The sequence below is a fragment of the Mesoplodon bidens genome, assembly GCF_964165515.1.
Source record: "Mesoplodon bidens genome assembly, chromosome: 13".
Classification (NCBI taxonomy): domain Eukaryota; kingdom Metazoa; phylum Chordata; class Mammalia; order Artiodactyla; family Ziphiidae; genus Mesoplodon; species Mesoplodon bidens.
This window is the reverse complement of record NC_138169.1, coordinates 16,141,611-16,263,506: the sequence shown is the minus strand read 5'-3', so window position 1 is coordinate 16,263,506 and position 121,896 is coordinate 16,141,611. Positions and strand designations below refer to the sequence as shown.

Here is a 121,896-nt window from a genome sequence, read left to right as displayed (position 1 = left end):
CTTCCCTGCAACTACACTCTGGCATCTCAGCATCCAGAGCCATCACTTTGAATTGTGAGCATCTGTGTTTTATCCCATTTTATGCCTGTTAGCAAGATGTGTCATAAGGTAATTTCTTCACTTTATGCCATTTTGGCTTACAAAAGGTTTCAGAAGCATACTCTACTTTTGGATAGCAGGGGAAACCTGTATAATTACAAAGGATGGAAACCCTAATATCCATAGAATGCAATACTACACTATGCAGCAGTAAAGATGGACACTTCCTATGGAATAATCGAATTCATTTGTTATCTATATAACAGCATGTACTGCACATGGGGTTTTTGGTTAAAAACGCGGAAAAGTAAATAATTATACTAATTTGTTGTGTATGCTTTAAGAAACTAGATACACAAGAAACTAATAGTAATGTCTATGGAGAGGGGCTGAATTGGGCAGAAATGGTTGTTAAGTCATGGGAAGGGAGGAAAGTTTGTGGCCTGAGAGCCCATAGTTGTTTCTTATCTATGTACAGTTAGTACTGTTCATAGTGATGGCTGGGGAAATGCCACTACTTTGTATTGGTAGGTGCCGGGTGAAAAAGCTGAGAAGACACTTAGGAAGCTAAGGATGTTGATCCAAAGAGGGGATTCCACTGCAGCTGACAGCACTCCCCTCCAATCCCACTCCTCTTAGTAGAGGCTAACATCCCATCAAGTTGGCTGAGTCATACCACACCTTCAGGCAGATTAAAAAAAGAAAAAAGACACAAAGGAAATGGACCCAATTATTTAATTAGGTTCTTTGTAAGAAGTTTAGAACACTACTTTGTGAGGATAAATTCCGTTTGTAAGAGCGAACACAGAGCGGAGGTAGCCCTGGAGCTGAGGAACAGCTTTGATTCTTCGCAGAATTTGTGAGTCCACAGCTTTCTGATCAACCTTCCGCTGCTCTGTAATCTCATATTTCTAAAGAAAAAGAAAAATCATTAAAAAAAAAATGGGTACAAGTACCAAACTCCACATTAACTAAGAAATCCTACGTCACAAGTACTCAATCCCAGGAATATTTAGAAGGCAATTTTTAAAAATTATTAATTTATTTTTATTTTTGGTTGTGTTAGGTCTTCGTTGCTGGGCACAGGCCTTCTCTAGTTGTGGCGAGCGGGGGCTACTCTTCGTTGTGGTGCGCGGGCTTCTCATTGTGGTGGCTTCTCTTGTTGCAGAACACGGGCTTAGCTGCTCCGTGGCATGTGGGATCTTCCTGGACCACGGCTCGAATCCGTGTCCCTTGCATTGGCAGGTGGATTCTTAACCACTGCGCCACAAGGGAAGTCCCTAGAAGTCAATTTTGATAATTCCTTCCTTGGAGGGCTGTGAAATACAACCTATTTTTTATTTTTTTATTTTTTTTTACAAACTATTTTTAATATAATAATAGCAACTCTTGGGCTTCTTCGAGCCCTGGTCAGGGAAGATCCCACATGCCGTGGAGCAACTAAGGCCATGCACCACAACTACTGAGCCTGCGCTCCAGAGCCCATGCTCCGCAACAAGAGAAGCCACCACAATGAGAATCCCACGCACCACAACAAAGAGTAGCCCCCGCTCGGCACAACCAGAGAAAAGCCCATGCACAGCAACGACGACCCAATGCAGCCAAAAATAAAATAATTTTAAAAATACTAATAATAGCAACTCTTATCCTTTTGTCTACTTTAATACCCAAAGGATAAATGATCATAAATTCCCAACAGAACAGTAGTTCATGGAGTTTCACTAAAACCTCAAGATTCTGAGTTGAGCTCCTAGCTGCCATTAAGAACTACTGAATTTAGCAGAATCTGGAAAAATATTATTTCCCAGATAGTCCTCATTATTTACAGCTTTTCTTCTTCCAACAATTGTTAACCTTGTTTATTTTCACTCCCAAGTAGGAGAGCCAGAGCTATGAGAGGCAAAGACAGAAACAGCTTACCTCTCTCTCTGTGTCGAAGATCTCACCTTCCTGGTGCCTGGGCTTACGCAGTTTCTTCTTCTTGAAGTAAGCATCGGTGAGATGTTCTGGGATTTTCACACCACCGATATCAATTTTGGTGGAAGTGGCAATGACAAATTTCTGGTGTGTTCTCCGCAGAGGAACTCGATTGAGGGACAAAGGCCCTAAGAGGGGAAAATACAGTGAGGGGAAAGGGGATGCAAAGATTCAAGAACTGACGGGATCTGAAGAAACCTGTTGAAGTTCTAACTTTTCTCTGGATCCAAAGAAATTCCAAACTGCTTTCTACTGTCGGCATCAAGGCTTTTTTTCCAAGATCTCAGTTTGTCCAAGGTTCCCCCCACCCTCAAATTTTAAAGTTACCCAGATTAGGAGACAGCATAGTCACTTATACAGGTTGGTCAAAAATCACTGGTCCTTGAGGCCAAATTTAAACTGAGCACTGTTTTTTGGAGTAAACAGTTCACTTTCCCCCTATCCAGGAACTCCCTCCTGGTGCCAAGTGGCAGGCCAATTACAAGTCTTATGAAGGATGCATTCCTAGGAGTTAGTAGCCAACCATTCTGCATTTTAGGTGGCAGTTATACCTGGTGATATGTTGCCACGCAAACTTTAAATACCTGCTTCCTCAGAACTCCCATGTACATAAAGCAATGAAATAGGGCACAGAATCTCATAACACTGAAACTTCTATTTAGGTGGGAGCAAAATGTATACTTCAAGCATTTAAAAACACACGCTTCAGGACTTCCCTGGTGGTCCAGTGGGTAAGACTCTGTGCTCCCAATGCAGGAGGCCCGGGTTCGTACCCTGGTCGGGGAACTAGATCCCACAAGCATGCCACAACTAATGATCCCACATGCCACAATGAAGATCCCACATGCCACAACTAAGACCAGGCACACCCAAAATAAATATTAAAAAAATTTTTTTTTTAATAAAAACACAACCGTCAAAAGAGTAAATCCTAAGAGTTTTCATCACAAGGAAAAAAGTTTTTTCTTTTATCTAAATGCGAAGATGGATATTGAACCTATTGCGGTAATTATTTCACAATATATGTAAATCAAACCATCACATTGTACACCTTAAACTCGCAAGAGTGATGCATATAAATTATTTCTCAGTAAAACTGAAGGTGGGGATACCTGCAAATTTCAGAGTATATTAAATCCAAGGATTTTCTTACCAGTCACAAGTAGCAAGCCACTGCTCAGCTGCTTCAGGAAAATGACCCTCTGCAGATTAAAAAGAAATGCTAGATGGTTCCACAAATTAGAAACTGACTTCTGAATTAATCAAATCACAGGTTCCTAAATTTGGTAAAAAAGGAAATTTCTACATATGCATATGTGCAGCAGTTCTGGAAGTAACTTACCAAACTAATAACAGGGGTGACTCTAGGATACGAGTCCTTTTGTGTGCTTGATTTTTAATGAGCAGCCACTATTTTTAACATTAAAAAAAAACTAATACCCTTTAAGTCAGTAATTCTATCCCTGCAAATCCATCCTAAGAAGTTAACTCAAATACATCAACATTTTCGGGTACAGGGACATCTGAATCACTTGTAACAAGTAGTATTACCAACGACAGGAACTGGTAATAAGTTATCGTCTATTATTGAGTAAACACGTTATGATAGTGACTCGGTTGTTGCTTTTGTTATGGATCACTCTCACCTCTCCCATAGAACCTCTTGCTACTAACTGCAGTTAACACAGGTAAACAAATCCTATCCAGAGCGCAAACTTATTAGGATCAAGTACTTCAGGTACCTCAAGTGTCATGCTCTGCTCACCTTGCCTCTGTGGCGCCCAGTGAGGATGATCAGAACGGTCCCAGGAGTGATGCTCGCGCGCAGTTTTCTCACATGCTTACTGAAGGGTTTTTTGCCGTGACTCAACAGCTTTCGAGGCACATCTTCAGTAGGATAATACCTAGGCTGGAGAGAGCCCATAGGTCCAACTTATTTAAATAAACTAATCAAGTCAGTAGAGCTGGTTGTGAGGTCAGTGAAACCTTCACTACAATCCTGTAGTTTACTTGAAACACTTTATTCACACTACTGAATTTTCACGTCTAACGTTTTATAGGTAGAAAAGATCAACGCTGCTTCAATAGCTTTACATGCAAAACATAGGGTGGAATCCATTTAACTGAAGGAGCTGCATCCAAGCAAAGAGGGAAAGCATCAAGCAAGTTACCTTTGTAAATTCGGAATAAACCAAACTTTAGAGATTACATGGCAAGCTATCATTATACACTGTTGTGTAGCAGTGATTCTCAAGCTTTTCTGGGGTCCCTGACCCTCTGGGGTCCCTACTTCTCCAGAAACACACGCCTGGCACAATTTTGTATGTTATGAAAAAAGGCATGGCTTGTTTTCCAGCTCAAATTAAGTGTGTTCATATGTTTCACATTAACATGCATCACTTCCATCTTATCCACAAAGAATAAATTGTATAAAACCATAGACATTAGTTTAGATCAAGACTGCCAGTTCCTTTATTGTAAAAATAAGACCCCACACAGGGCTTCCCTGGTGGCACAGTGGTTAAGAATCCGCCTGCCAATGCAGAGGACACGGGTTCGAGCCCTGGTCTGGGAAGATCCCACATGCCGCGGAGCAACTAAGCCCGAGCACCCCAACTATTGAGTGTGCGCTCTAGAGCCCGCGAGCCACAACTACTGAAGCCCCTGCGCTTCGAGCCTGTGCTCCACAGAGTAGCCCCCTCTCTCTGCCACTAGAGAAAGCCCGCGCGCAGCAACGAAGACCCAATGCAGCCAAAAATAAATAAATAAAATTTAAGAAAAGACCCCACACAAAGACTCTTTCGCTTATGACAAGTAACTCAAGATAACCTAACTGTATCATTTTAGTGGATGGTCTTCCTTTTACCACAAACATTAATACCTAATAGAAAAATCAGCTCACAAAACCCGTGACAAGAAGAAATCAAAGCGCCATTTCCCCTCTGGCGCAGTAATATTCAACTGTGAAGAGTGTAATAAATCTGGAATAGTCCCATAATGGAAATCACAGAGCAAACCTTTATTTTTCAGAGAGAAAACGCGGGGTCTTGTGCATGGTAAAGAGAGGCCAAGAAACACCCACTCTAGTGGACAAATGTTCTACAGGCCTGGCCGCATCCTAGGCTCCACGCATGGTAAGTCTCACAACAACCCCGTGAGTCAAAACTTTATTCACATTTTACAAGAAACAAAAGCACAGAAAAGTAACTCTACTTAAGAACAGTAAATAATAAGGCGAAGTTGCAAACCCAGAACTATCCTCCATTAATAATCCTCTGGTAAACATACACTTCTAAAACCTAAGCACACACACACAAAAATCCTCACAGGAGGGCTTCCCTGGTGGCACAGGCGTTAAGAATCGCCTGCTAATGCAGGGGACACGGGTTCGAGCCCTGGCCGGGGAAGATCCCACATGCCACGGAGCAACTAAGCCCGGGCGGCACAACTACTGAGCCTGCGCTCTACAGCTCACGAGCCACAACTACTGAAGCCCGTGTGCCTAGAGCCCGTGCTCCACACCTAGAGAAGCCACCGCAATGAGAAGCCCGCTCACCGCAACTATAGAAAGCCTGAGCGCAGCAACCAACACCGAACGCAGCCAAAAAAAAAAAATCCTCACAGGATTCAAGCTTCAACTAAACACCCAAATTACAACCTCCGCCATCTTACCATTTTGCGAAGTTTAACCACCCGGGTACCACCATTCTTGTCACCACCAACTGGTTTTGTGACCGTAGCAAGAACCTTCACCTTCTTTTTCTTTTCAACCTAGTAGGACACAAATGCGTCAAAAAGTCAGAGGCAGACAAACATTTTAATATTAAGACATAATGCTCAGGGCTTCCCCTCATCCCTTACCTTGGATTTAGCTGCTGAATACTTCCTCTTGTACAAGGCCTTTCTGGAATACATAGCCGATCGGGAATATCTGCCAATGCCTCTGACCAGGACAGGGTTTCGGCTGCAGTGGGGCTTCCCCTTCTTAACCTGCTTCACCTTTTTAACCTTGCCACCAGCATCAGCCTTCTTGGCTTCAGGTTTTTTCTCCTTAGTATCTGGCTTCTCAGCCTTTTCACCCGCCATCTACCAATACATATATTTTTAAAAAGGCATTTCACCAATTATCTCATAGCTATACATCGACAGGCCTCCCAGACTGCAAGTCCTCATCCTCCTCCTCCATCCTTTTTACAACCCTCCCACTATAAGATACAGGCCTTCCTCCAAATCGCCACACATCTGCAACAACATCCATAAATGGTTAACTTTTGGGCTGTCTCCCCAATACAGTATAACCTTCTTGACGATGTGAATATACCTCACAACTATTATTTGTTTGCTACATATATTTAGAGGTCAAAAGTCCCTATTCCATTATTTCTATTTTACGAATTAGAAATCCTAGACTTAGCTTTAACAATCTCCACAGCCAGGAAGCAGCGAGGCTGTAACTTGAAACCGTTTGCTTTCAGGACTTTTGCTCTTATCAGACTGTCTCACTCAAGAAATTCCGTTTAGGAGGCGAAGACACACACACACAAATGGCCCAAACTCAGGCCAAACTGAAAAAAGCGAAGCCCAGCAGGCGACTTCCGGCCGCGGACGTGGGGAGCCGGGAAAAGTTGCATTTGTCCTCAGTCTCAATCCACAACGTGGCGGAGACAAGTTCGGCGTCGTCTTTTGGAACCCAGGTCCGGAATTCAGAGCGCGCGCCGCCGCCCTTGTCCCTGCTGCCCCACTGGCCCACTACGGATCCCTGGAGGGGCCCTGTTTCCCCAGCCCGGGAGGGTGGCGAGCAACCGGAGCCCCGGAGCCTCTGCAGCATTCCACCTTACACTGTTCGTGCCCCACAGCACCCTCTTCGTGCCCCACCGTAAACCCAAGCGAGAGAAATGAAGCGTCTGGGAGGCCTCTCAAATGGCCCTGAGCGTGTCCGACCCCTGCAGTTGTCGACTTGATACCCTCCTGGTTAGGATGGCGAAAGATTGGGATCCTGAAATCGAGTCTTGCAGAGAGGCCACACCATTCTTACCTTGCAAGATGGGGAAAAGAACTAAGGCCTCCGCTTCCGGTCTATAAGCAATCACGGGAGGTGTCGAGTCTCACTTCCTTCCGGGTCAGGGGCATCATGGGAAATGTGGTTTTTCCTCGTTCGTACTGTATACAGAGCGAATTTTCTCAATAGGAGGCGAAAGCGGAGAACTTTTTTCTGAAAATGCTTCATTTTATAGACCAATAGAATTCTCAAAGTACTTTTGGGAACCGGCATAAAGTTGAAACTTTTTATATTTGCTTATCTGTGCTATAAAACAGGAAAAAAGCTAGAATTTAAAATGAATAAAATATATTCCTGGGCTTCCCTGGTGGCGCAGTGGTTGAGAGTCCGCCTGCCGATGCAGGAGACACGGGTTCGTGCCCCGGTCCGGGAAGATCCCACGCCGCGGAGCGGATAGGCCCGTGAGCCATGGCCGCTGAGCCTGCGCGTCCGGAGCCTGTGCTCCGCAACGGGAGAGGCCACAACAGTGAGAGGCCCGCGTACCGCAAAAAAAAAAAAAATTCCTGTTCTGAAGAACACACATTCAAGGGAGAAGCAAACAGGTAAATTAATAATTGTAAGTTATTTCTTCTAGGAGATTTAGGAAAGTTTTGCACCAGAGTTTGTTTTTGTGTTGGATTTGGAAGAATAGGTACAAATTTGGCAGATGAAAGTGGCAATTGGAACAATAAATGCATGAGGCATGGAGGCATCAAAGAACATGGTTGTTCATTCCCTCTACAAGCATTTCTGGCCACTTTGTACTCTGTTTCTTCATTTCTAAAATGGAGATAACCATATATACCTCACAGGGTTTTGGGGAAGATTAAATAAGTTAATGTACATAAAATCACTAAGAATGGTATTTGATGCATGGTAACGGCTAAATAAATGTTAGTTCTTGTTGTCACCACCACCAGCATCACCATCTACATCACGGTTGTGGATGATGTAATGGAGCAGGACCCTATGGGATCCTACTATGTGCCAAGTATTCTGCTAAAAGTTATACACCTGGGATAAATAAGACCAATGCTATATGCTATGTGCCTAGAACTGTTCTATGAGCCTTGCTTTATTTTATTTAATCCTCCCAAAAATTCTATAGAGGATACTATTATGAGGAAACTGGGACTCAAAGAGGTGCAGTAACTTGCCCATAGCATGGATCTGATCCATAGAGTGCACTCTTTTTTTTTTTTTTTTTTTTTTTTTTTACGGTACGTGGGCCTCTCACTGTTGTGGCCTCTCCCGTTGCGGAGCACAGGCTCCGGACGCGCAGGCTCAGCGGCCACGGCTCACGGGCCCAGCCGCTCCGCGGCATGTGGGATCTTCCCGGACCGGGGCACGAACCCGTGTCCCCTGTATCGGCAGGCGGACTCTCAACCACTGCGCCACCAGGGAAGCCCCCCATAGAGTGCACTCTTAATTAATAGTCTGTAAAGATTAAAGAGCTGACTAATGAATGTAAATAAGAGAGTTCTTTGCTCATATTAGAATTAAAAATAAGAATAGTTATTGTCTTTTGCAAAACAAACGGCACAGTATATCTTATAGTGTTTGTTTGTTTGTTTTTTAACTGCATCAAAGCCCTTAAGGTAACATGTACACAATGTGACATCTTTTGGCTTGAATTTTCCATTCTCTTCCATTTGCTTGTTGCTGGTGGCTAGAGCTTTTCACCTTGATGTATCCAAACCATCGCATCCTGGGTGTGTCCCCTGGAATCATGTAGCCTTTTTCTGGTTCTGGTTGACTGAGGATACAAACACAGTGATCAGATGCTTCTGAAAGCCTCAGAGATTTCAGTGGGATCCTTCAGACTACAGTAAAGGCAGAGTTGCCACGTTTGCTGAAACATGTGACTTCTAAACATGTCTGCCTCCCATACAGATTAAGGATGAGTGTGATCTTAATAGGCTGCATGTTATACCTGTAACCAGAAGTGGGTCCAGCTGCTCCCCACTCAGAAGCCATTAAAGAGGAAAGGTTAGTGAAAAGGAAAGCTTGCTTTATTTTGGATGCCGACAACGGGGCGGGGGGAGGGGGAGGGGGAGGGGGGAACTCCTATCCAAAGGGCCGACCTCGCCCCTACCCACCCCTGACAATCAAGGACAAGAGTTTTTATAGGCTGAGGGAGGGGGCTACATATAGAAACAGCACAATCAGCTCTGACAGTCATCTTCAAATGGGTTTTCGGTGCTCTGAACAGTGTCATCTTGATTGTTTAAGTACACTTAATCCTCAGTTCCAGGGTTGGTTTGTTCCCATTTTCTTGAGGCCAGTTCTTGGAATTATGGCAGCTTATGTCATGGCTACAGTCTGGTCATCATGTAGTTAACTTCTTCCACCTGCTGGGGGTTTTAGTCTCTATAAGACACAGGATATGGCTCAGAATATCATCTGTAGTCTTTGAGAAGAAACTAAAGGTCCTTGACTTTGCTTACGGACTACCTACTATTGTTTTGTCCTGTTTGACTGATTTTCTTTGCTTCTGCATTTTCTCACTTCTCTGACTAAACTTATTCTTTGTCTAAAGTTTTTCCACAGACAAAAGGCAGGCTGAGGACAAGGGGGGCAAGGACCACAGGGTCCTGCTCCGTTTCATACCCATTTAGGATTATTCACTGTCCAGGCATGTAATATTCTCAAGGAAAAGCTTAGGCACAGCTCTTTTTTGAGACTGGGAATGTCAGCACCTTTATTTGTCCAGCTTCCTGAACAAAGCACCTCTTAGAAACTGCGACTTTAGAAAACGTATCACAGTGAATAAAGTGCAGAATTATTTACTTGAGCCCCTCAAAAATTCTGACAATCTCAGAGACTTTCACATAGTCAGTGGCCCAAAATGTTTGTTAAATGACTTGCCATTGAAATCAAAACATAATGAACACCCTCTTGTGTTTTTTTGCGGTATTGCAAAATTTAGCATACGTTAGTTGGGAAAAATATCATCACTCTGTTATAAACGGTATGATTAAGCACCAGGTTTTGCCACTATAAAGTGCTCATAAATTTGTTCAGTGCTTTATTAATTACAAAGTAAACATTTTTGCAGGCACTAAATCATTTTAAGCCTCAACACAACTTCCCTATGAGGTAGGACTTTAAGATGAAAAAACTGAGGCTTGTTTACAATAAATGTCTTAGCCGAGGTCACACATACATTTACATTGAATAGTATCTCTGTGCTACAGAAAGACAGAAAACCAGTAGGCAGTTGTGCTGCAGAAAGGGTATTATCCTTCTAGCCAGGGATCACCTGCTATCTGATCTTGTGATAAATCTCTGCACGTGAGTTTTCTTATTTATAAAATGGGGATGATATTGACAATATTAATAATAACTCCCTAAATTTTTTGAAGAAACTACAATTATTTTTATTGAAAAATGTGAAAGTGAAATATTATATTTATTGCATTATTTTTCAAACATCTTTTATTTATTTTTTTTTTTTGCGGTACGCGGGCCTCTCACTGTTGTGGCCTCTCCCATTGTGGAGCACAGGCTCCGGACGCGCAGGCTCAGCAGCCATGGCTCACGGGCCCAGCCGCTCCACTGCATGTGGGATCTTCCCAGACCGGGGCACGAACCCGTGTCCCCTGCATCGGCAGGCGGACTCTCAACCACTGTGCCACCAGGGAAGCCCTCAAACATCTTTATTGGAGTATAATTGCTTTACAATGTTGTGTTAGTTTCTGATGTATAACAAAGTGAATCAGTTATATGTATACATATATCCCCATATCCCTATTCTCTTGCGTCTCCCTCCTACCCTCCCTATCCCACCGCCCTAGGTGGTCACAAAGCACCCAGCTAATCTCCCTGTGCTATTCGGCTGCTTCCCACTAGCTATCTGTTTTACATTTGGTAGTGTATATATGTCCATGCCACTCTCTCACTTCGTCCCAGCTTACCCTTCTCCCTCCCCGTGTCTTCAAGTCCATTCTCTATGTCTGTATCTTTATTCCTGTCCTGCCCCTAGGTTCATTAGAACCATTATTTTTTTTTTAGATTCCATATATATGTATGAGCATACAGTATTTGTTTTTCTCTTTCTGACTTACTTCACTCTGTATGACAGACTCTAGGTCCATCCACCTCACTACAAATAACTCAGTTTCATTTCTTTTTATGGCTGAGTAACATTCCATTGTATATATGTACCACATCTTCTTTATCCATTCATCTGTCGCTGGACACTTAGGTTGCTTCCATGTCCTGGGTACTGTAAATAGTGCTGCAATGAATATTGTGGTACATGACTCATTTTGAATTATGGTTTTCTCAGGGTATATGCTCAGTAGTGGGATTACTGGGTCATATGGTAGTTCTATTTTTAGCTTTTTAAGGAACTTCCGTAGTGTTCTCCATAGTGGCTGTATCAGTTTACATTCCCACCAACAGTTCAAGAGGGTTCCCTTTTCTCCACACCCTCTCCAGCATTTATTGTTTGTAGGTTTTTTGATGATGGCCATTCTGACCGTGTGAGGTGATACCTCACTGTAGTTTTGATTTGCATTTCTCTAATGATCAGTGATGTTGAGCATTATTTCATGTGTTTGTTGGCAGTCTGTATATCTTCTTTGACGAAATGTCTATTTAGGTCTTCTGCCCATTTTTGGATTGGGTTGTTTGTTTTTTTGATATGGAGCTGCATGAGCTGCTTGTATATTTTGGAGATTAATCCTTTGTCAGTTGCTTCATTTGCAAATATTTTCTCCCATCCTGAGGGTTGTCTTTTAGTCTTGTTTATGGTTTGCTTTGCTGTGCAAAAGCTTTTAAGTTTCATTAGGTCCCATTTGTTTATTTTTGTTTTTATTTCCATTTCTCTAGGAGGTGAGTCAAAAAGGATCTTGCTGTGATTTATGTCATAGGGTGTTCCATCTATATTTTCCTCTAAGAGTTTGATAGTGTCTGGCCTTACATTTAGGTCTTTAACCCATTTTGAGTTTATTTTTGTGTATGGTGTTAGGGAGTGTTCTAATTTCATTCTTTTACATGTAGCTGTCCAGCTTTCCCAGCATCACTTATTGAAGAGGCTGTCTTTTCTCCATTTTATCAAAAATAAGGTTACCATATGTGCGTGGGTTTATCTCTGGGCTTTCTATCCTGTTCCATTGATCTATATTTCTGTTTTTGTGCCTGTACCATACTGCCTTGATTACTGTAGCTTTGTAGTATAGCCTGAAGTCAGGGAGACTGATTCCTCCAGCTCTGTTTTTCTTTCTCAAGATTGCTTTGGCTATTTGGGGTCTTTTGTGTTTCCATACAAATTGTACTAGTTCTCTGAAAAATACCATTGATAGTTTGATAAGGATTGCATTGAATCTGTAGATTACTTTGGGTAGTATAGTATTTTCACAATATTGATTCTTCCATTCCGAGAACATGGTATATCTCTCCATCTCTTTGTGTCGTCTTTAATTTCTTTCATCAGTGTCTTTTTTTTTTTTTTTTTGTGGTATGCGGGCCTCTCACCGCTGTGGCCTCTCCCGCTGCGAAGCACAGGCTCCAGACGCGCAGGCCCAGTGGCCATGGCTCACGGGCCCAGCTGCTCTGCGGCACGTGGGATCCTCCCAGACCGGGGCACGAATCCCTGTCCCTGCATCGGCAGGCGGACTCTGAACCACTGTGCCACCAGGGAAGCCCTCATCAGTGTCTTATAGTTTTCTGCATACAGGTCTTTTGTCTCCTTAGGTAGGTTTATTCATACATATTTTATTCTTTTTGTTGCAGTGGTAAAGGAGAGTGTTTCCTTAATTTCTCTTTCAGATTTTTCATCTTTAGTGTATATGAATGCAAGAGATTTCTGTGCATTAATTTTGTATCCTGCTACTTTATCAAATTCATTATTTCTAGTAGTTTTCTGGTAGCATCTTTAGAATTCTCTACATAAAGTATCATGTCATCTGCAAACAGTGACAGTTTTACTTCTTCTTTTCCAATGTGCATTCCTTTTATTCTTTTTCTTCTCTGATTGCTGTGGCTAAAACTCCCAAAACTATGTTGGATAATAGTGGTGATAGTGGGCAACCTTGTCTTGTTCCTGATCTTAGAGGAAATGGTTTCAGTTTTTCACCATTGAGAACAATGTTGGCTGTGGGTTTGTCATATATGGCCTTTATTATGTTGAGGTAGGTTCCCTCTGTGCCTACTTTCTGGAGAGTTTTTATCATAAATGCGTGTTGAATTTTGTAGAAAACTTTTTCTGCATCTATTGAGATTATTATCTGGTTTTTATCCTTCAATTTGTTAATATGGTATATCATATTGACTGAATCGTTGTGTTCCTGGGATAAACTCACCTTCATCATGGTGTATGGTCCTTTTAATGTGCCGTTGGATTCTGTTTGCTAGTATTTTGTTGAGGATTTTTGCATCTATGTTCATCAGTGATATTGGCCTGTAGTTTTCTATTTTTGTGACATCTTTGTCTGGTTTTGGTATCAGGGTGATGAGAATGAGTAGAATGATTTTGGGAGTGTCCCTCCCTCTGCTATATTTTAGAAGAGTTTGAGAAGGATAGGTGTTAGCACTTCTCTAAATGTTTGATAGAAGTCGCCTGTGAAGCCATCTGGTTCTGGGCTTTTGTTTGTTGGAAGATTTTTTTAAATTATTTATTTATTTATTTATTTTTGGCTGCATTGGGTCTTCGTTGCTGTGTGCGGGCTTTCTCTAGTTGCAGTGGGCAGGGGCTACTCTTCGCTTTGGTGTGCGGGCTTCTCATTTCATTGGCTTCTCTTGTTGTGGAGCATGGGCTCTAGGTGCACGGGCTTCAGTACTTGTGGCACGTGGGCTCAGTAGTTGTGGCTCACGGGCTCTAGAGTGCAGCCTCAGTAGTTGTGGCAAATGGGCTTAGTTGCTCCACAGCATGTGGGATCTTCCCAGACCAGGGCTCGAACCCGTGTCGCCTGCATTGACAGCCAGATTCTTAACCACTGTGCCACCAGGGAAGCCCTGTTGGAGGATTTTTAATCACAGTTCTAATTTTAGTGCTTGTGATTGGTCTGTTTATATTTTCTATTTCTTCCTGGTTCAGTCTCTGAAGGTTGTGCTTTTCTAAGAATTTGTCCATTTCTAACAGGTTGTCTATTTTATTGTCATATAGTTGCTTGTAGTAATCTTTCATGAACCTTGGTATTTCTCCAGTGTCAGTTGTTACTACTCCTTTTTCATTTCTAATTCTGTTGATTTGAGTCTTCTCCCTTTTTTTCCTGGTGAGTCTGGCTAATGGTTTATCAATTTTTTTTTTTTGCGGTATGCAGGCCTCTCACTGTTGTGGCCTCTCCCCTTGCAGAGCACAGGCTCTGGATGCGCAGGCTCAGTGGCCATGGCTCATGGGCCCAGCTGCTCTGTGGCATGTGGGATCTTCCCGGATCGGAGCATGAACCCGTGTCTCCTGCATCAGCAGGCGGACTCTCAACCACTGTGCCACCAGGGAAGCCCCGTCAATTTTGTTTATCTTCTCAAATAAACAGCTTTTAGTTTTATTGATCTTTGCTACTGTTTCCTTCATTTCTTTTTCATTTATTTCTGATCTGATCTTTATGATTTCTTTCCTTCTGCTAACTTTGGGGTTTTTTTGTTCTCCTTTCTCTAATCGCTTTAGGTGTAAGGTTAGATTGTTTATTTGAGATTTTTCTTGTTTCTTGAGGTAGGATTGTATTGCTATAAACTTCCCTCTTAGAACTGCTTTTGCTGCATCCCATAGGTTTTGGGTCGTCATGTTTTCATTTTCATTTGTTTCTAGGTATTTTTTGATTTCTTCTTTGATTTCTTCAGTGATCTCTTGGTTATTTAGTAGCGTATTGTTTAGTCTCCATGTGTTTGTATTTTTTACAGTTTTTTTCCATCACTTGATATGTAGTTTCATATTGTTGTGGTTGGAAAAGATACTTGATACGATTTCACTTTTCTTAAATTTACCAAGGCTTGATTTGTGACCCAAGATATGATCTACCCTGAAGAATGTTCCATGAGCACTTGAGAAGAGGGTGTATTCTGTTGTTTTTGGATGGCATGTCCTATAAATATCAATTAAGTCCATCTTGTTTACTGTGTCATTTAAAGCCTGTGTTTCCTTATTTATTTTCATTGTGGATGATCTGTCCATTGGTGAAAGTAGGGTGTTAAAGTCCCCTAATATTATTGTGTTACTGTCAATTTCCCCTTTTATGGCTGTTAGCATTTGCCTTATATATTGAAGTGCTCCTCAATTGTTATATCTTCTTGGATTGATCCCTTGATCATTATATAGTGTCCTTCTTTGTCTCTTGTAAAAGTCTTTATTTTAAAGTCTATTTTGTCTGATATGAGATTTGCTACTCCAGCTCTTTTGATTTCCATTTGCATGGAATATCTTTTTCTATCCCCTCACTTTCAGTCTGGATGTGTCCCTAGGTCTGAAGTGGGTCTCTTGTAGATGGCATATATACAGGTCTTGTTTTTGTATCCATTCGGCCAGTCTATGTCTTCTGACTGGAGCATTTAATCCATTTTCATTTAAGGTAATTATTGATATGTATGTTCTATTACCATTTTCTTAATTGTTTTGGGTTTGTTTTTGTAGGTCTTTTCTTTCTCTTGTGCTTCCTGAGGAGAGAAGTTCCTTTAGCATTTGCTGTAAAGCTGGTTTGGTGGTGCTGAATTCTCTTAACTTTTGTTCGTCTGTAAAGGCTTTAATTTCTCCCTCGAATCTGAATGAGATCCTTGCTGGGTAGAGTAATCTTGGTTGTAGGTTTTTCCCTTTCATCACTTTAAATATGTCCTTCCACTCCCTTCTGGCTTGCAGAGTTTCTGCTGAAAGATCAGCTGTTAACCTTATGGGGATTCTCTTGTATGTTATTTGTTGCTTTTCCCTTGCTGCTTTTAATATTTTTTCTTGTATTTAATTTTTGATGGTTTGAATAATATGTATCATGGCGTGTTTCTCCTTGGATTCATCCTGTATGGGACTCTCTGTGCTTCCTGGACTTGACTATTTCCTTTCCCATATTAGGGAAGTTTTCAACTCTAATCTCTTCAAATATTTTCTCAGACCCTTTCTTTTTCTCTTCCTCTTCTCGGACCCCTATAACTCGAATGTTGGTGCATTTAATATTGTCCCAGAGGTCTCTGAGACTGTCCTCAGTTCTTTTCATTCTTTTTTCTTTATTCTGCTCTGTGGTAGTTATTTCCACTATTTTATCTTCCAGGTCACTTATCTGTTCTTCTGCCTCAGTTATTCTGCTATTGATTCCATCTAGAGAATTTTTAATTTCTTTTAGCATGTTCATCATTGTTTGTTTGCTCTTTAGTTCTAGGTCCTTGTTAAACATTTTTTGTATTTTCTCCATTCTATTTCCAAAATTTTGGATCATCTTTACTATCTTTACTTTGAATTCTTTTTCAGGTAGACTGCCTATTTCCTTTTCAGTTGTTTGGTCTGGTGGGTTTTTACCTTGCTCCTTCATCTAGTGCATATTTCTCTGTCTTCTCATTTTGTTTAACTCACTGTGTTTGGGGTCTCCTTTTCTCAGGCTGTAGGTTCATAGTTCCCATTGTTTTTGGTGTCTGTGCCCAATGGGTGAAGTTGGTTCAGTGGGTTGTGTAGGTTTCCTGGTGGAGGGGACTGGTGCCTGTGTTTTGGTGAGTGGGGCTGGATCTTGTCTTTCTGGTGGGCAGGGCCATGTCCGGTGGTGTGTTTTGCGGTGTCTGTGAACTTATTATGATTTTAGGCAGCCTCTCTGCTAATGGGTGGGGTCGTGTTCCTGTCTTGCTAGTTGTTTGGTATGAGGTGTCCAGCACTGGAGCTTGCTGGCCATTGGGTGGAGCTGGGTCTTAGCGTTGAGACAGAGATCTCTGGGAGAGCTTTCGCCATTTGTTATTACATGGGGCCAGGAGGTCTCTGGTGGTACAGTGTCCTGAACTCAGCTCTCCCACGTCAGAGGCTCAGGCCTGACACCCGGCAGGAGCACCAAGGCCCTGTCAGCCACACGGCTGTGAACGTGGCAGTCTCCATTCTGAAGTCAGATTATGAGGGTCTACAGTAGCTGTTCAGCTATAAGAGGATGACTTGGGAGCCCTTTGTCTACGAGGCTGTCTCCAGCAGCCGGTGGCTAAAAGAGTAGGTCTCCTCATGTGATATCAGAATCTTAAATGTTTATACAGAGGTCTTCACTGGGTTCAGTCACGGATTTGGTACAAATGGCCTCAGGAACACCTTACTCTCTCAAGGCTGTGTGCTTGAAACAGCTCCTAAGCCTGAGGGTCTACAAGCTGCAGGAAGATGAGACCGCCCAGGGCGGCCTGCAAGCTGTGATTCTTGCCATGAACCCTCCTCCCTAAATGTTAATATTAAGGTCAACATAGTGGTTCACTCCCTCACTCAATTTTCTCATAAGGAAGTTCGTGCAAACACCATCAAGAAAAACCAAAACCAAAACAACAACAACAACAAAAACACCCTGAAAATAACTTGGATATCTAATAGCCCAGGAATTGACTAAATAGTGAACATCCATACTATGGAATATTATGCAGATATGGAAAAGACTGGGTTACATCTCAGTGTTCTGTCCAGAATGTGTGCATTGGCCGAATGTGGTTATTAAGAACTGGAAATGTAGCCAGTTCACACTGAGATTTTACACATTGGCTGTAAGTGTAAAATACACACTGGACTTCAAAGGTTTAACAAGAAAAAAAGAAGGTAAAATAACTCAATTTTTTATATTTATTAGTTATATGTAGAACGATATTATTTTGATATATTGGGTTAAATAAACATATTTTTCAAATTAATTTCACTTGTTTCTTTTTACTTTTTAAAAGTGTGAATACTGGATGTCTCTTGTGGCGCAGTGGTTAAGAATCCGCCTGCCAATGCAGGGGACACGGGTTCGAGCTCTGGTCCAGGAAGATCCCACATGCTGAGGAGCAACTAAGCCCGTGCGCCACAACTACTGAGCCTGCGCTCTAGCGCCCACAGGCCACAACTACTGAGCCCGTGTGCCACAACTACTCAAGCCCGTGCACCTAAAGCCCGTGCTCCACAACAAGAGAACCCACCGCAATGAGAAGCCTGCACACCACAAGGGTAGTCCCCACTCGCCGCAACTAGAGAAAACCCCGTGCACAGCAACGAGGACCCCGTGCAGCCAAAAATAAATAAATAAATTTATTTTAAAAAAAGAGTGAATACTAGAAGCTTTAAAATTACATGTATGACTCACATTATATTTGTATTGGAAAATCAGTGCTGGTCTAGAGGGATGTTCATTATATTTTAAGAGAAAAAACTAAATCACAGAGTTTTATTTTTATACATATATACACACATATGTACATATATACACATATGTATGTGTATGTATAATATATACATATTATGAGCCCATAAATATATACACATATTATAACTGTGTTAAAAATGTCCCTATATAAGTTATGTGTTTGAGTGAGCGTGGGTGTGGGATATGTGTGTGTGTTCATGTAAGTATAGAGAAAAGTGTGGAAGGATACACACCAAACCATTAACCCTGGTGGGGGTTGGAGAAGGGAGGTTATATACATTGTAAAGCAGGGAAAATTACTATTTTTATTTGACCCGTTTCAAGGAGCTCGTGTTGTTTTTGTAGCTGAGAGAGAAATTAAAATAAAGTTTATCTAAATAAATATTTCTTAAGCTTGTTATATGCCAAGCCCTGTGCTAGACTCTGGGCATATAAAGATGAAGACCTCCAGGGAATTCCCAGGGACAGAGTTTCTATTTTATTCTCAGGAAGTAGTCAAATGGTGTGCACAGTGAATGTTTCCTAGATGAGCCAGTTGAGTTGGAGCTGAATCTTGCATGACACTTAGTTTTCCAGATGGAGACGAGTTTAAAGGGTATTCCAGACAGAAGGAATTAAACTTTGGAAGACAGGTATACAAGAAACAGCCAGAGGCCTTTGGAAACTGCCAGATTATGTGAGGAAGTAGAGGTAAAGGAAACTGAACAGGTAGGCATAGTTCACGTTTAGACGGGCCTGATGTGTTAACAGAAGGATCTTCATTCAGTGCTAAAGGCTTTGAACTTCCTTCCTAGAACAGGACATGACTAGATTAGTATTGTAGAAAGATCATTCTAGCTGCGGAGTGTACAGAACACTGGAGAAACTGGGGAAGCAATGGTTTCTGCCCTCAAAAATCTTATAGTTTGGGAATTCCCTGGCAGTCCAGTGGTTAGGACTCAGTGCTTTCACTGCCGTGGCCTGAGTTCAATCCCTGGTCAGGGAACTAAGATCCTGCAAGCCTCACAGCAAGGGGTGGAGGCTGGGGGAAGCTTACAGTTTACTTTGGAAAAGAGACAAATGATAACCAGCATTTATCACATGCTTACTTTGCCAGGTACTGTTCTAAGTACTTCACAAACATTAACTCTTTTATTCTTCACAACCTACCCTATGGTGGGTAGCATTTTGATCCCTCCATTTTATAGAGAAGTAAACTGAGACACAGAGGACTCGAGTGACTTACCCAAGGACATCCAGGCAGGCAGGCAGGCTGACCTTTGGAGATTAAGAACTTAATCCTCATATGATATTGTGTCTTAGATTTATAATGGAGTGTGTTCAGTTCTAAGCTAGGATAGCTGTCTTGGGGACCATCTAAGATGGACTGGGAGAACCAGATGATTCTATTCCAGAGGGGATGACTTCTAGCCTGAGATCAGAGGCATGGACTAGAGTTCATGGGGAGGGGGGTCAGAATTCTCCAGGGAAACAGAGTAGATTGTTTAAAGGCCCTGAGCTGGGAGAGAACATGGCTATTGAGAGGAACTGAAAGTTATTCAGCATGGCTGGGTCATAGAGTGGTGGGGAGAGAAAGGACTAGTAAAGTGAGCTGGGACAAGACCAGGTGGTTGTTAAAAATTTTTTTTGACTGCATCCTAAAAGCAATGAAAAGCCATTGAAGGGCTTCCCTGGTGGTGCAGTGGTTAAGAATCCGCCTGCCAGTGCAGGGGACACGGGTTCGAGCCCTGGTCTGGGAAGATCCCACATGCTGCAGAGCAATTAAGCCTGTGTGCCACAACTACTGAAGCCTGCACGCCTAGAGTCCGTGCTCTGCAACAAGAGAAGCCACTGCAATGAGAAGCCTGTTCACCACAGCAAGAGTAGCCCCCACTTGCTGCAGCTAGAGAAAGCCCGCACGCAGCAACGAAGACCCAATGCAGCCAAAAATAAATAAATAAATTTGTATATAAAAAAAGAAAAGCCATTGAAGTGTTCAATTTAAGGAGCAACTTGCTTTGCATTTTAGATTACTGTGGCTGTTATGTGGTGAATGGATTGGAGAGGGCAAGCCTGCAGGCCTAAGATCAGTCAGGATGTTGTTTGGGTCATCTGGGGGGCCAGGCTTCAGGGGAATGGAGAGAAACAGGCCGGACAACTGCTTGTTGAATACCTATTACCTAAATTAAGCTGGCATGTATTAAATACAATTTTTGTAAGGATTTTTGGGTAACATCAATGCTGAAGCAGTTAGCATACTGTATGAGAATTCTTTGTATAGGAATGAGATGGGGAGCATTGGGAGGAAAAAATGAGGATTTTGGAGCTCTATAGATGTGGGTTTGAATTCTGGCTCTGCCATTTACTAGATCTGTGGCCCTTAATGAGTCACAGGAGCATTCATTAGGTAAAAAAGCTCTACCTTCTCACTCTGGTCTGAGCTACCTCATCTCCATCATCTCCAATATTACAGTATTCTACTATTCTGTACTGGTCTCTGTTTCCAGCCTTGCCCTCTTGATCCAATAACTCAAAGTACCCAAAGTAATACTTTTAAAGCATAGATTATATTCCTTTCCTGCTGAAAATCTTTCAGTGGCTCTCCATTTTACTGTTCATTTAAATAGCCTCTACAACCCCATACCATCTCTACCCCTTTCTCACCTCCTTTCTACTATTCTCTTTACATCTCCTATACCCCTCCCACCTCCTACTGTGCTCCAGCCCGAGACTTCTTCATTTTTCTTCAAATACAGGAGGCAGCCTCCTGCCTCAGGGCCTTTGCACTGGACTCTCTCTGAGCTTTAAATGTTCTTCCCCTAAATTATTCCCACTGACTGCTCCTTTACTCAAATGTCATCCTTAGCGAAGCCTTCCATAACTAACCTATTTAAAATAGTATAAAGGGCTATGGAAAAAAGAAGGGAAATGAGGACCAGAGTATTATCTTGTGTGTTTTATTTATCTTGATTACTGTAGCTCCTCCCATGAGAACACCAGGATTTTTGTCTTTTCAGTTCACTGTTGTATCCCCATAGTCAAAAATCAGTGCCTAGCAGATAGAAAACACTCAGATGTGTCCTTCTAATGATATTTAATACAGCTAATAATCACAAAGCACTTATTAAAATAGGCCAGGCCTAGTTCTAAACATTTTATGTATTTAATCCTCCCCATAATCCTACGAAGAAAATGCAATTACTATTTTCATTTTACAGAAATGAAGGAATGGAGGAAACTGAGGCTCAGAGAAACCAAACAACTTTCCAAAGGTTACACAGCTAGTAAGTGGAGCGACTATTTGTGGAATGAAATGAATGAAATTCGACTTGGCGCCGGGATGGAAATTGACACGGTGGGAGCGGATGCGATCAATTCACGCGAGTGCGTGCAACTTGAGCGCACAATGCACCGCCTGACGCCAAAATCTAAAAGAGGATGAGAGGGTGCTTTGGAAACAGCGCGGAGAAGGCTCCAGTGAGCCACCGAACTGCCATCACCAGCCACTGCTCAGTCCACGGCGGCATGGAAGCAGGAAGTAGCGGCGGGCGTCGCGTGGGGTGACGTCACAGTGGCGCCGGTAGCGAAGGGCGGGGGAGGAGGAGGAGCGAACCGGGCTTGGGGGGCGGCTGCACAGTCTCTGGGATCCCCAGGCCTGGAGGGGGGTCTGCGCGCGGCCGGCTGGCTCTGCCCCCCGTCCGGTCCGGAGCGGGCCTCCCTTGGGCCAGCCCGATGTGACCGGGCCCAGCGGAGCCTGAGCTAGGAGCGGGTCCGTCGCGGAGCCGGAGGGCGGGAGGAACATGACATCGCGGAGGTGAGGAGCCCCGAGGGCCCGGCGCGGGCCTCGGCCCGGCCCCCGCCGCTTTCGTTCAGCCCCGCCCGGGAGGGGGCGGCCCGGCTGGGCTTCGGACTCCCGCCCGGGGTCGCGGGGGCAGGCTCTGTCCCAACCCCCTAGCCCTCCCGGGCCCGGGGGTCCGACCCCACCGCGCCCCCACCCCTCGGGTCCCCATTCATTTCCTGCCTCCCCGAGTTCCGGCTCCCGCAGCCCTGGGGATGCCCGTCTGGACGGGGCAGGTAGAACCGCCCGGGGAACCGCGGACGCCAGCGGCCCGGCTCGGCGCCGCATTCCTGACCCATTGCCTCATGAGAATTGCCTCATGGTGATTCCGAAATAACCCCGCTCACTTGGGGAGGCTCCTCGGCCTGGGACGCGGGAGGGGAGAGTAGGGGCCAGTTGCGCGGGGCCAGGCCCCCGACGGTCGAGCCACTCTGGGACCCCCTGCTTCTTGCGCGCATTGGGGGGCTTTACTCAGGATCCCTGACCCCTTTATATGCCTCTTTGCATCTCCTTTCCCCCCCCACCCCTCACGTGCCAGAAATGGAAAAACTGACTGTATCTGCAGCTATTAGAAGTATTTCCTTCCTCTGCGATCTTCGCTTTGGGAGATGGGAGGGAAGGGAGCTGTATGTCTAGTTATTTAATCCTTCACAACCTTAAAAGTCAGGTAACATTAATCACCCCCGTTTTACGGATGTGGAAACTGAGGCTCAGAAGAAACATTCTAGTAAATGATAGGATTTGAACCTAAGAGTCAGAAGGAAGGTTAGTGAATTAATGAGATCCTTTAAAAGCTCAGGGTAGTCATACTACTAATAGCTAACATTTATTTAGCTTTTACTGTATGCCAAACAAGTTTAATTCTTGCTATAACTCTATGAGGTAGGTATTGTTATCCCCGTTCTAAAGATGAGTAAAGTGAGTTTCAAAAGTTAGGCAACCTGGGCTTCCCTGGTGACACAGTGGTTAAGAATCCACCTGCCAATGCAGGGGACACGGGTTTGGGGCTCGAGCTCTGGTCGGGGAAGATCCCACATGACCCGGAGCAACTAAGCCCTTGCGCCACAACTACTGAGCTTGTGCTCTAGAGCCCGCGAGCCACAACTGCTGAGCCCGTGAGCCACAACTACTGAAGCCCGCACGCCTAGAGCCCGTGCTTTGCAACAAGAGAAGCCCACGTACCACAGCAAAGAGTAGTCCCCGGTCCCTGCAACTAGAGAAAGACCGTGCGCAGCAACGAAGACCCAATGCAGCCAAAAATAAATTAAATAAATAAATTAAAAAAAAGAAGTTAGGCAACTTGCCTAAGGTCACTCAATCAATAAATGATGGAGCCAGAACCCTCTTGTTAATTACCAGGTTACTATTATTTTATAAGTATTGCCAATAATTTGTAAGCCTTAATTTTGTTGTTAAACAGTAGTGTGATCTACTGTTTTCAGATAATGATCCTGCTATTTTGTATTTCCACTCTTTATATACAATTCATATATAAGACCCATTGTTTAGACTTCATTGTCCTGTTATGGTCACTGTCTTAGACATTTGAGAAACTGTTTCAAGCTGTTGGAGTTATTTGAATGAGAGACTTTTCAAAATATTAGGAATGTCTTCTCAGAAATACCTGCACATTATTCATTCATGGAATGAAAAGAGAGAGAAAGAAGAAAACTGAAAACTTAGGAAGTGAGTGATTTGGACAGGTCTGTTGGCAAGTGCTTACAGATCTGGGTAATATATAATTGCATTTCAGCAGAACAGTGTATAGCCTCAAATGTTCTAATTCCTTAGGGAGCTTTTAAATAAAACAGTTGTCTATTTAATCTGTCAAATAGTCATTGAGCCTTTTGTTCCTTGTGTCTGCTCTTCCAGACAAGTAAGGATCTGCTTCTTTTAGGAGACAAAGACTGGGGGCTGGGAGTGGGGTAGGGGCTGGGTAGTAATAGACCCTACATTGTCCAGCTTGTTAGTTTAGAAGCCAGGAAGTGTGGGTATAGCCAAAGCAGCAAGTGGTAAAGATGACAGCTTGAAACGGTAATTCCTCCTCTCCTTCAGCCCTCCCTTACCTATTATGGAAAAGAAATGTGTGCTACCTAAAAAGCAGATTATGAATGTAACACACATAATTGGGGATTATTTATTATTATTTTTCAGATCATAGGTCTATTTTATTATTTTAACCCAGCTTTATTGAGGTATAAGTGACATGCAACAAATTGCTTATATTTAAGTGTACAATTTGATAAGTTTTGACACGTGTATACACTCGTGAAACCATCACCACAATCAAGATAATGAACATATCCATCACTCCTTTTTTTTTTTTTTTTTGCGGTATGTGGGCCTCTCATTGTTGTGGTCTCTCCCGTTGCGAAGCACAGGCTCCGGACGCGCAGGCTCAGCAGCCATGGCTCACGGGCCCAGCCGCTCCGCGGCATGTGGGATCTTCCCGGACTGGGGCACGAACCCGTGTCCCCTGCATCGGCAGGCGGACTCTCAACCACTGCGCCACCAGGGAAGCCCCGTCACTCCTTTTGATGGCTCCTCGTGCCCTTTATAATCCCTTCCTTGTTGCCAGGCAAACACTCTTCTGCTTTCTGTTACTATACATTAGTTTGCATTTCCTAGAATTTTATGTAATTGGACTTTTATGTGTGGCTTCTTATGCTCAGCAAAATTATGTTGAAATTCATCCATGTTGTAGTGTGTGTCATATAGTTCCTTACTTTTTATTGATTAGTAATATTCCATTTTATGGATGTACCACCGTTTATTTATCCATCCACCTGTTGATGGATGTTTGGGTTGTTTCAGAGTTTGGCTTCACAAATAAAGCTGCTCTGAATGTTCATGTACAAGTGTTTGTATGGATGTATACTTTCATTCCTCTTTGGTAAATACCTATCAGTGGTATGGTTGGATCACATAGCAGATGTATATTTAACTTTTTCAGCAATTGCCAAACTTTTTCAAAGTGGTTATACCATTTACATTCCCACTGACAGTGTATTAGAGTTCGGTTCCTCCACATCCTGGCCACCACTTGGAATGGTCTGTTTTTAAATTTTAGCCATTTAAAGGGTGTGTCATTGTATCTCATTGTAGTTTTTTTCCCCATATCAGCACTTTTTAATTTTTTAATTTTACTTATTTAGTATTTTAATGGAGGTATAATTGACATAGAACATTAGTTTCAGGTGTACAGCATAATGATTTGATATTTATTCATTGTAGTTTTAATTTGTATCTTCCCTGGTGACTAATAATGTTGATCATCTTTTCATGTGCTTATTTGCCATCAGTATATCTTCTTTGGTGACACGTCTATTTGATTAAATACTTTCCCTTTTAAAATTTACTTGTTAAAAAAATAAAATTTACTTGTTTGTTTTCTTATTGAAATTTGAGTTTCTTATTGATACAAGTCTTTGATCAGAATTGCAAATATTTTCTTTTAGTCTGCGGCTTGTCTTTTCATTTTTTAAAGTGTCTTAAACAGAGGTTTTTGGGCTTCCCTGGTGGCGCAGTGGTTAAGCGTCTGCCTACCGATGCAGGGAACACGAGTTCGTGCCCCGGTCTGGGAAGATCCCACATGCTGCGGAGCGACCGGGCCCGTGAGCCATGGCCCCTGAGCCTGCGCATCCGGAGCCTGTGCTCCGCAATGGGAGAGGCCACAACAGTGAGAGGCCCGCATACCGAAAAAAAACAGAAAAAAAACAGAGGTTTTTAATTTTGCTGAAGTCCACTTTATCAGTTAAAAAAAAAAGGATCATGCTTGTGGTGTCATTCCTAAGAAATTTTTGCTTGACCCAAAATGTCTCAAATGTTTTCTCTGTTTTCTACAAGTTTTATAGTTTTAGGTTTATGATCCACTTTGAGTTAACTTTTGTATGTGGTATGAGGTGTGGCTGTATCTTCTCTATTTTGCATATGGGTGTCCAGTTGTTCTAGCACCATTTGTTGAAAAGACTGTCCGTCTTTATTGAACTTGTACCTTTGTTGAAAATCAGTTGTCCATTTATATGTGGGCCTATTTCTAGACTCTCTTCTGTTCCATTGATCTATTTGTCTTTCCTTATGCCAATACCACATGATCTTGATCATTGTAGCTTTATAACAAGTCTTGAAATTAGATAGTGTTAGTCTTTGAACTGTGTTCTTTTTCAAATGATTTTTAACCTCAGAATTAATTAATTCAACAAGTAGTTATTGAACCAGGCAGGATGAAGCAGTAGAATAGGCAAAGATCGTTGTTCTTATGGCTGAGAGAGAAAGTGGACAAACACATGAATAAATGAGACTATTTCAGGTAGTAATAATTGCTGGGAGGGAAAAAAATAAACCGACTGTGGAGAACGTGGTTAGTTTTGATAATGGGTTTAGGAAAAGTCTCTGAGGAGGTGATCATATGAGCTGACTCTTGAATGACTAATATTCTGAATTTTGTTTTGTTTAATTATCAAAGTAATTCTTTTTGGTTCATGGGTTTAGGGTTTAGAGTTTGTATGCATTTAATAATTACAATGTCATATATTCAGTATGCTGATACATCTCAACATCACAGGTAAGGAAAGGAAGGTATGAGCAATTATATGATTCTCCTTCCCACCCAGGTAATATAGCAATGCTAGTGCTGAGTTTAGATTTTGAGATTGCTTGGCTGCCCTACTCTGCCTTGTTTAACTGACAAAACTGGCTGTATTCTTCAACATCTGGTGCATCTTTTGCATTTGCTTTTGTTCCTCTGGAAGGTAGTGTCTGAGGGCTTGAACTGAGAGGGCCAGGAAATTTAGCTTGTTCTTAGACTCTAGGCTTTTGATTTATCTGATGCAGGTCAGGTACATTTGTCCCAGGCTCTCCTTAGTGGCCCTGTTTGTTTCTATCCTGTGGGAGTAAATAAACTTGCCTTACTGAAAAATAACAGTTCTATGTCTTTCCAGTTGAAACTGGGTTGTCTTTATTAATGTCTTGCCCCGATGTAAGCTTGGGTTTTTGTCCAGAGCTGCTCAAATGCAGGGGCCACTGCTAAGATCACTTACCCTTCTTGCAAGTGGTCAGTGTGGCGAATGTTAGAGAGTCGCACCAGAGCTGGAAAAGCAGAGCCACCCCTTGTTTGTAATTGTTACTAGCGGGTCTTGGTGTACTTGGTTAGGCGGCTATGGAACAATAGAAGATACTGTGCTTATTCCTCTTTCCCTTTGGGAAACACAGACAGCACTTCCCCTCCAATGCTTTACCTTTTTAAGGAAGGGAAGGCAAATACTGATGTTTGGCAGGTTCTGTGGCAGTTGTGGCCTGCAACCAATGGTTTGAGACCCTCCCCGAAATGGATTCAAACACCCTAAAATGCAGCCCAGTTCATTACTGAGTTTTGGAGGGTTGTGTGCATTTAGCAAGCTTGTATAGGCTGTGATCCTTGGCAGCACTGAAATATGAAAGATACGATTCATGTTCACAAGGAGCATTGAATTTAGAGAGGGATCCGACTTGTAGGCCAGCATCAAATGAGTTTGATGAGCATAGTACCAAACTGAAACTGAAATTTGTCAGTATAGAGCATACTGTTTAGAATACGTACATACTTGTATACTGATGTACACATTCATGCACACTGTATATATGTCTGTCTATATGCACATACATATACACACACGCAATCTGTTTATTTTAAAAATAGTAGACTAGGGCTTCCCTGGTGGCGCAGTGGTTGAGAGTCCGCCTGCCGATGCAGGGGACACGGGTTCATGGTCCGGTCCGGGAGGATCCCACATGCCGCGGAGCCGCTGGGCCCGTGAGCCATGGCTGCTGAGCCTGCGTGTCCGGAGCCTGTGCTCCGCAACAGGAGAGGCCACAGCAGTGAGAGGCCCGCGTACCGCAAAAAAAAAAAAAAAAAAAAAAAGTAGACTATAGATCCAAGTCTGTGTCATTCCATTGACCCACTGTAATGAAACACTGACCCATTCATTCAAGAACTTGGGATTTAACTTATTTATCGTGGGATTACTAAGTGCGGGGGCCACTGTGCTAGGCATTGGGTGTTCCAGGTTTTAAGGAAACAGCAAGTGCGAGAGTGCTGAGGTAGGGAGTTCTTGGAGTGCTTGAAGGACAGAAGGGAGCACGTGGAGGAGCTGAGACTGCGGCTGTAGGTGGGAACTAGACCACACAGGGATTTTTAAGGTCCTCACTGTCACGTGGACCATGGAGAGGAGTTTGGGTTGTATTTTAAGAACAATGCAAAACTATAGAAGGATGTGATCAGGGGAGTGGCGTGAGCTGATCTATTTAAAAATATCCCTCTAGCTGCTGTGAAGGGAGGATTGTAGGAGGCTGGAGTGGACCCAGGGAGAGCAGACAAGAGAGAGAGAGGCTTTGAACAGGGTAGAAGCCATTTGTGGAAAGACTTTTGGAGGCAGTTTCCATTTATTGTCTTGTCATCAGAGCAGAGATGCTGACCAGTGAAACTCTATGAAAAGATAATGATTTATAAAGACATAGCTACCCACTACCATTAGAAAGCTAGCTGCCTTAACTTTTGTCTAGCCTCTGTTACCTAGAATGCTTGTCCCTATCGACTGCCCCTCCCTTGTGACTCATCCTTTTCCCATAGAAAATTAAAATTTAATTGGAAAAGAGGAATATTCTTGTAATCTGCAGAAAGTACCAAACTCTAAACTTTCTCCCCAAGGACAAAGATAATGATTTTTCTGGAGCAGCAGGTAAGAAAGCTATACCCAGTATCACTTTATATTTAGGCAAGAAACTGAAATAATACTTCGGATCCCTAGTTTAAATTCCCTTCTTAGCATAGCAGCCTTGAGAATAAGTTCCTGAAATTATTGGCCTGCTTGACTGTTTCCCCACATCACTGGGGGAAGGGGACATAGATGAAATATTCAGCATCATTGTATTTTCTTTTTGGTTCATCAGCATTTTTTTTTTTTTTTAAACTCACTTGACATAAATAAGGTCCTGGCGTCAGTGAGCTAAGCCTTTGCAGAATCTGTATTCACTAATGAAGGATTTAGATTTCTGGTAGGATTTCTGGGCAAATAGTTTGGGTTTGTAAACTCTCTTGGAGGCAGGGATTCTGTCTTTCCTTTCTTCAGGCCCACTCAGCACAGGGCTGATTTGTTTTAGACGTTGATTTGAGGCTCTTTTTCACAAGTGTTGGTGTTGTGTGTGTGTGTGTTTTCAAGCTCTTTCTGTGAGATGGGTGGTACCGACCTGGACCATGTTATGACCTGAGAGTCTTAATAAATAATAGACAGTGCCAGAGGATGACCGATTAGAAGGGATTGTCAAGCTCTGGCAGGTTTGCAGGAGTTAGAATGTGCAAGAGGAGAATGCTCTTCCCCCGCTTCCCTGTGTGACTTTTTCGCTATGCCCTTCCTCTCTCTTTTCTCCTCCCTGGTTTTTCTTCATTCCCCGAAGTTAATTCAGGCAGCAGTCGTTCACCAAGTGCCCACTGTATACATGAGGAAGACTGAAAATTTATCTGTTTTTTCTCATCCTGTATGGACCCACCTTGTTGACAGACCCAAATGTAGATATACTAATTTGCCCCTTTCCCCTCCTTTTAGGTAATACAGATACATTTACATTACTTTTTGGGGAGACTAACCTCTGCTATTTGAATTCACACTAGGTGGGAGATGGGGACAGGGTTTAGAGATGTACAGCCTCAGTACCTAATATTACCAGTGTAATAATCCTTGAGGCCAGCTCTATAATATCATATTAGTCCTATTAACTCCACTATTCTTCCTTACCGTCTCTCACTAAGATCTCAGGGGTTGAATGAACTCTAACTGTTCTGTGTTAGTGATAAGCATGTTGCAAATTACAAAACTGCCAGTAATTGCACTACAAATATTAAACATGTAATTGGGAAAGACTTTTTTGGTAAATACAAAGGCTTTTTGAAAAAAATAGCCAAGGAAGGAGAGTTTACAGTATATCAAAACTCAAGTGGGTGGGTTATGGAATAGAACTTTCCATTTCTAATTATATACTGTTTGAGATAATGTAGGGACAGCTCCTGAGCTGTGAAGTTCAGTTTTTGAAAAGGCAGTGTAACATAAATGATTCATATCTCAAAATGGTCTGTGTGAAACTAACATAATTATGCAGGAGAAGAATCTATCTGCATATCTTCCACCAATAATAATAATGATAACAATAGTGATAACAAATGTTTATTAAGCCCACACTCTGTCTAGCCTTTGTGCTAAATGCTGGTTACTAAGTTTCCCCTGTAAACATCACTCTCCTGTGTTCACTCTTTTGTGTGTGTGTGTGTCTGTATGTTCACTCTTAATAACATGATAGGTATAATTAGAAGTTGGAAATGAAATAATAATGGTTTATTTAATAAAGGGCTAAAGAGACCACCTGCCTTATCTCCTCTGCCAATCTACTTGATGGGTGCTGGTTGTAGTTACCTAGCATCACCTTCAGCAGTGGAAGTCACTTTTATAATGTCCCTCAGCATCAGCAGGATACTCTACATAAGTTTTTTTTTTGTAAAATATACAAAGGTGAGAACACATGGTTGTGAATGAAGACCATCTACAGTCAGAGTTCTGCTTTAGAAAGTTTTAGAAATAAATAGCAGAGTGTGATGGTTAAAAGTTTGACTTCTGGAGTCTACTTTGCACACTGGCGTATGGCAAACAGTAAATGTAGCTACAATTTTAACCAGCCATAATATATAATGGCCAGTAAATTATTTTTTTCCTTGCTATCAGAGCTAGTTGATAATTGAGGGGGAAAAAAGTGTATGTAATAATATAAGCATGGAGAAGTCTTTTCTATTTTATAATTTATAAATTTTTATTAAATATAAAATATTATTAGTAGTAAATAATAATTCTGTCTTCTCTTTGTCTCCATACTCTTTCTTCCCTCTTTTTTTTTTTTTTTTTTTTTGCGGTACGCGGGCCTCTCACTGTTGTGGCCTCTCCCGTTGCGGAGCACAGTCTCCGGACGTGCAAGCTCAGTGGCCATGGCTCACAGGCCGAGCCACTCCGCGGCATGTGGGATCTTACCAGACCAGGGCACGAACCCACGTCCCCTGCATTGGCAGGTGGACTTTCAACGACTGCGCCACCAGGGAAGCCCTCTGTACTCTTTCTTGATGGAAATTCTCATCTCTGTCTTATTTACTTTCTTCTCCCAGTCATCCCCCCTTTTCAGTACCTATTGCAGGGTCCTGTTAAAATCTGTGCCTTTATTGTGTTTTATTCTGACCTAAAACTAAATTCCTAGTTCCACAGGTGAAACTCCTTGTAGTTTTTTTCTGTGCTAAGCATTTTATATGTATTAATTTATTTCCATTTCACAACAGTGCTGTGGGTTAAGTTTTTCTAAACATAGCAAGAAACCCAGAAGCCATAAAGGAAAAAGCTGATAAATTTAACCATGCCAAGATGAATTTCTTTGGGGAAAAAAAATAACCACAAGCAAGTAGAAAGGGAAAAAAGCTAAGACAAGTATTGTCACATGTATAATAAAGGATCATTTTCTGGTTCTATCAAGAAGAGCCCCTTTAAATCAGTAAGAAAAAAAAATCCAATAGAAAATGAACAATGACAAGCTGACAACTCACAGAAAATGAAAAAAAAAAGTGGTCGGAAAACATGAAAAAGTGCTAGTCTCACATAGAAATGCAAACTAGAATGGTACCATTTTCCATGACTTAGATTAAAAAGTTTGGTAATATACGTAGTATTGGCAAAACTGGGAGAAAACGGGCTTTCACACTTAATTCATGGGAGTCAAAACTGGTACCTTCTTTTGAGTGTGGTTTGGCAAATTTGTGAGAGTGAAAAAAAAAACAACTCTTGTCAAAGCAGTTTTATTTCTAAAATTTTAATTTACAGATATACTTGTAAAAGTGTATAAAGATGATTATAAAGGGTGTGATATGCTGCATTATTTGTAATGACAAAAATCTATGAATAATATAAATGTCCTCTAATAGGGATTAAATTATGGATGGTACATTCTTATAATGGATTAGTGTATAGCCATTAAAAAGAGTGCTCGGGGACTTCCCTGGTGGTGAAGTGGTTAAGAATCCGCCTGCCAATGCAAGGGACACGGGTTCGAGCCCTGGTCCGGGAAGATCCCACATGCCACAGAGCAACTAAGCCCGTGTGCCACAACGACTGAGCCTGCTCTCTAGAGCCTGCGAGCCACAACTACTGAGCCTGCGTGCTGCAACTACTGAAGCCCGCGTGTCTGGAGCCCATGTTCCGCAACAAGAGAAGCCCCCACAATGAGAAGCCCGCGCACCGCAACAAAGAGTAGCCCCCGCCGGACGCAACCAGTGAAAACCTGCGCGCAGCAACAAAGACCCAACACAGCCAAAAATAAATAAATTAATTAAAAAAAAAAAAAGAAGAATGCTCCCACGGAAAGATCTTTGCGTCGTAGTAAGTGAAAAAATTGGGGTGTAGATCAGGATTGCATTTGTGTATGTGTGTGTTCCACACAGGCTGGCATAGAGAGAGTAGTGTGTTTGCACACATGCACACGTAGGTAAGTATATGTATGTGTATGCACGAGACATTTCTCAAAGATGAGGAAACTGCTAACTGTAGTGACTTCTGACAGTGCAAGGGAAGCTTGGGCTTTTTCTCGGAATTTCATACCTATCTGTACTGTTTTAGTAAATGAATTTTAAAAGGTTTTAGAAAGTTTATGTTTGTGTTCTCAACAAGATTCTAAAGGACATTGAGTCTATAAAAAATTAGAGCTGCCTGAAATAGTTGGCTGAGATAAGGAAAGATGAAACGGGAATGAAAAGCAGGAAGATAAACAAAAAGATCTTGCTAGAAGCAGTAAAGAGTGCCTTTGAGGCAGCCCTCCCAGTGGTCAGGTTGAGGACAAACCTGAGAAATTCTTCTAGAATCTATTTTAAAAAAGAAAGAGGAGATAACAGTGGTGACAGTAAGGAAACAGATCCCCCATAGGTGGTGGCAGCCCAGGCTGGATGACCGGTATTTAAAAATGAAGCGACCTCTGAGCCCGCAGTATTTCATTTAATGAAGACCAATAATGGAGGAAGATGCTGGGAGAGAGCTGTAGAGGGGAGACAGAATGGTTTTTCCCTTCGTTCACTTCATTAACCTGATCATAGTAGGTTTAAGGACTTTTTTTTTTAAATACTGCAGTATAACCATCATTATAATTTTAAAATAATTAGAATCTTATTAGAATTAGGAGCAAGGTGTCTGCCTTCCGTATCACTGAAGTAGCTGTCTTTATGTGGTATAGGTATCCGTGTTATATTTGCTTCATGAAAGGAAGTGGTACGTTTTCCTTTCCTTTTGACTCTCTGGAATAATTTATCGAGCAGTGGGATGGTCTGGTCTTTGAAAGTTTGATAGAATTCCATTTTGAAACCATCTGGGTTTGGTGCTTTTCTGTGGGGTAGTTTTAAAATTGCTTTCTCTATTTTTATATAGAAATTGGTTTGCCTAAGTTTTCTCTCTAATGGACTCAGTTTTGACAGTCTTTATTTCCCTAGATAATTATTCACTTCATCTAGGTTTTATAATTTATTTGCACAGCAGTCTGCAAAGCAGTTTCTTTAAAAATTTTTTTTTCTTCTGTTTCAATGCTTATTTCCCCCTTGTCATTTCTTCTTTTGTGTATTTGTGATTTTTTGTTTTTGTTTTTGTACTCCTGAATAAGTTAACTAGTGGTTTGTCTATTTTGTTAATTTTAAAAAGCAGGATTTTTATTAATTAGATCTACTACTTTTTGTTTTCTTTTTCTTTGATTTTTGCTTATTTATTTATTTATTTATTTATTAGCTGCGTTGGGTCTTCGTTGCTATGCACGGGCTTTCTCTAGTTCTGGCGAACGGGGGCTGCTCTTCGTTGTGGTGCGCGGGCTTCTCATTGCGGTGGATTTTCTTGTTGCGGAGCACGGGCCCTAGGCGTGCGGGCTTCAGTAGTTGTGGCTCACGGGCTCTGGAGTGCAGCCTCAGTAGTTGTGGTGCATGGGCTTAGTTGCTCCTCAGCATGTGAGATCTTCCGGACCAGGGCTCGAACCCATGTTCCCTGCATTGGCAGGCAGATTCTTAACCACCACACCACCAGGAAGGTCCCCTGCTTTTATCTTTATAAAATAGTTTTCCTTCCTTGTGCTATCCTTTGTCCTTTTTCTAGGGTTTTTTGTTTGTTTGTTTGTTTTTTGTTTTTTTGAACTGGGACTTTATTTTTATTCTTTTATATTTTTTATTAATGTTAGTTGTTTGTGTAGTGAATTTTCTACTGATAACTCCATTAGCTGTATCCCATAGATGCTGATATATAGTGTTTTCATGGCCATTATTTCTTTTTTTAATAGAATCCATGATAAACTTTATTTATTTATTTATTTTTGCCTGCTTTGGGTCTTCGTTGCTGTGTGCAGACTTTCTCTAGTTGTGGCGCACGGGCTTAGCTGCTCCGCGGCATGTGGGATCTTCCTGGACTAGGGATCAAACCCCTGTCCCCTGCATTGGCAGGTGGATTCTTAACCACTGTGCCACCAGGGAAGTCCCGCCATTATTTCTTACAAATTGTGTAATTTCAGCTTGTATTTCCCCTTTTACCTAAGAGTTGTTTAATGGAAGGTTTTAAAATTTCCAGGTAGAAGGGCCTTTCTGTTTTTTGCTTTTGTTAGTGAAGTTCAGGTTTATTGCATTGTGATATTGTTCTGTGTAATAGTTCTACTTATAGGGGTTACTGTTTTCCTTGTGACTGTATATATCTGATCAATTTTTATGGAAATGCTCTGGGCTCTTGAGAAAAATGTGTAATTATTATCAGGGTGTGGAGTACAATATATGCACATAAGATCTACCCTATTTATGTTATTTAGATTTTCTATCTCTTTACCTGTTTTTTTAGTCTATTTTATCTTGTATTGAGTGTGGTGTATGAGTCTCCTATTATTGGTGTGTTTCCATCTGCATTTCCTTGCATCTCCTGTAGTTTTTGCTTCACAAAAGTGATTTCTGTGTTATTTGATACATAAATATTCATAGGTTTGTTGATTTCTTTTAATAGACAGCAAACTCATCCACATTTATTGTTATGACTGATAGGTTTGGTATCAACTCTATCGTAACATTTTTTAAAATAAATTTATTTATTTATTTATTTATTTTTGGCTGCACTGGGTCTTCATTGCTGTGCATGGGCTTTTCTCTAGTTGTGGAGAGTGGGGGCTATTTTTTGTTGCGGTGCGTGGGCTTCTCATTGTGGTGGCTTCTCTTGTTGTGGAGCACGGGCTCTAGGCGCACAGGCTTCAGTAGTTGTGGCTTGCAGGCTTACTTGCTCTGTGGCATGTGGAATCTTCCCGGACCAGGACTTGAACCCATGTCCCCTGCATTGGCAGGTGGATTCTTAACCACTGCACCACCAGGTAAGTCCTCTATCTTAATGTTTTATACTTACAGTTGACCCTTGAACAATGCAAGTTTGAACTGCATGGGTCCACTTATGCACGGATTTTTTTCAATAAATACATAGTACAGTATGATACAATCTGCCTTGGTTGAAACCATGCAGTTGGAAGCAGAACTGTGTATATAGAGGGCTGACTATAAAGTTATATATGAATTTTCAGTTGCGCAAGGATCGGTGCCTCTAAAGCCCATGTTGTTCGTGTGTCAACTGTAGTGTTTCCTTGCATTGTTTCTCACGAGATGTGTGTGTGTATGTACATGTGTGTGTATATATATATATAATATATATATTATATATATATAATTTTTTTCTAAGATGTATATTTAAAATTTTGTTGTTGAAAACAGTTTTTTGAGAGGGTATTTAGGAAGGTTTGTATTTTTTTTAATCTAGTACTTACACCTTTTTGAATGTCCTTAGTCCTCTGTTTTGTTATTTAACTTTTATTATCAGGCTTATCAGATTTTTTTCATTACCCTTAAACACCCATCTATTGCCTATTGCCTATACAATAATGAGGTTTTTTCTGTTTTCCTTTTCCCATTTTCTAGTTGTAGTAGTTCTACTGTGTCACAGTATATAACTGTTGTACATTAGTTTTCTACTCTCATTCCCATCTTTGTTTTAGTCTTACATGACATTTATAGATTATTAAATGCTCACCATCAGTTATTTTGTCAATGTTGCTTGTTACTGTTTGGTTAGATAAAGTTTATCCTCTAGTAGATTCATCAGGAAAGACTGATAAGTACAGCATTCCCTTAGTTGTTGTATGTTGAAACTTGTTTTGTCTGTAGCTCTGATAGTTGAAGGATAACAGCTGGATATAAAATTCTTGGTTTACCCTTTTCTTTCATTGAGTTTTTAAAAAATGCTTGTTCATTTATCAACTTGCTTTATATGTTGGCTTTGAAAAGTCAGGTGCTAATCTAATTTGTTATAGTAAGTTATTTGTTTTTTGTGGAGGCTTTGAAGATTTTTTTCCATTTGTCTTTATTTATTTTTTATTTTTTTATTTTTTTGCCATATGCGGGCCTCTCACTGTTGTGGCCTCTCCCGTTGCGGAACACAGGCTCCGAACGTGCATGCTCAGCGACCATGGTGCAGGCTCAGCGGCCATGGCTCACGGGCTCAGCCGCTCTGCGGCATGTGGGATCTCCCCAGACCGGGGCACGAACCTGTGTCCCCTGCATCGGCAGGCGGACTCTCAACCACTGCGCCACCAGGGAAGCCCCTCCATTTGTCTTTAAAGCGTAATAGTTTCATTAGAACAAGTGTCAGAGCGATTATTCTGGGCTTATTTTCCCAAGTACCTGATGGACCCTTCCAATGTATAGATTCACATCTTATTTTATTTGTTTTCTCAATTTAGGTTTAAATATTAGTTCTGTTCCATTGCGTTTCCCCCTCCCCTTCCCCCAATTATATGTATGTTGTTTCTTCTTCGCTTGTCTTTCATATTAACCATTTTCTTTGTGATCTCTTTTATTTCTTTTTTTTTTTTGCGGCACGTGGACCTCTCACCGTTGTGGCCTCTCCCGTTGCGGAGCACAGGCTCCAGACGCGCAGGCTCAGCGGCCATGGCTCACGGGCCCAGCCGCTCCACGGCATGTGGGATCCTCCCAGACTGGGGCACGTACCCGTGTCCCCTGCATCGGCAGGCAGACTCTCAACCACTGTTCCACCAGAGAAGCCCCTCTTTTATTTCTTTCTTCATCATATTTTATTCTCTTCATTGTTTTCCTACCTTTCTTTAATGCCACTTACTAGATTTTCATTTGAACTTATTCTCCTTTGGGCGCCTAGTAATTTAGTTTTCATTTCTGAGATGATTTTCTTTTCCTTTTTCTTTCTGAGTTTGATCAACTCCCTCTTCATTTTTTCCTACTTTTTGTCCATTTCTGTTTTTAACTTTTAAATTTCTTATTCAGAGTGTTTGTTCATATCCCTAAATCTTGTTTGAGTATATTTAATTCAGATTGGAGTGTTGTCTTATAGTTTTCTTCTGCATCATGGGTGTTTGTCTGGGATAATTTTCAAAAGCTGACTGATGTGTGACTCTTTTTTGTAGTAACTTTATATAGACTTATTCACTTTTTTCCTATTTATTCTGTGGCTCTTAAATATTTTAAAGGTTCCTAATTCAATGGCATTTTCTTCTGTCAGTATAGAAAAGTCCAGGTTTTTTTTTTTTTTTTAGTGGATTTGTGTATGTATTTGTGTTTGTGGTAGGGGAGAGGTTATTTGTCCTCTCGGTTTTTTGTTTGTTTTTTTGTTTGCAGGTAAATAAATTTCCCCTTTCTACTTCCTTTCCTTTTTGTCACCTAATTGCCAAATGGATCCTGTCTCTTTTTTGCCTTTTTCTTCCCCAGAGACCATGCATTTCTAACACTACACCTTAAATCATTCCCCTTTCCTATAAATAGGGCTCTGATCTACAGGAAAACTTTTTCAGTATTTTCACACTTAGGGTGGACTTTCTCTTTCTGGAGGTGGTTTTACAGCAATTTTAGGCCTGCCACTAGCTCCCCTGTTCTCTCTGACATGCAGTTTTTCTAAGAATGCCCTTGGCTTGGCACAGAGGGTTGCAGTAAGAAGATGAGAGATCACTACTGAGATTTGGCATGTCTTCTTTTGTTTACTTACAGGTAATTTGGAAGTTTGGGCATTCTCTGTCTTCTACTTTTGTTGAGGGCATGGTTAGGTTATTGTGTGGTTTTACTTGTTCTTTTTAAAAAATTCCATATTTTAAAAAAATTTCCCCTTAGTTTTTAAATTTTTTAATTAATTAATTAATTTATTTATTCTGGCCACACTGTGTGGCATGGGGACTGAACCCACGCCCCCTGCATTGGAAGCGTAGAGTCTTAACCACTGGACTGCCAGGGAAGTCCCCTGTATTTTTTATTTTTATTTTTTATTTTATTTTTTTTAAATTTATTTATTTATGGCTGTGTTGGCTCTTCGTTTCTGCGTGAGGGCTTTCTCCAGTTGCAGAAAGTGGGGACCACTCCTCATCGCAGTGTGCGGGCTTCTCACTATCGCGGCCTCTCCTGTTGCAGAGCACAGGCTCCAGACACGCAGGCTCAGTAATTGTGGCTCACAGGGCTAGTTGCTCTGCGGCACGTGGGATCTTCCCAGACCAGGGCTCGAACCCGTGTCCCCTGCATTGGCAGGCAGGCTCTCAACCACTGCGCCACCAGGGAAGCCCCCCTGTATTGTTTTTGAAGGATATGTGGGAAGATGTGAATTTAGGCAGTCATCATTGTCCTTGGCTACCCTGAAGTCCAGGCACTGTTATAGACACTTTATAAATATTAACTCACTTTATCCTCTCAACACCCTATGACACAGTGCTGTTGCTATTCCCATTTTATAGATGAGTTAAAACAGTTTAAATAACTAGCCTGGGGTCACACAGAGCTGGAATCTGAGCCAAAGTAGTCTGGTTCCAGAGTCCGTGCTCCTACCCATAAAGCTTTGCCACCACATGCCAGCGATTCTCAGCTTTTTTACTTCTGGGGTCTCCTCTTTTTTTTTTTTTAAACCATAAACCCAATATTCTAAAGAGAATTGTTTCCTAACCTGTATTTCATCATATAATAATTAGTTTTCCCTTTTTTTTGTAGAAGAAAACATATGCCACTCAGCTTCAGACTACCACACCAAGTAACATAATTGTTTTGTAGCCAAAAGCAAGACAGATTTGACATTTTAACTAGCTTATACAGGTAGACAAATTGAAGATTAACATAAGATTTTCACTATACTTTTTGAAAAGTTAAAAGTAACTGGAAGCCTTCTGTTATTGCTCTTTGATTCCCTAGGACTGTGGGGACTCAGGTGGAAACCATAGATTAAAGAAGCTGTGGACAAGATTTAAAAAAAAAAAAAAAAGGATAGTTTAGTAATCATACTGTATGCAAAAGTATTGGATGCTGGAATGATAGGTATCTTATAAATTGAGGTTGACTTTTCCCTGGGCAAAATTCTGCCTCGATCTTCTGACAAGCTCTTGGAGGGAGTAAAAAGCAAACTAATATTTTTTTCCTTTTGATCTGAACCCTGTGATTTTTCTCTAGGATAATCAGAATGATGTTTAGATTTTCCCCAAAATGCTAGTAAAATGCTATAGGAAAAATTAAAAAGAAAATACATTTCAGTTAATGTAAACAACAGGAATGTTGATAGACTATGTCTAGATTCTTGCCTTTTCTGATTACTTCTTGTCAGAACAATCTTATAGTTATTGTCATGATTGTCAGTAATATCTAACCATTAGTGCTTAATATGTACCAGACACTCAGATGATTAAGCATCTCATATTTAACATGTACCAGGGCTTCCTTCCCTGGTGGCACAGTAGTTAAGAATCCGCCTGCCAATGCAGGAGACATAGGTTTGAGCCCTGGTGCAGGAAGATCCCACATGCCACGGAGCAACTAACCCCGTGCGCCACAACTACTGAGCCTGCACACCTAGAGCCCGTGCTCCGCAACAAGAGAAGCCACTGCAATGAGAAGCCCGCACACCACGACGAAGAGTAACCCCCACTTACCGCAGCTAGAGAAAGCCCGCACGTAGCAACAAGACCCAATGCAGCCAAAAATAAATAAAAAATAAATAATAAATAAATAAATAAATAAATAAATAAATAAAGATTTAACACATACCAAATCTAACACTTGATTTTTCCTCTCCCCACCCTTTTTCCACATCTCGTACACGGTACCGCCAACCTTCCACTTGTCCAGACATGATGCCTAGGAGTAGTTCTTACTCCTTTCTTTCTTTCCCATCTCATATGTAATAAGTTAGGAAATCCTGTTGGCTACCCTTAAAATATTCCCAGTTGTACCGTTTATCACTACTCCTTCCGCCACCTTGGTCCTTGGTATCATCATCTCTTGCCTGGATTGTCACAATAGCTTATTTAACTGATCTATGTGCTTCTACTCTTGCACGATAGCTTGAAGATGATTTAAAAATATAAGTCAGATCACGTGGCTCCTCTGCCTAAAACCCTCTAATCCTTTCACATTTCACAAAAAATAAAAGCTGAAGTTTTTACAGTGTCCTCCGAGGCCCTGCATCATCAGGCTTTTCATTACCTCCCTGGCCTCATCTACCACTCTCTCCCTTGCGTGTTTTGCTCCAAGCATACTGGCCTCTTGAGTGCTTGAGCATGTCAAGTACGGTCTGCCCCCGTGCCCTTGATCTTGTTCCTCCCTCTGCCTGATATGTTCCTTTCCTATATGGCGGCATGTTGCTGCCCTCATTTCTTCCGGGTCTGATCAAATGTTACCTTATTGCTAAGGCCCTCCCCACCACCCTATATAAATAGCATCCACCTCAGCCCCAATCCCACTGACCATGCCCCCAGCCCCATCTACTGTGCTAGCAGGATCCCAGGCTCCTACCATGGGGAAGACAAGGAGGAGGCAGTGACCAAAGAGAGGAAGGGAAAGGGGTTGGGTTGGTGTTTTTATTTGCTACTCTACTAATAAGCATTTTAGCTGTGACGGTGTGGGAAGTAGTGCTGATAGAGTCCTTTGTTTTTCATTGGTCTATTTCTCTCTCTCTCAAGATGGTTTCACCCAAATATCACTGGCGTGGAGGCAGAAAACCTACTGTTGACAAGAGGAGTTGATGGCAGTTTTTTGGCAAGGCCCAGTAAAAGTAACCCTGGAGACTTTACACTTTCTGTTAGGTAAGTTGGAAGAAAAGGAATCCTGAGAGTGTTTTCCAGGGGGGAAGTGTTAGGACCACATTTGGACAACTTGCGACCCTCATTTAGAGTCTGAAGGTCTGAAGGTCTGCCTGCTGTCCTGTGGGTGAGGCCTTGCCACTGCCCTGGCCCACAGATCAGGTATGATTCAGGCCTGCTGTGGGGTTCAGGACGTGGCCTCCTGAGAGTGAGAGGCTTGGGGAGTCAGCAGAAGGGGCCTGAAGGTGGGCTTTTCCTCTCTTGAGAGACCACTGAGGATGAGCTGGAGCATAACATAACAAGTTCTTAAAGCCTGGGTCGATCCTGGTTCAATCCAAAACAAGGCTCAATCCTTGTTCCCTGCATTTTTCCTTTCCCATCTGTTGATTACTGAATGGGAAAAATACTTTCTAAGAGTTTCTTCAAACAGCCTCACAGACGTAGAAAACAAGCTTATGGTTACCAAAGGGGAAAGTGGGGTGGGGGAATAAATTAGGAGTTTGGGATGAACAGATACACACTACTATATATAAAATAGATAAACAACAAAGGCTTACTGTATAGCACAGGGAACTATACTCAATATTCTGTAATAGAAATATTAGGAAAGAGGGAAAAGAATCTGAAAAAGTATATAACTGACTCACTTTGCTGTACACCTGAAACTAACACAACATTGTAAATCAATTATACTTTAATTTAAAAAGAAAAAAGAAAGAAGAAGAGTTTCTTCAGATCACTTTTCTTTTTCAAGAAATAAAACATCACTGAGGAAGTTGTGGTCCCGTTTGTTCCCCTGCCCAGTCCCATTCCCCTCCCTCTTTCCTCAGAGGAAACCACCATCAAGAGGTTGGTATATCTCCTTCCTGAACATGTTTTTAATACTGCATTTGTACTATGTGTGAATGATATGAGGTTGGTTTGTGTGTTTTTAGAATTCATATCCATGGCTTTATAATGTATGTATTCTGAGACTACCTTTAAATTTTTTTTGAGTTCTGTGCTGATACATATAGATCTAATTATTAACTTTAATGGCTATATAATATTCGAAGGTGTGCATATACCACAGTTTATCCCATCCCCTATTGTTGGACACTTGAGTTGTTTTTAGTTTGTTTAAAATTGTTTTGAACAGTATTGGCAACATCTGTTACATGTCTCTTTGAACACATGTGGGAGAGTTTTTCTAGAAATTGACTTTCTCTTATATGCTCTAGCTCATTCCAGGAGCCAGAACTGAACTGCTCTATGAATTTGCTTTTATTATTATTATTTTTAAATAAAGAAGTAAGGAAAACATGTTCTGAGGACCCCTTCGGGATTTGGGAAGTCCCTTTTTGGTATCGATTAGTTTCTCAAGGAGCTCACATTGTTGGCTTTTACTTCCCTTTTGCTACAAGGAGAGGGCAGAAGCCTTCATGAATTTTCCCAGGCTTATCCTAGCACAGACTTCTAACCTACAGTTGAGTGACATTTGACCTGTAAGAGTTTGGATGGAGATTATATAATAATAACAATGATGTTGAGGAGGAGGATGATAGCAGACGTTATTGAGGGCTTGACATATTCCAGGCCATCTTGCTAAGCACTCGCCACATATCATTTTATTTAATCTCTCCAACAACCTATGAATAAATACCACTATTATCTTCATCTTAGGGGTGAGTAAGCTGAAGCACAGAGGTTAACTTACAAAGCTGGTTTCATAGCTAGTAAGTGGCAGAGCCGGGACTACAGAACTGTTGAGGTTCTTTTTTTTTTTTCTTTTTCCTCAACTTTTTATCTTGAGACATTTCAGACCTATAGGAAAGTCAAAAGATGAGTACAGTGAATACCCACATTCCCTTTACCTGTTAACATTTTGCCATGTTTGCTCTTTTGCTCTGAGTGTGTGTGTGTATGTGTATACTCTCCCCTCCCCCAACCTTCTGAACATAAGTTGCAGATGTCAGGATGCTTATTTTTACCTCTTGAGTACTTCAGTGTGCATGTCCTATGAACAAGGACATCCTGTATAACTACAATATCATTATTATATATGAGAAATTTTAAGTGATTCCATAATGTTATCTAACACACAGTCCATATTCAAATTTCTCTCGTCATTTCAATAGTGGATTTTGAAGCCATCCCTTTATTTCACATCAGGAAGCACATAATATCTGTTTGCCCCATCTTCTGTAGTGTCATTGCTTCTAGGCCCTTATAGTAGACAGAGCTGGGAAATAAATACTTATATATTTAAAACCAAAATTTAAATATATCAGTATCAATAAATATATAAATATATATCAGACAAGTCTGATAGCTCTAGTTCAGCCCAATTTCCTTACCTTTTCCCATTCCGTATTTGTGTTTCCCTTCTGTAGAGAGAACCGTGTTTCACAGCAGCATCAATGTATGACCTCATTTGCCGAATCTTCTAATACAAAGATAGTTTCAGAATTACTATACCATTATCATTTCTAATTACAAACCCCATAAGTAAAGTTCATGATTTCTCTGGAGTGTTTCTGTTCACAGCATATATCCCACTACGGGTGTATAATCTGTACTGTGTTCAAAAGCTACGGGAATTAATTTTCTGTGTAGTTACAAACTTACTGCAAAGTTAGAGTCATTTCTTTCTTTCTGTATTCAGTTTTTTGGTTTGGTACTCATTTTTTTGATCCTTGTTGATTTTATTTTTTGAATATGTGAAACACAAGATTTAAAAGTCAAACTGTATAAAAAGGTATATTCTGACAAATTTTATTCTTATCCCTACCCCGTGTACCTTATTTCCATCCCTGTAGGTAACCAGTTTTATTAATTTATGGTTTATCTTTCTGTGTTTCTTTTCACACATGAAGTGGAATACTAAATTATTTCTTTGTAGTTTACTTTTTTCACTTACAGAAATCTTTTAGTGATCTTTCTCATTTTTTAAATTAACTGCATAGCATGTAACTTTATACAATTTCCTAAAAATGGGAATTTAGTTATTTCCAATATATTACAATGATAAATAATACTGCATCTAATATGATAACATTTTGCATATGTTTTGTGCTTTTGGAAATGTATCTTCAGAGGTGAATTCCCGGGAGTGAGATGACTGGGGCAGAGAGTCAATATATATTAGTATAGGTTTTCCAAATTCCCCTCCACAGTGATTGTACCATTTTGCATTCTCACCAACAGTGTCTGAGGGTCCCTGTTTTTCCACAGCTTCCAGTTGAGTGTTGTCAAGCTTTTCACTTTCGTCAACCTGATAGGTGAGAAATGGTATCTCAGTGAATTTTAATTTCTCTTATGATTGAAGCTGAACATATTTTAATAAGGTTAAAGGTCATCTGTATATCTTTTTGGTGAACTGTCTTAGAACCAGTGCTTTTAACAACTCTTAAACTGCCAAGTTTCACTTTATATATGTTTTCTTATGTATATGATGTATATTATAGACACTGAGATGCATGTGTGTGTGTGTGTGTGTGCATGCATAAATGACAAGTTTATTGTTCTAGTTTTCTACAGGTGATCTAATCTTTTTGTTATGTGTCCATGCTGAAAATTTGATGATTAGGTTGCCTTAGTTAGTCAAGGAAGATCCCCTTTTTTTAATTTTGAGGGAAAAAAATACAGAAAAATACAAAAAATTATGTCCAAGTACCCATATTGTATTTATTGCCAGTCATTTTTTTCTTCAAAATAAAATATAAAAAAAAGCAAAATTTCCCTTTTTTCACCACCCTTCCTGCCGTTCTTCTCTTTGCCACAGAGACAGCTACTTTCTGAGTTTGGTGTATTTCTTTCTAGTTCATTAAAAAAAAAGTACAGGGCTTCCCTGGTGGCGCAGTGGTTGGAAGTCCGCCTGCCAATGCAGGGGACATGGGTTGCAGCCCTGGTCCGGGAGGATCCCGCATGCCGCGGGGCAACTAGGCCTGTGAGCCACAACTACTGACCCATGCACCGCAACTGCTGAAGCCCGCGTGCCTGGAGCCGCTGCTGTGCGGTGGGAGAGGCCACCGCGGTGGGGGGCCTGCGCACCTCAGTGAAGAGTGGCCCCCGCTCGCCGCATCTGGAGAGGGCCCGCCCACAGCAACGAAGACCCAACGCAGACAAAAATAAATAAATAAAATAAATAAATTTATTTTAAAAAAGGACATATAATATAATAAGTAACATAACATAAAAGTAATATAATAATAAAATATATATGTATGTCTGTGGTCTGTATCATGAATAATGTATAATATTACTTGTGTGCATTCTGAAATTTTCATAAATGGTACATGCTGAGCATATCATTCTGCATTGTGCTTCTTTCATGCAATATCATGTTGTTTTTTGGCTGCGCTGTGTGGCTTGCAGGATCTTAGTTCCTCAACCAGGGATTGAACTTGGGCCCCTGCAGTAAAAGCGCTGAGTCCTAACCACTGGACTGCCAGGGAATTCCCAGTATCATGTTTTTGAGATCCATCTATGTTGCTTTATAGTCCATACCTGAAATATCTGTTTTTGTGATATGTTAAGTCAAGGTTAGAGATAGAAAGCTGAGGTGTTAAAATAGAATCAGGTGTAGCTGGAGGAGAGAGACCCAAAGTGCCTTTTTTACCCACTGGAAAAGATTGTAACCAAAAATTAGAAGTAGATATTGTTATTAACATTGTAGGACAATTTTTCTTACTTCGTTTCCATTTTCCTTTATCTTTAGTAGAAGTGTATTTATATTTAACAGAGGCTTCATCAATAACACTATAGGGTCAGACTGAAAAATAAATATAGGTCAGTGATTACCATTTTGGGATTGCCAGACCCCTTGGGTCCACAAAGATGATTACGGGTGTCCTTGAGATGTACTTGGTAGTAGAGAAAACCAAATGGAAATCATCAAGCTGCCTAGGCTAACTAAAATACCAAGTTTTAGAAACTTTTGGCCAGTGTTGTCAATTGATTGGGTTGACATACTAGCTATCTCACTTTGGAAACTCCGTTAATTATATGTCTTTAAAATGATTTTTAAAGATACAATTATGTGTAGTATCTTAAGTGTATAGTAAGATGAGTTTTGACAAATGTGTTTATCAATGCAATGAGAACTCTAATCAAAATCTTAAGTATTTCTATCACCCTAGAAAGTTTCTTGGTGCCGGTTTCTATTCTCCCTCCCCCTAAGAGGCAACCACTCTTCTCTTTTTTATCCCCATTGACGAGCCTATTCTACAATGTCATATAAACGAAGTCATACAGTATATATTCTTTTGTGTCTGGCTTCTTAACGTAATGTTTTTGAGATTCACCTAAGTTGATTGTATATATCAGTGGTCCTCTCTCTTTTATTTAAATTGCTGTGTGATATTTCATTGTATGAGTATTTGTGTATCCATTTTGGCCATAAATATTTGACCTTTCAATTTTTTTCTACTACAAAAAGGCCGCAATGAATATTCTTGTACAAGTCTTTTGGTAGCCATGCAGTTTCATTCCTTTGGGGCAAAATACTAGGAGTGGGTTTACTGGATTATAAGGTAAATGTACGTTTAATTTTAGTGATATTTGTCTTGATTAATTGATGAGAAAAATGATTGCCACTTAATTATATGCAGAGCCCTTTGTGTTGAAATGGTTGACTGTGTGGTTATTTCACTCACTGCATTTGTTTAGGAAAAGTGTAAACTTGCACATTCCTTGGGTTTGTTTCAATGTTTAGGTGAAATCTGATAATGAATATGAGATCCATTTTTACTAGTAGCTCTTTATTTGTCTTTTACCCCCTCTTTTCTAATGGACTATTTTAGAAGAAATGGAGCTGTCACCCACATCAAGATTCAGAACACTGGTGATTACTATGACTTGTATGGAGGGGAGAAGTTTGCCACTTTGGCTGAGTTGGTCCAGTATTACATGGAACATCATGGGCAATTAAAAGAGAAGAATGGAGATGTTATTGAGCTCAAATATCCTCTGAACTGTGCAGATCCTACCTCTGAAAGGTCAGTTACATTTTCGTAACTGCAGAGTCTGCATCTCTCCCATGCCATAGGTGTGAGGTGAATGCATTATGGGGGTTTGACTTCTGTTTCTCAAACTGTAATCTTAAAAGTGTTACTAAAGTAAGGGCTTCCCTGGTGGAGCAGTGGTTGAGGGTCCGCCTGCTGATGCAGGGGACACGGGTTTGTGCCCCGGTCCGGGAAGATCCCACATGCCGCGGAGCAGCTGGGCCCGTGAGCCATGGCCGCTGAGCCTGCGCGTCCAGAGCCTGTGCTCCGCGATGGGTGAGGCCACAACAGTGAGAGGCCCGCATAAGTGTTACTAAAGTAAGAGTAATAGGATCAGATTATTCTCAGAGTGGCCTTTTCTTGCAAAAGCTTCAGTCAGTGTTACTTACACTCGTTCTACAGAAGTCTCAGACTATTCCTGTATATACTTGATACACGCAATAATTTTAAGATTATTGACCTTGAGCGTTATTGAACTTTGAGCGTTAGGAGAGGAAAACAAATGATAATGGGAACACCAAAATAGCAGTTCCCTGTAGTAGCTTCTGACCAGCTATTCAGCAGTGCCACCAACAGATGTCAGTTTAAGCTCAGAAGTGGGAAAGCAGAGAACTCGGGTCAGATTTTTCATCAGTTCTTTTATGTTATATCCACGAATGTGTGAGAATGACCCTAATTAGAGGGAATCGTATTATTTCAGAGATCTTTCCCCAGTGTTGGAACTAAGCTGATGAAAGCTGGGGCTTGACTTAACTTGCGTTGATTTTATTGGTTTTCTGCATTCCCAGTCTCTTCTCTCTGACTCAGTACCAAATCAGGGTCTCTTAATTAGGTTTGAATATTTTCTGTCTTCAGGTAGGTTTCTTCTACTTACACCTTCATGTCACTGGTATTTTATGCTGATAATTTGTTTTCCAGCCAAATTATTAAGCAAAAGGCTGTCAGCCAACTCTGTGCAGTTTATTTAATTTTACTCTGTTCAGTTGAGGGTAGATGAAAACTACCTCGAAGTATATTCCTTTAGTGTTGAGCCATTAGCACTATGTGCTGTGATCATGCTTGTTTCCTCACCAAGATCCTGAGGGAAAAAGCCACATTATTAATATGACTATGTTAAGATGTTTTCTATAGTAACTTAGAGTAGCGGTGTTTCAAAGTCTGACCTCAGACGGCCTACATTAGGACTCTGGTGTGCTGGTTAAAAATGCAGATTGCTGGGCCCCATTCAGACTTAGCGTATTAGTATCTCTCATTGTGAGGCATGGGAATTCACATTTTTAGCAAAATCCCTTGCCTCTACTCCAAGTCTTACGTGCATTAAAATTTGAAATGATAACCCAGTAGATAGTCCAAAGATGACGACAGCAAACTTGGAGGCTATTGAAGTATATAGATTGGAAATCTGGAAAAGCTTGGAAGGCTTGAACTAATTTATAATGAAGATCCTTTTTAATGTAGTGTTTGCATGCCAAAGCAAGGGCAAACATTCAAATGATTCTCTGTCGCTACCATAACTCTCTATTATAACTTCTTTAAATGACTGTAATTAAATAGTTGGTCCTTTTAGCGTTTGGCAGTGGAGAAATGACAAACTGCCTTTTTAAAAGATGGGGGATTTAAAAGAAAATAGGAAAGATTGAGGATATTTGCCTCCAAATGATTGTGGGCTCATTTAAGGAGTTTAATGTTCATTCTTTTTTTTTTTTTTTTGGCCGCACCACGTGATTTGTGGGATTTTAGTTCCCTGACCAGGGACTGATCCCGGGCCATGCCAGTGAAAGCCCAGAATCCTAACCACTAGGCCACCAGGGAACTCCCCTAATGATCACTCTTAATATCTTTGTCATTTTTCCTGCCTGCTTTGGGATGCAAATTCTGTCTTATGTGGAATGGATCAACCTCTTGGAGGAACGTGCCTGTTTTTAATTGTGTTGAGTAGAGGTGACTATGTATGGTAGTTTTGTGAAAGAATGTTGTGAACGCATGGCAGAACTCAATTGATTTTTCATTAAAAAAAATTTAGGTGGTTTCATGGACATCTGTCTGGGAAAGAAGCAGAGAAATTATTAACTGAGAAAGGAAAACATGGTAGCTTTCTTGTGCGGGAGAGCCAGAGCCACCCTGGAGATTTTGTTCTCTCTGTCCGAACCGGAGATGACAAAGGGGAGAGCAATGACGGCAAGTCTAAAGTGACCCACGTTATGATCCGCTGTCAGGTAAAACCCGGATTGAACTGTGGGTCTGGCGAAACATCATCTTTCGGTGGTTTTTCTGCTGGGAGAAGACCGACACCATTACTTCCAAAGTCATTTAGTTAAGGGCTTCTACACTTTTAGTACCTTGTTAATTATAACTGTTTCATCATTTCCGAACTTTATTAAATTACTTATTTCCTCTCTATCTCTGGCAGATTAAGTCATGCCTCAGTACGTCACCTTCTTCCCTGCAGTCTTTTTTTTTTCTTTGGCTGCATCACTCAGCTTATAGGATCTTAGTTCCCCGACCAGGGTTGAACCCGAACCCTCGGCAGTGAAAGCACGGAGTCCTAACCACTGGACCGCCAGGGAATTCCCAGCCCTGCAGTATCTCAATCTGTGCTTGGTTACAGCTGGAGTCTGCCTCTGTCTCAATTTCTAAAGTGATGGCCTCAGCTTCTCCCTTGGGTCAGCACAGTCTAGCCTGTGACTACATGTACTTTCACATTATAGAATTCTGGTTAAGGCTGGGAGAACTGAATTCACCATTTCTTGTTTTTAATGCGATGGCTAGACCAAGGAGGTTGGTTCTTGGTCAACTACATCAAACTTTGTTTTGACATAGTTTCCTAAATAGCAACTGTCTCTTCACTTATTGCTTCGGTTTTTCAATAAGATTAAAAAAAAAAACCAAAAAACCCAGCTTTATTGAGATATAATTCACACACCATACTATTCACCCTTTTAAAGTGGACAATTTGGTGGTTTTTAGTATATTCACAAATTATGCAGCCAACAACGTTAATTCCAGAACCTTTTCATCACCCCAAAAAGAAACCCTGGGTTCATTACCAGTCCCTCCCCATTTTCCCCCTCCCCCCAGCTCTTGGCAACCACTAACCTCTTTGTTTCAATGGATTTGCCTATTTTGTATATTTTATATAGATGGAATCATGTAATATGTGGCCTTTTGTGACTGACTTCTTTTACTTAGAATGTTTTTCAAGGTTTATCCATGTTATAGCATGTGTCAGTAAACTCTTTATTGGCAAACATTTTGTTGTATGGATATATACCACATTTTGTTTATCCATTAAAAAATTAATGGGCATTTTGGCCCATTAATTTTTATGAATAATGCTGCTATGAACATTTATGTACATTTATGTATTTATCATTTTGTGATATTCTCTTCGATGAGACATCATGTTCATATTTTCTTTTAATTTATAGTTTCCTTTAGTTCTTTGAATATATTTATACTAGCTGGTTTAAAGTCTTTGTCTGGGCTTTCTCAAGGACAGTTTCTGTTGAATGCTTCCCACCCTCCCCCCCACCCCCAAGTACGGACCATATTTTCTTGTTTCTTTGCATGTCTCATAAGTTTTTGTTGGAAACTAGGCATTTTAAATAATATAATATAAATCCTTTGCCCTCCTTTCTGAGGCAGCATTATTTGTTGTTGCTACTTTTTATTGTTCCTGTAGTTGTTGTTGCTGTTTGTGTGTTCAGTGACTCTCCTGTCTTTGTCTTGTGTGGCCACTGAAGTCTTTGCTTGGGTAGCTTAGTGATCAGTTAATGATTGAACAGAGATTTCCTTAAATGCCTTGAAACATTAAATCTCCCAGCCTTTGCCAGGGAGGCTCTGTGTGTATGTGTGTGTGTGTGTGTGTGTGTGTGTGTGTTGGGGCACGACTGCCTTCAGTGCTCTGGCACCTTAAAACTCTGCCTTAGCCTTCACTTCCTACTTGCACAGAACCTCAGGATCAGCTAGAGGTAAAGATTAGGGCCTTTTTGGATCTTTCCTGGACTTCACACAGCCATGCACATGCACATGCACATGTCCTTCTAGATTCTCAAGGATATGTTGGAGGTTTTCAGAGCCCCCTGTGGATGATGTCTGGATTTTCCTTTTAAGTTTTTGATCAATCTCTTATTTGCTCTGACTGGTATTGCTGCCTTAGGCCACTGTGATATTAAACAATTGCTGCTAATTGTTTTTGGGAGATCCCCTGAAGGCAGGCTGAGTAAGCTGTAAGTCAATCAAATAAAGACAAGCTCTGAAAATAAGGCTTTCCCAGGGAGCTGCTAAACAGACCAGACAGTGATCATTGTCTAGGGATAGGTCTGGAAAGAGCTCCAAATCCATCTGTCTACTCCAGTTATGCTAAGCTGCTTTGTTTTCACAGCTACTGTGGTTATGAGACTATTGGTTTTCAAGGCTACCAAGAAGCTGGGGAGAGGTAGGTGGGAATAGGGCAAGTTAAAAGGCCACAATTTGTTGTTCTCATCAAGGTTCAATCTTTTTCTTGAATAAATGCTCCTTGAACTTTATTGGTTAATTTTCAGAGTTCTGGAAAAGTTGATGACAATTTTTGCCAGGGTTCTTGTTACTTTTGTGAAAGAGCAGATTTTCAGAGGTCCTTACTCTGTCATTCTGAAAGTGCTGCTTCCCCCCTCGCTCGATTTATTTTTAAATAAAAGGTCATACCCAAATATCTTCATGTATCATTTCTAGGGTTTTGTATTTTCTAAGTTTAACCATTTTCCTGTTGTTTTCCTGAAACAGCCTATTCTGGTCTCCTTGTCAGAAAAAATTTCCTGGTCTCTGTTTATAATTTCCCTTTTAAATTTTCATTAGAAGATGAAAGAAAAGGCTTGTATATTGGGTTTCAGTGCTGCCTCACCAGCCTTAGAGTTTGTTGTGTTTCAGAGAGAAGTAGTTATTTATCTTCTGTTCAGCAGCCTTGTGTATAGTCACTTAGCCTAGAGTATAAGTAAATAGTAAATATGGTTTTTCTTTTTTTTTTTCTGGCTATTTAGTGAACCTATGAGAGAGAAACTTTTTTGTGGCCTAGTTAATGTTGGATACTTATTTAGGGTTTCTCACACCTCACAAGGAACTCTTTTACATTGGATCTGCTTCTCCATTTTCATCATCTTTGTTGCTTCCCTTTCTTTGTGCTCTTACAGCTCTTCAATCTTTCCATTATTGGGGGAGAGTTAGTCTCTGTACTTGAGTTGGGAAAAACAGTAATTTAACATAAAGGTCATGAACATAATTTTTTTTTTTGGTCTTGAAAGGAACTGAAATATGATGTTGGTGGAGGAGAACGGTTTGACTCTTTGACAGATCTTGTGGAGCATTACAAGAAGAATCCTATGGTAGAAACATTGGGCACAGTACTACAACTCAAGCAGGTAAGCATTTTGGAAAGCTAAACTCCCCCTCCTTATAGAGTTTAAGAAGTCCGAACATAGAATATTCCAAACAGACAGAAGTAGAATAGTATCGTGAACCTCCGTGTACCCATCACCCAGCTTCAATTACGATCAACTCATCAAATCTTATTTCATTTATTACTCCACTCACTACCTTCTTCTTGTAGTATTTGGTAACAAATTGTAGATATTACATCATTTTCATGATTATCTCCATATGTAATCCTAAAAGGCCTTATGGAGTTTTTAAAGCAAAGTTTTTATCAAATTTTCATTGTAGATGCACCTTTGGTTACCTTTAGGTGATCATACCTTTACATTTTAGAGTTATTGCTGTTTCAAAGCTCACACTTATTACTTAGTGGCAAATGATACCATCTCTAACATTGTGGTCTATTTATAAAGAAAAATAGGTTTGAATTTATATCAGCAAAGTGTGTGGAGATTGAAGAAAGATATATTTCCTGAAGGAACAGAAAGGAAAGTGAAACTCTATTTGAAAATTTTACTGTGAACTTCCTGTCCTTGCCTCTATGAACACCAACATAGAAGTCTTTTTTTTTTTTTGCATTAACACTTTTTTCTGTAATACTTTCTTCATTTCACACCAACCGCTGAATTTGATTAGCCCCTCAACACAACTCGTATCAATGCTGCTGAAATAGAAAGTCGGGTTCGAGAACTAAGCAAATTAGCTGAGACCACAGATAAAGTCAAACAAGGCTTTTGGGAAGAATTTGAGGTAAGTTATTAAAAAAATTTTTTTTGCATGATTTATTAAATCCTGTTCTTAATGGAAGAGAAGTTGGTTTCACGTTTGGGATTGGATCTGAAAGGCTCGGATCTGCGTCCTTTCTTAATTTGGCCATTGATTGACGTGGAACAAGTTGCTGAGGGGGCTTTTTCAAATAGAGCTGCATTATGTTCTGGGAGAAGGGAGTTGGCAGTTAATATTAAATGGATGAGCCAATAGCTCCATTTGGGTCTTTTGGTTTGGACTGCTGGCAAAACCCCAGAAAAAGAAAAGAATCTAATTCTTCGGAAGATTTCCAGCATTGGCTGGGGTCTTTAGAAAGAATCTATAGCTTTACTGCTGTGAATAAGTGAAAGACAGTTATCTCATGGTGGCTTTAATCTGGGAGTTGAAATTTATATCTTTGAGAGGTTAAGTGAACTGATTTCTTTCCTGAAACCAGCTTGGGTAGGAGAATGTCCCCAGTGGCAGTGGGCTGTGTTCCTGTTGCACTGAAGTTTGTCACCTGCCAACTCATTGTAATCTTATTCTCTCCGTTATCATCCCTGTGACAGAAAACTTTGTCAAAAACAATTTTGTGTGTGTGTGTGCCATATTTACCTTCATAGTTATTCTTAGCATGTAGCACAGTGCCTGGTACACAGCAGAAACTCCATAAATGTTTGTTGAATGAGTATTTACATTTAGCTAATATTTATGTTATTTTATTAATACTACTCTGTTTATGGGAATGATTATTCCATACTTTTTGTAGGACTTTAGAATTCATAAATATTTGTGGAATGAATGAACAAATGAATGGCCACATGAAGCCCTATTAACCACAGTATGTCAGATCAACTTGGTGAGATATTATTTCCATTTTACAGACGAGGAGCCTCAGACTCAGGGAGGTTAAGTAAATTGTCCAACTTCTGTACCACAAATACTGATTGAATTGCAGCACTGAGGATGTGTACAGAATAGAACAGTCATGGTCATTGCTGAACATTGCCAACCAGGGACTTGACCTCACATTTATTCTTTTATACCAGCATTGGGTTAGTCACCAAAGACACCATGGTGAACAAGATGGACAGGGTTTCATCTTTAAGGAGCTTTGAGTTGAGAGAGGGATAAGTACAGAAATTTTAGAAATCTTACATCAAAATTTGAATGAAAAGCTAAAAACTTTTTATTATGCAAAATTTCAAATATATACAGAAGCAGATTGAATTGTATAATTATAGCAATATATACCTGTCACTCAGCATTAACAATTGTTGATATCTGGCCAGTCTTTTTATTTATTTTTTATTTTTTATAAATTAATTAAATTAATTAATTAATTTATTTTTGGCTGCGTTGGGTCTTCGTTGCTGCGCGTGGGCTTTCTCTAGTTGTGGCGAGCAGGGGCTACTCTTTGTTGCGGTGTGTGGGCTTCTCGTTGCGGTGGCTTCTCTTGTTGTGGAGCACGGGCTCTAGAGCACAGGTTCAAAAGTTGTGGTACATGGGCTTAGTTGCTCTGCAGCATGTGGGATCTTCCTGGACCAGGGATCGCACCTGTGTCCCCTGCATTGGCAGGCAGATTCTTAACCGCTGCGCCACCAGGGAAGCCCCTGGCCTGTCTTTTTAAACTATACCCCACTTAACTCCCCCAGCCCTGGCTTATCTTAAAGCAAATCCCAGATGTTATTTCATCTGTGACTGTTTCATTAAAAAAAAATTATAACCAGAATATCATTATCACTCCTAAAACTATTAACAATAATTTCTTAATATTAACACATATCAGTCACTGTTCACATCTTCTTGATACACACATACACACACACACACTTGCAGATTGTTTGAATTGGGAAGTGTTTTTTCCCCACTTGATTATGAAAAAAATTTGAATTTAAAATAGATTTGTATAAAGAACCCCCATGTACCATTATCAGTTTCACCAGTTACCCCAGATATCACATGAAATATCATAAATATTTCAGTATTCATGGAATTCTTAAAAAATTAACCGAAACACTACTACCACATCTAAAAAAAGATAATAAAAATTCATCAAATAGCCAGTCATTGTTCCAATTAGGCTAGTTGTCTTTTTTTTTTAATTTGTTTGTTGTTGGATAATTTTTCAAGTAAGTTCCCCATGGATCTCTGTTTTGTTTTTTTTTTTTTTTTTTGCGGTACGTGGACCTCTCACTGCTGTGGCCTCTCCCGTTTTGGAGCACGGGCTCCGGACACGCAGGCTCAGCTTCCATGGCTCACGGGCCCAGCCGCTCCGCGGCATGTGGGATATTCCCAGGCCGGGGCACAAACCCGTGTCCCCTGCATCGGCAGGTGGACTCTCAACCACTGCGCCACCAGGGAAGCCCAGGATCTCTGTTTTTAAACTCTGTTTTTTTGTTTTGTTTTGTTTTGCCATGAGGCTTGTGGGATCTTAGTTCCCCAATCAGGGATCGAACCTGGGCCCTTGGCAGTGAAAGTGCAGAGTCCTAACCACAAGACCGCCAGGGAATTCCCACTGTTTTTAAAATCTTAAGCCTCTTTATATTCTTACTCTCCTTTCAGCCTCTCTATTCCATCCTTTCCCCCTCCCTTCCTTTCTCTTCCACTCCCTTTTCTTCTCACTCTGTATTAGTCCATTCAGCTGATATAACAAGATACCATAGACTGGGTGGCTATACACAACTGAAATATATTTCTCAGAGTTCTCCGAATTCTGGAGTTCTGGAGGCTGGATCTGAGATCATGGTGCCAGTATGGTCCGGTGAGGGTCCTCTTCCAGATTGGCAACTTCTCATTGTATTCCCTCCTGACAGAAGGAGTGAGGGAGCTCTGTGGGCCTTCTGTATGAGGGCACTAATCCCATTCATGAGGGCTCCACCCTCATGACCTAATCACTTCCCAAAAGCCTTACCTTCTAATACCATCACCTTGGGCATTAGGATTTCAACATAGGAATTTTGGGGAGACACAAACATTTAGACCATAGGACCCTATTTTTTGTTACTGTTTTTGTTATTGGAGAAAGCAGGTCCTTTGTCCAGAGAGTTACTTACGATCTGGATTTTTCTGAGTGTGTCTCTGTGGTGGATTTTAACACCTTTCTCCCCTGTATTTCTTGTAAGTTGATCTAGCTAGACAATTTGTTAGATCCAGTTTTTCTTTGGCAAGACTGCATATGAGATGGTGTGTCAGGAGGTGCTTATGTCCTGTTGCTTCTCTTTTTATTTTCTAAGCAGCAACTGGTAATTATTGCCTAGATCCATTCACTTATAAGGTGTGTAATAACTTTATCATTCGTCATTATTAGCTGGAATATTTCTATAAAGATAAGCTTTCTGTCACCAAGGCAGGATATATGCTTGATTCTTTCCTGTTTACTAAGTAGTTTTAAAAACAGCGTTCTCCAAAAAAAATTTTTTTATCAATATGTACTCATGGGTTTTTTAAACATATTTAGTGTGCTTCTATCTATGGCATTTATCATTTCTGTTGCTCAAATTATTTTAGCTTTGACCAGTGGGAGCTTCTGCAAGCTGGCTTCTACTCCTTCCTATACAACTCTGGTAGTTTTTGCTAGATTCCTTCCTTTCTGGTGTAATAAGTTGTTACAGTGTAATACATTTCCCATGTCAGAACTGGAATCAGTCATTTCTCCAAGGAGTGAGTTAGCTTTTCTCTCATTTTCCTCCCTTTCTTCCTTCCTTCCCTTCCTTTCCTGGGAAGTGGTATTTAGAGACTACAGTCTGGGAGCCAGAAGTGTTTATTGTTGTCAGGTTGGTTATTTCCTTCTCAGTGGGTGGAGCTAGAAAAAATTGTTTTCTTGAAATAAATTACGAGTCCAAATGATACTTCCGATTCAAATTCAGGACTCAGACTAATAAGACTTCTGCTACCCCCAATAATATCATTACTGAAAACAGTTTAATTTTTTTTCCAGCTTTTATTTTTTCATCCTTAGGGTAGATCCTTCAGAGATGTATAGTCAAATTACTGTGCTTTCAATCATTTGTAATAGTTCTTCTCTATGTGGTTATATACTAACTGGATACACAACTAGGTGATTTGTTTCATTTTATGTTTGGATTTCAGAAATGTCTTTCTATAACATTTTATTTACAATTATATAAAATATTGCCTTTGATTCTAAAGTCAAATATAAAAAGTACATTCAAAGAAGTTTATCTTCTATCCCTGTCTTTTCATCCTTATATTTATAGCCATTTAAAAAAAAGTTGAAGTCCATCATTACCTTTCAAAAAGTATAAGCAAATATATATCTGTAAATTCATAACCCATCCTTTCATGGATAAATAGTAGCATAATTGTACATACTTTTTTCCAACTTCTTTTTTTTATTACATTGGAGATCACTCCACAGTAGTATCTACAGATAGTCTTCATTCATTTTTACTGCACAGTACTCCACTGTGTGGATGTACCATAGTTTATTCAACCTATTGATGAGCATTTGGCTAGTTTCCAAATATATTACAAAGAAGATACAATGGATAGCCTTGTGCATGCATATTTTTCTCTTTTCGCTGATTATTGTTAATATTAACATTTTTTTGATATTCTGTGTTAAAAAAAGTGATGATTGTTACTCATCTTTAACTTTTTTTTTTTTTTTTTTTTTTTGGCCGGGCCGTGTGGCTTGCGGGACCTCAGTTCCCAATCAGGGATTGAACCCAGGCCACAGCAGTGAAAGCGCCGAAACCTAACCAACTACACCACCAGGGAACCCCCTACTCATCTTTAATTTTTATTATATATCCTACATAATTTTGGTTAGCGTATTTAAAGTCTGAAAAGTATTTTTAATTAAAATTAAAAGATATCAAACCTTTTTGGTAAATATAAGAAGTGAGCTAGGGGCTTCCCTGGTGGTGCAGTGGTTAAGAATCCGCCTTCCAATGCAGGAGACACGGGTTCGAGCCCTGGTCCGGGAAGATCCCACATGCCGCGGAGCAGCTGGGCCCATGTGCCACAATTAATGAGGCTCGGGCACCTAGAGCCCATGCTCCGCTACAAGAGAAGCCACCACAATGAGAAGCTCGCGCACCGCAACGAAGAGTAGCCCCTGCTTGCTGCAGCTGGAGAAAACCCAATGCAGCAACAAAGACCCAAAGCAGCCAAAAATAAATAAATAAATTTTTTTTAAAAAAAGTGAGCTATTTTTTTTAAATTATTATTTATTTATTTATTTTTGGCTGCATTGGGTCTTTGTTGCTGAGCGCGGGCTTTCTCTAGTTGTGACGAGCAGGGGCTACTCTTCATTGCGGTGTGCGGGCTTCTCATTGCAGTGGCTTCTCTTGTTGCAGAGCACAGGCTCTAGGCGCACGGGCTTCAGTAGTTGTGGCTCGCGGGCTCTAGAGCACAGGCTCAGTAGTTGTGGTGCACGGGCTTAGTTGCTCTGCGGCATGTGGGATCTTCCTGGACCAGGGCTCGACCTGTGTCCCCTGCATTGGCAGGCAGTTTCTTAACCACTGTGCCACCAGGGAAGTCCCAGTGAGCTATTTTGTAATCTAGTCCCATTTTTATGTTACACTTCAAAATAGCTGAGGCCATCATTTGCACAGACCACTTTTCCTATAAAGTGACTATGAACTTTAAAAAAATTACAGCAGCAAATTGGGTACCTGGTGCAGTGGTGGATTCTTTAAGTTCACTTAGGCAATGCTTAGAGAAGCAAAGTCAAACCTTCCTACAGCTTGTGGCAGTAGGGAGTTTTTTATGATCCCTTTGGCGGGGTCAGGATAGAACTTAGAAGGAAATCCTAGCCTGACTTTTCTGGCCATGGAAAAAGGTTGATTCTAAACGCTGACCTGATGGTTTCAGTCTGTGACATCTGAAATTCAGTTCATCTTTTATACATTATTAACAACAAAATGAGGGAAAACTGAGTTGGCTTTCAGGGGAAATGGGAAAAAACAAGATCACATCTGTACTCTACTAAGTCCTCTGTAGATGTCAGGCTGGGGTGATAAATTGTCAGGCACTAAATCAGGGCATTAACGTTTCATTTAAACTGAAGCTAGATCCAAATAGCTGATGGCCTGCTTTCTAGATCTCTTATGTACCTGCTTCTTAAATCCAGTCAGTTTTCATAAAATTGCCCTTTAAGGTTGGGGCCGGGGGACTAAAGCTGAGAACAGAATGAACCATTATAGAAGAACTTAGGTATGTGGAAGCAGAGACTCATTAAAATCTAAATCCTCTGAAGCTGAAGTTTGATCCAACAGCAAGGCATTATTATTTTAGTGGTTGTACCTTAGTTGTTTCCCAGGAGGTGATAAATTTGGGATCACTTCCTTCTTACTGTGTGTTCTGATGGTCTTTAAAGTGAACCAAAGCTCTAAATTGCAATGCCACTGATAATTTAACTCTGATAGCTATGTTTTGTTTGTCTGTGTGCCCGGCTTCTCGTTTTCTGTGAAACTGTGTTCTTTTGGGTAATTTTTCCCTAGAAGACACTTATAAATTACTTCCGATTTTGATGCATCTTAAAATACAAAGTCTCTTGTGAAGCTCTTTGGTTCTTTGCTCCTTTGCTCCTGAAATAAATTCAGGTTCGTGGTTTTCTTCTAGGATATGTGGTATGGTCAAAACATTGCAAACCCAAGTTTTTAATTTTTCCTATAGAGTCCCCATTTTTTTTCCTTTCTTTCCCCAATTTTTTTTTTACTGTGGTAAAATGAGATTGTCCTTTTCTGTAAACATCTTTTGTCTCCTGCATATCTCTGCCATGACTGTAAAGAAGTGGAAAGTATTTCTAGATTTGTTGAAATGCAGTAAAGTTCTGTCAAAATGAGATGGACACTAAATAACTGATGAGGCAGGTTTTGATCCTGCCATTTTGTCCCTGCGATGTGCAAGTTACCCAAAACCTGAATTCAGCCCTTGTGTGTCACCGTGAGAGGCATATCGCCTGGCTATACTTATAGGGTATCTGCCCTCTCTGTGCCTGTTCTTCCCTTTTGAGTCTCTAGACCTGAGTTGCCAAGGGGCACTGTGAGCTGAGCCTGGACATCATCTGACTGCAGGACCCAAGTTGAGGATGGAAATCTTGCTGTTGATAGTCCTTTGGCTGCCAGTCTTTGCCTTCACCCTCCTCTTCCATCTCACTGCCCCCTCTGTATCCAGAACCCCGGCTCTCCACACACCTGCTTCGTTCTTCTTTCCCTGCAGAAGGTTTCTTTGCTTCTTGACTTACGAACTTTACTTCTTACCCCTTTCAGATATTGAAACTAGCAACTTTCAGTCATTGTATCAAAGTCTCAGCGATTTTCACTGGCTCAGACGCCATTCATCTCTGGTCCAAGGACACCATCACATAGAACAAAGACATCTTCATGGACCACTGTGTTTGGGGAAAAATAGTTCTCAGATGAAGGTTATAGGGAGTTGGGCAGACATCCCCAAAATATCTCCCCCAAACAGTAGCCATTGGTGGTGGCAGTGATTAATTTGTTCATTCATTTAACAAATATTTAGTAAGCACAGACTCTATGCTGGAGTCTCTGTTCTAGGTTCTGGGGATGTAGCAGAGAACAGGTCATAGTCTTTATCCTTGTGGAATCAATTGGGAGAGACAGACAGTAAACAAAGAAGCAGGTAAGTATTCATTATGTGAGATGGTGATAAATGTTGTGAAGAAAATAAAGTAGGGGAAGATAAAAAGGGTGTGCTGATGGGGGCATCATCATGTTACATAGAGCTCTGTGACAGAGTGGCATTTGAGTGGAGACCTGATGGAAATAATGGAGCAAGGCATGCAGATAACCTCAGGAAGAACATTCCAGGCAAAGGGAACAGCAAGTGCAAAGGCCCTGAAGTGGGAATGTGCTTAATGCACGTGGTGCACAATCAGCAGACAGGCCAGTACTATCAGAGAAGGGTGAGCAAGAGGGAAATGTAGGTGGAGCCATAACGGAGGGGTCAGATCCTACAGGGCACTGTGGTCAGGGTAAAGCTGTTGGCTTTTACTTGGAGTAAGATGGAAAATCTAAGGAGAGTTTTGAGCACAGGACTGAGGTGATCACTCAGGTTGCCACACGGAGGACAGTCTGCAAGGGGAAGGACAGAAGCAGGGAGATGGGCAGGGAGGCAAATTGCAATAATTTGAACAGAGAAATAATGTTGGCTTTGACCAGGGCAGCAGCAGCGGAGGTGCTTGAGAACTTGAGACTTTTTTGAAGGTAGAATTGTCAGTATTTGAAGGTAGAGTTGATAGATTGTATGGTTTAGACAGAGGTGAGGCAGGATAAGGTGAAAGTTTTTGGCTTGAGCAATTAATTAGTAGGATGGAGTTACCGTTTGCTTAGATGGGGAAGAATGGAAGGAATGGGTTTGGGGGAGACTCAGAGGGATGAGTTTTGGGGGAAACTGGGAGGGATGGGTTTTGGGGCAAGTGATCAACTTCCACTTTAGAGATGTTAAAATTTGAACTGCCTATTACATACCTAATGGGAATATGATTCTTCGGCTAATTCAATTGTGTTACAGGTGGGATTGTACAAGAATGTTCTTCCTTCCTCACTTCACCTTGCTAACATCTCTTCACTCTTCAGTTCCCAGCATCAGGGTCATTTGTCATTTTCTCAGGGAAGCCTCCTTGATCCCTGTCCCTATGCCTGGATTGATTCTTCCTGTTATATGTGCACATAGCAGCAGATCCTTTCCTTTGTAGAGTTTACCATCCTTGGAATTCATGAATAATTTGTGTAGTTATTGGTTTAATGTTTGTTTCTTGTCACTGTGAATCCACAGAAGCAGATGGCGTTACGAGGTCTGTTGGAATAAGAAGAGGTCTTGTTCAAATGAAACTGTTGGTGAAAAAATGAAGAGACAAACTTTGATCCTGCTGTTTTATGTCTGCTGTGTGCATATTATCTAAAAAATAGTCCGGGTCAGTCTGTGGGCCTCGCAAGGAGAGACAGTCCTGTTTTGTTCTCTGTAGCCCCAGAATCCAGCAGAGAGCCTGGCACACAGTGGGCACAAAATAAGTACTTGTGTTGTGTTGAATCTGAGCTGTTTTCCATAGCAAGAGAGACTTGTATTGGCTTCAGACCCTTTGCTTATATTCACTAGGGAACAGCTTTCTGATGCTTAAAAAGTGTGGAGGAATGTTCCAGGCTTTGCTTTGAGATGTTCCTCTTTATTCCCATGCAGTTTTCATTTGGAGCCCCTGTTTGAGGCTTGGTGAATGCACATTTTAGTCTATGAGACCCCTCTACACACTTGCTTAAAAGGATGTCATTCAGGGTCGCAGTAATGAATTTCAGGCAGATTTTAGTTTTGAACCCTCTGTTTCTGATTTAAAAAGAAACACAATACACACAGACAAACCTTCCACAACACCTTTTTAACTGGGGTTCTATTTTCTCAGCTCTTTAAAGCTTATTTTCCTTAGTAATTGGGTTTTTTTTTTTTAAAGCCCAGCCTCCTTCTGTTATACAAGCCTCTCTTCCCTGTCGTGGTCTGAAGCTGTGCTCCGTTTGCACAGGCATCGCAGGCATTTCTCTGACAGCCACACAGATGTCCTGGATTCCACCAGCAGCTCTGCGAACCGACAGAGGAGCTAGTGCCTTTCTTCAAACCCACAAATCCTACTTGGAGATGGTTAGGTTTTATGGAGACAAGGCTTTAACTGCACCCCAAAGCTGTGTCTCAAAAAATAATTCTTGCTGGTGATCTCTAGCGGAAATCTTCTGCATGGTGACTAAGCAAAGCCCTATTGAACAGCTACCCCAACCAGGGCTCCAGCCTCATGATTAAAAATGCTCTGGGAGGGCAGCCTTGAGCTGTCACCAGGCTCTTCCATCCAGGCCTGAGCTCCCAGCTGCTTCATAGAAGGGCTGCTACCTTCTGGTGGGCAGAGCATCACAGTGGCTAAGGGGTTTTATTCCACAAGCTCCATTCTGGAGAAATTCCTTGTTTCCTTTGAACTGTTTCTCTTTCAGCCCACTCCACCGCCCCCCACCCCCCACCCCTTGCTTTTGTTCTGTGCCCCTCCAGTGTCAGGTTTTTCTCTTTAGAGTTGTTTTCATTTGCTGGAGATGCTTGACATCTTTACAGAGAATTGAAGAACCGAAGGTGCTTCCAGGTGCTTTCCCATCTCTGCTGTACCTTCCCCTTTGCCTCTGAACCAGCTTGCTGCTTTCCGCACTGTGGGCCTGTGCTTCAGCCTCCATTTCTTCTTAGCCCCTTTCTTCTTTAACCTTGGAACGTGACAGCCCACAGTATGCTGAAGTAACACTTTGAGAAGACACCAGTGGCTTTCTTATTAAGATTAGAAAATAGTCTTTTCTCTGGCCTCTTTCTTCCGTGAGCTGCTCTTGAGACAGCCGTCCAGTTCCTCATTCCCACCATTTTCTTGTTTCTCTGATCCGCAGCAGCATGTGCCTGGTTTATTCCTTCCTCCCCTCCCTTGTGCTCTTCTTGCTGTTCGTTGCTTTTTCTTCTCCCAACCAGTTAACTCTGGTGGTTCTCCAAGACATGGTCTGGGCCCTCTGCTTATCCTGCTTTAAACTTGCTCTTCACTGAGGAGTGCGTCCATTTTCACCCTAGTCTGATTACCACTAAGTTTGTGTTGCTTCTGGGCTCTGGTTCTACCTTTTGAATTGTGCCTTCCACACTTCTTCTTGGCTGTCATAGCTCTTCAAACTCAAGCATTCACAACCAGACCTGTTATTTTGTTGTTTTCCCCTTCAGACCAAATATCCCCTTTTACTTCTCATCTCTGGTGGTTGTCCTGTGTATTTTCTGACCCTGTAGGCTGGAATCCTCAGAGCATCCCTTAACTCATCTTTCTCTTCTTTCTCCCATACCTTGCCATTCACCAGGTCCGGTTGATTTTTCTTTCCTAGTTGTCTTTGTGGTCTTAGAGGAAGGAAAGAAACTAGCATTTATTGTCTGCTTGGTGCTGCATTTTGGGCTAGGGAAATCATCTCATTGCATCCCCAGATCTTATGCGGTAGGTAGATCTTGTGTCCCCTGGGTGCTCCAAGAGATCAAGGCACCTGCCCAGGACCGCCCAGGTGGGCAGCAGCAGAGATGGGAATCTCTCCTGATGCCAGGGGTGCAGGCTCTCATCGCCTCACAAGACGCCAACTGCTCTTTTACTCTCGGCCTCTGCCCTTCCATTTGCCCTTCATGCTAATCTACTCTCAGCATTTCTCCTGTCACTCTTCTGCTCAGAAACCTTCAGTGGCTCCCAATCTCCCACCAGAGGCATAGCATTTTCATTTTGAAGATGAAGACACTGAAGCCCAGAAGAAGGGAGAAAGTTGTCCCCAAGGATGTGGCTAGCAAGTAGTTGGCTGCCGTTTGAACTTCCAGAACTTCTGACTCTAAGTCTACCATGCTGTGCTTCTCAGCCGTTGAAGATCTCCTGCCCAGTTCTCAAGGCCCCCCATCTCCTCACCTAACCTCATTTCCCACACTGACAGAACTCAGCTTCCAGACTCTGACCAGTTTCCTTCACCCTAACTCTGAGGCCACTAACTCTGGCCTCTTAGCCACGTTTGCTTATGTCCCTAACTTGCTGGGATGTTTTCCTTCCTTCCTTGTACCCATCTTAGCCCCTCACTTGCCTCAAGCCTCACCTCCTCCCAGAAACCTGCTTCACTTAGTTTTCATGGATCTCACTCCCTAAATTCCACACCGCATAATTAATTACACACTTAATCATAGATTATTAATGATAGATTTGTCTTGTACTGTTTGCTGCTGTTTCCTATGTCAGAACCTGTTCTCCTCCGGGGACCGTGTCTTCTAGATTTGTTTTTCTGCTTCACCTTGTTGGAGGAAGGAGGTGACTTAACTTCAAACAAGCACCTGGAAAGGAACCAAATCTTGGATTGGTTTTGTCCCTCACGGTGCTTTGTAAGTGCTTGTCCATCACTTGGGACCTTCTCTGGTGATGAGAATCTCCAGCTGCCCTTTCACTCCTGGATGATGCCGCGGACTCACTGGGGACGAGCCTCCCCAACTCCACTGTGGGGAAATGGTGACAGGCCGTGCAGCGTGGCATCTGGAAGTGGGGGCTTTCAGCCTGTTACCAGGCTGCCGGTGGTGCCTGGTAACACCACAGAGTTTGCAGTAAAGAGGACGGAGTGAGAATTCCAGGGTTCCTCTGTGCGGAGGGCAGATGCCAAAGGGAAACAGAAGTTCATTCAGACCGGGAAGAAGGCCCGGTCTGGCGCCCGCCTACGTGGTTACTGCTGTCTTATTATTCGTGGCCCCCACACCAGAGAGGCCATCTGCCTGACAGCCGTCCTCAGCCCTCTTTCTCTCCTTCAGGTGACCAGCCATGAGTGGGGTAGGGGGAGAGTTAATAGGAGCTTTTACATTTTTATCTTTTTATAATTTATAAAAACCTTCTTTTATTATTGAAGTTTTCACACACGCCGAAGTCGAGAAAATAGGACGATGAACCTTCTTTTTCCCAACCCTCAGCTGTAACACTTATCAGTATTTTGTTAATCTTGTCTCCTCCCCTTGTAGCTTTGTTTTTTTTGTTTTGTTGTTTGTGGCCGCCCTGCGCAGCATGTGGGATCTTAGCTCCCTGACCAGGGATCAAACCCGTGCCGCCTGCAGTGGAAGCGTGGAGTCTTAACCACTGGACCGCCAGGGAAGTCCCTGTAGCTTTGTTTTTAAAAATACTGTACAGTTTGGTCTGGCCTTAATGGTTAGTGGCGTTATTTTTTTTTCCCCTTAGCAATTTGTCCCTGTTGCTCAGAGCAGTGCAGGCAAATGGTTCTCAGGCCACTGGCCTGGCACGTGGGGCTGCCTGGCTCTGCCCGTTCATTTGTTGTTTGTCTGTCTTTCTTTGATCCTGTTTCTCCACTTGCGTTCGTGACATTCTGGTCAAGAGCCAGTTCCAATGGTCTTTAATCAGAGGACTTTGGAAGCCTGTGAGGGTCTCTTTCGGTCGTCACGGTGACAGGGGATATTGCTACTGGCATTTAGGCTGGAGGCTGGCAGGGGTCCAGGTGTGGGGAGCACAGATATTCAACAGCCATAGATGTGAGGGACCGTTCTGCATTGTGAACACCTGTTCCATCCACACTCGGTCATGCTGCTGGGCACGCCTAATGTACAGTGTGGATTGGGGGTTGCCTTTCTCTTCATGCCTTTTATAAAGGCTTAAAAGTTTGATATAATCCATTTGTTGATCACCGTTGATTCATGTAATCAGGTGACTGTAACTAGCCTCTGGTCCTTTCTGAGGGTTCATCCTTGGTTGCAAACCCTTTGGTTGTTTTACTTGGGAAAATGGGGTATCTTGCAGCCTGTGCCCCAGCTTTCTAGTTGCCTGTCCCACGCCTTATCACTGGCATCCTGCCAGGCCCAGTGGAGAATGGGGATGGAGACGGTGACATTCAGCCGCAGGTCATTCACAGCTTTTGGTGCCCTGGGGGCAGCTGAGAGGGAGGTTGTGGAAGATCAACCTTGAAGGGGTTGTAAACTCCTGGGGGCAGGGCTTGTTGGTTATTCTCCTGCCTCTTCTGGCCATCAGCCTGCTGCTGGGGAGGAAGCGCCCCTTAGCAGGCGGTAGCTGATTATCTCGGGTGCAGTCGGGGAGCCTCTGCAGGCAGAACATGGAAAGTGACAACTTCTGAGTTCTTTTTATTTTCAGTCTCACTCGAGATGGATGGCAGCCTTCCACTGTGGGAAATGAAATGTGTTCAGGCAACTTGGGCCCCAGGCGCAGATGAGAATGGGCTAATGGGCACTGAGGAAGGAGCGGGGCTGGCCAGGGAGAGGCACACTGTTAGTCATTACTAATCCGTGACAGCTGCCAGCCGCTGGCGGTTAGCACTCTACTGCGCCTGGGACACAGGGCCTCTGGGCCTGTCCTTTCTGGAACACTCCAGGGCCCAAACTGTCTCAACTTGTGTGCTGTTCAAACCTCAAATCCGCATGGAAGAAGCAATTGGTAACTTAATGCAGGATGAGGGAAGCCAGAGGCTGAGCTGAGTAGATGGTCCAGCCAACATGCTATGGGTATTGGTGAGGGTTTCCCTGGCCTGGAACTCTGGATTATTCTAGCAAAGTGTTCTTGGTGTGTGAGATGATTTTCGGTGGCACCCCATCACAGTAAGATCGAATTAGCGAGTGAGGAAGGTTTTTCTCTTTTTAACCCTTACCCATTCCTTTTGACGTGGCTTAGGAGAAGGTCTGAGTACAGTTTTAATATGCCTCTAACACCTACCTCTAACACCTGCCAGTGTCCCTTTTCCTTTACAAAGTCTCAGGCATGCTACAGTATCCAGGTAGAATTTGACAATATTTTGTTTTTATTATATTCCTTTTTCTGGTTACCTTCCATATATGGCAAGTCATACTGGTTTTCATGTGGGCTAGTAATATGCAGTTTCCTTTTGAAATCCATTTTCTGAAGGGGAAAAAAGAGGCTGTTAATTTAAGAAAACAACTGATATAACAGGTGATGTGCTGAGATGGCACAGCATCTTGAAGATGCTTTTCAAATGACTAAGGATCGGGAAATGCTGTTTTAATATTTTGCCTACGTGGTTTTTCTTTATGTTGAAGGCCAGGCCGACAGTGTCAGCATGGGATGCTGAGTGTGGGCCCTGTAGTGCCGAGGCCATCGCCATGATGGTCTGTGGTTTGTATGTCTCCCTCCACCCCCTTCTGTATTTATTTGTTCATTCAGCGGATACATTTTGAGTGCCTACTTTGTGCTGGATGCTGTGCTGTTTGCAGGCAAACAAGGGTGGTCCATGCTCTCTAGTAGAAGAGACAAGATTGTAAAAACGTAGCTGGGATTCAGTGTGACGAGCGTACTCACGGAGGGAGGTGCTGCAGCCCTTGCACTGGTATTGTGAGCCACAGGGAGGTCATGCTGAGTGGGTCAGGAGAGCTTCCCAGAGGAGGAGGTATTTGCGGTGGGTCCTAATGAGTAAGTAAAATGTAACCATTCATAGGTGCTCAAGGCAGAGAAAGGGAATTCTAGGCAGAGGGGATGGCATGAATAAGAACATGAAGGCCTGAAGAAATATGGTGAGTTCGAGACCCTTGTGTATATTTGGTGTGGCTAGAGTGTAGACAGTGCGCCTTAACTCTTAACACCAACCCTGTGGGGTAGGTAATTAGGATTAGCCCCACTTTACACTTGAGGACACTGAGGCACGGACAGGATAGTAACTTGGCGAAGCAGAAGCTGAGGTTAGCGACAGGCCTCCATTAGCTCAGAGAAGGTTTCCTGAGTTGTTCTGAAAAGCGTGCATTTGATCTTGAAGGCAGAGGGAGAAATTGAAGGTGATTAAACAGGGTGGGACTGGGTGAAATTTGCCTTTTCTAGAGATTGCTCTGGCAGTGTGCCCTCCACAAGTGAAGCATCACTTGAAGTTTGTTTCATAAGTGAACACTTGAATGCTTTGCTGTCAAGTTTGTTTTGAATCAAGCACCTAGTTATTTCCTAGCCTGTGTCCCGCCCTCCCCCCACCCCATTGCGGCTTTTGTTGATGTTGTTTCTCTTCACTTGGTTAAGTGATTGATTCAGTTCATAGTGTTTGAACCTCACCTTAATGTCTAATAATGAAGATCACACTTTCTTCCTAACCCAGCAATATTGCACGGTAAGGCTGGCTCACAGTTCAGAGGAAGTGCCAGCTCCAAGAAGGCAAATGGCTGTAATTACTTACAGTGAACTCATTTGAGAATTTTGAGTGACCGTTTGACTGTCAGAGTTCTGCATACATTGTATTTTATTTCTGTCCAGGTTTCCACTGGCTAAACACTTTGGTTAGGAGCTGTGTGTCAAGGCCAAATATTGCATTTTGAAACTGAGTGTCAAACTAGCAATTTAAACTCCTGACTTTCATACCTGTCTGTGAAATTCAGATAAATGAACTGGAAATCTAACAGGGCTGCTGTGTTACGAAATACTGACTCCGCCTCTCCTTGTAGAGAAATCTCTAAGGGAAAATCATTTTAGCATATATAAATATATTAAAAATATATATAACACACTTTTCCCCCCCACTTTTTTAGTCTTCCTTTCACTTTCTTGATTTGCCCCATTTGTGATTTCCCATTCAAATTAGGCTTGTTTGAAACCAAGGGTCCCTTGAAGAGGCACTTCTGGTAATTTTGAAAATGAAACCTACTCCTTGAAAATGCTTCAGCCTGGCTTGTCCACCTTCCTGTCTGTTTCTGCAGCTGGTGCTTCTCACCACTTCCCCACATCCTCTCTTCCCCTGGGGCCAGCTCCGCTGTGGCTGCCTGGTTTAGGCTCTTGCCCTGATCCCCACCTCCTTTACCTGCAGAGGTGTCCTTCCTGACCCCTCGCTTTGGGAGCCCGAGAGTCCTCCTCCTCCGTCTCTGGCTGAGGAGAGGATAGGGGCCACCTCCCCTCAAAGCATAAGAGAGCGGGTGTCTGTGCAGACGCAGGCTGGCTGCCCAGGGCACTGACATGGGTTTGAGGCATAGGAGGACTCTAAAGCCTTGCTAACGAAGCTTGCATGCCCATGATCTAGTGGTACCAGCACTACTTCCACTGTCCCCCAGGATCCAAATTTGAGAACTGACTTTCAGCTTGCTCTGAATTAATCGATGGCAAAAGGCAGATCATAAAATCCTCAAGAACATGGATCACATGTATTATTTGGATGCTGTATACCAATGCTCACTGGCTTTCATTCTTAATAATTGTTATTTTAAAAGGTTTCTCTTCTTATAAATATTTATTTATTGTAGCAAATTTAGGCAAAAAACAGTTAAAAAAGAAAAAGAAAGAAAAGAAAAAGAAAAAGCATAATCCCACTGCTCCGAAAAAAATAATCCCCGTTACTTTTTTGGTGTACATCCTTCTGCGATTTCTTACATACACAGGTGCGTGCAGACATATGGGCTTATGTAATACACTGTTTTGGAACGTTGACCTGCTTTTCAGTTAATACTTAGTCTGATCATCATTCCAAGGCACTCAGTATTCTCCTAGGATATCTTTTAAACGTCTGTAGAACATCTTTTGTATGGATGAACGAAAGTGTTTATTTAGGCAGCCCTTTCTGGTTGGACATTTATGTTGCTTCCAGTGTTTCTGCCACTCTTGATATAGCATTAAGGTGAACTTTCTTGTAGCTATTGCCCACGACTCTTGAACATTTCCTAGGATAAATTCCCTAAAGTGGAAGTGCTGGGTCAAGCTTTTTTTTTTTTTTTGAAGCTTTTGGTGCATAATAATATTTACTTTTGTTTCTCTCTAGACACTACAACAACAAGAATGCAAACTTCTCTACAGCCGAAAAGAGGGTCAGAGGCAAGAGAATAAAAACAAAAATAGATATAAAAACATCCTGCCCTGTAAGTATCAGTATATTTCTCCATAATAGTCATTCTTGGAGGTTTTGATTCCCCGTGTCTCAGTAACTTTTCTGGGGGCCATGTGCTTTCTCAGCAGATCCAAGGCCTTAGCTTCTTTTAATTGTAAGTAGTTTCCAAAATAATCAGCTGTTTTGGGGATGGATGGCCTCTTTCACTGAGTTCCTGTGATGTTGATTACGGAGCAAAATTGCCACTGGGAGGCTTAGTGTGTGGTTGTTTCCTTCTGTTAATTAATTTTGTCTGCCATAGGAGAGATCATCTCAAGGCTTGCCATCTCCCAGGGTCTCACCGTCAGGCTCAAGGGTCCCAGGCTTGTGTCCTTGCTTTGCAGCGCCCAGCCCTTGGGTCTTGGGGATGGCACGCCTCCTTTCTGGGGCTCCGTTCCCTCATCTGGGGAACAGACGAGCTCCTCCTGGGGGTTCTTCCAACTGTTCCCTTCATCTTTTCCGACATCCCTCATCCCTTGAGCTCGAATTACTGGAGATTCAGGTGCATACCTATGCTTTGCTCAGAAGCAGACCTTGTGATATTCATAAAGCAGTACCTCCTTTAACACCCAGATGCTGCCAGGTAGAGCCTGAGTTGAACTGTAGTGAAAAAGAGGCCCAGAAGGATGTAGGCCTTGGGTGAGGATCCCAGAAATGGCACCACGCAGTTGTGATAGCTCACCTCCCCTGAGTGCTGTCTCTGTGCCAGACTCTGAGTCCATATCTCACTGAATCCATATCCCATGCACACAAAGCAGGAGTTCTTATTATCCCCATTTTAGGGACCATTTTATAGCAAGGGCACAAGTGGGAGTGAGTGGGAGAATTGGTACTGGAGCCCCCAAAGTCACTGCTCTTAGCCCTGAGCTCTAATGCAGGGTCTCCAGAGTGGGCTGGGTAAGGCAGTCTGCTATGGGACAGGGAAGGAACATTTAGAATGTCTCTTGATTTACATCCTTTGTCTAAAAAAAAAAAAAGAAAGAAAATTTTAAATCTGATGTGCAGCTTGATGGCAGAGCGTGCATAATGTTTTTACCCAATTTAAAAATAAGGCTTGTGTGTATCTATAATTGTATATATATTTCAGTGTTCAAAAACTTTATTATTGAAGTTTTTTGGGCAGCATGATCAGATTGGAGAGCACTGCTGTAATGTCTTCTCAGGCCAGAGCTATTTTGTCAGATACTGTAAACCCATCCCATGTGTGCGTGTGTGTGTCTGTGTGTGTGTGCGTGGCATAGTCTTTCTGTATACATAGGTGCGCACACACAGTGTATGTGTATATCACATCCATATAGATATTTGTAATGTGTGCAGGTGAGGATGGGAGAAAGTGGAGGCATTTCTAATACTGAGGAGAGACAATGAGGAATTTGTAGAGAATCATTTTGAGCCACAGCATGGTCCTAATGACGTTGGGGAAGCATTGCCCTCTTTATGTCTTAAGTTTTCATTTCTGCTCAAGAGGTCTAAATGGTACTCATTAGTAAGATGTGGGGATGTAGGAAAAGATGAAGGGAACAGTGTTATGCAGTATCTATTGATAAATAGAATATTATTGCCCTTTCCTCCCTTAAAGATCCCAATCAGATGTTTCTTCTGATTAACATCATATTCTTTAAAGATGGGGAGTCTGAAGCAAAAGAACATTATTCTAGTAAGACATACAACTTTATTACTATTTCTCAGTGTAAAATGTGTTGCTTAGGTAAAACACTCAGATTTTTTTAAAATCAGTAATGTATTTTTGTATAAAATTTGGTCAGTAGATACTATCATCAGAATCCTGTTGTCTAGATACTGTATTTAATTCTACTTCATTAAAAAAAACACCCTTTTTATTATGGAAAGTTTAAAATATATTCAAAAGTAGACAGAACAGTATAAAGAACCCACACGTACCCATCACCCAGCTCCAACAATTGTCAACTCCTGCCCAATCTTGATTCATCTATATTCTGATACACTTCTCTTCTCTCCTCGAACTGTTTTGAAGCAAATCTCAGACATCATGTCATTTACCTGTAGTTTACTCTTCCTCTAAAAAAAAAACCCAAAAAACAAAAATACCTTTTGTTTTGAAATAATTTAGACTCACAAGAAGTTACAAAAATATGTAGAGGGTTCCCATGTACCCTTTACCCAGCTTCTCCCAATGATAATATTCTATATATCCATAGTACATTATCAAAACCAGGGGATTGACATTGCTACTTTATTCTCTTAAAGAAAGCATTATGAGGCGCCATATTCAGATTATTGTCTAAGATTTAGTTTTTAATGTTGTTTTATCATGAAATGAGCAAAACTTGGACTCGTTGAGGATGCACTGATTTGAACTGATTTGTCCTGAAGAGGCCTCAGTACCTTTGTGACCATGGTCTCTTTTTCTTCCAGTTGATCACACCAGGGTTGTCCTACACGATGGTGATCCCAATGAGCCTGTTTCAGATTACATCAATGCAAACATTATCATGGTAAACTTTGTTTCTTGTGGTGTTTTCTGACTGTATATTGCTAGCCAGTTTTTGTATTTTAAATCCTTCCTCATGGCCTGAAAGCAGTTTTCAAATGTTTGAAGTATTTTCTTCCTAAATTTCTAGCCTGAATTTGAAACCAAGTGCAACAACTCAAAGCCCAAAAAGAGTTACATTGCCACACAAGGCTGCCTGCAAAACACCGTGAATGACTTTTGGCGGATGGTGTTTCAAGAGAACTCCCGAGTGATTGTCATGACAACAAAAGAAGTGGAGAGAGGAAAGGTATGCTATATACTGTACTTTTTTGAAGTATTGGACATGTCAGGTTGAACATGTTAAGAACTGAATAGGGACTTCCCTGGTGGCGCAGTGGTTAAGAATCCGCCTGCCAGTGCAGGGGACACGAGTTCAAGCCCTGGTCCGGGAAGATCCCATGTGCCGCAGAGCAACTAAGCCCGTGCGCCACAACTACCGAGCCAGCGTTGTGGAGCCCGTGTGCTGCAACTACTGAAGCCCGCGCGCCTAGAGCCCGTGCTCCACAACAAGAGAAGCCATCTCAATGAGAAGCCTGCGCACCTCAACAAAGAGTAGTCCCCGTTCACCGCAACTAGAGAAAGCCCGTGGGTAGCAATGAAGACCCAACACAACCAAAAATAAAATATAAATAAATTTATTTTTTTAAAAAAAAGCTGAGTAAACACAGTAAGCTTACTCTGACCCTCTGGAAAAAAGGGAGTAGGAGAAATTTGATTATGACATATTTTGGTGCGGTTTTCTTTGTTTCTTCTTCTTAGGGTTCATGGAGCTTCTTGGGTCTATGGGTTTATAGTTTTCTTCAAATTTGAATAATGTTTACTATTTCTTCACATATGAACTGCCAACCCACCCTGTCTTGGGATACCAATTACACATATATTAGGCTGTTTGAAGTTGTCCTATAGCTCACTGAGACTTTCTTCATTTTTTTTTCAGTTCACTTTTTTCCCTCTGTGTCTGGGATAAGTTAGATAAGTTTCTTTTGCTATACATGTTTCAGTTAATCTTTTCTTCTGCAGTGTACAGTCTGCTGTTCATCCTATCCAGTGTAATTTTCACAGTAGACATTGTCCTTTTCATTTTTTATTTGAGTCTTTTTAATATATCCTATGTCTCTCTTCTTAACATGTCCATCATTTACTGTACCTTTTGAACATATGGAATATATAGTAATTTTTTAAATGTCCTTGTTACTAATCCTATTATATATGTCATTTCCTTTTTCCATCTTAGTGGTTTAAGGTAGGAGAGTAAATCCAGTCTCTGTTACCCCATTGTGTCCAGAAGCAGAGGTCATAAAGTGAGTGTAAGAAGACCTGTCTGGTACCTTCAGGGGATTAGAGGACTAATCAATAAACATTGATTTCACTTGTCATGTGAACTATACTTAGGACTTCTAAGCATTTAAAAAATCAATTTGAACTATCCAGACAATATATTCAGATAAACATTCCAACTCCTTACAATTAAAATTACCTTTGTCACCATCCCTTGTCCACCCAATTGTTCCCTCCTCCAACATAAACCCTCTTATCAGTTTGATATGTATTCTTCTACACTGTCTTCTTGGCGTTTGCATACGCATGCGTATAATAGGCATTATATACCTACCTTTGCACGTGTACATGTATTTACGTACGTACGTGCACCTATAGAAGTACATAGTGCTATTTTCGGACAAGTACTGTATGAAAAAGTGCTGTCATATAGTAACTTTATTGTGTATCTTGGTGTTTTTCTCCCCGCTAAATATATGCTCTAACTTCTTCTGTTAGTACATATTGACCTATCTCATTCTTTTTCGTAATCGCATGGTATTCCATGGTATGGATGTACCACCATTTGCTTAACCGTCAGATACTAGGCATTTAAATGTTTCAGTTATTGCTCTTATAAACAGTGCTGAAGTGGACAGTCTTGTTCTCGCTTTTGTATGTGGTAAGTGTTTTTCTAGGTTAGATGTCACGAAGAATTGCTAGGTCATAGGGGGTGTGCATGTTGTAAATTAAAAAAAAATTTTTTTTTAATTTTTCTTTTTTTCCTCTTGTTTTTCTTCCGTTTTTGAAATTTTCGTGTTTATTTTTTCTTGTTTATTTATTGTTTTTGCTTTTGCATGTTGTAAGTTTTAATAAATTCTGCCAACTACCCTCTAGAGTGGTTGTCCCAGTGTACGCTCCCCCCAAGCAGCATATGCCCAGTACCCATCTCCCTGCACTCTTCATGACACTTCAGGTTTTTAAAAATTATAATATCCCACACTATAGAGAAGCAGACAGATCTCACTGAGTGACAGCTCTATGTGTTATCCCAAAGTGAACCCCATCCATTGTGGATTTTTTAACATGGAAAAGTTCTCTGTTTTTGTTTGTGTTCTAGTCAAAGTTCTTTTTTTTAGATATACTTTAACTGGTTTATGTAAAAGTTGCATGGAATGTAGCAGTCATACCCTATAAAAAGACAGGTGGGTGATTTTGGATTTTAGCCCTTCTAATGTAATTTTCTTATCAGTTGTGAAGGGCGATGTGATTTTGTAAGATTTTCGTTGTTGTACTGCTAGTTGTTACACTTCTGAATACCTTTGAGGCCAGGTCTGGTCATTGTGAAACAGAGGCTTCCGCTAGCAGCTGCCTGCAGTAACAGTAGATATTCTTGAATTAATGGACAAGTTAAAGTGTCTTCATAGTTTCTGCTTCAGGTGAGTGTCACCTGCTCTAAGTATGGAAAGGAAAACTGAGCCCTCCGTCCTGCCTGTTGCCTGATTGCAGTTGTAGGAGGCCACCTGTTCTCAGAGGACTTGGGGGCTGTGAAGAGAGGGTTCTCGGGTCACTTCAGAGGGGTCAGGATTGGTCCCTCTCAGAAGAGCTGCCAGAAACTCCTAGAATAGACAGACGTTGGGCCAAGTCACTCTGCCCCCCGCTCCTTACCTCCTTCTCCCGGCCTTTGTCTGTTTTCTTATTCTTCCTCTGTACTCTGCTGCTGGAGAGGAGGACATGATGGGCTTTCAGTCTCCCCGCGAGCGTTTCTGGTAACTTGTTCGCTTGTTATCCCCTCCAGTGCACAGAAGAAAAACCAGACTCTGAATTCCCTTTGATTCCTAGGCTTTAATTTAAAAGCTAAAGTATTAGCACTCACATTTTAGAATTTGTTTGCCAAGGTTTACATCAGAGTTGCGGAAACTGGGAGGAGGGCACAGTAGATTGCAGACATGCAGAGTCGGCTACAGTGTTAGGAGTTGTGATTTAATTTGTCTTCTTTTGAGCGACCAGCAGTCCTCAGAATTGATTGGAGAGTGACAGCATTGAGTACATTTAATAGTCAAAGTGTTTATTTGGGTATTATAAAAATTGTGTCAAATCTGTCAAAGAGGTTTTTGGATCTACAGAATCGTGGAGGGAAAGCTGAATTCAGAATAATACATAAAAGACCACATAAGCCATGGTAAGCAGAAAAGTAAACACTGTCCATTAATTCTTCTGTTGACCTTTCCTCCTGCCATGTTTTTTTTCTTTCCCTCAGTCATTGACTGTGGAGATGTCTGCAGCTGCTCTCTGATTTCTTGTTTTATAACAGTGAATTTCTCTGTCTTCCTAATGTACAAGGTAGATTCCTCTTGCTGATATTTGTGTCTTGGTTGTTGTTGAAAGTGAGTGGTGTGGGTGACTGCTCCCAGGAAAAAACAAGACACAAAGGCATTCTCTGCCCAGGACACATCACCAAATATATGCAGAGTCATCTCTCATTGAGCAAAATATCTTCCTCTTTGGCAGCCAGAATGATTCCCTTGGTGCTATATTCTCCAATCTGCCTGCTGTGAAGCCAGCAGCTATTACAGGCTTCGCGTTCCCAGGCACCCAGTTAAACGAAGGTGACGTGTGTAGCAGGTATCAGATGGATCTGGATATAGAAAAAGCAGCTGGTTCAAAACCCCATCAGCTGCCTTTCTGTGCTGGAGTTATTCACACTTGGGTTAGATAAGGCGGGGAGACCTCCTACACTGGCACGGAAATGGACCAGACAGTCTGGCTCGTTGGGCAGCCCATCCACCTCCAGAGCCCCTGCTTGCCTTCCCTGCAGAGTGACTGGCAGATTCAGAACTGAGTGCATGCTAGGCAGCACGCTCATACCGGGTAGTGCCCTTCTTTCTGCCTCTTTGTTTCTTTAGAGAGAAATAAACAAACGCTGACTCTCCTTAGACCTGTGGCTCAAATTAGACAATTTTGCAACAGCGGCTTTCTCTTCCCACTTCTCCCTGGTTCTCCACACACTTGCTTTTCTTTTTGAATTCTTCTTTCCTTCTTTCAAAACCCAACAGTTAGATACCAGACAGGCCATTTTCCATGTTAGTGGTCATCAAGGAAGACTTGAACATTGGTTTTCTTTTGGTTTCGGCTTTCATGTCAGAGTTCACAGAGATTAACTGTCTTTTCTCTGATCCCTTCCAGAGTAAATGTGTCAAATACTGGCCTGACGAGTATGCGCTAAAAGAATACGGGGTCATGCGTGTTAGGAACGTCAAAGAAAGTGCTGCTCATGACTATACGTTAAGAGAACTTAAACTTTCGAAGGTTGGACAAGTAAGTATATTGTCGTACTTTAGAGACTTTGGTAACTGCGCGTGGTGTGCGCTAATCCAGGCTCGTGTGGTTACTCCTGTCTGCATACCTTCAGGCATTCGTTCACTCATTGAATAACATCCATCTTATCAGGCGCCTTCTATGTGCCAGGCACCGTCAAGGTACTACTGATGCATCGCAAACCAGACCGGCACAGTCCCTGCCCCCACAGAGCCTAGGGACGTGGAAGGTTAAGGAGTGAATAACCAACTAAGCTTTCCGATTGTGCTCCAGCTGTGAAAGCCACAGGATGGTATGTTAGAGAGTGACTGGGTACCCGAGATGGAGTAAACAGGGAGGGCCTCTCTGAGGGGGTGCCACGCAAGCTGAGACCTGAAGGTGGAGCAGCATCCAGAGGGTCAGGAGAGGAGTGTTCTAAGCAGAGGGAGCAGCGAGTGCAAAGGCCCTGCGGCCTATTCAGTGACCAAGTTCCACGGCATCAGCTTTTAATTGCTTGTAGTTCAGGTTTGTCCCTGGGGTGACTAACTTTGAATCCAACAAGATTTGGATTCATTTTAATTTCATGGTGAGAGGGGCTTACTTTTTCAGAGTCCTTTGGGGACACAAAGGTAAGCGAAATAGCCTTTGTCCTCAGGGAATTGCATTCATGTAGCCGAGAGAAGCCATGTATACAAAGTCCTGTGCTGTCGAGCAGACACCGGCTGTCACACCCGTCTAAGGTGCTGGGGTTCTGCTGAGGCTGGGCTTCCAGCCGGGGCATCAGGGAGACCGTCTCAGAAGAGGGTGGGCCTTTAGGTCGGGGTCTCTGTGGGAGAAGATGGTGCAGGGAGGGCCTCCCAGATGAAGTGTCATTGTCAGCCAGGGTTCTGAAGGGCCAACATCAAGGAAATGGGGTTTACAGGGAATGAAGGCAAGTGGGGAATTGAGGGAGTAAACTTGGGTTGAGAGAGGTTGGGACCAAGTTGGGAAGAGCCTTAACTCTCATGTGAAGAAATGTAAATTTTAGGGACTTCCCTTTTGGTCCAGGGGTTAGGACTCTGTGCTTCCATTGTAGAGGGCCCGGGTTCGATCCCTGGTTGGGGAACTAAGACCCCACATGCCGCAGGCATGGCCGAAAAAAAACAAAAAAAAAAGAAATGTAAATTTTATTCATTGGCTGGTGTAGGACCCGTGATGGTTCTTGTGCCAAGTGGACACATGTGGAGACAGGTGCCAGGAAGGTGTCCTACAGCTCCCCGAGGGAGGAGTGGGATGGAGTGACTCCAGTGGCCAGGACGCCTGTAACCAGGAGGGCTCCACAGAGGTCTAGGTCTGATGGCCTCTCTCCACGTTTTGCTTCTTTTTCCTTCCTTTGGAAATGAATATGATATAAAATGCCAGAATAAACTCTAGAAGAGAAGCGAGGGATGTGAGAGACCCCTTGGGGGGGTGAAGTCTGCAGGGTGTGTAGGGATAGTTTGGCTATTGGAGGAGGAGGAGGAATCAGACATCGTAGGGTTTTGAGTCTGAGTGGACGGTGGCACTGTGGCAGAGGTCTGAGAAGCTGGAAGATGTACAGGATGGTAGGGCTTGAATCGTTTGGGTAAAAGATGGTAGGGGAGATGGAAGGAAGGGGCCTGACGGGAGATAATTGTGGATGTAAATGTGAAGGGATTGATGATGGCGTGAATGAGGGGCGAGGGCTGCAGCAGGTTTGAGGAGGGAGGGAGGATGAGGCACAACCTGCTGGACACATAAAGTTTGAGATGCCTTTGAGACGTCAAGGCGAGGATGCCAGGGAGGCAAGGGTGGAGGCTGGACGATGAGGGGGATGGGATCTAGAGCATCGTGGATGGGTTGGTTTTGATGGATGGGGATAGCACTTCTTGGCCACAGGAGGGAAAGAGGAGAAGGTGGCCACAGGTACAGCGAGGGGAGCTGACAGGGATTTGCTCTAAATTCTCTATCAGGCCTGAGGCAAGGCCATCCATTGATGTTCAAAGGGAATAAGAAGAGGTGAAATGTTTGAAGAAAGTGGGGAAAGGATGAAATAGTCATTGTGTAGCAAAGCAAGAAATCCAGTAAATTTCTGGGCAGTGCTGAGTGCCCATTGAGGTGGTGAAGATGAACATTCAGTGATACCAGTCACCTGGTGTGAGTTTTCTCCAAGGGCACTCTGTTCCTTGGGTACAAAGCAAAGAAAGTGGGTGGTTAGGTTTGTCCAGGCTTGGGGCTTTGCTGGGGCGGGGAGGGGTGTGTGTGTTTGTGTGTGCAGTGGATGGAGAGAGGGTGGAGGGAGTGGAGGTCTATGATGGAGAGTGGCTGTCAGGAGAGTGTGTGGAATCTGAGCTGGGCAAGCCAGCAGCAAGGGCAGGAGGAGGCAGGCGGAGGGTGGAGGAGGGGCTCAATGGTCTGGTGAGTTCCATGAGGTGGTCGGGGGACTGAAGTGAGCTGGAAGCCTCTGCAGTTGTGGTCCAGGGTGGGATGTCAAACTTCTGATGTCAGCGGGGGTGCAGTTGTGGGGAGAGGGTGGAGGTTCGACTGCAGAGACTGAGAGGAGTTGTCCAGCAGAAATGAGACAGAGATTTAGAGGACATCGGACAAAGATTCCAGATAGGTTTTTCTTCAGGTTTAGTGATAAATTACCCATCTTCTCATTATCAGATGTTTCTCAGTAGCAGGTGGATTTTTCTTCAGTTTTAGTGATAAACCATCCATCTTCTTGTTATCGGAGATTTGGGAGGAGCAGGTACGGGAAATGTTGGCGTTTGGGTTTGTGTTTTGCACCCTCGGATGCAGGTGCTGATCATTTCTCCAGAATTGCTGGTCACAGGTTATCTGCTTTTTTGTAGAGCTCGTTCCATGTTTTCTAAAGTTCTATCACATGATCTCATTTAAGCCTCCTGATTGCCTGGGAAGGAGGGGTGGGAGCAGAGACCTCAGTGGCCATTTACGAAGGACAAGGAGCAAGGATGCTCCGGGCACTGGATCTGTCTCGTTCCCTGTCCTTTCTGTGACCCCGGTAGCCCCCTGATCTTTAGCTCACTGGTAACATCCAGAAAAATCTTTTTCTGACTCAGCAAATTAAATGCATATAATTCAAGAAAGGATCTTGATTGTGGTTCAGATTCCCTGGATGTTCTGAAGGTTACTGGTGGTGGACACTGGTCTAGTTACTCTCTCTCTCTTTTTCTAAATCCCCTTTAAAAATGTTACTTAGCTTGGACTGTCTCCAGATACGTAGGAAGAAGATGTAGTGACGAATGGTGCTGTTACAGTGATGTAATCTGGGTAAACCCAGAACACGATGCTTTTTGGTTTTTTGTGGTCTTGGTACCCTTGTCAACCTTTATTAATGTCAGTCCTCAGAAGAGCACCAGTGTGCTGAGTCTCTTAACTGTCTCCTGTGCAGTGGCTGTGTGTTTAATTGACGTTGTTTAGTCCTCACAACGGTAGGTATTGTGACCTAGAGATTCTTATCTCCATCGGCAAATGAAGAAGTTGAGGCTTAGAGATGTCCAGGGGCCGCAGTGAGTGTGAATCCTGAAATTTGGGCCTAAATCCACCCATCTGATTGCAAAGCCTGTCTTCTTATCTGCTTTGCACCAAACAGAGGTTTAAATATCATATTATAATAAAAGTGTGTGTTGAGGGAGGGGAGGAGGGCCGGGTACAAAAAGACAAAGAGGAACAAGGGCTTGAGGGAATACCCGTTTTCTCACCTGGTGGGAGGAGAGCCCTGAGTCCCAGAGGCCTCAGTTGCCTGCCAGGTAGAGCTGCACTTGGATGAAGAGGATCAGGGACCTCATCTGCCCCTGGCTGAGGATTCAGAGACGGATTCAGGCTGTGGTTTCCTGAAGAACAAATAGCCGTACGAGACATCTTGGTTCTTATGACAGAGGCCAAGGGTTGCCTCCAGGATTGCTCAGCCAGACCCAAAAGGAGGAGAGGTCTGGGAAACTGGTGCAGGGGACCTGTAAACAGTGTGTGAGGCGGCTCTGTGCGGGCCCGGTCCCCTGGCTCACGTAGGATCTGGGAAAGCTGGGGACCTGACGAGTCCTCAACCCCTTGATTTATTTCATTCTTTTCTGGTTTTTCTTGGCTCTACTCCAGGGGAATACGGAGCGAACGGTCTGGCAGTACCACTTTCGGACCTGGCCGGACCACGGAGTGCCCAGTGACCCCGGGGGCGTGCTGGACTTCCTGGAGGAGGTCCACCATAAGCAGGAGAGCATCACGGACGCGGGGCCTGTGGTGGTTCACTGCAGGTGACCACCCCTCCCACCTCCAGGGCGCTGCCTGTCCTGTGTCCTGACGCCCGGGGGGCTTGTTGTTCCCTGCCCATCCCCAGCTCTTTTTTTATTTTTTTTTTTGCGGTACGCGGGCCTCTCACTGTTGTGGCCTCTCCCGTTGCGGAGCACAGGCTCCGGACGCGCAGGCTCAGCGGCCATGGCTCACGGGCCCAGCCGCTCCGCGGCATGTGGGATCCTCCCGGACCGGGGCATGAACCCACGTCCCCGGCATCGGCAGGCGGACTCTCAACCACTGCGCCACCAGGGAAGCCCCATCCCCAGCTCTTTAACTGAGGGAAAAATTTAATCTCTGTTTGAGGCCATTAAGGGACCACTTTGACCCAAAGTACATTTCTTCTTGATCCTACGGGACCACCGTGTACCTGGGGGTGGTGGGGCACAGGGTGGTAAACACAGGCCTTATTCTCAAGGAGCCCTTAGTCTGGTAATGTTTGCTTGGTTTTCTTTGTTAATATAATAATTTAGGATTCATCTCTTTGATTGTGCTTCTGTTCTCTTTCTCCACGGAAATAAGGTATATTTTTTCCCCTGACAATATAATTGTTTGCTTCAGAAGATTCGGACTGCTTCCCATCCAGGCTTCTAGAAGCCAGGCCCATGGCCTCTGCACCAGAGTTCGCAGGCTGCTGGTGCCCAAGCTTAGGTTTCGTGATTATACTGGGGAAAGTTTGGTTTCCTAAATCTCTTTCATATGCAAGTAGATGTGTGTGATACGTGCTCTGTACCAGCATCTGAGCTCAGTGCTTTTCATCCGTTACTCATATTTGATCCTCACAACCTATTTCACAGATGAGGAAACTGAGGGTCAGAGAGGTTAAGGGAGTTGCCTCAGACACATTGTGCTGGAGAAGCTGGACTCCAAGTGTAGGATGGACTGAGTCCAAAGCCCTGTGCTCTTTGCTAATATATTTGCAAATATAAATAGACAACCTTATAAACGCTCCCAAGAGCAGACATTGTTTCTGTTAATATTAATAGCTTGGTTTTGCGTATAAAACCCTCATGAATGACTCCGTTGTCCTCGCTCTCCATCCTTCTGCCCACAGTGCTGGAATTGGCCGAACAGGGACGTTCATTGTGATTGATATTCTTATTGACATCATCAGAGAGAAAGGTAGGTCATCCGGAGGACAAGAAGCTACAGTTCCTGTTTTCAGTTTATGGAAGGAAAGTGCTAGTGAAAATAGCTGTAAAAGAGAATTGAATGTTAAAATATTTTCACAAAAATCTAGGCCGGAGACTTCAGCTTTCAGTATGTTTGCCAGAGAACAGAAGTGATGCTGTTTGAGCTTTTGGCATAAAACAAAGCCTAGGAGCTGTGGGTGCCACTGCTCTGGTCTTTTGTTGAACATGCAGCTGCCTAATCCTTGCTGATGGTATGGGACGGTGCTGTTGGAACGTGAGGGACCCCTCACTGCTGACCCTTTACGCTGTAATCTTCTAGGATCCTTGGTATTGGTCAGAAGGCCAGTGCTGTAGCCCTTGGAACATGTTCGGTTAGAACGTTAAAGACTAAATTTGCTTTATCTCTGAGTCTGCTAACAGTTGTGCATTAAACCACTTCACATTGTCTCTGCAGTTTATCCTGATACTCCATGGTGCTTGCTTTGTAGGTGTCGACTGTGACATTGACGTTCCCAAAACCATTCAGATGGTGCGGTCTCAGAGGTCAGGGATGGTCCAGACAGAAGCACAGTACCGATTCATCTATATGGCCGTCCAGCATTATATTGAAACACTACAGCGCAGGATTGAAGAAGAGCAGGTACCAAGCCTAGAAGGCTGGCGTGTGGATTTTCAGTGGTTTTTTCAGGGCAGCTTGGATATGCTCTCCTTCCATGCAGAAGGACAGGCTCTGATAGATAACTGTCTTTCTTTGAAAAGGAGAAACAAGTTCCCAACCAGGAAGGGCCTCTCTGGAAATGAATTATTCCCTACTTCACAGCTCTGATTTTTCAGTATGGAGTAGCTCAGGAAGGGGCACCAGGCCTGACAGATTGGGGAAACAGCCCCAGAAAAAATTGGGATTTTCCCAGGCTCACATGGAAGCTTAGAACACAAAGCCTCAAAGTTTCCAGCCTGTTCCACTTTTGGTCCAGGCGATATTCATCCTGATTCCATCTCTTAAATGAACGCCTCACTCTCAATAGCACATGGGGGTTTGAACCACCAACTTGGTCGAGTTGGAAACAGTAAAACTTCAATTTTAATAAGCCATGCATAATGAAGAACAATGTAGCATTGGTGCCTTTCCATTGGAAGCTATTCATAACAGACACAAAGCTGAGTTAAAGAGGATTGAGGAGACTGCTCTTTTGGGAGCTTAGGCTTATTACCCTCCCCAGCCCCAGCCCCAGCCCCATTGCTGTGCTGCAGACTGGATAGTGTCTAAACATCAACAGTATTTGCCTGCTTTACCCTCTTTATTGCCTTCCAGAAAACTCAGCTTCTCAAAATAGGACCTGCCACCTAATTGAAAGATTTCTAGCCTAGCAGCATAGCAGCCACGTTATCAAAATGTGGTTAGCCAAAGTTAGTTAGTTTAGTAGGTTCTCAGTCCACACAGAAATACTCACTAGATTGTTTCGTTGTACAAAAACATCTTCAGAAGCAGTGTGTGTATAGAAAGCTACCGTCAGATAGTTAACAAGCTACTGGTTTTGAACTTTACTGCTTTAAGTCTGACTTTGTGTTATATTGTAAGTGCTATGAACTGTTTAGATAGTTACTGTAGGCTATTTTATATTTGTCTTCCAGTTAAATTAATTTGGGCCAGGAATACTTAAAGCATAAAGTTGCCCAAAGAGAAGGACTCCTAATAAATACAAGAGAGTATAGTCCAGTTGGTACAAATGGGAAGTTATTCGGGAATATCTTGGAGAACATAATGTAGTCTTGTTCAGAAAAGCTGGGGGGAAAGCTCTCTATTTCACTCAGAAGCTTTGGTTTTTCTTCTTGTTTTGGAGAATTTAGGGACTTTCCCTCCCAGCTTTTCTGGCACTTCAGATCTTCCCAATACCATATATGGTCCCTCTGACCCTGAATTTGAAGTTGTAATTTGGATTTAGGAACTACTTAAAAAAAAAAAAAAAAAAAAAAAACCTTTATTGCTGCTCTTTTATTGGAGGTGAGGGGTAGGAGAGGTAGGATGTAGACAGAATGTAGTCTGCAGAATGTAGACTATAGAAACTAAATATCCCTGGTAATCCCATCCCAAGAGTACTAGAATGCATGCATGCATCCACTCAGCCAATACTCTTTTGGTGCCAATATGTGTCAGCACATGAACTACTATTTGGTATATGAGCCTTTGGATTTATGTAGCCTAAATATATGTAGGCTTAGATTATATTTATTTTTAAAAATTAGATCCCGTGATATGTTGTTTTCTGCATTGTATTGTTTGATTCAGTGTAGGAACTTGCTACTTGATTTAGTGGTAAAGTAAGGAGTACTTACTTTATTTTAGCAGAAGGTTTAAGTGGCAGACTTAAGAACATTAAAACCACCTGATTTTTAAATTAAGCAAAAGAACAAAACTCATTTAGGATAATTAATTATTTTGAAATACAGTCATTTCCAAAATTATGAAGCATTAAGGACCTTTGAGAGTGGAAGAATGTGCTAAGAGGGATAAATGAAAAAAAGAAAAGGCAGTAGAGAAACAGACAGCATTGGAAGGAGGAAACGCAGAAACAGAGGTGGGAATCTAGAGGAAATGCAAATGAGCAAGACTGAGAAAATTCTCAGCTCTTTATAAGTGGATCTTCTCACACTCCGCTGTTTACTGGGAAGTAGATTTCTTTTGTTAACTTCCATCTCAGAATTAAAACAATTTTTTTTTTATTTGCAGAAACAGTATAATGGAATTCCCTTCACCCACCTTTCCTGACTGTTAACATTTTAACACATTTACTTTATCACTGATTCATATTCTCTCTCTCTCCATATGTATATATACACAACACACATATATAAATAACTTTATATATACCTATATAATTTTTTAAATGAAACGTTTGTAGGTTGCAAACATTAATGTCCCTTTGCCTCCAAATACCCTGATGTGTATTTCCTAGAAATAAGGACATTCTCTTATATAACCATAGTAAACTTATCAAAATCAGGAAATTAGCACTGTTACAGTAACTATTTTCGAATCTATAGACTGTGTTCAGATTTTGCCCATTTGTCCTGCTAATATCCTTCGTGTGGTTCAGGGTCACGTGGTGCATTTAGTTGTCATGTATTTTTAGTCTCCTTTAATCTGGAGCAGTATTCAATCTTTATCTTTCATGACCTTGACATTTTTGAAGAGTTCAGACCAGTTGCTTGGTAGAATGCTCCTCAGTTTGGATTTCTATGATGTGTTCTCTTGATGAGATTCAGGTCATGTTTTTTTTTGTTTGTTTGTTTGTTTTGCGGCTCTCACTGTTGTGGCCTCTCCCGTTGCGGAGCACAGGCTCCAGACGCGCAGGCTCAGCGGCCGTGGCTCACGGGCCCAGCCGCTCCGCGGCATGTGGGATCCTCCCGGACCGGGGCACGAACCCGCGTCCCCTGCATCGGCAGGCGGACTCTCAACCACTGCGCCACCAGGGAAGCCCAGGTCATGCATTTTTGACAGGACGGTTGCAGAAGTGATGCTGTGTCCTTCCTGGTGCATCACATCATGAGCTCCCTCTTGGTTTGTTTCACTCCTGGCGGTCTTAACTTTGATCACTTGATTAAGGTGTTGTCTGTCTTACTTCTCCACTGTTAAGTTGCTGTCTTTCCCTTTTTAATTAATATTTTGTAGGTAGATACAAGAAACTATATAAATGAACAATTTTTCATCATACTTTTTGCCTACCAGTTTTATATTCATTCACGATTCTTGCCAGGAAAAATTACCACTGTGACATTTGCTCAATGGTGATTTTCTCTTTCCACCATTCCCTTTTCATTTATTAGATGGAAGCCTACTATAAGAAATAGCTTTCCCATCTCCCTTATTTATTTATTCATTTATTTATTTATGTCAGAATGGGTTATATTCCATTACTGTTACTTATTCTGTTGCTTAAACTGTCCCAAATTTGCCTAGTGGGAACCTTTTCGAGTTGGTTCCTGTGCTTTTTCGATATGTTCTCATTTTTGATTACTTCCTTACTCTTTTTGACACCACAAGATGATCTAGGTTCATCTTGTACTTTCCCAGCCATTTTTCTAAGGAGCCCTGATTCTTCTTATTGAAGAGTGGTATTTTAAAGCCAAAATCTGGATACTGGGTATGTTTGTTTGTACTGGTATAATATTCTTTGAATTGCTAATTCGCAAATTAATTACTCCTCTTGTCCAGCTCTCTCTATATAATCCCTCTCTCTCTCTCTCTCTCTCTCTCTCACATATATATGTGTGTGTGTGTGTGTATACACACATATATGCATGAAGCCATGCCTCCATTTGTCCTGACTATTTTATTTGTTTCCCTAGCCTTGTGCTTCTTCACATATCTTCCATAATCTCCTTGGTTCAATAAAAAGGTGTTTTCACATTTGTTCATTTGTTTATTCATTCCTGCATTAATTAAAGTCAGTTGTATTATGTGCCAGGCACTGTGCCAGATCCTGGAAATATAAGTAGTCATGTTCCTGAAATGGAAATAAATCCGTATGATGGAGTAGAAGGAGTTAGAGGGAGAGCATGGGGCGTGTTGGGTGAGATTAGAAAAGTCAGCAGAGGCCAGATTTCGAGGGGGCGGGTCTTGCAGGCCATATTGAGGATTTAAAACTTTATCCTATGGAAAATGGGAAATCACTGAGGATTTTGAAGCAGGGGAGTGACATAAAAAGATCCTCGGGTTGGGCTTCCCTGGTGGCGCAGTGGTTGGGAGTCTGCCTGCCGATGCAGGGGACATGGGTTTGTGCCCTGGTCCGGGAAGATCCCACATGCCGCGGAGCGGCTGGGCCCGTGAGCCATGGCTGCTGAGCCTGCGCGTCCGGAGCCTGTGCTCTGCAGCGGGAGAGGCCACAACAGTGAGAGGCCCGCGTACCGCAAAAAAAAAAAAAAAATCTTTGGGTCTTCCCTGGTGGCACAGTGGTTAAGAATCCCCCTACCAATGCAGGGGATATAGGTTTGATCCCTGCTCCGGGAAGATCCCACATGCTGTGGAGCAGCTAAGCCCGTGCGCCACAACTACTGACACTGCACTCTAGAGACCTCGAGCCACAACTACTGAGTCCACGTGCCGCAGTTACTGAAACCCGTGCGCCTAGCGTCCGTGCTCCGCAACAAGAGAAGCCACCGCAGCGAGAAGCCTGTGCAGCGCAACGAAGAGTAGCCCCCGCTCGCCACAACTAGAGAAAGCCCACGCTCAGCAACGAAGACCCAACGCAGCCAAAAATAAATAAATAAATAATAAATAAATTTATGAAAAAAAAGAGATTGTCATTTTAAAAAGAGGGCCCTGGCTTGAGAGGGAAGACTGGGTGGGCATGAGGCTTGAGCAGCTGCAGGGGAACCAGCGTCAGTGAGAACCGATGGTGGTTTGGACAGGATATCAGGGGCTGATAGTGAGCCCAGGGAGAGTAGAACCAGTAAGATTCTGTGATTAGATGTGGAAGGAGTCAGGGTGTTTGTAATCCTGACATTTGAGCCCAGAGCACCCTGGATGCATCGTCTTGTTGCTCCATAACTTAGACAAGAGCATTTTCATTTTACTCTCTCCCTGCTCTGGGCTTTTGGGCTTTTTTGCAATTTAAGGTTTAAGAATGTAACTGGGGTTACTCACGTGGAAAGAGAGTTAATACCAGATGATTTTAGAACCTCATGGTTGGTTCCTCCTTTCAACCTTGGCTGTGTGTCAGTTGACAAGACCGTAAGATTTATTATAAACATTGCAAGAGACTTGGTAACCATGCTATGTCATTGAATTCCAGTGGAGGACAGATCAATTTCAGATCATTTTTTATGATCTGAAATAAAATCTCCTCTGAAATAAATTTCCCTCCACTCCCCAAATCAAAACAAAACAAAATGAAACAAAACAGCCCCTACCCCCTGAGAATTTTTCTTGATCTATAAGACAGCCTGGGCTGTCATGGTTCCGAGAAACAAACCCATCTGACTTGTGAATCAGTTTTATTTCTTTTTTTTTTTTTTTTTTTAGTTTTATTTCTTGTTTTTCCAAAATAAGCTAAAAAGCTCCAGCATTTTAATGTTATTCCTCGAGCTGCTATGATTTTTAAAAATAATTCCTGTTCCATTTGCATTAATTATTCCTCACTGGAAAATTCTTTTGTCATCACTTCATGTAGAAATATTGATTTTGATCTTCAAGAAAGTGTGTAGTAGGGAGAAAGAAAAGGGGGGATGGAGTTTCAGTTACGCAAAATGAAGAGGTTCTAGAGATCTGCTGTACACCAACAGCAAGTGGTTAACAAATATTATACTGTACACATAACGTTTTGTTAAGAGGATATATCTTGTGTTTTATTTTAAACCACAATTTTTTTAAAGTGTTAAGTAGAGAGCATCTTTATGCTTCAGTTTATTTATTGTATATTTAAATTTTTTATTTAAAAAAATGAGTTAGGATTTTAAAACTTTTAAGTAAGTGATATTCTCTGTCAATTCTTCCAGCTAATATTTAATTTGAAATTGTATCTTTAAAAAAATTACTTCTTATGTAAGTCAGCATTTCAGTGCTAAAAAGTGTGTGCCTGCTATTCACAGGTGATTATTCACAAGGACTTTAAATTTTTAAAACCAGTTCAAAAAATTCAAATACTATATAGACTCAATGAAACATTTTCTCCTCAGATTTCTTTTTTGCAACTTCTTCCCTAGACTATAAGTTCTGTAATGACTGCAATTTATAATAAATCGGTTTGGCTACTTTAACAGAGGCTAAATAATAGTGCCTTAAACAAGATAGAAGCTTATTTCTCTATAGAAAAGTCCAAGCTGGCAGGCTATTTGGGGATCAGAGGGTATAGGGCGGGGACCTAGGTTCATCCAGGGACCCAGGTACATTCGGTCTTGTCCCTCTACTGTCTTTAGGATGTTTCCTTTTCCACATGGTTGCAGAGAGTAGGAGGAAGTGGAGGGCAAGCAGCTGCCTGTTAATGTAGGAGTCAGACTTTCTCTGTCGAGGGTCAGACGGTGAGTCTCTTAGGCTTCCCAGTTGCATATGGTCTCTGTTGCATACTCTCTCTCTTTTTCTACAACCCTTTAAAAACTGTTAAACTTGTGATGAAGTAACTATTCTTACAAGCCTTGCAAAAGGTCTGGGCTAGATTTGTCCCATAGGTCATTAGTTTGCCAACCCCTGTTTTAAGGTTATGACTAGAATTGCACACCACTTCCTCATCTGTTAAATATGGCTGGGACTTCCCTGGCGGTCCAGTGGTCAAGACTCCATGCTTCCACTGCAGGGAGCACGGGTTAGATCCCTGGTAGGGGAACCAAGATCCCCCGTGCCATGTGGCGTGGCCAAAAAATAATAATAAATAACATAAATAATAAATAACGTAAATAATAAATAGGGCTAATAATAGTATCTATTTCAAAAGGTTGTTATGAGGATTAAAATTAGATAATATATTCAAATAGTGCCTGACACAAAGCCAGTGCTTAGAAAATTTTAACTGTTTTTACTGTAATAATAATTGATATTTAACTCTGTGAAAGAGAATTAGCTCATTTTTCTTTTATCTCCTGATTTTTGTCATGGTTTATGACATTTATAATTATGACAGTTCAGTGTTAGTGCTGTATTTAGATCAAAACTCTAGTCCTTTTATCATGGTTTCTGTTTCTCTGAATTCTTTGTTTTGATTTTGATTTATCTCTGTTGGCTAGATTTCATTACTAGCTGTTTTTTTTTTTTTAAGATAATTGCATTCTAAGTTTTTGCATGCTTAAAAATGTCCCGAACATTGGTTTTATATCTAAAGGGTAACTTAGCAGGGTATAAGATTCTTGGTTTTTTTTTCCCCCACAGGATTTTTTGGAATTATGTGGCTGTGTTGGAGTCTAAAGTCAATTTGATTATCCCCCCTTATATGTGACTGACTTTTTCTGCCTGGAGATCCAATCCAGGCATATTCTTTATCGTTGATGTTTGGGAGATTGATTGTGAAGTTTTTCCTTTTAAAATGCAGATTCAAAAAAAAAATAAATAAAATGCAGATTCAGATTTTTTTTTCCTTTGAGATTTCAGGAACATTTTCTTGCATTATGTCCTAGAATATTTTTCTCTGTTTTATTTGTTCCCATCTTCAGGAATTCTGTAATATATATCAAATCTCTTAATAGCTTTCTCTATCACTTTTATGTATTTTATTAATAGTTTAAAAAATGTTTTCCTCTAGACTGTTTACAATATCCCTTTCTATGTTTTTAGTTATTTTTTTGCTACCTCTAATTAGATTTGAACTTACTATATTTCGTGTCTTTCTTCTTTTATTTCCTTTTGTTGCTTCACCAGCTTGCTTTTCATCTCCTCTGTTGTCATATAATCTCTTATTTACGCTCTTTTTTAAGAAAGCTCATGTCTGTAAAGTCTATGATATTAAGGCAGAACTATTTGTGTTCATCTTTTCTTCTTTCTTTGTTTAGGTTCTTTTTTGATGTGTTTTCTCCATCTGCCTTTTGCTCTTTGCTCCCTTTTTCCTTTTTGTACCTTCCCCCCTTCTTTATATAGGTTTTGTGCTGACCCCTTCATTATCGGATAGTCCATAGCGAGGGGAGGCAGGGTGGCTGAGGAGGTCCACAGCTTTGCTTGGGTTTGTTGCCTCAGTGCCCTGTTACCTTTGCCCTGGGAGCACATCCGTGTGTTGGTGTTTAGGGGGTCATTCTGACTCTTTGCAATGCCTGTAGAGTCAGAGGGGTTAATAATGCTCCCTCCTACCCTGCCTCTCCTCTAGGCCACCTCAGCTGGGAGGGTGGCAGTGGACGGCAGAAAGGGCTCTTCAGACTGTGGGCCTTTCTACTGTGTTGAACTGGCTCTTGACGAGCCTTCCCCCACTTCTCCTATGGCCTGCCGTGGCTCAGCCCCAGGCCTTTCTCTCCTGGGATAGCGACATTCAGGGGTTTCTTTTTCCTGCTGCCACCGGAGGGGTATGTGTTGCTTCTCGGCTTCCTTCTTATTTTGGTCCAGTTTTCACAGTACTATATCAGAGACACTTTATAGTTTGTAGATTGGAGTTGTAGCATTCCCTTGTTTTATGTGTAGTAAGATTTTCCATTTTTTATTTAGCTGTTGTTTTTGGTGAGTTTTAAGCAAGGAGAGGAAAAAGAAATTCCACTGGTGGATTTAAATTTCTTTTATGCTTTACATTTTATTTTATTTTATTTTTTATTTATTTATTTATTTTTTGTGGTACGCGGGCCACTCACTGCTGTGGCCTCTCCCGTTGCAGGGCACATGTCCCGGACACGCAGGCTCAGTGGCCATGGCTCACGGGCCCAGCCGCTCCGCGGCATGTGGAATCCTCCCGGACCAGGGCATGAACCCATGTCCCCTGCATCGGCAGGCGGACTCTCAACCACTGCGCCACCAGGGAAGCCCTACATTTTATTCTGAAAAATTTAAAACATTCAGTACCACACCCATAATAGACCATTTCCTTTTGTCACATTTCTTTCAAATCTGTTTTCTTTTTAAAAGCAATCAAGTGTAACCACTATATGGCTGAGATTCCGTTTGACACCCACCCCCAGGGCCACCCCTCATCTTCACCCTCGGAACCCCAAGGCAGTAACTAGCCTTGCAGTCTCTTTTTGTATTTAAAAAATTTCAAATACAAATATCTGTATACAATATATGACATTGTTTTTATGTTTAGAATGTTTAGCAAGATGATATAGTGTTTCATTGTTTTGCAATTTGTGTTTTTCCACCTAACATTGTGTATGTAATCTGTTTTGATACACATATACACACACACACACACACACACATGCACTTTTCCTCTTCACTGTTGCATATTATTTCGTGATATGAACGTGAGGTATTCATTGTGAGGTATTCAGTGTTCTCTTGGTGAACATTGTTAGGAATAGCACGTCACTGGACATCCTTGTCAGCTCTTTCTAGGCTTGGGTGTGTGAGTTTCTCAAGAAGTAAACGTTCAAGGTTGTAAAATATATGTGCCTTTTCATCATTACCAGATACTAACTAGTTGGTACTATCGGTTGTGTGCCAGTGATGGCACCAGTTCATCCTCTCAACAACAGTGAATGAAAGTCACTGCTATACGTCAGTATTTGATATGGATACTCTTTCTAACATTTACCGTTTCTTGAATAATCCTGTAATGAAGGCAGCATTATATAATGAAGATAACTTGATGGATTAGATTTTCGGAATTGGTTGTTTCTGGGTGAATTTAGGAGGAAAGAATGATAAATCATCTAACTAGGAGTCCTACCTAATGCAGTTCATTCTGTATCTGAGATGAGATTACATTTTACTGGTTTTCTCTGCCTTTTTCCCCCCAGAGTATCATTGGGCTGAAAGAAAAGTTTTAAATGTGCTAGAGTTTTTTCTGGGGTGGGGGTGGGGTGGGGATGATATGATAAAGTGTATTATTCTGCTAAGAGTGCTGCCATCTTTTGTACCTGTGTGCAGTTTTTACTTGGAGTGCGTTTATTTCTGAAACTCTTTTCCCACCTGTTTACTTGAAAATCATTAAATGTGTTGCAAGTGAACTATGAAATGATTAGATGCTAATGTGGCAAAGAATGTGTGAATTCTCTCTTAGTTCAGAAACAGGTACATTTCATTTAATACAGTAAGTTGTTAATGCATGACTCTCTGCTTTTGAATTGTATGGTTCAAAGGTCCTTTTCACCCATATGATGTATTTACATGAAGGAGGTGAATTCCCTGACATTTGGTCAACATACCAGTATTCAGGGTCCAACTTGGCTGTCTGTCAAACTCTCTCTCTCTTTTTTTCTTTTTAATGAAATGCCTTTTTGACTTCTTCATTCCCTCAGAAAAGTCACAGTTCTTCATATATGCAATCTTCACTTTTCAGAAAAGCAAGAGGAAAGGGCACGAATACACAAATATTAAGTATTCCCTGACGGACCAGGCAAGTGGAGATCAGAGTCCCCTCCCGCCTTGTACCCCAACGCCGTCCTGTGCAGAGTAAGTAGAAATGAAGGAAAATATTTTTACCTGAACATAATCCTATAGAAAAGCTTAAAAAAATTATACATCTTTGTAGCACATGCCTTTCCTTGGTGCACATTATTGTTGCCTAACTGGTTCTTGAGTGTGCCAGTGGCTAGCTAAACGAAATTTTAATTGACCTAAACTGAAGGCTGCTTGCTACACTGGCTAGGAGTCTACGGGACTGTACAGATATCAAGTGCTGGTTCTCCAAGGAGAATCCAATTTTTTTTTTTTTTTTTTTTTGCGGTACGCGGGCCTCTCACTGTTGTGGCCTCTCCCGTTGCGGAACACAGGCTCCGGACGCACAGGCTCAGTGGCCATGGCTCACGGGCCCAGCCGCTCCGCGGCATGTGGGATCTTCCCGGACCGGGGCACGAACCCGTGTCCCCTGCATCGGCAGGCGAACTCTCAACAACTGCGCCACCAGGGAAGCCCGAGAATCCAATTTTTAAAAAATATTTTATTTATTTATTTGGTTGCGCTGGGTCTTAGTTGCGGTAGGCGGGCTCCTTAGTTGCAGCTCGCCGGCTCCTCGGTTGTGGCATGCAAACCTTAGTTGCGGCACGTGGGATCTAGTTCCCTGACCAGGGATCGAACCCGGGACCCCTGCACTGGGAGCGCGGAGTCTTAACCACTGTGCCACCAGGGAAGTGCCAAGAATCTAATTTTTCTTTTGATGGGGTGTGGATTGTTGCAGAGGTAGGTAACATCCTTTTTGATGAGTCAAGACTCTTTGCTATGTAAAAGTAAGTAAATTGACCATCAGTGTGTCAACACAATCATGGTCTAATTTTCCACAGTCAGCAGAAATCTACTGTGGTTATTTAAACCAGGTTAGCAAACTACAGCCCCCAGGCCAAATCTGGGCCATGGCCTGCTTTTGTACAGCTCATGGATGGTCCTTAAAGGGTTATTTAAAAAAACACACACCCAGGGCTTCCCTGGTGGTGCAGTGGTTGAAAGTCCACCTGCCGATGCGGGGGACACGGGTTCATGCCCTGGTCCAGGAAGATCCCACATGCCGCGGAGCGGCTAGGCCCGTGAGCCATGGCCACTGAGCCTGCGCGTACGGAGCCTGTGCTCCACAACGGGAGAGGCCACAACAGTGAGAGGCCCACGTACCGCAAAAAAAAAAAAAAAAAAAAAAAAAACACACACACACCCAAAGAATAATACATGACAGAGACCGTGTATGGCCCACAGAGACTACATCATTTTTAGTCTGGTCCTGTACAGAAAAACTTTGCCAACTCCATGTTTAAACTAAAACATGTAATAAGAAAATATTTGTTAAATCGATTATGTGAAGAACAATTGTAAGTTTTTTTTTTTTTCTATATCCTAAAGTCACTCTCTGGTATAACATTTACTTTTTATTTTCCCCTAAGAGTCTTATCCTGTTTGCTTCTGATGTGGATTTTTAAACCCCTGTTGGCTTTAATACTCTATATAAACATTTTTGATAACATATGTGAGGCTTGTATTTACATTTGCTTTCTATTTAACATTGAAATGAAATTATATAGCAAAAGTATGCTCTCCACCAAGCTGCCTCTTCCTTCTGCCTGCTTTTTTCTTTCCCAGCGGACTGATGGGGAAAGTTGATTTTAAATTGCTATCTGCAGTGATTTGCAGGGGAAGCAGCTCGTCAGGGCTCCGAGTCCTTGCCAGAAAGCTTTCCCCACATGTTGGCTCAACAGAATTAGCTCTGACGACTCCCTTTTTACCAGTGGCCTGCCTGTGACTAATAGGTTCTCTGCCTGTCTGTTCCCGTTATCCCCCTTGTAGGGTGCAGACCCAGGAGACCCTGGCCCCTGCTGCTTGTTTCAGCTTGTTCCTCTCTGACCAGCCCAGAGCTGCTGGGTTCCTCGTCCCCCTGGACTGTTCTGGTATCCACTCTGCTCAGCAAAACAGAGTCTGGGCTCTGATGCATTGGCCCTGCACCCTGGGGCCCTAACCTGCCGGTCAGCTTCACGTTCACCTTCATGTCGCCGGATTGGGGGCTGAATGGATCTGTAGTCCCTGCCTGACCGTTCCTACACTTTGCCTTTACATTGCTCTGGCCCATTCAGATCCTTCTGCCACAATGAATACCATTCCTTTCTCTATGCACATGTCCCACCTCCCTTCAAGGTCTAACCCAAAGCCTCATCGTACAGGCCTGCCTCGCTCCACCCTCCTGGAAAACAGCTCTCCTTCCGCCAAACCCCGGGAGCACAGGGACTCGAGGCTCTTACTTCAGAATTATGTTGCTGTGTGTTCTGTCCGATATCCTCTCCTATAATGTCAGCTCCTGGGGGCAGGAGCTATGTCTGTGCCGCATACGGTCCCCAGAGAACAGAGTATGTGCATTTTAACTATCACGTAAGGTTAAACAGTATGTCTGCGTTTTTATTAGTGTCGTCTTCTTTTTCTTCTTTTCAGAATGAGAGAAGATAATGCTAGAGTCTATGAAAATGTGGGTCTGATGCAGCAGCAGAAAAGTTTCAGATGAGAAGACCCGCCAAGACTTCAAGCACAGAAATAGGTATTTCAACAGAAGTGCTCTGCTGGTTAATTGTTTACATCATTTGTGGCATTTTGAAGCAGGCAGATAGTTTGTGACTGTTTTAACAAAGTGAACCATAACTGAATTGAAAAAACCAGCCTCTTTTTTCTTCTGCCTGTATTTCTTTTTCCAAGCTGGATTCATTAAACATTGAAATCAAATACAGAATTAATTCTGTGCAGGGCAAGTTTAGCACTTACAGAAAAGTGGTTGATACTGGTGATGAAGAGCAGGTATCATCATTCCTGCAATTTTTATTAAAGTAGGTTAACCCATGCTGTGCTGGGAGATGGTCTGTAGGGATCTAGGGACTGTGGGGACCTGGCACTGGATGGTCAGAGTCAGGATGCCTGAGTTTTCACCCCAGTGGGCCTCTGACTGGCTGGCTGTATGACACAGGGCACTGGACTTCCTGGGCCTCTGACTGGCTCAACTCCACACCCCTTCCAGCTCTGATGCTGAGAATTCGTCTCCCTTGTACGTCTCCTTCCTTCCAATCACCCTTTTAGACAGAGACCCAATTGTGTGATGTATGTTTAAAAGGTAAGTTTTTAGCATTTCATGTCGAAATTCCCATTTCAATGAATAGTATATTTAAAAGCTCTAAATCTACTTTAAAATGGTTTACTGCCTTGCCAAACTTTTAGATGTATGCTCCTTAAAAATTCTAACTTATTTCTTTGCCAGATGTGGACTTTCACCCTCTCCCTGAAAAGATCAAGGACAGATGCAAGAAAGTTTACATGAAGAGTGAATTTGAATTTGGAAGGCTTGCATTGTGGTTGACTACCTTTTCATAAGCAAAATTTGAAACCATTTAAAGACCACTGTATTCTAACTCAACAATACCTGATTTCCAATTACTCATGTCCTCAGATAAGAAGAAATCATCTCTATGATGTAGACAGTGTTATATTTTACGGAATTTTATTTTAAATTGAGGAAGCAGTTAAATTGTGCTCTATATTTTCCAGATGATAGTGATTCAAATTCTAGTTATTGGCATTTTTTTCTTTTGATAACCTCAACAAATTTAGTTTCCCCCTTGCTTTGTGGGGGATGATAGGGCACTTGTAAGAGGAAAAATGATTGGGGATAATTAAGTAACAACACCCTATAGAAGTGAGAACAATTTCATTTATCATCACATATCCAGTAGTGGATAATTCATTTTGATGGCCTCTTATTTTGGCTAAATAATAATTAAGCCAGTGCCCCAGACTGTCTCCCCTTGCATTGTCATTAAAAAATCATGGGGGCAGAAATCATGGGAACTTAGGATAAAAGGCATGGTTTCTTCTTAGCAGTTGACCAATTACCATTCAGCCTGTTGACTGAGAAACTCGTGGTGGGAAAACGTTTGTCATCTTTTCTTTTCATTTGAGTAATTGTCCTGTATTTAGGAAAAAAATGCATCTATGGATAACCAGTTTCGGGTTATCATTTGTTGCTGACAAACCACCTGAAAACTGAGTGGCTTAAAACAACAACTTGCTTTTCCCCATCTCTTCCAACTGGGCTGAGCTCAGCCGAGCGGTTCCTCTCCTTGTCTTGCTGGTGTCACACGTGGTTGGCAGGATGGCTGGGCCTCTCCAGCTGCATGCGGTCCTCAGGTCTCACCTTCTCCACGTGGCCTCGCCCGCAGGGCAGCTGGACCACATTTGTGGCAGCTCAGAGGTCCCAAGTGTATAAAGCAGTAGTGGCCACTGTCACAGCATCACTTCTACTGCCTTCTATTGATTAAAACCAGTCCCAGGCCCAGCCCCGATTTGGGAAGAGGGGACTGCACGAGGGCATGAAGTGGAGGTGAGGTTCCTTGGAGGCCCCCAGTGTAACAGACTGTCAGAACCAGTGCCATGGAAAAACAGCTAAAAAAAGAGGTTAGCAAAAGTAGAAGCTGCTAGTGACCTTGGGAAGCTGAAGCTGGTTATGATAGCTGCTGTAAGCTGGAAGTCAGGCAGAAACAGAGGGCCTTCGGCGAGCTTCCTGAACCAGTTCTGCTGGCTCTTAGCATATGTTCTGAACCATCGCTTTGGGAAACTGGTCTCTTAAGGATGGATGTGTTCGGGAGGGCAGAGCATTTGAAAGCAGAGCCGCCTCATTGCCCTGGCTGCTGCAGAGGGAGGTGAATGGGGTGCTTTCTTCACGCCCCTGGCTTCAGTCGGGCCCCACACCCATGCACGCGGTCAAGGCTGCAATGAGGAGGAGCAGTCCTCATGAGGCCACTAATCAGATGGAACTAGCAGTAGCGCATTTTTGTTTTAACCAAGCAGTAGGATTTGCTAATGTTCTACCTGAAGTGCCTTCTCCAAAGACGTCCCTCTTTGCCCTGTGTGTTGAATCATCATCCAATGAGTGTATTTCAATTGAAGCATCATTGGTGGACTTTGGAAAGATAATAAAATGCCATGGCAGCTTTGCCGTTAAGTCATGATCTCCTTAATCGAATTCTTCTGGCTTTGGCTCCAGAAAAGGAAGGGCTAGATCCTACCCTGTTAGTAGCTCCTTTCTGAGGCCTTTACGTCCTTTGAAACCCTGAGGTTGTTTCAGGAGAGCCTGGCTGCCATTTTCACAGACAAAATTACATTGACTTCCCCCCCACCTCCCCTCCCCCCATCCATTGAACTTAGAATTGTTGAAGGTAATTACCTTCTAAGAGGAATGTAAATGACTGCTGTCTTCTTGTCAAGCCTGTAAAGAAAGAGATTCCAGTTCAGTACTTGCAACAAGGATCTTGAATCCTGTTATTTGTATTGCACTGTCACATTGAATGGTTCTCATTTTTGCGATAATGTTTTGACTCTGGACTTTGGGGGCAAGGTCTTTCACCAGCATACAAGGATTTGATTGTACAACGTATCTGCTGCATTAACGTCTCTGCCTGTAGCTTAAGATCAGTTGTTTTTGCACTTGGAAACACCTGATCCTGGCCAGCTTCATTTGTAATAGGACATTGATTTCATTTAGATTTCCCTCCACGAAGTCGGCACCTATTATGTGGTGCAAACTGATGCCAAGACAAGATTAATAGTCCCTAGGTTGCCTAGGTTTGTCGTGTGTTTGGTAAAGGTGATTGCAGGTTCTCCGGTAAGATTACACGGGATGGATTCAGGTGGAGGGGCTGTAAAGATGGGGGAGGGGGAGGGGAGCTCGAGGTGCGGGTGTAAAAAAATAATGGAAATGGAAGTTCCAAAGAGGTGGTTTCTGAGGAAGTCAGAGGGCCTGGGACCACAGCAGTCAGTAATAGTTGAATCAGGTTACCTGGAAAATAAGTGTGATAGCTACACGTCTGCAGTCTGCTTCTGGGTTGCTGGTAGACATTAAATTTGCACAATATTCCCATAGCTGGCTAAGTATTTTAAAATTACAAGCATAGGATTTTATATTTGGGGTGAAGAAATTATCTGGCATGTGGTATTGGGGTTTTTTTAAAAAGCCAAATTTCAGAGTCTTAATAGCCTGTTTTTTTTAAAAAAACAAAACAAAACAAAACAAAAAGACACCTTGTATCCAGTGTGTGGCCCTCCTGAAAATTCTGTTCATCTCGCCCTTTGAAATCAGTGACTTTACAAATGTGGCTAAATGGGGATGAGAAAATACATATACTACTTTCTTGGTGTTCATGCATTCTTTACGGAGCCCAGTTGCTTTGGAACAGCCAAGAAAATCGTCAAGATTATTTTAAGGGGTGATTAAGGGGTTACTAGGGTTTTTAAGAACTAATATAATGTCCTGGGTTATTTCTAGTTCAGAGGAATGTGGAAAAAGGTATGCAATTGTGAAGTGTTCTGTTGTAGCTTGTTAATCCGTAAGGGAAACTTAGACTGTAGACGTAAGTACAAACCCAGTGCAGTTTTTGTTTTCTGTATGCTGTTGGCGGAATAAAGTTTTACATCGTAAGCACATGGCCTCCCTGATTTCAATATGCCTTTATTAGGATCTGTATTAGCCCTTAATTTCGTTAAAATCTTTTTTCCTCTTCCTCTTGAAAAATAAGTTCCAAAATATAGTTTATTATATCTTCCATCCTTAAAAAGTTTGTTCCTTTTTTACTATGGGCAGTTCACATAAGGCAAAAATATTAAACAGTTGGTTTTAGTGTGTTGTATAACTTTGCTGTGTATCAAACTAATTTTTACAAGTTTTCATCCTAAACCTCAAATCATGTAATTAATAATTTGCCTGTTTATTTATGACCTAATTGTGATTCTTTTATTAATAAAAGCTAATGGAAAAGGATCCTTTATTAAGTCGATGACTAGATCTACAGTTAATTTTCCTGCAGTATATGAAGTATTGTACCAGAGTATTAAAAGATATGTAATATTTTATTGATAAATCTCTCCTTTAAAAGGAATACGTTTTAGGATGTCATCATTTTGATGTGAATCATGTAAATGTTGATAATATGCACTGTTTATTATACATTAGTGTTTCAAGAGATTCACTTAATTGCCTTTTTGCCCACGTATATTATGTAGTCTATTTGCAATTGTTTTTAAAAAAAATGACATTAAAAGAATAGTTTATGTAGAGAAACATTAGTGGATGTTAATTGTCTCCCCACCTGTATTTATGGGTGTTAGTTCAACTGCTTTGCTAGTTGCAAAGCCGTATTATCGGAGTAAAAGTGTATTTGTAAACTGTATGGGAACTAAAAATTAGGAATAAAACCATTTTCTTATATTATGGTAATTGTCATTTACTTCATCTGAAATGTCCAGGAAAAAACTGGGATTACAGGTCCCTCAACCTCTTACACTAGCCAAATGCTGACATTTTGCAGCTCTTACCTAGAAGGGAACCTGGAATTCAGAATGAATGAATCAGTTCCTCAAGCATTTATTGAGTGCCTATTTTATGAGTAGCTTTGGGAGACAGGGAATTTTATTTGGAAGAACTTATGAGTAAATAGCGAGTAAAAAGTATGTCTGTATAACGTATACAGGACATGATTAGACTTCCCTGGTGGTCCAGTGGTTAAGACTCCACCACGCTCCCAATGCAGGGGACCCACGTTAGATCCCTGGTCAGGGAACTAGATCCCGCATGCCACAACTAAGAGCCAGCATGCCGCAACTAAAGAATCCCACGTGCCACAACCAAGACCCGTAGCCAAATAAATAAATAAATAAATATTATATATAAAAAAAGAATCTGTGGGTGGTTTATGGACAAAGAAATTCATGTGTTGCTCAGACTTCGTGTCTCTACCTGGTAAGGCCATAGGCCGTTTTGGGTACAAATTCTCTTCCATTCAGCAAAGATTAAATCCCCACTAGAGGCTAGGGACTGGGAAATGGATGAATAAAACAGTTATACAGGTAGTTATAATTCGATAAGAGCAAACAATAAGGGTATTAACTGAAATTGATGGTTACATAGAGGAGTGAATTACAGGGAGTTAGGATTCAATGGTGAGGGTCACTTAAGCTTATTCTTGACCAGTGGGGAACCTTGTGTGTGTGTATGTGTATAGAGAAAGAGGGAAACTGTCCTTTCATTTTCTTATGGGTTCAGTCAAGGCCAGTTTCTTTGGATCTCTTTTTAGAAATGAACATGCAAGGCAAATAGCTATTTCTCTGTTCAGCTCTTGCTTCTCCATTCATCTCTGAACAAAGAATAACTCTCTCTGTCATGATCTATACCAATGGCAGTTCTAGCACTCTTTTGGACACATTTTGCAACAAAATATAGTACATATTTATGAGTGTCTTTATTCTCTATCCATGCATCTACTGACTGCATTTTTAACCATTCAGTTCTTGATGAAATATAAATTCACTGTGTTGGATGATCTAGGCCAGTTTTGCTAGGACTTCCTAGTATAGAGTATAAAATATGGTTTGGAATGAGCCGTTTCATTCTGAATGTAATCATTATTGAGATAACATTTTTCAAGGGAAGTATCAGGTTCATGTCATAAGGCAAAGGATTTTTTTTCCTGCATTGTAAATGTTTTCATATAAATTTACAAAGTCAATAAAGTTACATTGTAATTTAGTTTTACAATTAATGAATCATCCTTTATTAAGAAAGATAACATCTGTTCATTCAGGATTACCCTAGATAACTCAGGTGATCTAGGTCTTCCAAGTGATGGTATTTTTTTTTTTTTTTTTTGGCCACACTACATGGCTTGAGGGGTCTTAGTTCCCGGACCAGGGATCGAACCTGGGCCTTCGGCAGTGAAAGCGCAAAGTCCTAACCATTGGCCACCAGGGAATTCCCGGTGATGGTATTTGAATGTGGCCTCATGATTCATGAGGTCTTGTGTGCTTGTCTTTACTTTGTTTAAAAAAATTTTTTAATTGTAAAATATGGGTAACACAAACTTGGCCATTTAAACCACTTTTAAGTATACAGTGCAGGGAATTCACATTATTGTGCAACATTAAACCATGATCTGTTGCCAGAACTGTTTTCATCATCACAACTGAAATTCTGTACCCATTAACCAATATGTCTGCTTAAAAAAATTTCCCCCCCCCTTAGGCTTAAAGCTCTTCTGAACTTAAAAATTGTGTGTATTTTTTTCGAGTAGGTAATACGTTCACTTAGAACAAAGTGTAAAAGGTTCAGAAGAGCATACAGTGGGAAATCTCCTCCACACCTGTCTCCCGTGAACAGTCTTTCTCAATATCCCCAAGGACCAAGAGCAACTTTGAACATATGCCCCACTGTAAGTGCTGGTTCCCAGGGTTTACATTTGTTACTTGGATGTAGAATGTTGAATTGTCCCCCAGTGAGGCTGACCCTAGTTATGTAGCCCTACCAGCTTCTTTCCTCACACCTTTATCAAACCACCTTTCAGACGTGAGCCCTCATCTGTCTGATAGGTGAACAAAGATAGTTGAGTGTAACTAAATTTGCATCTCTCTCAAGAAGGAGTCCAAACATCTTTTCAAATGCTTTGTGTATGCTTTTCTGTGAACTCTTTAGGTCACTTGCCTTTTTTTTTTCTTTCAAGTTCTGGGTCTGTCTTGTTTTGAGTTTAGGAATAAAGATACTTAATTCTCCATGACTGACTGACGACTGAAATTACTGAGTCACCAGGATCAATTTCTATAAACCGCTCTTTAGGTGCATATGGGATACACTTGTCTGTGCATTTTGGTTTGGGCCTTGCTGTGATTGTCATTCTCAGTGGGAAAGAGGGAAAGCATCCTTGCCATCACCAGGATGCTAAAGCTCTATGCCAGCTACCATGGGAGACTGGTCTTCTTAATTATCTGGGCCAGTGAGTTGAGAATTACTTCAGATTTTCTTCAGATTCAAAAGTGCCAAACAGTAATGCATACATGCATCCATTCAACCACTTTTTTTTTTTTCTTTTTTGGCTGCGTTGGGTCTTTGTTGCTGCACGCAGGCTTTCTCTAGTTGCAGCAAGAGGGGGCTACTCTTCGTTGCAGGGCGCGGGCGTCTCATTGCAGTGGCTTCTCTTGTGGAGCATGGGCTCTAGGCGCACGGGCTTCAGTAGTCGTGGCACACGGTCTCCGTAGTTGTGGCACATGGGCTTAGTTACTCCACGGCATGTGGGATCTTCCTGGACCAGGGCTTGAACCCGTGACGCCTGCATTGGCAGGCGGATTCTTAACCACTGCACCACCGGGGAAGGCCCCTCAACCACTTTTTAATGAGTACAGTGAGCCATTGACTAGGTGCTGTGAGGAATACAAAACAAGTATCTGTCTTGATCCCTGTCTTAAATGACTTGATGGCCCATTTAGGGAAAGGAGACACACACAGGCTGAATACAAGATGGAAAATAAAGCAGCTACGGATGAGCCCTGGATCAAGCCTAAAGTAGTAAAAGGAAATGATGATACCCTTCATTTACTAAATGACAGTTAAATGTGCCAAACACTACCAGGAGATGATTTCAAAACCTGCAAGGCAGGTACCCTCCCCCATCTGTTTTGCTCACAGCTATGTTCCCAGTGCCTAGCATGGTGCCTGGGTAGCTCAGTATTTGTAGGATGACTGGCTGATCCCTATTTTACAGATGAGGAAACTGAGGTTCAGGGACACGAACTGACTTATCTGAGGTCCCACGCAGTAAGTGGGGAGCTAGGATTTGTTGAGCCCAGGTGGATCTGACTCCAAAGTCCATGCCCCCTCCTTTTCATCACACTGGCCCCTGAGGAATCCCGGGAGAGACCGAGGGCTTCACACTTAGCTGGAGGTGGGACCCAGTGGAGCATTCCTGGAGGTATGGCGGGCAGGCAAAGCCACAGAACAGAAGAGCACATGGTTGGGGGCAGGGGAGGGGGAGGGCTCAACTTGGCTGGAGCCCATACCTGGAGGTGGGAATGGGAGGTAAGGTTGGAAAGGCAACCTGGGGCCTCGACCAAGAAGGGTGGCCTTTTTTGTTTTTTGTTTGGGGCAGAAGTTGGACGACTTTTTTTTTTTAAACTGCTTTTTAAAAATTGAGATGTAATTCACATTCCATACAATTCACCCATGTAAACTGTACCATTCAGCAGTTTTTAGTATATTCACAGGTATATACAACCAGCCCCACAGTCAATTTTAGAACATTTGCATCACCCCGAAAAGAAACCCTGTTCCCTTCAGCCGTTACTCCCCAGCGCCCCCAGCCCTCTTATACCTAGGCAAAAACCCCCCAAAGCCTTTTTAATCAAAAATTTTGGGTTAAGTCATAAGATTTCAGGGAGACCTTCCCCATCTGTCTTAGGTCAGGTTCTCGAGAAGTGGAGCCTGCGACAGAAACTCCTGGGCAAGTGATTTGCAGAAGAAACGCCCTCCGGAGAAGGGGAGAGAGGGAGGCAGGGGAGGGTGGGGAAAGCAGGACTTGGTCGCAGGTGGAGGTAGCTGCACTCTGATTCCCTGGGGGCAGCTGTGAGCTCTGAACAGTCACGCCCAGTGCCAGGGGAAGGCTGCGCCTGCCCCTTTAAGATCTGGGCCGGCAGTCTCAGCATCTACTCCACTGGTGCAGGACCTGGCATGGCCACCACCCTGTTATTTTGGCCAGAAACCTAGGGATCATCCCTGACCCCTCCCCCATGGCGTGTCCAACCCAGCAGACAGTTCTGGCCACTCTACTAAAGTATGTCTATCCCTGGCCTGTTGCATCTCCCTACATTCACTACTGCCATCCTAGTCAAGTCACTGCTGTTTCTGAAGGTCAAGGAGACAGGGCAACAGTATTCCTGGAACTGCTGGAAATGCAGAGTCTCAGGTTCCCCTTCAGCCCTACTGAATCAGAACCTGTATTTTTCTTTTCTCTTTTCTTTTTTTTTTTTTTTTTTTTGCGGTACGCAGGCCTCTCACTGTTGCGGCCTCTCCCGTTGCGGAGCACAGGCTCCGGATGCACAGGCTCAGCGGAATGGCTCACAGGCCCAGCCGCTCCGCGGCATGTGCGATCTTCCCGGACTGGGGCACGAACCTGTGTCTCCTGCATCGGCAGGCGGACTCTCCACCACTGCGCCATCAGGGAAGCCCAGAACCTGTATTTTTTTACAAGATCAGCAGGGGACGCGTGGGCACGTTTGAGATGAGCTGCGCTGGATGATTTCCATGTGGAGAGAAAGGTCGTTGGAAATTATACCCGTGCTTGGGTCAGTTCACGTCTGCAGACAGAGATTTGGGAATCATTTGATATCACAAGAGTAGCCATGAAGAGTAAGAAAAATCCAAAGACTGGCTCTCAAAGAACAAGACAAACGTCATCCCATAAGGTCTTGAAAACAGCTTCAGATATTCTTAGACATTGCACCTACCAAAACTGAGTCTGTGAAATCCCAAGCATATGTTAAATCCATCTAACTATGGGAAGAGAAGGGGAAAAAAAATGTAAAGGAAGCAAACTCTAAAATTAAAATCTGTTTGGGAGGTGACAGATGTCTGGGTCCAGATAGATTTCTCGACTTGTAAAAAGTAGTTTTTTTCATCTTCATTCATACATGTTTGATGGCTGCTTCCCCTATTATTGTTATTTTTTTTCTCATACGAAAATCAATTTCCTTCTTTCTAAAGGTGGATTCTCTCAAGTGCTCGTTTGTATGAAGGCTTTAGAAAATATCTAACAAAGGTTTGAGTTGTGGACAGAAAAGACTCCTGAGCTTTGGCCATACAAATGAGCCTCTAGCAGTGGCCTATTGTGAATTGATTCACTGCATTTAATACCTTTTCCACTTTTGAAAATGAACTAAGATCCTTGTTTGGGACCACATAATTCCTCTCTCTATTATTTATTTATTTATTTATTTGTTTTGGCCGTACCGCATGGCATGTGGGATCTTAGTTCCCCTACCAGGGATCAAACCCATGCCCTCTGCAGTGGAGGCACGGATTCTTAACCACCGGACCGTCAGGGAAGTCCTAATTCCTCTCTTTAGATATAAGAATAAACCATCAAGTTTCTGCTAAGGGTAAGTTAAAATATATGTTTTGATACAAGGTGTTAATTACATTTGAGTTTTAGGCTCCAGGAGGAGATGGAACATTCTGTTCTAGGCATGTTGATTTAGTGGGAAAAATCAGGGCTTTGGAATCCCACAGTCTTGAGTTTTTTTCCTGGTTTTGTCACCTCCTGGCTATAGGATCTTAAGACGAGTCAGTTCAAGCCTTTGATCCATAGATTCCTCTTTAGGAAATCTACCTTGTTGTGAAGGGTTGTTGAGAAGTTTAATGGCAGTGGGTGACCTGGCACATAGTAGGTGCTCAACCAGTAAACATCTATGTTCTCCCTATAGGGCTTGGGAATGTCTTGCAGGCCCTTGACATAGCCTGTTCCTGTGTTATATGAATTTACCAGCTGATGGCACGTAGCAGGGATGATGTGAATGAAATTCATGGGTTGCATTAGAGTTTACACAGCCCTTCCAAGAGGTAACGGTTGAGCAAAAACCTTTTACTTTTATTATAGTCAATAAGTGGGAAATTGCTTCAATTTGGGAAGGAGGTTGATCGGAAAGAGCTGAGAATGGGGATGGGCTGACAGTAAAGACCAGGTCATGTGTTTTGCCCATGTGACTTTGGCAAGTAACTTAAGCTTTCAGAACCTCGCTGAGAATGGGGTGACAATCATAATATACTGCCTGTGCAGATAAAATGAGCTAACAGACACATAAAAGAATGGTTGTTTGTAGGAGCAAAACAATGGAAGACCCTCAAATGCCCCTCTACAGAAGAATGGATGGGATCAATTGTGGTGTTTTCCATACACTGATGTGTAGGGAAAGAAGAGGAAAGGAGTGGATCATGTCAACATGGACGAATCGTAACAAAGGGACAAGCAAATCGTGGGAGAAGATGAACGGGATGAGATCATTTATTTTGCATGCTCAGCCACATGCAAAAACAAATAACACAGTGTTTGGAGAAGAAAATTATTTGTAGTCAAACTCTGAAGGAAAATATGGGGACGATAACCCCCACTCTCTGGATAGTTGTTGCTTTGGCGTTGGAAAGGGATGAGGCTGGATGAGAACAGAGAGGGGCAAGTGGGGTTCCAATGGCTTCCAAGGTGCTTATTTGAGCTGTTTTTTCATGTTATTAATTTGTATGTCTTTTTATATAACCTGTTTACATTATAAGAGCATATGTTCCATATACTTTTGGATTTTATGACATTTTATAATGTATTTACACTATAAGATTATATGTTCCACATTTTTTATGGATTTTATAACATTTTATAATATGTTTATATTATATGTCCCATATATTGTTTTGAATATTTGAAATATTTCAGGGTGAAACATTAAAGAGATTACGCTAATAAATGTGACAAGCACCTTGTGAATAGCGCATTGCTCAAGTCAGCGTGTGTAACAGCCAGTAGCTGCTGTTTGTTGAGTGATTGCCAGATGCAGGCACCGTGCCAACGGTTTGACCTGCATTCTCTGACTACATCCACACACCACCACACCCCGTAGGTGCAGTTATTATCTTCATTTGACAGATGAGTAAATCGAGGCAGTTAGCCAACACACATCGACTGAGAACAGTACAGATCCTGTACTGTTACACTTGCGTTATCTTACTTCATCTTTTGGCAACCCTGGGAACTCCACTGAAAACACAACTTTGACCAGGGGTCGGCAAACTTCTTCTGCAAAGGGCCAGAGAGTAAATATTTTATGCTTTGTGGGCCATGTCATCACTGTCACGACTCTGCAGCTGGCGTACGACAGCAGCCAGAGATAATGTGTAAATGAATGACCAGGGCTGTGTGTCAATAAAATTTTATTGGTGGACACCGAAGTTTGAATTTCATTTAATTTCCATGTGTCATAAAATTTCCTTTTCCTTTTGATTTTTTCCAACCATTTTAGAATGTAAAATTTTTCTTCACTCACGAGTTATTAAAAAACAGGCAGCAGGCTGGATGTGGCTCGTGGGCTGTAATTTGCCAAACTCGGCTGTAGACCATCAGTTTCATGAGGGCAGGAAACTTCCTGACATTATTCAGCATTGTACTCAGCACACCATCAAGTGCTCAGTACACATTTGGTAGATGAATGGGTGATACACGCTGATATCTCAAAAGTCAGATGATGGCAATGTTTTCTCTCCACTTTGGGCAACCATCTTGGACATAACTAGGGTGAGCATTTTTTCAGGGGGTGCTGTTAATAATGATGTCTGTCCTGGTCAAACCAGGGTGCATGGTGATCCCAGCGTTCCCCATCAGGGAGATGACTCTTTATCACAGGGACAGCAGGACACCGGCCATGTCCTATATGTGTGAGTGCTACTGATTTTTCCCACAATTTCTAATTTGAAGATTTCAAGCGTGCAAAAGAAATGCAAGAATAATAGATTGGTACAATGAACACTCACATAATTGTCACCCTGATAGAGCCATTTTTGACATGGTGCCACATTTATGCCATCTATCTATCTGTTACCTACCTACCTACGTACCTACCTACCTTATCTACCTACCTACCTATCTTTTTTTTTTTTTTTTCTTTTTGCGGTATGCGGGCCTCTCACTGTTGTGGCCTCTCCCGTTGCGGAGCACAGGCTCCGGACGCGCAGGCCCAGCGGCCATGGCTCACGGGCCCAGCCGCTCCGCGGCATATGGGATCCTCCCAGACCGGGGCACGAACCCGTATCCCCTGCATCGGCAGGCGGGACTCTCAACCACTGCGCCACCAGGGAGGCCCCCTACCTACCTATCTTTATCTATCTATCTATCTGTCTGTCTGTCTGTCTATCTATCTCTATCACTATTTTCCCTAAGAATCAGGTACAGACATCATGACACTTCATCCTTCAACGCTGCAGTGCCCAAGTCCTAAAAACATCCTCATCTTTCTTCGTAATTACAATACAGTGTTCACCCTCAGGAAATTTAACATTGACACAACACCATTGTCTAACATACAGTCAGTATTTTAATTTCCCCAATTGTCCCCCAAATGTCTTGCTTTTATGGGAAGCAGGATCCAATCAAAGATCACGCATGGCATTTAGCAGTCCTTTTGATTCAGTCTCCCGGAGTTTAGAACAGTTCCCGTCCCTCTTTCTGTCTTTCACAACATTGGTATTTGAAAAGCACAAGCCATTTGTCTTGTACAAAGTCTGTCAATTTGGATTTGCTTGATTGTTTCTTGTGATTAGATTGGGGTTAAACATTTTTGGCAAAAACGATGTGGGCAACGTTGTGTCCTTCTCGGTGTGTCCCATTAAGAGGCACATGGTGTCATTTGTCCTGTTATTGATGATGTTAACCTTGATCACTTGGCCAAGGTGATATCGTCTAATTTCTCCCCTGAAAAGGAATCTTTCCCGTTCATAATGAACACCTGCCATTTTTTTTAACTCAAGGGAAATATCATTCAGGAGAAGAAATCACTGAAGAGTGTAAACAGGAAAAGACAAACAGGTACAAGGGGTCCCGTCTAGCAGACAGTTTGCCCAGCTTCCAAGTTCTTGCAAGCTCAGGCGTAACTGAATGTAACTGGTGCATAGCTCCCGGCTCCTTGCTTTGTGGCTATATGTATGCACAGCAGCACTCTTCGCCCAGCAGCTGTGGATTTATTGATTGTGTTAGTTTTCCACGATTCGGTGGTTTGGGAGGGCTGCTGGGGGCGGCAAATCTTGCCTTGGCCGTTACATTAGTTTTCACTTCATGTAGCTAGAAAGATAGAGCACGTGGCCAGCCTCCCTTCCTCTCTATGGCCTTTCCAAAGGCAGCTGTTTGGACACATGCCACTGTGTTCCAGGCTACCCTTTCTCTCCCCTGATGATTACAGTAGTCCCCATATGGTCCCTCCAACATCTGCCCTGCTCTCTTCCTTACCCCAGTCCATTCTCCTTCAAGCAGCCCCAGTGAACTTCTCAAAATTCAAATCAGATTATTAACCCTCTCCTTCTTTAAACTTTGCCTATTATCTTTAGAATAAATATCTAAATACTTACTCTGGCCTACGCTGGATGGTCTGGTCCTTACCTTTCTCTGAGAACTTATTTTCTTCCACTCTTGCCTATCCCTGGTCTCTGCACCCCAGCCACAGTGGTTTTCTTTCTGTTTCACAAAAATGCTTCTGCCTCAGGGCTGTTGCATATGCTTCACTGTTCTGCCTGAGATATTCTGCTTTCATTCTCCCACTAAGGTAACTGCTTGTGTTGTATGCTCACTAGAGACTGGCTTAATTTCCAGTATGGCTGGATCCAGAGGCTCTAGTAAAGTCACTGGAGATTTATCTCTTGACTCATTGTTGGCTCTATTCAGGCTGTTTCTTTCCTCATGGTGGCAAGATAGCTGCCAATATCTCCAAGCCTACATCATACTCCCTCAGCAAATCCTATGAAAAGACAGTACCTCTTTCCTAATAGTTCTTATAAAAATTATGAGGTTGGCTTTAATTGGATCACCACAGCTCACATACCCATTCCTGAGTGAATCCTTATGGCCAGGGGGATGGAATACACACACTCACTGGTCAAACCTGGGTCATTGGAAGGGGGTGTGTGTTGGCCTTTCCTAAGCCTCATGGACTGAGAGTGGGGGTGATCCTCAAAAGAAAACGGGGTGCCATTACCAGAAGAAAGGGTGTGGGTGCTGGGCAGCAAAGTAAAAGGTGCTCATTACTGACTGTTGTAAGGATTTAAAGAGATCATATTTGAAGCACCCCTAGTCCATTTTTCTGGAAGATAATAAGCATTGTATAAATAAAAGCAAAAAGAAATAACAAAATGAGAGTCAGCAAGATTTGGTGTGCTATGTGGATGAGTGGGATGGAGATAAGGTACTTGGAGGCCTCAAGTCTGGAGTCTGGGTTCCTGGGAGGATGGACAACCTTCAACTAAGAACAATGTGGGGAAGGGCTGGGTGGGTGGGAGGAGCAGCTAGTTTGCCCTGTTAGAGCTCGTGCGCGTGTGCGTGCACACGTGTGTGTATGTGTGTGTGCGTGTGTGTGTGTGTGAGGTGTAAGTGGCAGTCATTAGAGGCCATTAGTTTTCTTTTTAAATTGAAGTATAGTTGATTTACAAGGTTGTGCTAATTTCTGCTGGACAGCAAAGTGATTCAGTTATAAACATATAGACATTCTTTTTAAAAATTCTTTTCCATTACTGTTTATCGCAGAAGATTGGATATAGTTCCCTGCACTATATGGCAGGACCTTGCTGTTTATCCATTGTAAATGTGATAGTTTGCATCTATTAACCCCAAGCTCTCAGTCCATCCCTCTCCCTCCGCCCCGCCCCCCGCCCTTGGCAACCACAAGTCTGTTCTCTATGTAGAGACCATTAGTTTCAGTTCCCTGTTTTTTCAGGTGAGGAGCACAGACCCTGTAAGACGGAAAATAATTGGTTCACCTCCCACAGCAACAAACTCTATCACCTGGTTTCACTCCCCCAAGCCTGACGTTTTAATTTTTATTTTATTTGTTACTTTCCCTTTGTCTTGAGGGATGCTCATTTGAATTTATTTTGAAAACCAAAGGAGAATATCGCAGGCATTTTCAGTGGCGAAAAGAATTGCATTTCCTGAGGCTAACTGCGACACTGAGTGCAATCTACCAGTGTTCACAAGCCCTGAGGGGGTTGCTAAAATCTTTACATTTATGGCTGTCTTTTTCATAAGGGCAGTTTGGAGAGATGAAAATAGTTGAAGCTTCTGGAAATCATTTTGTGTAATGGCCATTGACTGCTTCTCAAGTTTTTTTTTTTTTTTTTGCGATACGCGGGCCTCTCACTGTTGTGACATCTCCCGTTGCGGAGCACATTCAGTAGAATGTGCGGAGCTCCGTATGCGCAGGCTCAGCAGCCATGGCTCACGGGCCTAGCCGCTCCGCGGCATGTGGGATCTTCTCGGACCGGGGCACGAACCCGTGTCCCATGCATCGGCAGGCGGAGTCTCAACCACTGCGCCACCAGGGAAGCCCCTGCTTCTCAAGTTTTTATGAAATTTTATAAAAGCCTTCTTTTACATTTCAGGGCTTTCCATGTCCAGCGCCTGAAGATATGAACCCACTTAACAGAGCTGAACTGGGGCTCTTGGCTGTGCACGTCTAGGAGAGATTCCAGACATCCTTATGTCCAAAGAACCTCCAGCTTGGCTGGGAATGACATCTGTATTAATTTGCCTGTGCCCTTGGGCAGGCCATCCTCATGACCTCTGTTCTCCCCTGTCATTGGAATAGTGGGTATGATACGAAGGATAGTTTTAGATGATACAAGTTTGGAGCTTTAAATATCACCAGATCACCTGGTTAAAGTGTTCTACCTTGTTCAATTTTTTTTTTTTTTCTTTTGGGCCGTGCCCCAGGGCTTACAGGATCTTAGTTCCCTGACCAGGGATCGAACCCGTGTCCCCTGCAGTGGAAGCGTGGAGTCCTAACCACTGGATCGCCAGGGAATTCCCTTCCTTGTTCAATTCTATTTCAATCTTTTCCATGAAGAAACATCCAGCTTGGTGCTAATATAGTTTTAATGCCTGGCATTGGCTAGTCTCTCTTTCTAACAAAGAAAATTTAATAACATTGCTTTTTTTTTCTTTTTAAAAATTTTATCTTTTTAAATTGAGGTATCGTTGATTTACAATATTATATAAGTTTCAGGTGTACAAAATACACCCCTGCCAATGCAGGAAACACAAGTTCGATCCCTGGTCTAGGAAGATCCCACATGCCTCGGAGCAACTAAGCCCATGCGCCACAACTACTAAGCCTGCGCTCTAGACCCCGTGAGCCACAACTATTGAGCCCATGTGCTACAACTACTGAAGCCCGCGAGCCACAACTACTGAGGCCTGTGTGCCTAGAGCCCGTGCTCTGCAACAAAGAGAAGCCACCTCAATGAGAAGCCCCCGCACTGCAACAAAGAGTAGCCCCCGCTCGCTACAACTAGAGAAAGCCCATGTACAGCAGCGAAGACCCAATGCAGCCAAAAATAAATAAATAAATGAAATAAATTTATAAAACAAAAATAGTGATACACAATTTTTTTTTTTTTTTTTGCGGTACGTGGGCCTCTCACTGTTGTGTCCTCTCCCGTCATGGAGCACAGGCTCCGGACGCGCAGGCTCAGCAGCCATGGCTCACGGGCCTAGCCGCACGAACCCGTGTCCCCTGCATCGGCAGGCGGACTCTCAACCACTGCGCCACCAGGGAAGCCCTGATTCACAATTTGTAAAGGCTGTACTCCATTTATAGTTATTATAAAACATTGGCTATATTCCCTGTGCTTTATAATATACCCCTGTAGCTTATTTATTTGATACATATTTTATACATAGTAGTTTGTACCTCTTAATCCCCTACACCTATATTGCCCTTCCCCACTTCCCTCTCCCCACTGGTGACCACTAGTTTGTTCTCTATATCTCTGAGTCTGTTTCTTTTTTGTCATATTCACTAGTTTGTTGTATTTTTTAGATTCCACATGTAAGTGATATCATACAATATTTGTTTTTCTCTGTCTGACTTATTTTACTGAGCACAATACCCTTCGAGTCTATCCCTGTTGTCGCAAATGGCAAAATTTCATTCTTTTTTATGGCTGAGTATATTCCACTGTGTGAATATATATATAATATATATAATACATATATAATATATATAATAAATATATATATTATATATAATACATATATATTATATATAATACATATATATTATATATATAGTACATATATATAATATATATATAGTATTTGTGTTTTCCTTTTTCCTCTGTGTAGCCAGTGAGAACTAGTTTTCCATTTATTTATAACACTAGCAACCACCACCACTAACATAGTGCTTACTAATTTCAGGAAATTTTCCAAAGATTTTACATGCATAACTCATTCAATTCTCTTAAGAGATAAGTTATTATGCATAACTCATTCAATTCTCTTAAGAGATAAGTTAGTATTAGTATTCCCCACTTTAGAAAATCAAATCACAGAGATGTTGAAGCACTTGCCCAAGGTCACACAGCTAGTATGTATCAGAGGGGGGATTTGAACCCAGGAACTCCGCCTCCAGAGCCTGTGCACTTAACCATTCTACTTTGCTGATGCATGACATAATGTTTCCTTTTAAAACGTATGTACCAAAAAAAAAAGGAGGGAGGGGAGGTGAGAGTCAATTATATAAAATAGATAATAAAGCATGCATGACAAGGACACAGTAAAATTGTGACCATGGCTTTGAATAACTGAAACTTGGGAAATGCTGAACACTCTAGAAACCTAAAATTCTGTAAATGAGGAAAATGCCTGCATCAGGGAAGAAGCCAGATGGGGCCTCCTGAGTATATTCTAAGCCACCGCACTGGTAGCTCACAAAATTCCTTGTAGAAAATGAGAAATGTCTTCCTTTCATAGCCACGGAGCCTGGTGGCGTCCACTAAGGGTGTCAGCCATGCCGGACTCCTTCAGTGTGACCTTGCTCGAGGCTGAGGTCTAGCGTCCTTTCGTGGAGGTGCCAGCTGCCTCTGGAAGGACCATCATGTGGCAGCTGGTTCAACGTACTGTCTGTGGAATGAGTGTGGGGTGTGCCGGCTGACCTTCGGAAAAGTAATTAATGGGCATTAATTACTCACGTCCTCTTGGGTGGCAGAGATGGGATGGAGGGGTCTGCACACAGAGACAGCTGTGGGCAGAGCTCCTCACCTTATATGTCATCCCATCTCTCTCTGTTTTGTTTTTTTTTTTGTTTTTTTTCAGGATATTTATTTATTTATTTATTTATTTGGCTGCATTGGGTCTTTCGTTGCTGCGCGGGCTTTCTCTAGCTGCAGCAAACGGGGGCTGCTCTTCGTGCGCGGGCTTCTCATTGCGGTGGCTTCTCTTATTGTGGAGCACTGGCTCTAGGCGTGCTGACTTCAGTAGTTGCAGCACGTGGGCTCAGTAGTTGTGGTGCCTGGGCCTTAGTTGCTCTGCGGCATGCGAGATCTTCCCGGACCAGGGCTCAAACCCGTGTCCCCTGCATTTGCAGGTGGATTTTTAACCACTGCACCACCAGGGAAGTCCTGTCTCCGTCTGTTTTGCAAACAAACCCTAACACTGACCTTACTCTAACTAACCTCAACCCGAATCCTCTGCTTCTCCCCTGTATATCTGCTCGTTTATCGGCTCATTCCCTTTCCAGATTTACTCAGGTATAATTGACAAATAGAAATTGCATATATTTAAGGTCTACACCGTGATGACTTGATATACATATACATTATGAAATGATGACCAAAATCAAGTTAATTAATGCATTCGTCACCTCACACAGTTACCATTTTCATCCACTCATTTATTCACTTACTTGTTCATTTATTTTTTTCTCCTGTATTTATTGAGCACCTGCTATATCAGCTAGGGTTTCAGCAGGAAAGAGAAGGCACACTTTAACTGGGTAATTGAACAGAGTTTGGTAAAAATACTAGGTACAATGATGTGGGTGTGGTCAAGGGAATTAAAGGGCATATTGAGGCACTGAAGGGCTAGCAGAGAGAGGAGCGTTACCACCTCTCGGGCAAAGGGAGGGAGTGCAGTTGGGAGGACCCAGCGACAGGTGGCGCTGTGGAGGAGGGGTCGCTGATAGAAGCAGGAGGTAAGGGTGGTTGTCAGAGCAGGGAGGGGCCAGAAGGAAGCACCCGGATCTCTTCCTTCTCCTGCCTTCCTGGCACATCCTAGATCACTTCCTATTGCCTCTCAAACTTGCAGATGGAGTGTCATTAATTGCCATGTATGAGCACATATATGCTGTTACAGTAAAGAGGAAACTAAAATATTTCTTTTACCTAATGCCCCTTCGAGAGGGGAAGAACAAAAGGCAGATCGAGAGGTCCTTGTCTTAGAAGCAGATGAAGAATGAACATTTTTCTTTGTGGAAATAATGCTCTTCCTAAAGCTTTAATGTGCAAATGATGTGTGACTGTGACAAAAGAATACTATCTAAGATATCGTTAGGAAACAAACCTATATGATTTTGCTCTATATTATGTCTGTAAGGCAGAGCTCACTCACTGTACTCACTGTAACTCACATCCAGGCTCAGAGAGGGCAAGCAGCTTGCTCAGGGATGCACAGTATGTTTGTCAACGCAATTCTGGAGCTGAACCTCAGGTCTCCTGCTTCCTCATGGTGTGCTTGTTCCATTTTGTCATCATCTGTGAAACTGTCTTCATTTGCTACCTCTCTCTGGGGACAAGCCCAAGTCCTCACAGTCCCTGGAAGAGAGTGCAGTGTTGTTATTTAATCTCCTCAGCTGCATTTCATCTTTTCCAAGTGTTAACGGCATTTCCCATGATGCAATGCTCCAAACAAATGCTGGAGAGTTCAAAAAATGGTGATTTTGTCATCTATCCCTGAATGAACATTTTCATTCTAGCTGCCTCTGCCACAGGCAGCTTGGTCAGATCAGAACCTGTCACCTCGCCTCCCTCCTTTGGTGTCACACCCCAACTTTCCCATTTGTGAGGGATGCCATCATCTACTCAGGCTCCCAGGCTGTCAAACCTCAGACTGGTCTTTTAATCTTTTCTCTTTTATTCCCTTTATCCAAGTCATTATGAACTCCTTTGCTTTTTGCTTTTTACTAAGCAGTATAGACCAGCAGTTAAAAAAAAAAAAAGTGCATGGCGGTGGGGAAATGTTGGCATCAGACAGATCTGGGTTCAAATCTTGGCTCTGCTATTTGTCTATGTTTTACCTATGAGACGTTGGGCAGGTTCCATAACCTCATCAAGCCTCAGTTCCATGTGCCACCCAGATCCCCATTCAATGGAGGGCTTGTTGCCCTCACTGCTGGGGGGTGCTGACAGCCGATGGCCCTCAGCTGTTAATCCCTTCAAGGATCCTTCAGCTGCAGAGCCACCTTGCTCTTTTCCCTTCCCGGACCAGCCCACAGATCAAGGTGGAGCATGAAGACCTGGCCATCTAGACCCAACTTTGAACATTACCAAGAAAGGAAGGAAGGAAGGAAGAGAGGGATGGAGGGAGGGAGGGAAAGAAATAGAGAAAGAAAGAAAGAAAGAAAGAAAGAAAGAAAGAAAGAAAGAAAGAAAGAAAGAAAGAAGGAAAGAAAGGAAGGAAGGAAGAAAAGAAGGAAGAAAGGAGGAAAGAAAGAAAGAAAGGAGACCCTTTGCCTCTCAGGCAAAGGAATGGGGTTCTTATTAAGGGTATTGGCGTCCACAGTAATAATAATGGAGCTTGGTCTCTGTTGTATCCAACATTTTGTCCTTTCCCCATTTATCCTGAAAGCTAACTTTTTTTCAGGTTGTCTCATTTCTACAAGACACCCTGCTGGGAGGGAATTCCAACATCTGAGGCGTGCATTTCCTGTGATTTGCAGGGTAATGACTCAGATTTTTGCATATTTTTAGGAGAGAGTAATGCACAAGCAAACCTAATGTACAAAGACCCATCCCACTATGGATCATCCCAGGCTTTAGTTCCCTCTAGCAGCAGGGTCCTGATGATCGTGCTTCCTTCCTCCTGCTGCTCCACAGAGTGGCCTGCCCCTGCTCCCCAACAGGTTCATCCAGTTGAGAGGATGACGTTTACATGATTTGAATAATAATTTTGCATAATAGAGACTCTCATTTAAATGATGTAAATTTCCTCCTGTCCGCTGTCTAGATTATTATTCATCCATTCAGTGAGATCACTTTTAAGGGATGTGATAGAAATATTTACAAAAGACAGAGAAGCAAGTGCGGAGGCTTTAATAATTTCTAGCAAAAAATGAAAAAAAATGGTTTTGCTTTGTTTTGTTTGATACATTTGAGGGTGGAGGCTGCGGCTGAAGGCGTAACCTTTTTATGAGACTCAGTGGATCTTAACGCACTATTTGCCCTGGGTCAGTTGGTGGGGAGTGGGGGAATTGGGGATGGAGGATCCATCTCAGTCTCAGGATACTTCTTGTGAGATGTACCTGAGGGTTCCCTCCTACCCTCCCCTTCTTCCCTCTCTGTAGCTTCTATGTCTTCTGTGGATGCAGACCTGGTGAGTATTTACCTCCTATTCTAATGGAAGGAACAATGAATTTGGGGTTGGGCCTACCTGGTGTATATCTGTCCAGGTTCTTTGGTTGTAAACAACAGAAACTAACTCGGGCTCAGTTAAGTCAAAGGCATTAATCAGAAAGCTCAGGATGTAGACTGTGGGAGATGGGACATCCAGTCAGCCCAGCGTGGGTTCCATGCTCACTTCTTGGCTTGGGGTGATGGCGGTACCCCTAACATTTGCAGGCGCCAAGGCAAGAGTGCAAAGGGAGGCCCATATATCATTTATTTGTGTATTTGAAAATTATACATCAGGCAAATAAACTTAAATAAAATATGAGCTATCTTTATACCTTGGCACATATATGGGTTTGAATTTAGAATCTTGGATTCCTGAGAGTCATAGGCCAGAATGTGATGACTCAGGAAGAGCTCATGGCCCACTCTCCCTTCTCTCCTAAACTTTGGCTCTTTCCCATACCCCAAGGGGCCTCAGGTAGATCCCCAGTCCATGAATCCAAACTCTGTTTTCTACCCCCAACAAACAGCTTTCCCTTGGCCCAGGCAGGTGATGTCAGTGGAAGCAATGGCTTTCTTGGTCCACCTTTCGTGTCCTCACTCTTGACCAGTCAGGGTCCCATCAGGAAACAGCTGGCAGACCCTCATCAGGATAAGGGTTTAAAAAAGGGACTACTTATAAAGGTTCGGGCAGGCTGTAGGAAGCCAGGATGGATAGCGTAGAACGTCAGGGCTAGTACAGTAGAGCTGTAACCACTCCTGCATCCAAAAGACTGGGGAGGGAGTGGTTCTGGAATCTGGGATGGAGAGGACCACATGGGCAGGAGTTGTGGCCTTCAGAGGAGGGTTACAGTCAGTCCTAGTGACCCCACAGGGAGAGAGCCAGTAAAATAAATAATACAATCACATGTTCTTTCTGCCTTCTGATCTCCTGTTGGCACCGCCACTGGCCACACCCAACTGAAATCCAGAGGGCACGGGAGCCCATTGGTGCCACCCACAGTCTCAGCCTCTGGAGTGTGACACACGTGAGTACAAACAATAACCTAGGCATGATGGTGGATGTTGATGGCTTCCTGCTGTTAGTGCTGGGAAACAATGGGGGGCGGTGGGATGTGGGCCAAAGAGGAGTGTGCAGACCTCTTTTGAAGATGGGAGCTGCAACCCAGCTCTGGCCAATTATCACCCTCAGGGGTGTGGGCTAGTATTGCCAGGTGCTCTGAGTTTTGACAGCAGCAGGTAATCCAGATTTTGAAAATATGACATTTAAAGATTTAAATGCATTGGCAACTAATTAAAAGAAAGATTTTAAAGCACGGTGCAGGAGATATGGGGATATATGTAAATGTATAGCTGATTCACTTTGTTATAAAGCAGAAATTAACACACCATTGTAAAGCAATTATACTCTAATAAAGATGTTTAAAAAAATAAATACAGCACAGTGCAGGCCCAATAAATCCCATTCACAAACCAGATTTGGCCTGAAGCTGCTCTAAACAGAAACTAATTTGAGGCTTTTGTCTCCAGTCCAAATCCCCAGGAGGGAGAGACTCTATTTGACCTATTTTGGTTCAGTTGTCCCTTGCTTGGTCCAATCAACCATGGCTGGGGAGGGGTCATGTCCCCACTGCCCACTCAGCTAGGGACAGAAGAGCCTGTCTGAGAGCTGGGCAAGTTCCCTTTAGGGCAGTAATGATTTGTGGATCTACTGCAAGGATTTACTCCTGAATGATCAGGAGGTACGTATTTGTTTCTTTTTGTAGCTGTAACAAATGATCAGAAACTTAGTGGCTTAAAAAACACAGATTTATTATTTCACAGTGTTGGAGGCCAAAAGTCCAAAATGGGCTACAATCAAAGTGTCAGCAAGGCTGTGTTCCTTTCTGGAGCTCTAGGGGAGAATCCATTTCCTTGCCTTTTCCAGCTTTTTGGAGGACAGCTGCATTCCCTGGCTCATGGCTCCTTCCTCTGGCTTCAAAGCCAGTGGTGGCTGGTTGAGTCTCTCTCATGTCACATCACTGACACTGACTCTCCTGCCCTCTTCTTCCACATGTAAAGGACCCTTGTGATTACATTGGGTGCCCCCAGATAATCTAGGAGAATCTCTTTATTTTAAGGTCAGCTGGCTTGCAAACTTAATTCTGTCTGTAACTTTAATTCCCTTGTCATGTGAAGTAACATATTCATAGGTTCCAGGGATTAGGATGTGGACATTTTAGGGGGTCTATTTTTCTGCATATCACAAGGTGGTATCTGCACTTTGCTGGTCATCTGTAACATGGGGATAATTTTGCCTCCTTCGTGGGTTGTGAAAGGGTTCAGATGAGAGAACACCTAGCTCATTCCTTGGAACATAGTAGGCACCCATGTTGGTCCCTTTCCCTTCCCCTTCTTGAGCTATTAGCTTTAATCTGGATAAGCCTCGGTGTCTTCATCTGTTACATGGCAAAGATATACCAGTCCCACCTACCTCGAAGGGTTGTTCCCTCATTCATTCATTCACCCACTCATTCAGTATTTATTGAGAGCCTACTATGTGCCAGTCACTGTGATAGGTGCTGGGA

General features: G+C 42.3%; 2 protein-coding genes across 5 annotated transcripts; one reads left to right on the top strand and one right to left on the bottom strand.

Annotated features, from left to right (window-relative positions):
- Positions 1 to 756: 756 nt before the first annotated feature.
- RPL6 (ribosomal protein L6) lies at positions 757 to 7,071 on the bottom strand. Its single transcript, XM_081251975.1, has 7 exons — positions 7,052 to 7,071; positions 5,878 to 6,102; positions 5,689 to 5,787; positions 3,782 to 3,925; positions 3,170 to 3,218; positions 1,960 to 2,144; positions 757 to 950 (listed from the first exon to the last, which is right to left on the bottom strand). Exons 2-7 carry the CDS (start codon positions 6,100 to 6,102, stop codon positions 798 to 800), a joined length of 855 nt encoding a protein of 284 aa, XP_081108101.1. The 5' UTR covers positions 7,052 to 7,071; the 3' UTR covers positions 757 to 797.
- Positions 7,072 to 21,903: 14,832 nt separating this feature from the next.
- Positions 21,904 to 101,593, top strand: PTPN11 (protein tyrosine phosphatase non-receptor type 11). Of its 4 annotated transcripts, XM_081252686.1 has the most exons (17): positions 21,904 to 22,123; positions 41,201 to 41,323; positions 47,104 to 47,298; positions 49,328 to 49,520; positions 52,584 to 52,700; positions 53,350 to 53,463; positions 70,704 to 70,800; positions 72,388 to 72,465; positions 73,206 to 73,285; positions 73,412 to 73,570; positions 77,767 to 77,898; positions 81,991 to 82,145; positions 83,237 to 83,304; positions 83,804 to 83,955; positions 94,217 to 94,329; positions 96,781 to 96,883; positions 97,592 to 101,593. In XM_081252686.1, exons 1-16 carry the CDS (start codon positions 22,110 to 22,112, stop codon positions 96,848 to 96,850), a joined length of 1,860 nt encoding a protein of 619 aa, XP_081108812.1. In that variant the 5' UTR covers positions 21,904 to 22,109; the 3' UTR covers positions 96,851 to 96,883; positions 97,592 to 101,593. The 4 variants fall into 4 exon arrangements, with proteins under 4 accessions (XP_081108812.1, XP_081108815.1, XP_081108814.1 ...); XM_081252687.1 differs by lacking the exon at positions 72,388 to 72,465 and having other exon boundaries at positions 21,905 to 22,123; XM_081252689.1 differs by lacking the exons at positions 94,217 to 94,329; positions 96,781 to 96,883; positions 97,592 to 101,593 and adding an exon at positions 88,294 to 88,532.
- Positions 101,594 to 121,896: the final 20,303 nt, after the last annotated feature.

What these genes read in the sequence shown, in the direction of transcription:
- RPL6 (XM_081251975.1), bottom strand. Translation starts at nt 6,102, where the DNA reads ATGGCGGGTGAAAAGGCTGAGAAGCCAGATACTAAGGAGAAAAAACCT. An exon ending in ATTCAGCAGCTAAATCCAAG is followed by an intron (nt 5,788 to 5,877) that starts GTAAGGGATGAG and finishes GTGTCCTACTAG; the next exon opens with GTTGAAAAGAAAAAGAAGGT. An exon ending in CTGGGCGCCACAGAGGCAAG is followed by an intron (nt 3,219 to 3,781) that starts GTGAGCAGAGCA and finishes TTTAATCTGCAG; the next exon opens with AGGGTCATTTTCCTGAAGCA.
- PTPN11 (XM_081252686.1), top strand. An exon ending in ATATAAAAACATCCTGCCCT is followed by an intron (nt 70,801 to 72,387) that starts GTAAGTATCAGT and finishes CCTCCCTTAAAG; the next exon opens with ATCCCAATCAGATGTTTCTT. An exon ending in AGCAAAAGAACATTATTCTA is followed by an intron (nt 72,466 to 73,205) that starts GTAAGACATACA and finishes TTTTTCTTCCAG; the next exon opens with TTGATCACACCAGGGTTGTC.